The 144,179-nt window shown below is 40.7% G+C and overlaps 5 protein-coding genes across 18 annotated transcripts in view; 3 read left to right on the forward strand and 2 right to left on the reverse strand.

Annotated features, from left to right (window-relative positions):
* POLR3E (RNA polymerase III subunit E) overlaps positions 1–177 on the forward strand; it is a 33,390-nt gene extending 33,213 nt beyond the window's left edge. For all 6 annotated transcript variants that reach the window (XM_059881563.1, XM_024985130.2, XM_024985129.2 and 3 more), the window contains one exon: positions 1–177. This exon is cut by the window's left edge and continues 632 nt beyond it. The gene's annotated coding sequence lies outside the window, so the exon portion shown is untranslated.
* A 4,386-nt stretch (positions 178–4,563) lies between these two features.
* On the reverse strand, positions 4,564–33,041 carry CDR2 (cerebellar degeneration related protein 2). The gene is made up of 5 exons (NM_001046383.1): positions 32,648–33,041; positions 21,035–21,147; positions 7,973–8,121; positions 7,551–7,715; positions 4,564–6,495 (listed from the first exon to the last, which is right to left on the reverse strand). The coding sequence occupies exons 1-5, from the start codon at positions 32,724–32,726 to the stop codon at positions 5,631–5,633; spliced, it is 1,371 nt and encodes a 456-aa protein (NP_001039848.1). The 5' UTR covers positions 32,727–33,041; the 3' UTR covers positions 4,564–5,630.
* On the forward strand, positions 32,012–74,208 carry LOC101905757 (transmembrane protein 180). Of its 6 annotated transcripts, none has more exons than XM_005224800.5 (7): positions 32,012–32,503; positions 38,226–38,400; positions 40,199–40,924; positions 47,040–47,194; positions 50,923–51,006; positions 54,991–55,113; positions 73,916–74,208. In XM_005224800.5, the coding sequence occupies exons 2-7, from the start codon at positions 38,251–38,253 to the stop codon at positions 74,046–74,048; spliced, it is 1,371 nt and encodes a 456-aa protein (XP_005224857.1). In that variant the 5' UTR covers positions 32,012–32,503; positions 38,226–38,250; the 3' UTR covers positions 74,049–74,208. The 6 variants fall into 6 exon arrangements, with proteins under 6 accessions (XP_005224857.1, XP_059737548.1, XP_024840903.1 ...); XM_059881565.1 differs by lacking the exon at positions 32,012–32,503 and adding an exon at positions 33,146–33,840; XM_024985135.2 differs by lacking the exon at positions 32,012–32,503 and adding an exon at positions 33,146–33,836.
* A 20,281-nt stretch (positions 74,209–94,489) lies between these two features.
* The window catches only part of METTL9 (methyltransferase like 9), a 49,979-nt gene continuing 289 nt past the window's right edge, over positions 94,490–144,179 (forward strand). The window contains exons 1-5 of one of the 3 annotated variants that reach the window (XM_010819325.4): positions 94,490–94,586; positions 109,412–109,602; positions 113,610–113,819; positions 121,325–121,509; positions 142,214–144,179. The exon at positions 142,214–144,179 is cut by the window's right edge and continues 289 nt beyond it. In XM_010819325.4, the coding sequence (XP_010817627.1) occupies positions 94,542–94,586; positions 109,412–109,602; positions 113,610–113,819; positions 121,325–121,509; positions 142,214–142,419 (837 nt within the window). In that variant the 5' untranslated portion in view covers positions 94,490–94,541 and the 3' untranslated portion in view covers positions 142,420–144,179. 3 annotated transcript variants of the gene reach the window in all.
* Positions 129,358–142,198, reverse strand: IGSF6 (immunoglobulin superfamily member 6). Of its 2 annotated transcripts, XM_059881568.1 has the most exons (7): positions 139,696–139,781; positions 137,142–137,282; positions 135,674–136,030; positions 133,015–133,121; positions 132,146–132,193; positions 131,719–131,796; positions 129,358–130,553 (listed from the first exon to the last, which is right to left on the reverse strand). In XM_059881568.1, exons 3-7 carry the CDS (start codon positions 135,969–135,971, stop codon positions 130,497–130,499), a joined length of 588 nt encoding a protein of 195 aa, XP_059737551.1. In that variant the 5' UTR covers positions 135,972–136,030; positions 137,142–137,282; positions 139,696–139,781; the 3' UTR covers positions 129,358–130,496. The 2 variants fall into 2 exon arrangements, with proteins under 2 accessions (XP_059737551.1, XP_002698037.1); XM_002697991.7 differs by lacking the exon at positions 137,142–137,282 and having other exon boundaries at positions 139,696–142,198.

A 144,179-nucleotide genomic window follows, 5' to 3' on the forward strand; every position in this document is an offset into this window, starting at 1 on the left:
TGTTTACATGAACCATAGCAAAAAAATCAGAATCAAATACATTTATTCTCAATGTTTGCATATGGATGCAAATAAAACGAGGTAAGTATGGAACAATGTATAAGTGAAGTCATCACACTTTGATGTAAAAAATTTATATTTTGTGTATTTTTAAAATAAATGCTAACACTAACCTGGCATCATGGTGCTGCTGTCTTCAAATGGTTGCAAGAAGGCAGTGCTGCCTGCTCTCAGAGCCTTGTATGTACATCGGGGGACGGCAGCCAGCAGCACTGCCTGGTGGGACTGTACAGTCACATGTGTAATTGTAAATTTTTCTAGTATACATATTAAAGATAGTACAAAGAAACTTGTTAAATTTTTATGTATTTTACATAGCCTAATATAGCTAAAATATCAACATGTAATAAAAATATTAAATTTTTTGGTACCAAGTTTTTACTATCTGGTATCTTATACACTGTGTAGTCCATGGGGTCGCAGAGAGTCTGACACGACTGGGCAACTTTCACTTTTCATCTTACACTTATCACACTCGAAGTTTGGAGTAGCTACAGTTCGAGTGCTCAGTTGCCATGTGTGGCTAGCCCATAGTGACCAGTGTAGTCAGCCCTTGGAGGACTGTGAAAAATTAAAGAATTCAGCTAGATTGGGCGAGACAGGAAATTTCGCTAAAATAAGACTTTCGCTGTGGTCTGTTGGGCAGTAGAGCCGCTACACTACTCTGAAGATTTACATGATGGCGTCTGTGTATGTACTCCGCCCCGCCCCCCCCCCCCAAAAAAAAGAGCTACAATATTTGGTAATGAAAGTTTAACAGGTTGATTGTATATTATGTTCTTGGTTCTAATTGTTAACATACATGAGGCTGAAGAGTAAAAACCTTCTAAAATCTTTCTGGAGTGTGTCCAGCTATCATATAATAGCTCTACTCAAGGGGAGGCCCCTTGTGGTAAAGCAAAGACTGAGCAGACTGGAACTGGTGGGGCTTGGAGGAGTCAAAGCCTTAAACACTAATAAAGAGAAATGAGTTAAACACTGAATTCAAATAGCTAGGAAAATAAGAACAGAGAAGGAAATATTTAAAAATAAAAATTGAGGTAAAAATGTAAATTAAGATACACCAATAGCTATCAATGAAGGAAAATGACACACACTTGTATAGACAATGAGATGGGGAAAGTTTAGAGGAATCAGATATTTATAACTAAAACATAAATTACTAAAAGTGGTTGGAAAGAAATTGCAACAGAGCAGTTACTAGAGAGGAAAAGGGCCAGGGATTATCACAGTTGAATTATATAAAATCTTTATGATGTAACAGCATGTGATGGTCCCCCAGATGCTTATCAAAGCATTGATCTTAAAAGTCTGACAAAGTAGCATATGAATAAAAAGGATAAGCAGTTGATTCCAGTACCTTGTAAAGAATTAAGTCAACCATGCCTATGCAAGGGCTTCCTTCATGGCTCAGTTGGTAAAGGATCTGCCTGCAGTCCAGGAGACTGGTTTGATTCCTGGGTCAGGACGATCCCTTGGAGAAGAGATAGGCTACTCACTCCAGTATTCTTGGGCTTCCCTTGTGGCTCAGCTGGTAAAGAATCTGCCCACAATGCAGGAGACCTGGGTTTGATCCCTGGGTTGGGAAGATCCCCTGGAGAAGGGAAAGGCTACCCACTCCAGTATTCTGGCCTGGAGAATTCCATGGACTATATTGCAAAGAGTTGGACATGACAGTGACTTTCAGCTTCTCATGTGTATGCAAGGGTGATACCAGGGCATATCCTCTGAGATCAGGAACAAGGTAAGGATGCCTACCATAATTACTTCTGTTTAGCATAGTACTGGAAGTACTAGCTAGAGCACTTAGGCAAGAAAAAAACTGGAAAGGAAATAATATGTTTGCAGATGATATGATCTTGTATGTAGAAAACTAAATATTTCACAAAAAAAGTTTGGATGAGTTAAGCAATGGAGCAGAATACAAAGTCAACACAAATTGTGTTTATTTCCTTTGTACTGTTAGTATGTAGAAATGCATTTAGCTATGCTGGGTCTTTGGTGTTGCATGGGCTTTTCTCTAGTTGCGGTGCACAGGCTTCTCTTGTGGAGCAGACTCTAGGGTGCACGGGCTTCAGTAATTACGGCACTTGGGCTCAGTAGTTGGCACACAGGCTTAGTTGCTCCTTGGCACGTGGGATCTTCTTGGATCAGGGATCGAACCCGTGTCTCCTGCATTGGTAAGCTGATTCTTTACCACTGAGTCACCAGGGAAGCCCATGTAGTTTTGATTTGAGTTTGTTCGGGGAGGTGATCCCAGGGTCCTACAGCACCATTTTGATCCTGCCTCCCAGAGTTATTGTATAATGGGTAGAGAATTTGAGTTTTTTTTTTTTTAATGGCTGTGCTGGGTCTTTACTGCTGCACATGGACTTTCTCTAGTTACAGCAAGCAGGGGTACTCTCTAGTTGTGCACGGGCTCCTCATTGTGGTAGCTTCTGTTGTGGAACACGGGCTCTAGGCACATGGGCCCAGTAGTCGCGGCATGTGGGCGCTAGGGCGCAGGTTTCAGCAGCTGCGGCACTGGCTCAGCTGCCCGAGGCACGTGGAATCTTCCTGGACCATGGATTGAACCCATGTCACCTGCAGTGGCAGGCGGAGTCTGAGTTTCAGGTTTAAAGAGTAAGAATTATGGGGATGGATGGTGGCTGATGGTTGCACAGCAATGTGAATGTATTTAACACGTTTGAACTGTACACTTAAAAGTGGTTCAGATTTTAATTATGTGTATTTTTACCACAATAAAAAACCCAGAAAACTTGAAATTCAGATGGTTCAAACTGTCAAGCACAAAAAGAAATAAAGTATTTAAAGATTAATATAACTACACAAAAATCTTACTTTGCAAAATTCCAGTAACAAGGTAAAAAGATAAATAGCATGTAATATCTAATTGCAAAAGTGAATTTCCTAAATACTAGAGCTCTTTAATAGGCAAAGGGCAATGCAAAAATGGCTTTGAACAGATTAAACGCTATTCAATCTTATTAATAAATGCAAAACTAAACAATAAGGAAAATACCATTTTTCCTCTATTAGTTTGGCACGGGTCATAAAGTTTATTGGTATGGCAACAAGCACATGAAAAAGAGGCTCAGCATTGGTAATTATTAGAGAAATGCAAATCAGAACTACAATAAGCTACCACCTCACACGGGTCAGAATGCCCACCATTAAAAAGCCGACAAATAAATGCTAGCGAGGGTGTGGAGAAAAGGGAACCTTCCTATATTGGTGGTGGGAATGTAAACTGGTGCCGTCACTATGGAGGCTCCACAAAAACTAAAAACAGAGTTGCCATATGATCCAGCAGTGCCACTCCTGGAGAAGACGCGAACTTGGAAAGATCCGTGTACCCTGTGTTCACTGCAACACTATTTACCATAGCCAAGACACAAACGCCTATCAACAGATGAATGGGTAAAGAAGGTGTGGTGTACATATACAAACAACAGAATACTAGCCAGCCATAAAATGAATGAAACAATGCTATTTGCAGCAACCTGGATGAACCTAGATCATACTAAATGAACCAAATCACAAAGAGAAAGACATGATATCACCTTATACATGAAATCTAAAATATGGCACAAAGGACCTTACCTACGATACAGATTCACAGACAGAGAACAGACTTGTGGTTGCCAAGGAGGCGGGGGGTGGGGGAGGGATGGCTGATAAGGAGTTTGGTAGCAGATGCAAACTATTGTATACAGAATGCATCAACAGCAAGGTCCTACTGTATAGCACAGGGAACCATATTTAATATCCTGTAATAAACCATAATGGAAAAGAATATAAAACTATGTACGTGTATAACTGAATCACTTTGCTGTACACCAGAAGCTAACACAACACTGCAAATCAACTACACTTAATTAAAAAAAAAATACACGGTTTAAAGATGCATGGTTCAGTAAAAAGGCAAGATACACTCACTTTAAACTATGGGGTGATAGAAGCACATTCATGTACTAGTCTAAGCACAGAATAGTTTGGAATGATATACCAATAAACTGGTAACTGGACAGGACAAGGACTGGAAGGTCAGAAGGTCAGGGAAGATGAGCCAACTCACTATAAACTCCTTATACTGTTTGAAGAAATAATGTTTTACCCATTAATCCAGCTTTGCCATTGTGCAAAATTAGATTCAATGCTCATTTTAACATCTGAACTCTCTAAAGTGTCTTTCCTATAACTGAATTATTTTAAGAATCAACTAGCCAAAATGCTATTAATTTAGAACCAAGTCTGACATTTCTAAAATAGTGAAAATTATATACAGCATATAATTTTTTAAATCATATAGTAATTTTAATGAACATCAATATGAGCAGAATTTGTGCTACTACACAATCCCAAAGAATGGGAAAAATGGAAATGGAAAAAAAATCACTATCAATTCTTCCCAGAGAGATTCTGTTGGAAGAAGAAAAGTAAACAGTTGGTAATAACAGTGAAATGGCTTAAGATTGAAATAACAAGGAATTGATCCATTTGTTCATTTTCATAGGTAATTTTATTTGGTTTTTAGAAAAATATATACAATAAATGGAACTCAGTTTTCTTAAATAGTTTTAAATTAAAAGTATGCAAGTGAGAGAACAAGTGTATTTCCACAGTCAGGACATCAACACTGTTTAATATAAAGTGGCAGATAGGCATTTCTGCAGCAAGTCACAAACATGTACAGGAATGGTAGGAAGTGAGTAGGAGCAGCTTGAGACCAGTGGGCTAGCCAGCTCAGACAGCACAGTGGGGGTGAGGGTTCCATCTTGCCCCTTTACTGTGAATTTAAGAAAAGAATGATTTGCCTATCCTAGCCACTATAGCTTTTGAGTACAAACATTTGAATGTGGGGAGAAGGCCCTCCAGGGCTCTGCTAACAAGCTAACTGGGCCAACCAGAGCCTGCCCTTTCAATTTGGTATTCAGCTGGACTGAGATACATTAGGATTACCCGTCAGTCACAGTTCCACTGGTAGCAGATGTAATGAACTCAAAGGCTTGGAGTATTTGTTAATGCCATTTGCTTTGGATGGGACCCCTGCTTTCTCCTGAACATTCTTCTTCATGAATTCACAGTATCCAAGTGTTTGTGAAAGACCTTTTCATGTGGCAGCCGTCTAACTTCTACATAGTTTCGAGAAGTTAAGCAAGAAGGCAGCAGGAACTGCATTGGCGTTGTTTCACCTCTGCCATTTCCCCTATATAATATACACTATATTATATATACTATATACTACAGTTACTCCAGGCCTGCTTCTCCAGGGGCACAGACCCTCCCTCCACTGGCCCTGCGGCTTTTCAAGGAACTGCAACCTAATCATCGCGCTAGCCAGAGGCCAGTCTGTCATGGGATTTCCTGAGGAGCTTAAACGAACTGGATTATACACCTGCCACCAGGGAGCACCTTCCTTCCTCACTCTATACATTTGCTAATAAATAAGCAAAGCAACGAGGCCAACATCAGGAGCAACATCAGGCTTTGGGGTCGACACAAACTGTGTGAGTGGGAGAGAGAGGTAACAGGAAGCAGGCCAGTTAGTCCTGGAGCCGGTGGTTCACTTAGGAATGAGAGGAGAGAGATCGGTATTTGGTTCTCTGTTCATCTATTTCCTGTTTAGTTTTCTTGATGCAACTAAAGATCTCCTTAAAAAGCGCTTTGTATTCTGGCGGCGTCGAGGTGGTGGGGGAGCTGATGGGCTCTGGGGTGACAGAGGCTGGGACCCAGCTGAGGGTGCTGGGCGTGCGCTGGGCGTTCAGGGCAGCCAGGTCCTTGGCCGGAGCCCGGGAGGTCTGCACAGCCTTGTGGGACAGGCTGTCCTCCTCCTGCTGGCACTTCTTCAGCAGCTCCTCGTACTTCGCCTTCAGGGCGCTGTACTGTGTGTCCACCTCGTGCAGAAGGGAGATGCCCCTCTGCTTCACCGCCTGGGCCCGGCGGATGCAGGTCTCCTCGTGGCCCCTCACGATGTCGCTGCCCGCCAGGCTGCTCAGCACCGTCTCGCTGCTACTACGCTTGAGGGGCTTCCTGTGCGCTTCGGGCACCGTCAGGAGCATCTCGTCCAGCAGGCTCTGGCCGGGCTCTTTGAAAGGGACAAACAGAGAGTCCGGCACCAGCTTCTCCACCCCGTTCACAAAAGGATGCTCCGCCTGCAACATCTGCCGCATCTCGGCCACCTCTGCCTCCAGCTCCAGCGCGCGGGCTCGGTAGGCGTCCGTGGCCCCCAGCTGCTGCTCCAGCTCGCTGTTCTCCTTCAGCACCAGCCCGTATTCCTCCTCCATGGTCACCCGCTTCTGCCGCTCCAGGCTCAGCTGGGCCTGCAGCATTGTCACTGTTTTCTTCAAATGCTCATTTTCTTCCTCATCGGGGCTTTGCTGACTTGGTAAGGAAGTGATCTTCTCGGCAAACACATGATCGTACACGAAGTGCCTGGGGGAAATATTGAAAGACTCTTACACAGGCCGACTGAGAATGCAAAGAGGGAGGCTGATGATTTTTTTCCAACTACGTATTTTTGAGGAGCTGTGATATGACTGATTTTTTGCCTATTCCACCCTAGAGCAGTGGCTAAAATGAATGTGTGAGACTGACAACACATGGAAGAAAACACAACTTTTGTAATTAATTTTTTTTAAAACATTAAAAATGCTACAGAACATCCATTCCCAAAGACCAGTAGTATGATTGAGACTGTTCAAGGAGATCACAACAGCCAGTGGTGCTCAGTCTTGGCTGCAGATTAGAATCACCTGGGCAGTCCTAAAACAGTTGACGCCTGGGTCCCACCCCCACAGATTCTGACCTAGCTGGTCTGCCACATGGACTAGAGGGTTTGTATTTTTTAAAGCTCTTCCTATGAGTCATAATATGCAGCTAAGATTGAGAACCATTGCTGCAGTGATTTTAAACCAAGAACATACATCAGAATCACCTGAATAGCCTTTTACTCACACCTAGAGATTCTGATTAGGCCTGATGGCGATCTGATGAACAGTCAGGCTGAGGCCCTCCAAATGCATGAGCTGGTCTCTCGCCTGGTCAGAGTCCTGGGCAACTTGTAACTATACTTATGTGCTACCTGCCTCTTCCTGAGACCGAAAGCTCCATGAGGGCAGGAACTATGTCTGTTTTGCTCACCACTCCTCACATCTGGCATAGCACCTGCCTTACCACAGGTATTCAAGAAATAGTTCTTAAATGAAGATTCAATCTCCAAAGTCTAAATTGTAAAAGGCTTTTCTGCAGGCAAGAAAAAAAACAAGCCTTCTGCTTGCCTGGATTTTGTTTTACTGAAATTTCAACTGGACTAAACAACAACAACAGCAGCAACTATCACTTGTATGTGTAAGTGGTTTTGTTCAAACCACTGGCGGCCTGACAGCCAAGTGGCATTTCCTCAAAGGGCACTTTTAATCTACTGGGATCCAGAATGTGCCAATGACACGAGATGTTCTCCTGCTTGCAAATGGAAGGTGGGCTCTTACTGGCGGAGGTCATACAGCTCTTTCAAAGACGAGAAGCTGGGGGCCGATTTCTCCTGGTCATGCCTCCCCTGGCTCCTTCTCCTTTGGCTAGATGATTTCAGCTCCTCCACTTGGCTCTGGAGGTGATCAATGTTCATTTGCAGGCATTCAATTGTTTCAGTCAGACTGTGAGGAACAGACAGAAGCCAATTGCAGCTTGTCATATTAAATTAAAAGCATAAGCAGTGAGGAGAGCTTAGCTGGCAACCACTCAAACTGGGCTTTTGTAATTGGAAAAGACTTCTATTTAATCTCTATTCTCCATAGAGAATTAAATTAAAGCTTACCCCATACTGACCTGAACCCACTACAGCCATGTTCTATTCTAGTTTATACTAAATGACTTCCCCTAGGGCTTCTTCAATGGATTCTAAAAAATATACCTCAGAATCTTTTGCTGTGAGGCCTTGCTGTCAGCAACGAGCTTTTGATTTGTTTCCTCCAGTTCCCTCGCTGTGACATCTAATTGCTCATAAACCTTTGCGTGCTGTTCATTCATCTGCCGCAGAAGCTCCACCTGCTTGGTCAGATACTGGAAGAGATAATCGTGACCAGGTTACACATTAAACACGTAGGATACCTGCAGTATGCAGGTATAATACAGAATGTATCCTGCAATTCAATTCTGACACTACCTGGAGTGATAAGGGCTCGGTTCCGCAAAACTGCCCCCAATTCAGGTACCAGAGGTAAGTCCTAGGGACCACCCGTCCTTTCGACCAAATAGCTATAAATTTGGGAATTCCCATGACCTCCCCTCAGGTTCAATAATCTGCTAAAACAACAAGAGAGCTTGGGAAGGGGATTTACTTACAGCTTTATTCTTCTCAGAGGCACCACCCTCCCTGGAAACCCCTTAGTCTTCTTTCAGAGTTTTACTGAAGCTTCATGGCATAGGCATGATTAATTAAATCATGGGCCACTGGTGAACAAACTTGATTCCAGTCCCTGACCCCTCTGTAGAGGCTGGCGACGGGGCTGAAAGTTCTAACCCTCTAATCATGTGGTCGGCTCCTCTGGCAACCAGTCTCATTCTATCATTCAGGAAATGCCAAGGGATTCAGGACATGGGGATAAAGGTCAAATATATAGTTTTCATTATACCACAACACCACAAGTTTATTTTACGAAATGAAGAACTTAAAATCTCAATTGAACTACTTTTCTTAAAAGGAGCGGAGTACAGGCCGTCCTTTATGTTTCATTCCCCTAAAGCTCACCAAATACACTTTAGGCTGGCCTACTCTTATAAAGCACAACACACACATAAAATTAATATTTGACAGGAAAATCCAGGCAAGACATGACAATCCCCAAGAGAAAAAGCTTGGAACACATCATCAAAGTTTAAGCAAAAATATATTTTACAGAAATAAGGAAAGCCTAAGAGGGAGGATTTTAGATGATTTTTGCTTGAAAAATATTTGATTTCTTTCTTCTAGGTGAGATATTCTGGACAAAGAATAGGGGAAAAAAATATTGACTTAACCAGAAAAAGATACTTTAACTTAGTATTATTCAACAATATTTTTAATTCTGTGAGAATGTTGTCACCATAATCCTCCTTATTTGTGAGAAATCTGCCAGATTATTTATTTTGCTAAGGGTGCTTTCCAACTGGCCGAGGATAAAGGAGAATAATCACAATTTTAACGCCTCGCTGCCACATTACCTTGATTCCCTACCCCCCACATCTCCCTGACTCCCCCTGCCACTGGACTCCACTTGAAGACCATGAAACACTGTATCTATTCCAAATGAAACAGTCATAATATTTCTCTGGGGGCACAACCAGAAAGAGGCAAAAGCTAAGTCTGAAGCATTACCAATGACCAAATGGTAACAAACCGAAGACACAACTTTAAAAATACTTTCCGGAGGATCTTCAGACACATCTGTTAAGTATTTGCAAAGCTAATGGACTTCTTTCAAAGAACAGGCTACATGACTTTCAATGGGCTCTTTAAATGCCAGTGTGGCAGGGTTGAAAAAGTATTTGAGGTCTTTTTTCAAACCTATTTACACAGGTCAGTAGCAATGTGTTGAGAAAACACTTCATTCTCATATCTTTTCATACCCCTGAAACTCTTGGCTGAGAATGCTTGGGAAAACTCTTTGAATTTTAGGAAGACAACACACACTTTATACCATCCTCAGTGAGGGCTGGGCAAAGCCCTATCATCAAGATGTAATGCTCTCCTCAGAGAGTATGAGTGAAGGTTACAGGAAGCCTCATGCAAGTTGAGGTGAAGGTTTGCTGTCAAATGAATTTGCTGCACTTGGGCAAAAAAAACCTTGTTTTTATAGAGCTTTTTAGGTTCCGAATTTAAAATGAATTGTGGATCAGTTAGTACCTACCTTGTAGGACTGAAGGGGCCTCCCTCATAGCTCAGTTGGTAAAGAATCCGCCTGCAATGCAGGAGACCCCGGTTGACTCAACCTGGATCGGGAAGATCCGCTGGAGCAGGGATAGGCTACCCACTCCAGTATTCTTGGGCTTCCCTTGTGGCTCAGCTGGTCAAGAATCCACATACAATGTGGGAGACCTGGGTTTGATCCCTGGGTTGGGAAGATCCCCTGGAGAAGGGAAAGGCTATGCACTCCAGTATTCTGGCCTAGAGAATTCCATGGACTGTAGAGTCCATGGAGTCTCAAAGAGTCAGACAAAGCTGAGCGACTTTCACTTTGTAGGACTGAAAGTATTAAATGAGAGGGAATGAGCACAAGGCATAGCCCCTGTGAAAGCCTGTTCACTCCACTCCCTCAATCCCCACCAGTCTCTCCTAGAGGTGTGCCCTTAACCCTTCCCTCTGGCTGGCAATGTCCTGGTGGGTTCCCGTCACTGAGGGAATGTGTTCAATCTCTTCAGAACACTGGAGTGGAAAAAAGATTTACAATATAGAAATGTGTTTAACAGCTGCAGACATGCTGCAGGCTGCTTTATGTCAATTATAAGCTCTCAAGTAGAGCTTCCCCTGTGGCTCAGCAATAAAAAATCTGCCTGCAATGCAGGAGATGTGGGAGACTTGGGTTTGATCCCTGGGTTGGGAAGATCCCTTGCAGAAAGAAATAGCAACCCACTCCAGTATTCTTGCCAGGAAAATTCCATGGAAAGAGTAGCCTGGTGGGTTATAGTCCATGAGGTCACAAAGAGTTGGACATGACTGAGGAAGGAAACTATGACAAATCTAGAAAGCATATTAAAAAGCAGAGACATCACTTTGCCAACAAAGATCTGTATAGTCAATCTATGGTTTTTTCCAGTAGTCCTGTTCAGATGTAAGAGTTGGACCATAAAGAAAGCTGAGCGCCAAAGAATCGATGCTTTCAAATTGTGCTGGAAAAGACTCTTGAGAATCCCTTGGACTGCAAGGACATCAAACCAGTCAATCCCAAAGAAAATCAACCCTGAATATTCATTGGAAGGACTGATGCTAAAGCTGAAGCATAGTTTGGCCACCTGATGCGAAGAGCAGACTTATTGGAAAAGACCCTGATGCTGGGAAAGACTGAAGGCAAAAGCAGAAGAGAGCACCAGAGTATGAGATCATTAAGATAGCATCACTGACTCAATAGACACGAACTTAAGCAAACTCCGGGTGACAGAGGAGGACAGAGGAGTCTGGTGTGCTGAGTCCACGGGGTCACAAAGAGTCAGACATGACTTAGCGACTAAACAACAAAGGTTTCAAGTATTCTTTGGGACAATTCACAAAAATCTAAGTCTAATACACAGCGAGTGTGTGTTTAGTCACTAAGTCATGTCTGACTCTTTTGCGACCCACTGCACCGTAGCCCACCAGGCTCCTCTGTCCATGGCATTTCCCAGGCAAGAATACTGGAGTGGGTTGCCATTTCCTTCTCCAGGGGATCTTCCAGACCCAGGGATCGAACCTGCAACTCCTGCATTGCAGGCAGCATAGACCAGACACTAATTATTAATTTACAACAAGAGATATAACTGCCCAGTAACTGGATTATTCACATCCTCCTTAGGATCTGCCCCTAAAGAGCAGGTGGGAGGCCAGTGCCCATGGAAGTCTTGGTGGACAGAGGACCAGAGGAGAGAGATGGCCTGACGGGAGGCAGCAGTAGAGTAGCTAAGAGCACAGGCTGTGGGGTTGGAATTTGGTTTGGAGTCCCACTTTGCCATTTCCAGTTGGATGACTCCTATAAGTAACTCAGTTTTTCTAAGGTGAAATTTCTTCATCACCTGGGGAAGGGTTCAGCATGCCATCTTGCAAATGTAAAACTGCTCAATAAGAGCAGCTATTTCATTCTTATTTACAGTTAAGTTTTCAAACTTTTCATGTGCTAAAATTCATCTAGGGGATTTATAAAAGTATAAGAACCTGGGCCCCTTTCCCCTAAAATTGAGTCCATGAGACTGGGATTGAACCAGGATTCTGCATTTTTAGTAAAAACCCCAGATGATGTTAGTGTAAGTGGTCTGTGGATCACACTTATTAGAAAAATGTTGATCTCAGAAATGGAAAATCCTGGAAGCCTCCCCTCCTCCAAACCAATGTCTCTTTCTCATGGGTCTAGGAGACATAAACATTCACTTGGATCAACAATGAACAACTTGCAATTATTCAATAAAATTAGGCTGTATTTTAACTGCATCACAACACCATTCTTTATCATGTTATACTGTGACATGTTCCTACAGTCATAATTCCTTGAAATCAACTCTTTTCGACCCCATGGACTGTAGCCTGTCAGGCTCCTCTGTCCATGGAATTCTCCAGGCAAGAATACTGGAGTGGGATGCCATGCCCTTCTCCAGGAGGATCTTCCCAACCCAGAGATCGAACTTGGGTCTTCTGCATTGCAGGTGGATTCTTTACTGTCTGAGCCACCAGGAAAGCCCTCATATACTACTTAATTGTGAGTGCTCCTTCCTAAATTTTCAGTCCACACAAATACTCTCTACAGATGGCTTATCTACTGCATTTTTAAAAACTTTAAATGGATAACTTCAAACATACAATAAATGCAGAAAAAATGGTCTAACAAACCGTCATCACATCATCCAATTTCAACAACTGTCAGTACACAGTCTTGTTTCATCTCTTCTATTCCCCCAAGCCCCAGTCAATTTAAAGCAAATCCAAGACAGCTTAAATATACATATTTATATATCTCTAAGTGATAAGACTTCATTTTAACCACAATTCAAATCATACCTTTAAAAACCCCAACAATGCCTTAATATCATCTGTTATGTTTCAGCATTAACATTTGCCTGTCTCTTAATGGTTTTTCTAGTTTCATTTGTAGTCCTTATTTCACACTCAGGGGCTAACTTTATCTTGAAATTGTGGAGTTGTCTCACGCTAAGGAAAGCTCGCTCTTCCTTTTAGGGCCTTTGTCATCCTCCTCTCCCCTCTCCCAGGGCCTCACTTTTCCTGGCTGGCTTCATCTAATCCAGCAGTTCTTGACCTGAGGTCCCTGGGTAGAATTGAGAGGATCCAAGAACTTGGTTGGAAGAAAAGTTATACCTTCATTTTCACTAACTTCTAACTGAAATTTAGCATTTTCTTCAATTAGGAATGGAAGCAACAAACCACCAGTAGTATGAGGAATCCTTAGGAGTTCATCACCTCCAGAAACCACAGTTATCACATGACAGTGGTTGCAGAAATCCTGATTCATTTCATCACTATTTGAAATTACAATTTTTAGATTACCATTTGATTTTGATATTTAATGTATTAATAAACACATGTTAATATATCAGAAATTTATTTTTTCAGTATTTTTATAGTCATTTCAATATAACCAATTCCCTTTGTAATTCTGTGTATTTTATGTATTTTAAGAGGGTCATCAAAGAGTCACTAGAAAGCCAAAGGGATCCATAGCATAAAGATGGCTAAGACTTAAAAAATTATCCTTTAGGCCTCCATGCAAACATAAAGGCTTCAGAAGCCTTTCTAGGCCACCCCATTTAAAGTGGTACCACTCCCAAAGGACGCTATCGTTGGGTTGGCCAAAAAGTTTGTTTGGGTTTTTCCGTAAGATGTTATGGAATAATTTCTCTCAAAACACTTTGCACTTAATAAACCACCAAACTGCTTACTTGTTAACATGTCTTTCTAATCCTCCTTGAAGAAGGGAAGCCTCTTATATATCTAGTCCATTTAGCACAATTCTTGATCCACAATAGGGACTAAAAAAATATTGGTAACTGACAATTTCTAGACCTCTCTTCACAATAGCTTATCACGCCTGGTACCACAACTCAGACTGCTGGATGTTGAGAGGATCATTCAGAGAGGCTAAGAAGAGCTTTGGCTATAGCCCTTTTGGGAAGAGGCCCTGGTTATTTACTAATTCTTCCCCCCAGTTCTATTTACAGATAATTTCTCTGTGTTTATTCCCCATGGCACAGCTATGCTCCACCAATCTGAAACAGACTTTTTTTTAACAAGTCTCTCTTACATGGGCCCCAAGATATTTAACCTTTTTAAAGATACAATGTTCAAATTAGATTTGTGGCCAGGATAAAGGAAGCAATTCAGTATGTAAATAAGTACAAAGAGGCTGTTTAGAAAACTACAGTAGGTCCCCCTTATTTGATATATAAAAATCTGTGGGTGGTGGGAAAACACAATGAAACCGTTTGGGAAGAACTTGTGATATTTTGGTTTTAGGTGACTTGGCTTTAAGAACAATCTGAAGACTGGCAGGGAGCTTGTTTTCATGTAGTAGGAGTTTAATCTTATTATTATTATTAAATCAAAGCTAATCAGAAAAGCCCTTCACTTCTCCAAGACTCTGTGATAGATTACCTAACAAGGGAGTCTGCCTAAACTGGTCAGCAACTTCTAAGAAAAATGTTGAGCCCTCTCAGCAACAAGTGATATGAGACCAGAGAATCAGAATCCACGTAGTCAGACATTGCTTTAAGGTTGGCCTCTAAAACGTCAAATTAGTATTTAATGAAATTTTTCCAATTCTACAAGGAAATGGGTTATTTCTACCCTTATTTTCTACCCTTCATTTAAAGGCATGGCTATGCTTCCTATGTTTTGGTTTTTTCAATTCAGAATCTTTGATCACAGCCTCAAATGAATCTGCCTGGACTGCAGAGATCCTAAAATCCAAGTGCCAAAAAGAGCTTGAGTACGCAAGTATTTGCCATATTAAACAGGGGAGAGTGATGAGGGGATATTTAAGCAAAACAGTGGCAGAAGGGGAACATGGGGGTAGCAAAATCATAGGCAAAATGTCAACTTAAAGGCAAGAGTATCAAAGTTTAAGTTCCGTGGGTTGTCTCCCAAACGTCTTAGAATATGTACAAAATGTCACCTCAAGGAGTATACGCATTTCAGGAGTATAAGGTTCAGGTTATAGGAAAAAGCTATAAGTAGGCTGCCTTTACAATTGAGGCAAACTTTTGAAAAAGGCCAGAAGGATTATATTAACACCTATCTGCAACTGTAGAACCTGACCTGGAATGCTGGAAAAGATAGACACAGCCAAACACTCATAAGGAATGGAATGGAAATTTGGCTTTTATGTAGTGTTGGGATTATCCTTATATTAAAGATTACAGCCCAACTCCTCTGAACTTAGTATCAAAATGACATTCTGTAACACTGAAGAAATGTTTTCCACTACCTTTGAAAAGCCTCTCTTCCCTAATTAAAATATTACATTTCCCTTGGAGGAAATTTAGGAAAAAGTTAAAAAGTATGAAATATGAAAATAAAAACCACTTATAATCTCATTATAAAAAGCTTTGCTTGTTCTACTTTAGATCTACTTTCCAGTAATTGAAAAGGATTTATTTTTTTCAGAATTAAGATTCTTTCATTACTAAAATTCTTGAAACACGGATCAACAGGGCAACAATTCATACTGTCCAAAATATATACACTTACATATATATAAGTGTATATATCATTTCATCACCTCACAACAGCCCTGTGCTAATGTCGTGCAAGCGTTCTTATCACCATTACACAGCAGAGCAAACAGGATCTGAGAGGTAATTCACTGGCCTAAAATCTAGCCAAAGAATGCTCAAACTACTGCACAATTGCACTCATCTCACATGCTAGCAAAGTAATGTTCAAACTTCTCTAAGCCAGGCTTCAATAGTATGTGAACCGTGAACTTCCAGATGTTCAAGCTGGATTTAGAAAAGGATATCAAATTGCCAACATCCATTGGAACATCAAAAAAGCAAGAGAGTTTCAGAAAAACATCTACTTCTGCTTTACTGACTATGCCAAAGCCTTTGACTATGTGGATCACAACAAACTGTGGAAAATTCATCAAGAGATGGGAATACCAGACCATCTGACCTACCTCTTAAGAAATCTGCATGCAGGTCAAGAAGCAACAGTTAGACCTGGACATGGAATAACAAAGGAGTCTGATTGGAACCAGAACAGACTGGTTCCGAACCGGGAAAGGAGTATGTCAAGGCTGTATATTGTCACCCTGCTTATTTCACTTATATGCAGAGTACATCATGAGAAACACTGGACTGGATGAAGCACAAGCTGAAATCAAGATTGCTGGGAGAAATATCAATAACCTCAGATATGCAGATGACACCACCCTTATGGCAGAAAGCAAAGAAGAACTAAAGAGCCTCTTGATGAAAGTGAAAAAGAAGAATGAAAAAGTTGGCTTAAAGCTCAGCATTCAGAAAACTAAGATCATGGCATCTGGTCCCATCACTTCATGGCAAATAGATGGGGAAACAGTGGAAACAGTGACAGACTTTATTTTTTTAGTCTCCAAAATCACTGCAGATGGTGACTGCAGCCATGAAATTAAAAGACACTTACTCCTTGGAAGAAAAGTCAGGACGAACTCAGACAGCTTACTAAAAGGTAGAGACATTACTTTGTCAACAAAGGTCCATCTAGTTAAAGCTATGGTTTTTCCATAGTAGTCATGTATGCATGTGCAAGTTCAACTATAAAGAAACTTGAGTGCCAAAGAATTGATGCTTGTGAACTGTGGTGTTGGAGAAGACTCTTGAGAGTCCCTTGGACTGCAAGGAGGTCCAACCAGTCCATCCTAAAGGAGATCAGCCCTGAATATTCATTGGAAGGACTGATGCTGAAGCTGAAACTCCAATACTTTGGCCACCTGATGTGAAGAATTGACTCATTTGAAAAGACCCTGATGCTGGGAAAGACTGAAGGCGGGAGGAGAAGGGGACGACAGAGGATGAGATGGTTGGATGGCATCACCGACACGATGGACATGAGTTTGAGCCAGCTTCGGGAGTTAGTGATGGACAGGGAAGTCTGGCGTGCTGCAGTCCATGGCATCACAAAGAGTCGGACATGACTGAGTGACTGGACTGAACTGAATTGAAAGTCTAGCTATTTGGTATGGAATTGAGGGTTTAGGTCTGAATCTTCTAACACTGAGGTCAGAGCTCCTTCCACTTCCTTTCAAAATCTCCAGAGGTGGAAACATTTAGGAATTATTGGAAGTGCTTTGTAAACTGCTTATCTGTCCTCTGTTAAGATACTGATTTGAACAAGTACTCATTTATCATCTACTATGTTTGAAAGACCATGAATAAACACAGCAACAGCCTTCAAAGTTGCAGTGGAAAATGGTTAGGTAAGGGGGGCGGGGAGAGAAGGAGAATAGAACGAATCAAGAAATAAGTATAATACACAGTAGAATATTGATAAATGTAGTAGGGGAAGCACAAAATGCTTTAAAATTTTCAAGGAAGACATGAGCTCTTGAAATAAGGGCCCCTAAGGCCAGACTCCTTTGACTCCTGTGGGGATAATGCAGGTTTCCAAGCAGGTTTCCAGCAGTTTACTCAAGGCTGTAGGCTGCTCACACAACTGTCAGAAACTTTAAGAGAATCCAAATGTGTTTGATGGTGTCAGATCTCATTATTCTCCAAAGCTTCTCTCCTTCTCTTCAGCCAAGAAAAAAAAAACTTGCTCTGGAATCTTGAAAAATTAGTTGCTGAATAAAAGCCACACAGGCTACATAGGCATCTCTGGAGCCAATCATTAGTTTCAAAGGTTATTTTTTTTTTAAAAGACACAATGCCTAACAAAATACTGATCAATTTTTATGAGGACTGTTTGAAACCCACGAACAGCTTTTGAGAGCATACTTGTAGTTCTACTGAGAAAATATCCTTTGCCAGTTTCCTAGTTGTCTATTTCCATAATGAGTCACAGTTTTGGGGATTTTATCCTAGTATTTTCACCAGTTCCTCATCATTCTTCATCCACTCTTGAGTAGTTTGTTCCAGGACTATTTTCTGGCTGATTTAAAATTTCTCTGGGTTGGTAGAGAGGTTCCTTTTTGGTTTTCAATATATTTTCTAAATTTAAAATATGATCATGTATTACTTTTCCAATCAGGAAAATTTCCAATGAACATTCTAAAAAGTTAGTTTAAAACTTGTACAAGTGACTCCATTTATGTAAAGTTCAAAGATAGGCTAAACTAATACAAGGGTATTAGAGTGGTGCTTAGTGGGGGTGGTGACTGGAAGAGCTGATAATGTCCTTATTTCTTTTTTTTCTAATTGTTTTATTTTTTAAATTTTTGGCTGTCTTGGGTCTTCATTGCTGCACAGGCTTTTCTCTAGCTGCAGAGAGCAGTAATGCATGGGTTTCTCATTGTGGTGGCTTCTCTTGTTGCAGAGCACAAGAAGCTCCAGGCAAGTGGGCTTTAGCAGTTGTGGCATCTGGGCTCTAGAGCGCAGGCTCAATAGCTGTGGCACAGGGCTTGGCTACTCCACGGTATGTGGGATCTTCCCGGACCGGCACGCAGATTCTTTACCATTGAGCCACCAAGGAAGCCCACTTTCTCATTTCTCATCTGGGTGTTGGCTGCAAGGGTATGTTTATGAAAATTATCTGACTTAGCATTTGTGTTTTTTTCTGTATGCATATTTTTTTCTAAAGTTTACTTAAAAGAGAAAAAAAGACATCAGGTTTGAATGAAAGGAAGAGTCCTTATAAAGTTTAGGGGGCTCTCCAAGGGTACAATGATAAGAGACACTATACACACTGCATGGGTCATCATGTAGTAGAGAATTAGGTTCTTCAGCTGCCTGGTTACTTTTACGAGTGTTCAGGCCACCCGTGGTATAGACTATTGGACAGAGATCTTGGAAGTCTGTCGTGATCTGCAAGTCTGCCTGGACACAGGTATAAATCGAGCAGGCAGTAAGTCTAGTCTGTAGGAGGCCCCTGGCTGGTAAGTGGGTTTAGACAGAATTGTCATTTCATCTCCATTTCATCCCACTCCTTATTGACTTTCAGGAAGCCATTTATAAAGAGAAAGAAAGAAAAAAGTCAACCATAATGGCAGAGAAGAAATCTTTGTTCTTACTCAAAAAATAGGTTTGGATAAAGAGTAAAATGTTGAACACTACAATACTTGGTCTATGAACCACTGGACCCGTGTGCTCCACTACAGAAACGAGATCTATGGAAGTGTTTCTAGAAGTACTCCAGGCTAAACTTACTCAATTAGCTTTATATTAACACATATAGTTCATTGTATATTTATTTAATCATTAAGGTCTGACCTGGATACTTACATTTCTATTATCCTTTTCAATATCTTATAAGAATCAGGGGTTGGGGAGAGGTGACTGCTGGGGCCACAGTACCACATCTGTGTGAAAGCTTGAATACAGACATTTTTTAAGGAAAAAAAAAATCTTACAAAAGACATTAGTGGAGTGTTATTTATAGATTTGGAGAATCTCAAAGATCTTTGGATTTTTTTCAGAATGTCAATGATCTCTTTTAATTGTTTAATCATCTTCAATAACCACAGAAAACAAAAGTAGAAAGACAGGAAACTTAGATCATAAAGCAATTGTGTTTGTAATCCTTACAGTAACAAATAGGCATCATTCTCTAATTGTACAAATATTTGGACTTTTTAAATCTGTATTTGGCAGATGTGCTAAAATAAGTATTCACTACAGTATTCAGTTATGGTGATTTGTAAGTGCTTACATGGAAAACACCAATACAAGGTATTAAGACTATGTTTCTACCCAAATTCAAATTAATGTACCACACAGTATATGATAATCTTCAGGTATATGCCCTGGGACCACTCTATGAAATCTTCCAATCAGTTGAAAAACAAAGCCCATGAAACAAAACAGGAATGAGTTTCTTGACCATGTATGACACTTGGATATCACAGTTTAAAAATGCTTGGTTTTCCTGCATTGTTAGTTTTCTGCCCAATTCTATGAGTAATAAATTCAACTTTAGGTATGGGAAGTTCTATGCTCTTCTGATATAGAATATACTTAAAATGATAGCTGATGACTTCAATACCATTACAAGGTACACCTTTCTAGAATTATAAAAGCATATTTTGTCACATCATGGGCTAAATTCATAAATCCTGAGACGGGGGAGGGGAATCTACTGTATGCATCTTAATTATGATCACCATGTAAAAGTAAGAATACTGAGATGATAAATTTGTCTTTGTTTTAACGACAGGTTTATTCATATTCAAAAACGGAAATCTGTAATTTCGGCTGAAGTCAAGGGCTATGTCATTCTACTTTGCATTTCTAGCACCTGCTTCAGTATATAATCAGAGCCTAGTAAGTTCTGACCATGACGAATGGTTTCTGTGTTCTAAGGTCTTCTACATTTTCCTGCACATAGACTTATAAGAGTCCTGGTTCTACTGTATCAATTTGAGGGGAAGGAGTTACAATTTAAGCGCAAGACTTTTTTAAGGTGGGAGGGTAGTTTGGGGCATGCAATGTTCTGATGGACAACTGTTTGGTTAATATCCATATCTATCATCTTTACAGTCACCTGGCCTACACAGAGCTGGGCTACATTAATGGGACCATTTACAAGATAGCACTTCCATTTTAAAGCCTTAAGCTAGCATCTTTCATATTATGAAATCAGGTACTACAATTTTAAAAATTTTCATCAAATTTAGGATGGTGTTTGGTTAAGGGGAGGGGATGCAGCCAAGCAGGGTTTACAGAGGGAGTCTCAACAGACAATTTTCTTTCTCAGTCTGGTTGGTGGGTATAAGGATACCCACTGTATTTTTCTCTTGTACCTCTTTGCAAATCTTAAATATTACATAGTTCATTTTTAAAAGAAAAAAATAAAAAACTAAATATAGTATTCACAGCTTTACTTTGCTTCACATATTGGTAAATACTGGACCATTTACTTCTAAGTTTACTTCACCAAGGGGGTAGAGAGAAATGTCTTTCATCATAGCAGATTTATGTACTGAGAAAGCTTAAAGACAGTAAAAATCAACCTCTATACACTTTCCATGGTTCTTTATACTAAAAAAGTCCACATTATAAATTAAACATTACTTTTAATTGCAAGTGTTACTTTAGTAGAATACAATTGGTTTAAGAGCAGAGACAGCCAATACCTCAAAAGTAACTCCCCCATTAAGTAAATTACCTCGATTTCCTGTAACTGCTCCTGATTGGTTGTGTACATCTGCTGAAGAGAATCCTCCAACTCTGTGTTTCGATCCAGTAATGTCTTCCCAAGCTCAGCAGCAAGTTGGAGATCTAGCACAACAAGCAAATCTTATTAAGGTAGTGCAAATGATCTCATTTCAACATTTTACATAAACCAGGGCTTCAAATAAGAATGAACTAAAACCCAACCCAATGTATAAAGTTTGAGTTAGATCCCAGGGGAAGATGGAATGGCACAGAAGGAAACCCAGATTCTACTTAAGTTCAGTGACAATGGGGCCTTTTACCAGGTACGGTACTCTCGATGTACTCTTACAAGACGTCAAGAATAGTGGTGCACTTTATGGAGGTGTATTCGTTTGTTTAGGAATGATCATTCAGCATTGTGACACCTCAGATCATAATTAGCTGCCAAAGTACAGGCAAACCTCAAGTCCCATGAGTTTGGCTGCTATGAATACAACTGTCAAAGCAAGTGTGTGACAGACCCTGGCCCTCTCAGTGCACTAAAACTTAAGCCAAAAAAAGGAAAATGACATCAGTGATAAGAACACTACCACAGGTCTCTCTCATTTTTTCTATTACTTTTCATTCCTTCTTCAAGATGACCAACCTAGATAAGCAAAGCAGCAGAACAGTTTGTGTGGTAACTCAGTCATAGCTCAGACTTTCATTTAACACAGAACCATATTTCCATTTTAAACCTCGCTTTTCAACACTCTTTAGGCATATGTGCATATACGACAGCATGAGTTTTGTTACACACAATCCCAGAAACAAAAATTCACTGATACAAAAAAGGACAATAGTTGTAACATAGGTACCTGAAACACTTTTCTGCATAGTAAGTTGGAGAGGTCCTTTGATAACAGTGGAAAATGCACTGAACTGAGTAGGAAAATCTGGAGTTCAGTTCTGACTGCCATTTACCAAGTGAACGCTTTAAACAGAGTGACTTTAAACATCCCTACATTTAGTATTCTTGTGTAGAGAGATGACTGTCCTGTCAATGATTGTGAAAATCAAATGAAATAGTACACAAGGAAGTACTTCACAAACTAAGCAGCAGTACACAGGCAAAGTTATTATTATTCATTGATTCACAAGTCAATGACTGTTGCTGACTGCCATAAGCGCAATGAAAGTGTGAGCTATGACTGAGTTACCACACAAACTATACTGCTGCTTTGTTGCTAGACACCATGCTAAGATTTGGCTAGAATGCTGAATAAACGGATCAAGTTCCTGCTTTCCTGACACTCCCAGATGTACAGGGGAAGTCAGACAGCAAATAAGTAAATAAACTTGAAAACTGTTATAAACACTATTCATCCATACATGTATGCATATATTCAATAATACCAAACATCATTCTGGGGATCTACAAATGAACTCAGCTAACTCCCTGCCCTCATGGAGCTTATACTCTCATGGGAGAAACAGCATGAGAAAATATATACTAGATAGCAAAAAAATGCTTTAAAAAAAAAAAGGAAGGAAGAGTATGGATATGGGAGGTTGAAATTTAAGAACAGGCAACAAGGGGGATATTAGACTCCAGATGTGAAGGACTGAATAGGTGCCTCACATAGATCTACCGAGGAGACCAGCATTCGAGGCAGAGGCAGAAGAAGAGCAAAGACCCTGGGAGGAAGCATGAGTGGCGATAATAAGGACTGCAGCCGATGAGGCTTGAGCACACTGCGTGTGTCTGTGTGCGTTCTGTGGCTGGGGCAGCAGGAGACAAAGAGGGCTTCCAAGGATGGCCAGCTGTTAAAGCCAAACTACGGAGATCAAGATGCTGGTTTTCACTGAGTGAAATGGAACCACGTGAAGGCTTTTGATCAGCTCCACTCAGGCTGTTGGGTTAAGTTGGCCAAAAGGGTTAAGGTGGCGGCAGGGTGACAGGGATACTGCAGTCACTGGGTGAGCGATTGTGGTGGCTTAGACTAGAGTGGCAGAGATGGAGATGAGTAGAGGTGTCAAATACTGGATGTGTTTTGAAAGTAGAGCTAAAAGGATTTGTTAATCAATTGGATGTGCTATGTGACAGAGAAGAAAAAAAACCCTCCAGGTTTTGTGATAAGGCACAAAGGATTTTCTACTTTAGAAAGGAGGTCATGATGGAAGTCTCTCTTAGAAGACGTTTTAGCTAAAGCTTGAGAGGGAAGATCTTAACACATAAACGCCAGGAAGAGGCCCTAAGACGGGAAAGAAACTGGCACACTGTACGGCCCAACATGGCTCATAGTTTCATGTCCGAAATGCAGTACTTGGATGCAGTCTCAAAAACGACAGAATGATCTCTGTTCATTTCCAAGGCAAGCCATTCAATATCACAGTAATCCAAGTCTATGCCCCAACCACTAATGCCAAAGAAGCTGAACAGTTCTATGAAGACCTACAAGACCTTCTAGAATGAACACCCAAAATAGATGTCCTTTTCATCATAGGGCACTGGAATGCAAAAGTAGGAAGTCAAGAGATACCTGGAGTAACAGGCAAGTTTGGTCATGGAGTACAAAATGAAACAGGGGGAAAGGCTAACAGAATTGTGTCAAAAGAACACACTGGACATAGCAAACATTGTCTTAAAGCAACACAAGAGATGACTTTACACATGGACATCACTAGATGGTCAATACCAAAATCAGACTAATTATATTCTTTGCAGCTGAAGATGGAGAAGCTCGATGCAGTCAGGAAAAACAAGACCAAGAGCTGACAGTGGCTCAGATGATGAACAATTATTGCCAAATTGAGACTTAAATTGAAGTAGGCAAAATCACTAGGCCATGCAGGTATGACCTAAATCAAATCCCTTACAGTTATACAATGGAAGTGACAAATAGATTCAAGGGATTAGATCTGACAGACTGAGTGCCTGAAGAACTAAGGATGAAGGTTTGTAACACTACACGGGAGGCAGTGATCAAAACCATCAAGAAAAAGAAACAGATTTTCAGACAACCATTTTGCCTTAGGCCGCCTTACAAATAACTGAGAAAAGAAGAGAAGCAAAAGGCAAAGGAGAAAAGGAAAGATAAACACATCTGAATGGAGAGTTCTAAAGAATAGCAAGGAGAGATAAGAAAGCCTTCCTCTGAGATCAATGCAAAGAAACAGAGGAAAACAACAGAACTGGAACAATAGAGTGGACAAAACGTGGCCCACTGGAGAAGGGACTGGCAAAAACACTTCAGTATTCTTGCCTTGAGAACCCCATGAACAGTATGAAAAGGCAGAAAGATAGGACACTGAAAGATGAACCCCCCAGGTCGGCAGGTGCCCAACATGCTACTGAAGAACAGTGGAGAAATAACTCCAGAAAGAATGAAGAGATGGAACCAAAGCAAAAACAACACCCAATTGTGGATGTGACTGCTGATGGAAGTAAAGTCTGATGCTGTAAAGAGCAATATTGCATAGGAACATGGAATGTTAGGTCTATGAATCAAAATTGGACATGGTCAAACAGGAGATGGCAATTTAGGAATTCGACATTTTAGGAATCAGTGAAATAAAATGGACTGGAATGGGTGAATTTAGCTCAGGTTACCATTATATCTACTACTGTGGGCAAGAATCCCTTACAAGAAATGGAGTAGCCCTCATAGTCAACAGGAGTCTGAAACGCAGTACTTAGATGCAATCTCAAAAATGACAGAATGATCTCTGCTTATTTGCAAGGCAAACCATTCAATATCACAGTAATCCAAGTCCATGCCCTGGCCAGTAATGCTGAAGAAGCTGAAGTTGAACGGTTCTATGAAGACCTATAAGACCTTCTAGCACTAACACCAAAAAAAGATGTCCTTTTCATGATAGGGGACTGGAATGCAAAAGTAGGAAGTCAAGAGATACCTGGAGTAACAGGCAAATTTGGCCTTGGAGTACAGAATGAAGCAGGGCAAAGGCTAATAACAGTTTTGTCAAGAGAATGCACTGGTTATAGCAAACACCCTCTTCCAACAACACAAGAGAAGATTCTACCCATGGGTATCACCAGATAATCAATACCAAAATCAGATTGATTATATTCTTTGCAGCCAAAGATGGAGAAGCTCTATACAGTCAGCAAAAATAAGACCAGCAGCTGACTGTGGCTCAGACCATGAACTCCTTATTGCCAAATTCAGACTTAAATAGAAAAAAGTAGGGAAAACCACTAGGCCATTCAGGTATGACCTAAATCAAATCCCTTACGATTATACAGTGGAAGTAACAAACAGATTCAAGGGATTAGATCTGATAGACAGAGTGCCTAAAGAACTATGGACGGAGAATCGTGACATTGTACAGGAGGCAGTGATCAAGGCCATCCCCAAGAAAAAGAAATGCAAAAAGGCAAAATCGTGATCTGAGGAGGCCTTACAAATAGCTGAGAAAAGAGGCAAAAGGCAAAGGAGAAAAGGAAAGATATATCCATTTGAATACAGAGTTCTAAAGAATAGCAAGGAGAGATAAGAAAGCCTTCCTCAATGATCAATGCAAAGAAATATAGGAAAGCAATAGAATGGGAAAGACCAGAGATCTCTTCAAGAAAATTAGAGATACCAAGGGAACATTTCATGCAAAGACGAGCTCAATAAAGGACAGAAATGGTGTGGACCTAACAGAAGCAGAAGATATTAAGCAGAGGTGGCCAGAATACACAGAGGACTATACAAAAAAGATCTTCATGATCCAGATAATCACGATGGTGTGATCACTCACCTAGAGCCAGACATCTTGCAGTGCAAAGTCAAATGGATCTTAGGAAGCATCACTATGAACAAAGCTGGTGGAGGTGATGGAATTCCAGTTGAGCTATTTCAACTCCTAAAAGACGATGCTGTGAAAGTGCTGCACTCAATATGCCAGCAAATTTGGAAAACTCAGCAGTGGCCACAGGACTGGAAAAGGTCAGTTTTCATTGCATTCCACAAGAAAGGCAATGGCAAAGAATATTCAAACTACCGCACAATTGCACTCATCTCACACGCTAGCAAAGTAATGCTCAAAATTCTCCAAGCCAGGCTTCAACAGTACGTGAACTGTGAAATTCCAGATGTTCAAGCTGGATTTAGAAAAGGCAGAGGAACCAGGATCATATTGCCAACATCCACTGGATCACTGAAAAAGCAAGAGAGTTCCAGAAAAACACCTACTTTTGCTTTATTGACTATGCCAAAGCCTTTGACTGTGTGGATCACAAAAAACTGGAAAATTCTGAAAGAGATGGGAATACCAGACCACCTGACCTGCCTCTTGAGAAACCTGTATGCAGATCAAGAAGCAACAGTAGACTGGTTCCAAATCGGGAAAGGAGTACGTCCAGGCTGTATATTGTCACCCTGCTTATTTAACGTATATGCAGAGTACACCATGAGAAATGCTGGACTGGATGAAGCACAAAGCTGGAATCAAGATTGCTGGGAGAAATATCAATAACCTCAGATATGCAGACACCACCCTTATGACAGAAAGCGAGGAAGAACTAAAGAGCGTCTTGATGAAAGTGAAAAAGGAGAGTGAAAAAGTTGACTTAAAGCTCAACATTCAGAAAACTAAGATCATGGCATCCGGTCCCATCACTGCATGGCAAATAGATTGGGAAACAGTGAGAGACTATTTTTTTAGGTTCGAAATCACTGCAGATGGTGACTGCAGCCATGAAATTAAGACGTTTACTCCTTGGAAAAAAAGTTATGACCAACCCAGACAGCTTACTAAAAAGCAGAGACATTACTTTGCCAACAAAGGTCCGTCTAGTCAAGGCTATGGTTTTTCCAGTAGTCATGTATGCATGAGAAAGTTGGACTATAAAGAAAGCTGAGCACCGAAGAATTGATGGTTTTGAACTACGGTGTTAGGGAAGACTCTTGAGAGTCCCTTGGTCTGCAAGGATATCCAACCAGTCCATTCTAAAGGAAATTAGTCCTGAATACTCAATAGAATGACTGATGCTGAAGCTGAAACTCCAATACTTTGGCCACGTGATGCGAAGAACTGACTCATTTGAAAAGACCCTAATGCTGGGAAAGACTGAAGGTGCGAGGAGAAGGGAATGACAGAGGATGAGATGGTTGGATGGCATCACTAACTTGATGGACATGAATTTGAGCAAGCTCGGGAGTTGGTGATGGACAGGGAAGCCTGGCGTGCTGCTGTCCACGGGGTCACAAAGAGTTGGACATGACTGAGTGACTGAACAACAGCAGCCCAACATAAAGCCAGTGTGACAGAAGCTCACTGGGGAGAGTGGTACGGGAGCTGGAGGAGTAGGTATGGTTCAGACTACAGAAATCGGCCATGGTAAGGAAAGTTTAGGTTTTATTCTAAGTATGTTGGAAAGTCATTTCACCCAGTGTCGAAAAATATACTTATTACACTTATTATCAAAAGAGGGAACCTCACCACATATGATTTTAAAACAATTTTTAGAGGTTGACAAACAAGGTTTAACATTTAATTCATTAAACCAATATTACAGCTTAACCTAGAATAAGTGGTAACTGGAAAGCAACTTTTGTTACCTGGTAGCGGCCATTTGAGGGCATAATTAACATTGTGGTTGGTTAGTTTTCCCTCAGAAGGAAAAAAACAAGGCAGCAAAACCCACGAAACACCACTCCAGCTCATTTTAAAACATTTTACACCCATTTAAAATAAAACAGTATACTGTTGGTAGATCAGTGTCAAAATACATTCTCTTGTGATTTAAATATTAACAATGTCTATTAATGTACTTAAGACTTCATATACCAAGTCTATGAAATAATATCTTGTATTCACAAGACATCAAACCCTTTACAAACTGTTCAAACATTTGAAATTAATTTTTTGTATCTTTTCAAGGTAGTTAACCCAGATTTTCAAATGAGAAGCAGAAAGATGCTAAGAAGTGATCTGACCAATTCCACGTGGTGAGTCATAATAAGCAAATGAGAAACCACTGTCAACAGATTCTAACTTTCACCCTCATCACGATTCTCCATTATCCACATCCACACACTTTTAATTTTCTTGACAGGGATGTCCACATCTTTGTCTAAGGTACAGAGTACCTCAGTCTGCTTGTTTTCCTAGATGACAATGAGAAACTAGAGTTGAGCTCTTTGGCTTTTACTGCCTGTGCTGCCAGGGAAAGCATATACAACCCCAGGCAAGTTGCTATCTTGTTTTCAGTAAATGAAAAAGGAACTACGTACAGCTGAGATTTCCAGAAATAATTATTTTACACTCATAGCGTGTGTAATGTGTATACACAGCCCCATAAAGGAACCACTATGCTGAATTATTAAGGACAAAGCAAACATTACCTAGACATTACTTAAGTCTCTCCTGGCCTGCTATAAAGTGGTGAGTAACTCCTCACTGGGAAAGACCAGAGACTTACCAAAGATATTCTTATCCAGCAACCAAAAGCTGAGCCAAAACCTCTTTCAGAAGCAAGACTAATTTGAGACCATCTACAGCTATTTCTTTCAGTTAGGAAACTACCCATGTTACTTAATGTCAGCCGGGAGCACCTTTCCTGTTCCTGCTGCCGCAGAAGAGACGCCAAGTATAGCACTCTTGCAGTAAACATCCAACAGAGAAGAATTTGAGACTTGTCCTTATCGCAATCCTTATTTTGAGTTAAACAAAACCCAAGCCTGGCTCAGTAACCTGAAGTCTCAGTCTTCTAAATATTTCATTGGATGTGTAGGATAGAATTCTGGCGAAACAAGTCTCAACTACAAGAAAGCATCTGTGAAGTCACACTGTATAATAGGATATTACTTCATCTGTTAGTTTAAAGACAAAAGTCTTTCTTGGTCTTTAAAAAAAAAAAAAAAAGAAGTTTATTTCCTGTTGTGTAGCATCTGGCTTCCATTACCAAAAGGAGCCAAAAGCTGGCAGTAAGCCCAAGAAGGTTTTCTAAATAATTTGTGGAGGGAATGAGAGAATATTCAATGTCCTTTATTCTTACTTAACACACAAAAGAAAAGGAAACAATATAGTTTTGAAGCCTTATACACCTGTTCATCTCACTTTACAAAAAGGATTTTCATTAAGAGGTTGTCTTTTCTAAATCCTATTGAACTGGCGTAGGCAAACACTAAAAATACCACAGATTTACTGCAGGCTTGAGAACTGCAACTTTCAATAACTTCATGTTTAATATCCTTCCACTAATCAGTCTTTGCAAGTGACAATAATCTATTTTAACAATATAAACTATTAGCTTTAAACAGATAGTCTACTCAGCCCTATGCCCTAGGTAAAAAATTAACTCTAGTAGTCAGGTGATTTTTAAAAAAGATCTTCCTTCCAGAATTCCGAAATCTTTACATTTCACTGCTATTACATTTTTCTTTAGTTTTTTTTCTTTAAAGAGGATGACATATTCCCATGTTAGCTGTAGTCTCTAGCATTCATTCAATAACGTTAAGGCTGAAAGTTTTTCCTATTACAAAACCAAATGCGTCATCTGGTGATGCTTCTGTGTAACTCCTGTTGCCGATGTTACTATAATTGGGAAAGCAAAAAATCTGAATATAAACATCAAGAAAAATGACGGTGTCAGTTTTAATGACCCTCCAAACAGTGATTCAGCAAATTCGTTGCTCATGTGGAAAACGTACTCATCTTAAAAAGTAGAAGTCTTAATTTAAACTAAGATTTCATTTGCTGATCTTTACAGTAGAAACCCAAATCCTTATTCTAAGCTTGCACAGCTCGCCAAATGACAATTACAACAGCAGCTGGTCTAAAAGAAAACCCAGTCTCTGAAGTCTTTCCACCTTGTTCTCAGGGGCACATTTCAAAGCAATCACCATCATTACCTACAGAGAAGGCTCCTGCTGTCCCAGAAAGGATCTTACTCACAGAGATCACAGTCAGTATTCTTACTTTGTCAACTCAGCCCTCTGACAAAAGACACTCTCTTCAAAGTGTTTTATAAAAGCAATGGGTTTTCTTCTTCTGCCTGCACAGTTTCACATGTTTCTAACAAGGTATGAATGGTAGACCACTGCCTTCTGAGGTTAGAAACTTTCAACAATTTTAATTTTTACAAAGAATGCCCCAAGCAAACTTTGGTAAAGAGATTCAATATACTTAAGTAATGCTTCTATTGTTAAAGAAAAAAAAAAAATTGTAGTTCTATGACTGAGCGCAGGATCTTAGAAAACTGTTTTAGCAACTCTGTTCCAATAAGGCTCTCAGTAAAATTAATAATGAGGATGTTAAAAAATGAACAGACATGTGTCTGCACTTGATAAAATCCCACTAGATCTGCTTATCAGCCTAAGAGGACAGACTTGCTCCCAAACCTTACTCAGCAGCAAAATTATCTAGTGAGGGCCCACCCACTGCCTAGCACTATAGTGGGCGCCCCAGGAGGCAGCACCTCCAGTCAACAGATCCCTAGTAAATGAGCAGGATCCTGTCTGTCCTGTGGACAGGCACTGTAGTCCTAGTGCCTCAATGAACACCTGGGACGGAATAAATACAATTTTTGAAAAATTAACAAAAGATCCATTAGAAGCTTATGAGTGAACATATAATGTAATGAGAATGGGACAAAGAGACCCTTTTATTCACACTGTGGCCTTCATTCTTTCACAGGCCAAATTCACAGTTGTATCTGTTGGAATTTCACATCTATTCCTACCCCACACACTTGGTTATGACACACAGGGTTATGTCAAAGTCCATCGTGATAATAGATGTAAAAGTCCTCTGAAAAGAACAGACCAAACTCCAAACGGAAACTGGCACTAGGAAGTTTGGACCTGTGCGCTTCAAGATTTCATGCATTTGCACACCTGATGACTTGATTTCAATCAGAGGTTAGAGAGTTCCACGTCTAACCTCAATATGTTGCATTTGCTCCTCAGTAAGTTGAAATATTACAAGTGGTTGTTCCTAACAACCTCCCACAGGGGGAAAGTGCAGTATAGACTAACTTGCCTGGTGGAAGAGAGCCATGAAAACAATAATCTTGTGTGAGTGCCTCAGTTCAGGTCAACAAGTGTTAAAATTGAGTTTCTATTATGTGCTAAGTATTGTGCTAGATAGATTAAAAAAAAAAAAAAACCACAACCTGTACAGAGCTACACTTTCTAAATACAGTAAGGAAAAATATATAGTTTTGATTATAGGGCAAACTGCTTCATTTCTTTATAGGGAAAGGTTGCAATTGCAAAATGGTTGCCTCATAAATTCTGGAGAAAGTATCAAACTAGGCCATCAATCCTTCTGGGGCATTCTGAAAACAGGTTAAAACGTAAGACAAATCTGCCTTGTGGATGCTGTGAATATGATGGCAGATACTGCACTGCAGCCACTGAATAGGTTAGACTATGTAAGCATAATTACTTACATAAACTTTGACTTATATAAAGACTATATAAAATCTGATTTAAGCGACAGGCTGTGACATATTGATTTAAGAAATCACCTTCCCCCAAGAGTTCCTTATGTTTCTTTTCTGAGTCTTTTTTTTTCTTTTTAAAGTATGAGTCTTTTAAGCCTACATTCTCTCTCCCCTAAGTTCAACGGTTAGCATGAACAAACACCATGGTCAATTAATATTCAACTAAATGAGATGGTAACTTTTTATGCCAGTTGAGAGATGAAAAAGTTGATTTACACAGAATTGCTGAAACAGAAGATGCCTGAAAAAAATTTCTCAGGAGACAGGAAATCCAGGACAGGCCAAGATGGGAATGCCTCTTGTGAAAAAGCTAGGGGGCAAAGTGAAGGAAGCAGCTGAGGTAGAAGTGCCCTCAAGTCATTCACTTGGCATCTGGTAAACCACGCCTAAGTAGCCCCCCTCTCACCCCGTCTAACGCCAACTGTAAGAGCTGTAAACCAGGTGGAGCAGAAGAGATAGGGGTTTGAGCAGTGACTAGGACGACTTCTCATTCTGAGTGTGCGGGTTCAAAAATGTTTTGCTCTACGGCAGAAACACAGTATTGTAAATCAACTAAACTCCAATAAAAATCAGTCAAAAAAAAAAAAAAAAACCGACTTGCTTCCACATTTGAGGGAAGTCACTTGGCCGCTTTAGCATCCGCGTTACCCATTTGGAAAAGGGGAACAATATGAGTTACTCTCTCAACGGAGTTATTGTGAGGATCAAATGTGTGCGCGATTCCTGCCACACGGCACTGCCACCCCGGGTCCACCACCTGCAGCAGCTCACACTCGCCGGCTGTGAGCACCGGCTGTGGTTCCTCCCCGACGCGGACAGCCCGGTAAGGGGCCACCCCTCTCCGCTCCGAGGAACACCGTGGGGATTAAATCAGTTAATCCCCGGAGAGAGCTCCAAACGGTGCCTGGAGCCCGGTCAGCTCCTGACACGCAGTAGTGGCTGGGACGATGGGGGATGCTGATTACCGCGCAAGAGCCCGGGCCCGCGCAGCGGAGTCCTCCCGCGCGGGACCAGCAGACGCGACAGTCCCAACGCCAGGTGAGCGCCAGATCTTCCCCGATACTGGCGTCGGTGGGCCCCGAGCGAAATCAACTTTTTAACAGTTTCACGGCCAGGAGGTGAAGCCTCGAGCTGGCAGCCGCCCTGCTCTGGCCAGGCCCCGCCTGGCGACCGCACCCTCACCTTGCTGGAGGTCCTGGTGGTCGTACCACGGCTCGTCCTCCTTCATCTCAAACTCCTCCACCAGGTTTTCCGCCAGCATTTCGGCCGGCTCTTCCGGGGGCAGCGGCCCCCGCCGCCGCCGGCCCGCCTCAGCCGCTGCCCCGGGCTCTCCCCCGGCCCCTCCGCCCTCAGCCAGAGCCGCCCTCGGGCGGGACGCGCCGCCGCCCAGGCTCCACCGCGACGCCGGACCACAGCCGCCCGCTACCGCCTCCGGCGCCGCCGCGCGGCGGCCCGCAGCGCACGCCGCGGACTGGGTTCTCTCGCGCCGCCCAACCGCCCCAACGGCCGGCGCCCCGGCGCGAGCTCCTGAGTCGGCTCTCCGAGCCGGCTCCTCACGCCGCAGCCGGGCCCAACGTGGCACTTTGGCAGAACCCTCCCCGACCGGGGCTGCGATTCAAACCCCGGCGGCCGCTCGGCCAATCGCGAGCAGACCGCCGGCCGAGCGGCGGCGACGTCGTCCAATCGCGTCTCGCCGCAGGCCCGCGGTTCGCCCGGTATCAGAGGCAGGCAGCCAATGGTGACTCCGAAGGAAACAAAGAAGGCGGGAAAAGGACAAGGGGTGCGGTCGAGGGTCCCGCCCTCTCCTCTCTTCGAAACGCTTCTGGCCGTGCATTCGGCGAGCTTGGGTGAGGAGGTGGTGGCCTCCGCTGCCCCTGTGGTGGGTGGCCGGCTGCCTGGCCGGTGGACGGGCTAAGTGGGCGTGAGGGTCAGAAGTACGGTCTACGAGCAGCGGACGGTTGCGGGCGGGAGGCGCGAGGCGTGCCGGGACCCTGAGGTCTGCTGCCCCACCGACCCTTGCTGGTCCTGACTCCCAGATTTGCTCTGCTTGATGCTGGGAAATCGAGGATCGGTCGGAAGTTCAGGGCAGTTAACTGTTTTCTTCTTGATATCTGAGTCCTCACCTCCAAATTGCTGAGAATTTGTACTGCCCCTGAAACGGTGGGCCTCAGACCCACCTGAAGGTGCAGTTGAAGCGACTCCTGAGAAAAAAACTGCAAGCGTTTTTGCATACTTTTTTAAAAAAGAGAGATCACAAGTTAAGCATCTGGAGTCATGACGTTACACCTGGAGAGAGGAGAATGCAGCCCTCGCCCTTGATGGCCAGGACAGTGAAAGCTGGTTTCTGCACACAACAAAATAAATACTGCTCGTAGGTTGTGGCTTTTACCATCTTCGTGCAGACAGAACACAAAAATTCTAAATTAAGGTGACAGATCAGAAAGTCAGTGTTCTTAGCCTTGATGTAATGGTAAAGGTACAGCTGACAGAAGACAGCTATGGTAGAATGTCAGCCAATAATCTTAGAAGGAACAGTCGTTTCAGAGGTGATAAAGGAGGAATGGTAAACTCACAAATCCTTGTCTTCTAAATCCAGGGACACTAACAAGTAAAATGTTACTGATCTGTTTTTATTCTTAGGTTAAGAAAGAAACTAGGTTTACTATTCTGCCCTAACTGCCCTTATTCTGGTAGAGGTATTACTAGTCCACAGCCAAAAGAAAATAACTAAAACTATCTTAATTTACAAGTCACTACAGATAAAGCTCTTTGGAAAGAGAGATGATTGGATTTAGGATTTGCTGATGGTGATTTGTTGAAGCTGAAGGGCCGGAATCGTGCCTCTGACCTTCAAGAAACTCATCTTTCATAGCCACTAGTAACTGAAAGTGCTAACCCTTTCTCCATGGCAAAAGCTTATTTTGACTCCAAATCAAATGGGAGACTATTGAAATGTTCTTTAGCGTTCTTCAAAAAACAATGGCAAAACAACAAAAAAGAACGATCTGAAGAATTAAAGTTACTGATGATTTTACATGGCAAAAAAGTCCACACAAAACCCAACACACCAGACTTTGTCTTTTAGTATTAGTGTGTTCTTTTTAAGGACACTGGGGGAACTTCTCCTCCACCCCCACCCCCGCCCCGGAAAAGCTTGAACAAAAATTGCACTGAAAAAGACAAGTTAGCTTTCAGTGCTAAACGCCCTGCTTTCAAGGGGTCCCCATCATTATTTAGAGTCCATGTAGGAGAAGGCGATGGCACCCCACTCCAGTACTCTTGCCTAGAAAATCCCATGGAGGAGCCTGGTAGGCTGCAGTGCATGGGGTCGCGAAGAGTCGGACACGACTGAGCGACTTCACTTTCATTTTTCACTTTGATGCCTTGGAGAAGTAAATGGCAACCCACTCCAGTGTTCTTGCCTGGAGAATCCCAGGGACGGGGGAGCCTGGTGGGCTGCCGTCTATGGGGTCGCACAGAGTTGGACACGACTGAAGCGACTTAGCAGCAGCAGCAGTCATAGCTGAGAAGCAATCATAAGCAGCCTCTTCTGCAACATTATTATTTGGTTTAGCAATAGGTTAACAATAACAACCCAAGTTGATTCTGAAAGAAGGCTTTTGGGTTTTCATTTAATAATTTACCAGTATTTAGTGCATGTTCCCAGCCTAATCATTACACCATTCTGCTACTTTTAAACTCTTCTATATAAAACATTTTGTATTAAAGAAGAACCAGGTTCAGAAATCCTTTGTTCCTGCTTGTAAAGATACACTTACTATTCATGTTCTTTGGTGTTTTATTGCTATAGTAAGTCAAGTGAGAGTTTTAAGTAGTGTTGACTTTAAAGTGATTGTAAGTGGTGGTTTTCAGTTTGATACCTACTAAAATAAGTGTTTATTATAATGAAAATAATCTAAAGCAAAATATCAATAGTTCTTTTTGCAGATGGAAATAAGAAAGATTTTTACTTTTTTTGGTCATAAACAGAAGTTCAGGCTATGGAATTTTTTATAATGTTATCAAAACTTTGTATCCACCGTATATATACATATGAAGTGAAGTCGCTCAGTCGTGCCCGACTCTTTGCAACCCCATGGACAGTAGCCTGCACCAAGCTCCTCCATCCACGGGATTTTCAAGGCAAGAGCACTGGAGTGGGTTGCCATTTCCTTCTCCAGGGAATCTTCCCAACCCAGGGATCAAACCCAGGTCTCTCGCATTGTAGACAGAGGCTTTACCTTCTTAGCCACCAGGGAAGTCCATATATGTGTATATATACGTGACATTAACTTTATGTTTCAGACAAGATGGGTGCTTAACTCAAAGTCTTTTTAAAAAATTTGAACTCAGCTAAGCAAGCTTATGATTCCTTGCAAAATTCTGAGTTTATAAATACCTGCCTTCTGACTTAATGATAGATCAGTTTAGAAGGTGTGGCACGCTTCTTGTTTTAGCATGCCTGAAATAAAACTAAGAACAAGAAGAGTGCCTGGATTTTGGTGGGCTAACTTTGTGTCTTAGGGCTTCTCTGGTGCTCAATGGTAAAGAATCCGCCTGACACTTCAGGAGACGCAGGTTCGGCCCCTGGGTTGAGAAGATCTCCTGGAGAAGGCAATGGAAACCATTCCACTGTTCTTCCCTGGGAAATCCCATGGACAGAGGAACCTGGCAGGCAACAGTCCATGGGATCACAAAAGAGTTGGACACAACTTAGTGACTAAACAACAACAAATTTGTATCTTGGCTTTTGGTTCTCCTGATCTCCTTGTTTTTGGCTCTCTTAGTAACCAGTGGCCTCGGCTTCAGTCTTCATTCTCACTTATGCCAAAATAAGTCCCGAGAGTGAGGTCTTCAGCGGTAGTTCCCAGGTTTTTCTAACTGGAGAATTACCTCCATAGTCAAAAATGTTGGTTCATCTCCACATTTTAGTACTTGTATTTTTAAAGGTTTGAGCATGCATAGTAACAAAGAAGTTCATATATATGTTTTTTGTTTATCATTACAGCAGAATCTATAGACATTTTAAGAAAGCTAGTACACAAGTGAGTACAAGGGACATGAGTTTGAGCAGGCTCTGGGAGTTGGTGATGGACAGGGAAGCCTGGTGTGCTGCAGTCCGTGGGGTCTCAAAGAGTCAGACACGACTGGGCAACTGCACTGAACTGAGTACACAAACGGGCAGATAGTCTGTATTTTGTTTATAGACAATGCTTGATCTACAAATGGAATTATTAACCCTTTTTGATAATTCTCTACTTCCTATAGAATTAAAATCATTCTTGCATCTACATGATGCAAGATGAAGCTCAGGGACTTAGGTAATTTGATCATTTGAGCCAAATGTCCACTTCCCCCTTATAACTTGCTCTCCGCATCCACACGTAATTGGGTAGCATAGACTGAGGTGCCTGCTTAATTCCCAGGGACTGTTTAAGCAAGTAGCATCTCTCGAATTATCTGAATATTTGTGTTTTCTGCTTGAGTAAGATTTTGGAGAAGTGCCTATTAAAGAACCCGCCTGCCAATGCAGGTAGACATAAGAGACATGGGTTCCATCCCTGGGTTGGGAAGATCCCCCGGAGAAGGGATCCCATTCCAGTATTCTTGCCTGGAGAATCCCACAGGCGAAGGAGCCTGGCAGGTTGCAGTCCATAGGGTTGCACAGAGTCGGACATGACTGAAGTGACTTAGCACGCACACACCATTATAAAACAGGAAAATTCTGTTGTTATCTTAAAACCATAGTCAAGATTAAAAAAGCAAGATGAGTCTATACCTACCTCTTGCTTGGTTAACCTTTCCCTGCTTTCCAGTTGGATAAATCAAGTCCGTGGATGGGTAAAACAATAGGCCAGATTTAAGAGGAAGGTTTACATGACAGCAAGGATCAAATGGGTTCTTTCTATACCCCTCTTAGCTGTGTCCTTTGGGCCAAAGTTACATAGGCTATAAGATCAAAAGAGAATCAAAAGATCAACAAGAGAAGATAAAAAATGAATCTCCCAATGCAAGTCTGTACTACTGAATGGACAACTTTATACTAAGATGAAAGGCTTGCTTCTATTCTTTCTCTCAGACACTACTTAAGGATGTCACCTCATTGTTTCATTTCTGTTGTGCCTTCCCAAGTAGGGAAGATAATAATGCCATAAACACATCTCCCTGGTCACTAGTTAAATGCGTCTAAACTCTTTGATTGGAGAAGGCAATGGCAACCCTTTTCAGTACTCTTGCCTGGAAAATCCCATGGACGGAGGAGCCTGGTAGGCTGCAGTCCATGGGGTCGCTGAGGGTCGGACATGACTGAGTGACTTCACTTTTCACTTTCATGCATTGGAGAAGGAAATGGCAACCCACTCCAGTGTTCTTGCCTGGAGAATCCCAGGGATGGGGGAGCCTGGTGGGCTACCATCTATGGGGTTGCACAGAGACGGACACGACTGAAGCGACTTAGCAGCAGCAGCAAACACTTTGATACGTTTCACTTTTATAAGTTAGAAGAGATATTAAAATATATATTCAAGTAAAGCCACACTCTATGCAAACTAGTGTTCCTGGCAACATCTCAAAAATTGTTGAGTAAGTGGATTAAGAAAGTAAAGTGTTAAATTTGGTTGCATATTCACAGCTAATGCTTTTGGACTTTTATTTAACTAAAGTTAACTAGTATCTGGTGGAATTTTGTCACCCATGAGCTGAATCAGCTTTTGTACACAAGTAGTGAATGTTAACCATTTCTTTTTTTCTTAAACTAAAGGAAGAAGAATTCCTCTGCATGGAAAATGACATTTTTAAACATCAAACCCATTGCTTGGGCATTCTCTCTAACAACATTAGGGACTGAAATGCTCAATTCTGTCTTCAGTTTCTACTATGTAAAGCTTTTTTTACATCTGTACAAGGTTTCAGAAGTGGCTTTTTATCAAGCACAGGTGAGATGAAGCCCTTGTTGTTCTTTTACCTTAGAAAAGCTTCTCCTTCTAGTTGTGCCTCATGATTTTCCAAAAAGCTGATTCTTCACAAGTTGAAAGAGTTAGCAAGAAAAGGTTATCCATGTCCAAGATCTTCTGTTTAAGGGCAAAGAGACTTTTAAAATGATGGTCACTTATAACAGCTTTAATGCATATATATTAAATCTAGAAAAATGATACAAATGAACCTTTTTGCAGGGCAGGAGTAGAGATGCAGATGTAGAGAACAGACATGTAGACACGATGTGGGGGTGGGCGTTGGGATGAATCGGAAGATTTAGGTTGACGTATGTGCGTCTAGTCAAGGCTATGGTTTTTCCAGTGGTCATGTATGGAGGTGAGAGTTGAATTGTGAAGAAAGCTGAGCACCGAAGAATTGATGCTTTTGAACTGTGGTGCTGGAGAAGACTCTTGAGAGTCCCTTGAACTGCAAGGAGATCCAACCAGTCCATTCTGAAGGAGATCAGCCCTGGGATGTCTTTGGAAGGAATGATGCTAAAGCTGAAACTCCAGTACTTTGGCCACCTCATGCGAAGAGCTGACTCAATGGAAAAGACCCTGATGCTAGGAGGGATTGAGGGCAGGAGGAGAAGGGGACGATAGAGGATGAGATGGCTGGATGGCTTCACCAACTCAATGGACGTGAGTTTGAGTGAACTCTGGGAGTTGGTGATGGACAGGGAGGCCTGGCGTGCTGCAGTTCATTGGGTCACAAAGAGTCGGACACGACTGAGCGACTGAACTGAACTGAACTGAACAGATGTGCACTGCCATGTGTAAAACAGATAACCAATGGGAACCTGCTGTATAGCACAGGGAACTCAGCTCAGTGCTCTCTGGTGACTTATATGGGTGGGATGGAGGTGGATAAGAGGGAGGGAATATATGTATACATATAGCTGATACATTTCCTTGTACAGCAGAAACTAACACAACATTGTAAAGCAACTATATCCCAAGTATAATAAATAGTGACAGCTTGGAGTTTAATGGGTACATTTTTGGTTATCTGGAAAAATTCCTTATGTGGAAAAATAAGAATTATTATTAAGATATCATGTGTTTTGAAATGGCCCATATATTTACAAATTGTATTGTAACTCATTACCAATTAGGTGGTCAGGATGGATAGAGTTCATGGTCTTAAAAACCCATATGGTTTATAATGTTACTTGTTCATTGCTAACAACAACATCCTTGATCTAATAAGTGTTTTTTTCCATTTTGAGATAGCAAACGCTAATATTTTAACCTTTCCTAATGAAATTATGTAAAACTGTGCCATGGTCTGTAAACAGGCCATCATTCTTTGCAAAGGCATGGCCATATGCCTTGTGGGGAGACAGCGGAGCATAATGATTGAAAGCGCGGACTCCAGGGTCATCTGCCTTGGCTCAGGCCCTGGTTCAGTCATTTATTAGCCGAGAAAGTTACTTAACTTCTCTGACCCTCAGTTTCCTCATAAAGAAGCGGTAAGAATAGTACCTACTTCATAGGGTTGTTTTAAGGATTTAGTGAAATAATTCATGTAAAAACTTGTTCATTGCCTAAACACAAAGTGAATGCACTCTGGTTTTGGGGTAGTATTAGCTGTCATTATTATTTCAGTATGTATACTTCCTGCTGATTCTGGAAGCAGTGACTTTTTTTTTTTTTTTCCCAACTGATCAAATTTGGTCACTTCATATTAGTTAAAAATTCAAGTTACTTTCATCGGTATAAACTACACTAAAATAATCCTGTGTTATTTCTTTTCTAGATGATTTTAATGATCTGGAATGCTCTTAACGACCTGACGGGGTATTTTCACAACAACTCTAAGGCTGACTGCTGTTCCAGTCGTCACAGTTCTGTTTTGTATGGCGCCCCTTTGTATGCAGCAGCCTTCCTGCTTCCTTGGTTCCCCTGGAAATACTATCATGAAGGTGACTGGCTTAGTGGGCTTCACCTGGTGGTATCATTATGTGCTTTTGATAGCACACTTACCTTTGTTCAGCAAGCCCAGTGTGTGCTGTTTGCAGAAATTTTCACTAGATACGAAAGTCGGCTTCAGCTTATTAAAATCAACCAAGTGGCATCACTGGTAGGATCTACCAGTATCCTTTTCTGTGGCCTCATCTCTGATAACATGGAAATTTTGCTCAATTTTCAGGTCATCGCTGTTGTTGTTGCCATTTTGGCTACTGCCAGCCTTTATGCTGGCATGTGCCACATAAGTCACTTAGAACCTAAAAGAAGCCCCGAGGAAAACCTTTTCTCAGAAACTGTACAGGATCTCCCCTGGACCTCCGTCATCTCATTGATGAGACAAATCTTGACCCAGAAAAACTTTCGCCTTTTTCTGATAGTGAATTTCTTCCAAGTCTTCCATTTAACCTTCTTCAGTAACTTCATGATGATATTTGTTGATAACCTCATTCCCACGGATGTTCTTCCTTCTTCCATAAGGAGCATCATGTATGGGGCAGGCTTTATCTGCCCACAGGTATGTGATGATTCTTCATATATCTTCCTACAGGGATTAAAGATATAACTCTTACCTGGGCTAGGGCCTTCCCTGGTGGCTCAGTGGTAGAGGATCCACCTGCCATTTCAGGAGATGCAGATTCAATCCTTGGGTCAGGAAGATTCCCCTGGAGGAGGAAATGGCAATTTTCAGGTCACCCACTCCAGTACTCTTGCCCAGGAAATCTTATGAACAGAGGAGCCTGGTGGGCTACAGTCCATGGGATCGCAAAAGAGTCAGACATGACCTAGCAACTAAACAAGAACTTACCTGGCTGAGAATTAAAAACCTGATTGTATCAGTAATGAAAAAATGATTCAGATTTATTAAGAGGCCCAAAGATTCAGATTCCCTACATTAGATAAGATTCAGTAGGAAAATGATGGAAACAAGAGATGCAAAGAAGAAAAGGAGGAGAACCCAATAAAAGCGGAGCTCTGTGATATTTTTACTATTTTAGCTTTTGAATTTTGTCCTCTTGAGCTTCCTCATTTAAACCTCTGCAGAGCTATGGAAGAAAATGCATGGCTTCCTGTGAGCATGTCATTTTGCTTTATCCTGATATTTAAGATTCCTGTGACTGTTAGAAGGAAGAAGAGTTATTTGATCATGGATTCCTGAAGCCAGGTTTCAAAAGCACTTGGCTAAAAAACTTAAGTCCTAGAATTCCAGAGTGTTAGTAAAATTCCATGGCCATGACCATTATTGTGGAGGGTGTGTCCTCCTTCAAAAAATATATCAGCTGGTTGTTTTTTACACAATTTGGAGAACTCATGAATAAAATTGCTTCCCTTAACCTAAATCTATCCTCCAAAAATATGACTTGACCTAGCCTATGATATGGATTTTTCCTGTTTTCTCAATTAAAATATGTCATCTATACTCTTTCAGAGAGTAAGTTGAATAACTTAGATAGAAGAGTTTTTACTATTTACAAACTTTTACAAAGATTTAAGCCCTGTGGAATAGAAATAGTTCTGAAATGTTCTAAGTGTTGCCAGACTTTCTTAAGCAAAGTATATGGGATAGAATTTGCCTTTCTGCCATTAGCTCAAGGTCTTTATTATAGTTTGGTTACTGTATATACCATAATACTGAGAACTCACATTTTTTGAGTGCTACTGTGTGCCATGGACTATGCCAAGTACATCATATACATTATCTCGTGTAATCCTAACTACCATTTTCTTGTGTAATCCTGACAACTACCTTCTAGAGAAAGACCTTCCAAATGAAAAAAAAGAGGCTCAGAGGCCTTTAAAGTTGTGCCTGTTAAGATTCTGTCATGGTCTGTTTAGCAGAGGTTACCAAACAGAGTATCAGTTTTGGTTTATCGATATAGTCCCAGGTACTGTGTGTAATAATATAATGATACTCTCCCTTAATGGCAGTTTGAGAGTTTTCAAGCTGTTTGTTGCTGTGTTCAATGACCCAGAATGGGGAGCTGTTTGAATTCTTGTCTCTATGTGTTATGTCAGATTCTAGGCTATATATACATTCTCACTTTTAATCATGTACTTGCCTATAGTATCTCCTCTTCTCCAGGCAAAAACAAGTTTGTTAAACTCTTACCTAAGTTTTTTTTTTTTTTAAAGAGTAGATAGGTATTTGGAGGCTTCCCAGATGTCACAGTGGTAAAGAATCTGCCTGCCAGTTCAGGAGACACAAGAGACATGGGTTAGATCCCTGAGAAGAAGATCCCCTGCATAAGGAAATGGCACCCCACTCCAGTATTCTTGCCTGGAGAATCCCATGGACAGAGGAGCCTGGCGAGCTATAGTCCATATGGTCACAAAAATCAGGACTGAGCGACTGAGCACACACACATGGGTATTTTTAAGCAGCTTCGTTCAGGTGTAACTCACATACCATACTTATTAGTTCATCCACTTGAAGTATACAATTCAGTGGGTTTTAATATATTCACAGACATGTACAGTTATTACCACAGTCAGTTTTACTTTTTAAAAAAATTTTAAACTTTTTGGTGGTGCTGTGCAACTTGCAGGATTTCAGTTCCCTAACCAGAGACTGGCGGAGAAGGCGGTGGCACCCCACTCCAGTACTCTTGCCTGGAAAATCCCATGGACGGAGGGGCCTGGTGGGCTGCAGTCCATGGGGTCGCTAGGAGTCGGACACGACTGAGCGACTTCACTTTATTTTTTCACTTTCATGCATTGGAGAAGGAAATGGCAACCCACTCCAGTGTTCTTGCCTGGAGAATCCCAGGGATGGGGGAGCCTGTTGGGCTGCCGTCTTTGGGGTCGCACAGAGTCGGACACGACTGAAGCGACTTAGCAGCAGCGGCAGCAGCAGCAGCAGCAGCAGCAACCAGACTGGACCCAGATCGCAGCCGTGAAAGCCTGAAATCCTCACCACTAGGGCACCACGAAACGCCCATTGCAGTCAACTTTAGCACATTTCATTTTTTAGAAAATAAATATGTATGAGTTGAAACAAGGTAGTTTTTTGGTTATGGTTTTTCTGAGGTGTGATTGACTCTCAGTAAATTACATGTATTTAAACTGTGTGACTTGGTACATTTTGACCTATGTCTGCACCATGAAGCTATCACCACAATCAAAGTAGTGGACATACCCATTGCTCTCCAAATTGTCTTTGTGCCTCTTTGTAATCCGTCCCTTTAATTCTATCTATTTTCTAGATTTTTATATACATGGAATAATATAATATGTACTATTGTTTGGTCTGGATTCTTCTGTCGCATTGTTGTGGTATCAATATCTCACTCCTTTTTATTGCTGAATAATATTCCATTGTATGGGTATACAACAGTTTGTTTACCTGTTCACTTTTTGATGGGCATTTGGGTTGTTTCCAGTTTTTGGCTATTATAAACAAAGCTGCTATGAACATTCATGTCTTTGTATGGACGTATTTCTTTCTTTCTCTTGGGTAAACCCCTTGAAGCAGAATGGGTGGACTCCATGGTTGGTGTATGTTTATGGAAGACACTGACAACCGGTTTTCCAAAGTGGTTGTACCATTTTACACTCCTCCCAATAATGTAAAGTTTTCCAATTGTTCCACATTCTCATCAGTACTATATCAGGCCATTTAGTTTTGGCCATGTTAGTAGGCTTGAGGCAGCAGTATGTTACTGTGGTTTTGATTTGTATTTTCCGATGACTGATAATGATGTTGAGTATCTTTTAATGTGCTTACTTGCCACACATATATCTTTTTGATAAATTATTTGTTCAAATTTTTTAAAATTGAATTGTATAATGTTGAATTGTAAGAGTACTTTATATATTTGATATATTATGTAGTGTCAGTAAAAGTGCTTTTTTAGATGTATGTTCAGCAATATTTTCTTCCAGTCTCTCTTGGCTACTAAATTTTAAGAGAAGTATAGCCAAAAGATTTCAATGATTCTTTTTCTCAAACCTTCATACTAACATATGTGTTTCTGTTGATCTCAATAAAAAATCATTATAAAATGGAAATCCAAAATTGCCTTAAATTTTATTCTTGATTTCTCAAAAAGTGACACCTATAAATTATTGGGGGCAAAACAAGACAGCTCTTTGGAATTTGCTGTTATTTATTTGGCTAGGTCACTTTAACAACGCTGCCTGTTGGTTCTGGTAATGAAGGCTAGGCGCTGCATTTTCATTTTCTCAGAGTGTTTTCCCCATAGTTTTCTTTTAAGGAGTTGAATAAATGAAAGGAAAGAAGAATGAGGAAGTGTTCTTTCTCTGTAATAACTGTTTTAATAGGCTTGGGACTCTTCCACATCCCACTCATCTCCAAGAGGCAGAATAGTAAATGGGTTAGAAGCATGGAGACTGCCAGGGAGAAATCTGCCTCCCCTCTTATTAGCTCTGTGACCCTGGCCAAGTTATTGAAGCTGTCTGTGTTTCAGTTTCCTTCTCTGTAAAAATGGAAATAAAAATAGTGCCTGAAGATTATAATGAGAATTAAATGAATTAACTTTGTAAGGCATGCAAAGTTCTTGAAACAGTTCCTGGCACAAAATAAACACTCTAGAAATGTTAACTTTTATTATTAAATCTCAGTACAGCAAATATTTATTAAATGTTCACTGTAAACACAACACTGCCTTTATCTTTGTTTTGATTTAAGCTCCTTTGGCATCTGTTTGCCAACACTTGTGCTGGGACACATTATTCATGAGCTTCTACTTAATAAACACATGGATGGAGAGCCAAAATCCTCAGTCTGTAGAAGGCTGTATTTTAGTACAAGCAAAAGTAGCCTGTTTTTTGTTGCTATATTACCCGTCATTGGCTCATATATTTTTACACTGGACAGAATTAAAACAGCTACCAATTATTAAGTACTTTGTATGATGAGAGAGACAGAGACAGAGGGGGAGTGCCAGAGGGAGGAAATGCTTCCTAGGTAAAGTAAGCTGGTAAAGTGGCAGAGCTGGAATTTCAACCCAGTGTCGACTTTAAGAAAAATGCACCATATGAGAGTTGCGAGTTAATTTATTTGGGCAATATGAGGACTGCTGCCCGGGAGAAAACAACTCAGGTAGCTCTCTGAGAAACTGCTCCAAAGAGGTAGAGGACAGTATGTATGTGACTTTGGTAAAAGGGGAGTACATGCAATCAAGCATGTTTATTATTTAGAAAGTTTCTGCTGGTCACAAAAAACAGTCATCACTGTGAAGGATTTTAGTGCTCTTCTAGGTATGAGGAGATATAAGAATTTGACTCATAAAGTCAGCTCCTGAGAATGTCCATCTACTGAAGACTTGTCCTGCCAGTTTCTTGGGAGCACAGAGTGCCTCATTTCTGCTCTCCACTCTAAACCTTTCGGGGGGTGTTGGAGGTCAGCAGCTTCCACAGAACCTGATTTAATCCTTTTAGAGGCAGATGGCAGCACCCATGGCAAGTGCCCGTTTGTGGTTGACACTAGGGAATCTGGTTTCAAAATCTTGCACTTTCCACTTTGTCGCACGTTTCTTAGAGTATTACTCTCATATCTTGTGTAGTATTTTATGGGTTGGAGATTGAGAACAAGAAGCTTCATTTCAAAATGTGGAACTGTGTAAATTTATAGTGTTATTATTACATATAGGAATATAAGGGGACTTGGTCTGTTTTACATACTTTATCTTATAGAACTCTGAGAAATGGCATGGATCCTCTCAATCACCATTTTACTATCCAGAAAAAAAGCGCTCTTGTTTCTTGAAAGTAGAGAAGTAAACCAAAAAATTAGTCAGAGGGGGAAACCCTTATATTTGTTAAACAATATTGTTATTATACTTACATCATTAAAAATTCTCTTCTAATTGTATGTACATTTAGGTACTGAAAATGATTCAGGGCTAAACAATGTGCTTTTTTATTGAAAACAAAGAGTATCTTCTAATCTTTGTTAATGTACATATGTATATTTAGCACTAACTTTTTGGTCTAGAGCAATAAACTTTTTCATTGCTAGCAAGAAATGCAGTAAAAAATGTGATTGAACTCTCAACATGAATCTGTTAGAAAGATGAAAATATATAAGATTGGACAGGAAACACAAACAGAAGAAATGTCGATACAATCATAAACTATTGCTAATTTCTGGTGCTTGATTTTAGGATAAAAAAGTACATTTCAGATATATCTGGAATTCTTACAAAGAAGAATAGTAAAATATTTATTTTACTATTCACTACTGTGTGCGAGGTGAATTCTGGGCTTTAATCCCAAATTTTAAAATCTGAATATATTTTGGATTTGAGTTGGCCTTTTCACATTACAATAAAGCAATGCTCATTGTTTCAGTGATGGTTCTTTCATAGTTGGTTTTAGTTAAACCTCCTCTTGTTAGTGTGAAAATAAAAATGTGTGAAACTACTTCCCACTTTGTCCATTTTATAGGAAATAATAGCTGTTTTTTTGCAGTATATTAGTCAACTCTTATGGGTATAAATGGATAATAACACTTCTAACCATGATAGATAGTATTGTTGTGTGTTTCAGCTGATATTATGATACAGAAGCAAATTTATTTTTTGCTGAGAATGTTTGTTTTGTTGTCAGGAAGAGTAAACCTATTTCACTGGATTCCATCTTAACGTTATGCCCATCTGTTTCCATTTCAGTGCCTTGTACTTATCAGCCAGTCCTGGCTGAGGAAGTTTGGTTACTATAAAATTATCTTATTTTCATTCTACCTAGAAGGAACAGCCTCCATTGTCATGTTGCTTCTTGGACAGCAGTACTATTACTTTTTGGCTCTGTATCTCACCGTTATCATGTGAGTAAATGCCAGTGTCAATCCCAAAATTACCGTAGATCTTGCCATTTCCTTTTAAGCAATGAAACATCTTAGATCTGAAATGTGTTTAGTATTCATTTCTAGGCAGTCATTACACTTTTCTGTCTTCTTATTTTGGGGGTGATTTTTTTTTTAATGTGGAGTCTTTTTTTTTTTCTTTTTTAACCAAACATAGTCTTTGTTGAATTTGTTACAATATTGCTTCTGTTTTATGTTTTGGGTTTTTTTGGCCAGGAAGTATATGGGAATCTTAGCTCCCTGATCAGGGATTGAACCCACACCTCCTGCCCTGGAAGGTGAAGACTTAACCACCGCGCCACCAGGGAAGCCCACCTTTCTGTTTTCATTTTTGCAGAGATTTCTAATGCCAAGTTTTGTAGTAAAGTTAAGTTCCTCTTTCTAACCTGTTAAAGTGCATCGTTTAGTAAATCCTGCTGCCAAATAAAGATCTTATCCCCAAAAGATGGTCTTTGCCATCTTGGGAAATGGCTCTACCATCTATCTAGTTGCCCAGGTCGGAGACTGAGAAGTTGTCTTTGTCATCCCTTTCTTGTCTCCTACATCTAATAAGCTACCAATTATTAGTAGTTTTAGCTCCTTAATATGTCCTGAATCCATCCCTTCTGTGTTCCCATTGCCATTCCTTTAGCTCAGGTCTTCGTCATCTCTTACCTGGATTTCCATATAACTTCCTACATGGTCCCCTTGTCCCTAGTCCCCAGTTGCTTCTAGAAGAGCGTGTCATTCCTTTGCTTAACAATCTTTTAAGTGGCTTCTCTCTGCTTTCAGGATATAGTGCAAAATGATAACATATGAGGTCCTTTGTTATACTGGCCCTGTTTACCTTGACATCTTCATTTCTTGTTACTCCTCCGCTTACAACGAACTCCTGCCCTAGAGAAACACTTTGCAGTGCCAGGTTCAAACACTTCCATGTCTAACATGCAGCATTCTATGCCTGAAAAGCTTTCACCATTCTTACCTGGCTCTCTCCTACTGTTCCTTTAGGCTGCAGCTCAGGGATGTGCTTTCTGGAAAGCCTTCCGCAATTTGCTCACCTGGATTAGGTGTCCCTCCTGCTGCTGCTGCTGCTAAGTCACTTCAGTCATGTCTGACTCTGTGTGACCCCATAGACGGCAGCCCACCAGGCTCCCCCGTCCCTGGGATTCTCCAGGCAAGGACACTGGAGTGGGTTGCCATTTCCTTCTCCAATGCATGAAAGTGAAAAGTGAAAGTGAAGTCGCTCAGTTGTGTCCGACCCTCAGCAACCCGATGGACTGCAGCCTTCCAGGCTCCTCCGTCCATGGGATTTTCCAGGCAGGAGTACTGGAGTGGGGAGGTGTCCCTCCTACATGACCCCGATGCCCCATGCTTATCTCTGCTGTAGCATTGATCCTTCTGTCTGTGACTGTCTTTGGCCCCCACTGGACTGAGCTTTATTACGAATAAAGTCTAGTTTCTTATTACTGTGGCCCCATCATCTACTACAGTTCCTGCAAATAGTTGGTCCTTAGAAAATGTGTTTGGGGTGAACGAACTAATAAATCTAACTCCAGGTCCCTATTGGAACAATTTGAGAAAATTTTCATGAAGACTTAACTGCATTTTGAGTAAATCAGAAGTGGCAAATATAGTAATTAACTCAAAGTATTGATCTCTGTAAAACCTGAGGAGATCCAACCAGTCCATTCTGAAGGAGATCAGCCCTGGGATTTCTTTGGAAGGAATGATGCTAAAACTGAAACTCCAGTACTTTGGCCACCTCATGGGAAGAGTTGACTCATTGGAAAAGACCCTGATGCTGGGAGGGATTGGGGGCAGGAGGAGAAGGGGACAACAGAGGATGAGATAGCTGGATGGCATCACTGACTCAATGGACGTGAGTCTGAGTGAACTCTGGGAGTTGGTGAGGGACAGGGAGGCCTGGTGTGCTGCGATTCATGGGGTTGCAAAGAGTCGGACACGACTGAGCGACTGATCTGATCTGATCTGATAGATAACTATTCTGTAAATCTACAGTGGTAGCTCTGGTTATGTCATATTTAAAAGACATTTTTGTAGTGATTTTTAGAATGAAAATGTTTGTTTGCTTTTTTTTTTTTACTTCAACCATTCCCCCATTTTCTTTCTTCTGTCATAATTAAAATGTTTTATGTCCCTTAGTAGTTCTTAATTTCCCTCTTTATACCAAAAGATTTCTGTATTGGGTGTGATGTTGAACTAGAAGATTTTCTAAATGCTTCTCCAGTTAAAATATATTGGAATTTATATATGCTGCTGCTGCTGCTGCTAAGTCACTTCAGTCATGTCTGACTCTGTGTGACCCCAGAGACGGCAGCCCACCAGGCTCCCCCATCCCTGGGATTCTCCAGGCAAGAACACTGGAGTGGGTTGCCATTTCCTTCTCCAATGCATGAAACTGAAAAGTGAAAGTAAAGTCGCTCAGTCATGTCTGACTCTTAGCGACCCCATGGACTGCAGCCCACCAGGCTCCTCCGTTCATGGGATTTTCCAGGCAAGAGTACTGGAGTGGGGTGCCATTGCCTTCTCCGGAATTTATATATATAAATATATTTATATTTATTTATTTATTTGGGGCTGTGCTGAGTCTTTGTTGCTTCGCAGGCTTTTCTCTAGTTCCGGCAAGCGGGGGCTACTCTTACCTGCTGTACATGGGCCTCTCATTGCGGTGGTTTCTCCTGTTGCAGGGCACAGGCTCTAGGGCTCTCAGGCTCCAGTAGTTGCAGTGCGGGGACTCAGTCGTTGTGGCTCCCGGGCTCTAGAGTACAGGTTCAATAGTTGTGGTGCACAGGCTTGGCCGCTCTGTGTGGCATGTGGGATCTTCCCAGACCAGGGATTGAACCCTGGTCTCCTGCATTGGCAGGAGGATTCTTTACCACTGAGCCACCAGGGAAGCTCTGGAATTTATGTTATTAAATACTACATATGCAATATTTTAGTTAGCTCATTGTTTTTTTGCATGGGACAAAGATTGTGCAAAAGAAATAAAAGAAGATAATATACTTTTCCTTAGCTTATGATAAACAATTAGCAAAAAAAAAAAAAAAACAATTAGCAAACATAAGCAGTAGATTTTAAAGTTAAACTGAGAAAAAGTCTAAAATATCTCCTGTACTTAACTTCTGTTATCAAAGATAATTTTTTAAATTATATATTAATGTGAATGTGAGAAAGTGGATTCTCACTTCTTGTTTTATTGCACAGTTTACAAAATATTTATTCTGTTTAAAATATACACCAAAACTCCATGTCATTATTACCATACTCATGAAGCTAAAGTTCATATTTATTAAGGCAGTGATCAACTATAGGGAAAAAAGGGGGGGAAAGGAGGGGAAAAAGGAACAATAAGGAGAAAAGTAATGAATTTCCGTGGCATGTTTTGTTCTTTAGAACCTATCCATAATTTAAGCAGATTTAATGAACAGGTAGTCAACTGAGAATGAGTAAAAAGCATAGTAAAATTTTCAAAATGTATTTATTTTATTTTTAAAAGAGAATTATATATTCATAGATACATTCTGGGAGGATAGAAGTGTGTACCTAATATATTTTTATTTTTATAGCATATTATTTCACTTTTCCTTTTCTGCAAACCAAATGTCAACTTTGTCGTTTTATTTTTAAACAAATTTGTGTCTCCTAGTTATAGAATTTTCATATGTGTACTTTAAAATTGTTTCTAGGGTGATTGTGCAAGCTTCTTTTTGCTTATTTAACTTGCCACTGGCTGACATGGTCGATGCAGACTTACTGAAGTTCAATCGGCAGTAAGTATATTTTTCAAATATTAGCTATACAGATATCACAGGGAGGGAGAACATATTAGTATCTCCGTATCTCAGTTATATTGCCACTACAAATCACGTAACTGAGAGAGGGTCATAAGAAGCAGCACTGGAAATCAGAGAGCAGAACATAATAAGATATTCATAATTGTTCACCCCAGGCAACTTTTCCCTGTTTTTGAAAGGACATGGTAATTTTTCATCCCAAAGCTTCATACGGCTGGTGCTACAAGGTTAAATCTCAGAAACCAAAGTGAAATCTCAGCTAGCTTTATTTTATAATATAGAAAGTCCTCTACATACGAACCTTCAGGTTGTGAACTTTCAAAGATGTGCATGTATTCCATCAACTTCAGGCTAAGTGAAATTTCAGCTTGCCCTCCTACTGCTGACAATCCTTCAGCTCTACCTTGTCTCATCTCTTCTCCCTTCTCCAGTTAGTAACTCTTCTTGTCTGTTCACTCAATGCCAGCTGTTGTACTTTAAGGTAATGTACTATAAGATTAAAAATGCTTTCTTTATGTTTTGTGTTTGTTTTTTTTATGTATTATTTGTGTGAAAGGTATTATAAACGATTATAGTACAGTATTATATAAACAACTGTGTTAGTTGGGTACCTAGGTTTGTTGGACTTATGAATGCATTCTTGGAACACAGTTCATTCATACGTAGGGGACTTACTGTACTGCACTGGATTATCAGGCAAAGTGACCTTTACTCTGTAGCATCACAAGAATTGAAATTGAAAATCAAGGTCCATCTTATCCTTTTTTTACTTGAAAAAGTGTAAGCTGATGATGAGAGGTTTTGTTCTTCGGTATGGTTATTATAAACGCTTTAGATCAGCCATAAAATTCACTTGATTGGCACATATTTTCTGATATGTGCTCTATTTTATGGAATAGAGAGGAATGTATTATTTTAAGACCAGCACAGTCTTTATTAGCTTTGTAGAAACTGCATGGCCTTTTTTTTTGTTCAGTTTAGTTCAGTCGCCCAGTTGTGTCCAACTCTTTGAGACCCCATGAACGCCAGGCCTCCCTGTCCATCACCAACTCCCAAGTTTACCCAAACTCATGTCCATCGAGTCGGTGATGCCATCTAACCATCTCATCCTCTGTTGTCCCCTTCTCCTCCTGCCTTCAATCTTTCCCAACATCAGGGTCTTTTCAAATGAGTCAGCTCTTCGCATCAGGTGGCCAAAATATTGGAGTGTCAGCTTCAACATCAGTCCTTCCAATGAACACCCAGGACTGATTTCCTTAGGATGGACTGGTTGGATCTTCTTGCAGTCCAAGGGACTCTCAAGAATGTTCTCCAACACCACAGTTCAAAAGCATCAATTCTTCAGTGCTCAGCTTTCTTTACAGTCCAACCCTCACATCCATACATGACTACTGGAAAAACCATAGACTAGATGGACCTTTGTTGACAAAGTAATGTCTCTTAATGTAACTTAAATTGAAGGAAGCTTTGCCAACCCAACTTGGTGATTTCTTCTTTAAATAATTTCTTCCATGTTTCAGAGTTTGTTGCTAAGTCATATTTGGAGTGATGAGCAAGAAGGTGAGCTCCTTATGTTTCAGAACTATGTCCCTGATGCCTAGAAAAATGACAGACTTAAATCAGTTTAAAAAAAATAAATTAACAGGAAGAAATGTCAGTAAACATCTTTTAACACTCAAATTCTTTTTGAATGAAACTGGGTACTAACGAATAAAATGCCTCAAACAGTTGGAAAGGGAAGGGCACCAATATTTACCAAATGCCAGTGTGTACAAGCACTGTATGGCTTTTGCTCATTCAAGTTTCATACCAGCTGTGTGTGGTGGACATTATTGACTCAAAAAATATTTATTGATTGCCTCCTGTATGTCAGGCCCTGTGGTCAATGCTAAGGATACAATACAGCAGGTTTTGTAGTAGCAAATCCCTTTTAAAAACATACTCTCCTATGCACATGCTGGATGCTTCTGACTGAATGGCTATTCTTGAAGAGACATATGCTTTTCTGCTCCCATAAGTTGTATCCTTACTAAGAGTCAGTACTTTTTGTTTCAAATTGGTTAATGTCAGATGCAATTGTTATTATAATTCCATTTGTGCTGTGCTAAGTTGCTTCAGTCGTGTCCAGATCTTTGTGACCCTATGGACTGGAGCCTGCCAGGCTCCTCTGTCCATGGAATTTTCCAGGCAAGAATACTGGAGTGGGTTGCCATTTCCTCCTCCAGGGGACCTTCCCCACCCAGGGATCGATCCCAGGTCTCTTATGTCTCCTGCATTGGCAGTCAGATTCTTTACCACTAGCTACACCTGGAAAGCCCTATAATTACATGTAGTTACATTTATATTTTATAAACTTAGGAAATATATGTATGAAATTAAGCACTTCTATGAAAACTAAGTTAAATGCTTTAGAACGACTTGATAAAGTATAAAAAAATTACTATCAAACCTGATATCTTGAGAACTTTAAATGTTTAGGGAAATAGAAAAGTCTAAAAGTATTCTGTATTCAGAATGCCTTGTAAACAACTGTAGGTTCTCTCTATAATTGATGGTAGAAACCATAGATCCTGTTGTACAGATAGTGTATGTGCCAGAAAGATAGCACAGCACTTTCATCTGTGGACCTGTACTCAAAAAAAAAAAAAAAGATAAGAGAATGAATATAGTTAAGTTGAAATAGAATGGTCAATGTCTCATCTTCTGAAAATGATTTTTTTTTGCTTCAGTCAACTGTTGTCCTGATCATGTCGGATAAGAACTTAGACAGCCAAAGCAGATATAACCCCTGCCCTTGTGACTCTGATGGTCTAGTGGAGGCAGTTATCTACATCAGTTATCTACTGCCGACAGTTATCTTCTTATATTATCATGAAATCATAATTATCCTCATTTTTACAAAGCTAAAACTCTTGAGGCGTTAACTTTCCCAGGGTAATGTAAGCACAGATTGAAGAACTAGGGGTGAAACTCAAGGTCTTATGGTCAGATCCATCTTCTTCCAGTTCTCTGGCCTCATCTTTTCTCTTTCCTTTTCTTTTTTCTTCCCTTTCTTCACCTCCCCCGTTTCTTCTCTCCTTCTTCCTTAGTTGCAAGTTTTCCATCATTGGTTGAAACATGGACAAAATTTCCGTTTATTCAGGCAATGCCCTTGATTTATTTTATATGATGTAACTTAATTATCACAAAATGATACGGCAGGATTCTCACTGAGAATGTATTAAAGTAATCCTTTAGAAAATTTGAGGAGGAAGACTTCGGTGTGAATCCCAGGTCTATTAGTTGCTAGCTGCGTGTCTGTGCAGAACCTAGTCTGTCCCCCAGCCCTACAACAGAAGTGATGATACCTTCCTCACAAGATTGTGGGGCTTCTGTGAAATAATACATGTTGTTGCTGGAAGTATTGCGGGTTCAGTTGCAGACCAGTGCAATAAAGCAAATATGGCACTAAGGCAAGTGACAAATTTCTTGCTTTTCCAATGCATATAAAAGTTGTTTATACTATATGGTAGTTTTTTAAGTATGCAATAGCATTGTGTCTAAAAATGTACATACCTTAATCTAGAAGTTCTTTCTTGCTAAAAAATGAAATGTCCAAACTACAGTAGTAACATCAGAGATCATTGATTACAGATCACTGTAACAAATAGAATAATAATGATAACGTTTGATATATGGCAAGAATTACCAAAATGTGACTCAGAGGCAGAAAGTGAGAAAATTCTGTTGGAAAAACAGGCTTGTTCAATGCAGGTTTATGACAACTGTGCATTATCAGATGATGGTCAGCATTTTATAGATTGTTTCTATTATTGTCTATTTAGGCTCAAAGAGGACTTAATAGTCTGAAAGGTCCTTGATACTTGTATACATATACATACATAGTGTATATACACTTCCATATATACATCCATGTAGTTTGTGTGTGATGTAGACTTATGCTACTTCTTTCTGTTCCAGGTCACCCCTTTCCTCCATGGTCTTTGGCATCAATGCTTTATTTACCAAACCTGCTCAGTCTTTAGCTCCCATGGTGATACTCTCAAGGCTAAACCAGTTTGGATACGGAAACCCAAACAAAAGGTAGAGTAAAAAAACACTTTGGAATAATGTAATAGAAATATGAATGCAAACTCAACCTTTTACACTGATGACTGGGTGAGATCTCAGACTTTGGACAGTATAAGTCATTAACTTACAGGTTGTGAGTAAATTATAATAAAAAATATTAATGTCAAACAAACTTCAGTAGGGATACCTTTGAAGTGAAGTAAAGTGAAAGTTGCTCAGTTGCGTCTGACTCTTTGGGACCCCATGGACTGTATAGTCTATGGAATTCTCCAGGCCAGAATACTGGAGTGGGTAGCCTTTCCCTTCTCCAGGAGATCTTCCCAACCCAGGGATTGAACCTAGGTCTCCCGCATTGCAGGCAGATTCTTTACTAGCTGAGCCACAAGGGAAGCCCAAGAATACTGGAGTGGGTAGCCTATTCTTTCTCCAGCGGATCTTCCTGACCCAGGAATCAAAACAGGGTCTCCTGCACTGCAGGCGGATTCTTTACCAACTGAACTACCAGGGAAGCCTTTAAGGGTATTCTTTAAATTATGTATGCTACAAATGTCAACATAATTCACACTAAACTACATACGGATTGCTTTTCTATGTCATTCACTCATTTATCATTCCATTCCACAAATGTTTCTGAGGGCCTGCTGTTATCTGCCAGGTTCAAAGGTGCTGGGGATACAAGATAAATAAGGAGTCTCCATGGAGCCCCACAGCTTGCAAAACACTGTCTAAGGCCCCACCAGCCTTTGGTGATAACAGGACACTGTGGCAATGCAGTGAAGAGGTTCCTACCTACTTCTATCTGCCTAAAGTCAGGGAGCCCTTTGCAAAAGAAAGGTTTCTTGAGCTGAATTTTGGAGGTTGGGTGGATTTTCTCTTCTGAACCCAGAGGAATGTCATTCCAGGCAGAGAAAACAGCGTGGCAAGTGTTTGGAAGCATGAGAGAATGCTCACGAAGGTATTCATGTATTCAGTTGACAAACATGGTCCAGAGCCTGCTACATCCTAGGCTCCGTGATAAGGCAGTGAACAGCAGGGAACAAAACAACAGAAGCCTCTGCCCTCCCAGAGCTTATGTTCTAGCGTGAGGAAGGCAGACAAGAAATTAGCTAAGCAAAATACATAGTGTGTTAGTTGGTGAGAAGTCCTCTGGTGAAAAATAAAACAAGAAGAACAGGAAGGCTTGGGGAAAGCTGCATTTTTACATAAGGTGATGGGGAAGTCTCACTGCCAAGTAGGTGACATTTGAATAAAGACCTGAAGGAAGGTGGGAGGGAAGCGCGGTGCTCTCCAGTAGGAGTGTTCCCGGCAGAAAGAACAGTGAGTGCAGAAGCGCTGAAGTGCAGCAGGCCTGGCACTCGGCCTGATGAGGAGGCTCCCTGTGTGGCTGGAGCAGAGTGAGCAGGTGGAGACCAAATCCGCTGGTCTTTGCAGCCCTTCCTTATTGCTCTGGTTTCACTACGAGGTAAATGGTGATGGTGAGGTAGTGGAGGATTTATTCGTTTATCTGACATTTTTTAGAGCAGTTTTTTTAAAAAGGATTCTTTATTATTATTGGGCTTCCCTGATGGCTCTGAGGGTAAAGCGTCTGCCCACAATGCGGGAGACCCGGGTTTGATCCCTGGGTTGGGAAAATCCCCTGGAGAAGGAAATGCCAACCCACTCCAGTATTCTTGCCTGGAGAATCCCATGGATGGAGGAACCTGGTAGGCTACAGTCCATGGATAAAAAGAGTTGGTCATGACTGAGCGACTTCACTTTTCACTTTGATTATTATTATTGGCTGCGCTGGGTCTTCTTTGCTTTTGTTTGGCCTTTCTCCAGTTGCAGTGAGCGTGGGCTACTATTCCTTGTAGTACACAGGCTTCTCATTGTGGTGGCTTCTCTGGTTGTGGAGCACAGGCTCTAGGCTGCTCCGGCTTCTGCCATTGCCATATGTGGGCTCTGCTGCTGCTGCTAAGTCACTTCAGTCGTGTCCGACTCTGTGTGACTCCACAGACGGGAGCCCACCAGGCTCCCCCCGTCCCTGGGATTCTCCAAGCAAGAACACTGGAGTGGGTTGCCATTACCTAGACCTCATCAGCTTCAGTAGTTATGGCTCACAGGCTCTAGAGCACTGGTTTAGCAGTTGTGGAGCACAGGCTCAGTTGCTCTTTGGCATGTGGAATCTTCCCGGACTAGGAATCGATTCCGAGTCCCCTGCATTGGCAGGCAGATTCTTATACTCTGCACCACCATGGAAGTCCTAGAGCAGTTTTAGGGTCACAGCAACATTAGGCAGAAAGTACACAGAGTTCCTATAAATTCTCTGCCCTCCGACACAAACAGCTTCCTCCACGATCAGCATCCCCAACCGGAGTGGTACATAATCCACGAGCCTACATCCTTATCACCAAGGTCCATAGTTTACATTAGAGTTTGTGCTTGGTGTTACATACTCCATGGATTTTGACAAATAACTCATAGAATAATGACATATGGACAGTGACATGTATCTACCATTACAGTATTATACAGAATAGTTTTACTGCCCTAAAAATCCTCTGTGATCTGTATATCCATCCCTCCTTGCCCCCAACACTGATAGCCACTGATCTTTTTACTGTCTCCATAGTTTTGCCTTTTCCAGAATGTCATACAGTTGGGATCATACTTTTCCTATTGGCTTCTTTCACTTAGTAGTACACATCTAAGATCCCTCCATTTCTTTTCATGGTTTGATAGCTGATCGAACCTGGGTCTCCTGTATTGCAGGCAGATTTTTTACTGCCCGAGCCACCAGGGAAGCCCTAATTTCTTTTTCGCACTGAATAAATATCCCACTGTGTAGATGTACCCTAGTTTGTTTATTCATTCACCTACTGAAAGACATCTTAGTTGTTCCCAGGTTTTGGCAATTGTAAAGAAAGCAGCTATAAACATCATGCGCAGGTTTTTGTGTGGACACAAGTTTTCAACTCCTTTGGGTCAAGACCAAGGAACACAATTGCTAGGTAATATTATAAACATATGTTTCATTTTCTAAGAAACTGCCAACCTGTTTTCCAAAGTGACTATACCATTTTAATTTCTCACTGGCAAGGAACCGGGAGTTCTTGTTTCTCCACATCCTTATCAACATTTGGTATTGACAGTGTTCTGGATTTTGGCCATCCCAATAGGCGTATAGTGGTATCTCATTTTAATCTGCAACTCGCTAATGACACATTATCTGGAACATCTTTTCACATAGTTATTTGCCAACTGTATGTCTTTGGTGAGGTATCTGTTCGGGTCTTTGGCCCATATTTAAATCAGGTTGTTAGTTTTCTTATTGCTGAGTTTTAAGATCTCTTTGTACGTTTTGGGTATCAATCCTTTGTTTGATATGCCTTTTGCAAATATTTTCTCCCATGTATGACTTGTCTTCCCATTCTCTTGACAGTGTCTTGGCAAAACAGAAGTTTTTTAATTTTAATGAAGTCTAGCCTATCAATGACTTGTTCATGTACTATGCTTTTCATGATGTATCTAAAAAGTCATTGCCACATAGATTTTCTATTCTTCAAGGAATTTAAATAGTTTTGCATTTTACGTTTAGCCCTGTGATCTGTTCTGAGTTAATTTTTGTAAAAGGTAAAAGATCTACTTCTAGGTTAATTTTTGGCATGTAGATGTCTAATATCATTTGTTGAACCTGTTCCTCATTTTATTTGCTCCTTTGTCAAAGATCAGTTGATTGTATTTATGTGGGACTATTTCTGGCCTCTCCACTCTACTCCACTGATCTGATTATCTACTCTTCTGTCAATATCACAGTATATTTTTTCTCTTCCAGTTTTACTGAAATATAATTGACATACAGCTGAATAAGTTTAAGGTGCAAAGCCTGATTTGTCTTACATACAACAGGAAATGACTGTCACAAGTTTCATGAATATCCATCATCTCATATATTGATAGACATAACAGTGTCTTATTACTGTAGATTTATAATAAGTCATGATGTCAAGTAATACCAATCCATTGACTTTATTCCTTTTCAGTACTGCATTGGCTATTTTTCATCTTTTTCATATAAAACTTATGATCAGTTTGTTGATACCCACAAAATAATCTTCTGGAATTTTGTTACAGCTTGTGTTGAACCTATAGATCAAGTTAGGAAGAACTAACATCTTGACAGCACTGAGTTTTCCCTATCCACGAACATGGAATATCTGTTTATTTAGTTTATCTTTGATTTCTTTCATATTTTGTTAGATTTATATCTAAGTATTTCATTTTGGGGGGTGCTAATGTAAATGGTATAGTACTTTTAGTTTTAAGTTCCATTGCTGGTATGAAAGTGAAAAGTGAAAATGTTAGCCACTCAGTAGAGTCTGACTCTTTGTGACTCCATGAACTGTAGTCCACCAGGATCCTCTGTCTATGGAATTCTTGAGGCAAGAATACTGGAGTGGGTTGCCATTTCCTTCTCCAGGGGATCTTCCCAACTGAGGGTTTGAACCCAGGTCTCCTGCATTGCAGGCAGATTCTTTACCCTCTGAACCACCAGGGAACCAGGAAAGCAATTGATTTTTGTATGTTAACCTTTTAACTTGCAACCTTGCTATAAATGCTTGTTTGTTTCAGAGATTGCTTTTTTGTTTTGAGTTGTTGGTTCTTTTGGATTTTCTACAGACAGGAATTGATTTTTTAAAGTTTTCCTTATACCCCTCATATCTCTATTACAAATATTTTCAAATATACAAAAAGGTTGAAAAAGTTGTACAGTGAAAACATATACTCACCACCTAAATTCAACTATATCTTACTATATCGATTTTAGCACATACAGATAAAAGTATCCATCCTTTTACCTATATATATATATCAGGTCATTTTGTTTTTCTTCAGAACTTTTAAAAAAATTTATTTATTTTTTAATTGAGGATAATTGCTTCACAGAATTTTGTTTTCTGTCAAACCTAAACATGAATCAGCCATAGGTATACATATATCCCCTCCCTTTTGAACTTACTCCCTATCTCCCTCCCCTGTTTTTCTTCATAACTTTTTATTATGAAAAATTTTAAACACAAATTGAAATAAAAATATTGAGAAAATCCAGGCACCCACTCCTTAGATTCAACAGTTTTGAACTGTGCCCTATCAGCTTTATCTGTGTTTATGTGTATATAATATGTATTTCTGGAGAAAGGCATGGCAACCCACTCCAGTATTCTTGCCTGGAGAATCCAATAGACAGAGGAGCCTGGCAGGTTATAGTCCATAGGGTTGCATAGAGTCAGACATAACTAAAGCGATATAGCATGTATATATGCATAACATGTATTTGGTTAAGTTGCAAATGGAGTAGCATATCATATATCTTATAGCTTATGTACATCTTATAGTTTAGCTTACATGTCCTAAAAATAAAAGCATCTTGCTTGAAGAGTTTTGAGCACCGTAATGACCTGATTGGACTTACCGTTTAATAGCATCCTTCTGGCTGCTGTGAGAAATAGGTGAATGAGAGGAGTGAGACATGGGAAACCTGAAGTTTAATAACACATGATATATTATTGTGCTTGATGGCAGCTGGAGGGAGGTGAGACTGGAAAGGTCGGGGGCTGAGGCTGCTTTTACAGTCTCTCAGTCATATTCATCAGCGTGTCCCAAATGTGATGACTTTTAAACTTCTGTTATGTGGGTACTCTATGTACTATTATTTACTTAACATTTTTCTTTAAATTTATTTTAAATCATAAACTTAAAAATCATAAGCAAAAGTATACATGATATATATGTAAAACTGAATCATTTTGCTATATACCTGAAACTAACACAACATCGTAAGTCAACTATACTTGAATAAAAATTAAATTACTTAAAAAGTATACATGGAATCATTTATTTGGTGGGTTTCATTTTCTTAACAAATTTAAGTACTTAAAATAAAAAGAACTATTGTGTATCATCTGCAAATTATCACATGTACTACCAGGAGTACAGACACCGTACTTTGGGAAAGACTACTGCAGGTAAAGGAAGTCATTGAAGACTTTTAAACCTGGGCAAGACATAATCTGAATTTTGTTTTAAAGTATTCTATAAAGGACTGGAGGGGGGAGGGAATTAAACCCTAGTTACTGGTCACCTATCATAGAAAAAGTGCTCAGGATACAAAGATAAATAGGTTGCTGCCACTGAGGAGCCTACAGTCTAGTAAAGGTGATAGATTATAAGGACAGGCAATTTCAGAACAGAGTGGTAGGCGCCATAATTAGAAGTACATACAACATATAACAGTGGCTAAAATGTGGGTGTGATAGACACTGCTTCAGAAACCAAGTCCGGGAAAGGTGTACACAGGAAAAGATGCTTCAGTCATTTCAGAGGAGACAGTAATACTATAATGAAGACATTAATACTATAAATGAAGACTGGAAGTAACCAGGGAAGAGAATGAATATTGCAAAGCATGGACATGTGAAATGATGGCGCATTCATTCAACAAATATTTACTGAACTTACCTGTATACCAGCTCCTGTGCTGAGCCCAAAGAACATAGAGACGAGATGCAGACCCTTCTCTGAGTAAGCTCACAGTTAATGATAGTGAAAATCATAATGCTATGTGTTAGGTGTTATCGATATAAGTAAGTGTGGGATGCTGTGGAAGCACACATTATCTGAGCACATATTTCAGACTGGGTAGCAAGGAAATGATCTCAGATGAACTGTGAAAATGTAGCAGGAGTCTGTGCAAGTACAGAGAGGCCACGTGACATGCTTGGAGGAACTGCACATGGTTCAGCAGAGTTTGAGAAGTGTGGATTTGCTCCTTAAAGGAATGAACTATTATTGTTGTTAAACCAAGGGGTAATAATGTTATACTTGCCTTTGAATACATCACCCTGGAGATGTGGAGAATGGTTTGAAGTGAGGTTAGCCAAATCTTAGAGAAAGAATAATTTGAAGGCCAGAGTTGGTTTTATATGAGAAATGCTGATGAAGGCCTGAGCTAAAGCACTTTCATGTGGAAGGTGAGGAGAAGCCCGACCCTAGAGAGATTAGGGCATCAGAATCAACAGAATTTAGTAATCCTTGGATTTGGAGGCATGACTGATAATTGGGTAACTGTGTGTTAAGCAATGAGTGGCGTATATGAAAGAATTGTATGTGGACTGTTCTGGAACACATTTTTTGGTAGAACTTGAAGAAACTCTCAGTCTTAGCTTCTCCATCTAGCAAGTGAATGTTTTCTACCTCCAATAGGGAAGCTGCTTGAAATCCCAGTAGCCTTAAAAGCCTCAAACCATGTTGCAGAAGAAAACCATGGTGACTATTAATAAAAGGGGAGAGGAACAGACTCTGGGGTAGAAAGGACTCAAAGCTCATTTGCTGGTGGATGTGAGAGCAATGGAGAGAAAAAGAGTGCACTTACTTGGTGCCCCTCCAAATCTTCTTTGAGAAACACAAGGTCTAAAGCAATGGTTCTCAAGCACGTTGCGCACTGGAATCGCCTGGAGTCTGAAAAAGCCCTGATACCCAGGTGACACCTTTGACCAGTGAAACTGGACTCTCTGGGGGTGAGACCTGGGCATCAGTACTTCTAAAAGCTCCCTCGCTTGTTCTAGTGTGCAGCCGATGTGGACGACCTACAGACTGACTTCCTTGAAAACAGAGGCCCTGGAGACTAATTTTTGTTGACTCAGGCATAGATATGTTGACAACCAGACACGCTGGCAGGCTAGTCTTGTGATATCATAAGCATTTTTTAGAGTTATCAACTTGTTCAGGGCACTCAAGTATCATTTATCTTTGATAATTTGACGTTTGGCATCTCGTGGCCTCACATAGTTATTGCCAATCTGAAAGGGTCCGACTGAAGTCCAGAGGCAACTGTATACTTAGCAGGATATGGGCTGATGACCAGAGAGTGCTATGAGAGTCACCAGTGTGACAAAGTTAGCAAAAATGTCTATTTGAAGTAAATTTCCTCCTTGCAAGTGAGTTTTCTGATTAATATTTTACTATTACAGTGTACAGAACTATTTGGTTCAGGGATATTATTCTCTCCAACTGTGAATTTTGAAAGATGGTCTGTGACTCTTTGTTATAGTTAGAGAAATGTTTGTTCTGCAGCGGGTAGATTGTTTTTCTAAGTTTAGTAAATCTATGCAGTAGCCTGTAAATGTAATGGTTCAACTTGTTATTATTGGAGATTCATAAGAGAGGTACTTAGGCAAGAAAAGCAACATGTATTCTCTTCTAATTATAGGGGATAAGGTATTTCATGTAGTAATATTAGAAATTGATTGACTGATTAGTTTATACATGCAGTTTCTATTTAAAAATTGCAAGAAAGTCCACACTTTTCATACAAAATAAACAACAGTGAAATTCTAGTGTATTATAGAAAAAGGACTACTCTGTCCATTTGGTCAATTAATTATGCTTGCATGCTTTTATTAGCAAACATTTGCGGGGTACCTACTGGATGTTAGCACTGAGCTGGAAGCCGAGATAAAGGAGTTGTACGACATGCTGCCTTTTCTCCTTTTAGTAGTTCACATGGTGTTAGTGGGGGAGGCAGACCGGAAAGTCCAGGGCAATGAGCCAAGTCCAAGGTTAAGAGGCGCACACCGTGCAGGAGGAGCACAGACTTGGCCCTCGGGGGCTCAGCCCTGGGCTGACTCCATGTGGTAGCACTGTCTTTTAGCCCTGGCCAAATTCCTGCCGCTTGCTGCATATTCTGCAATAGAAACATACATTTTCCCAATGGTCAAAGTCTGTCAATTTCCTTGCTGAATTACAGTGTCATCTGTAAACACTTTACAGGAAATGTAAATAAGATCCTTCACATACCCAAATAGAGTCTTCTAGATCAATCTGCCATACATACAAATGTGTTTTTAAATATTATATATGCAGCCTTCCTTTTTCTTGTCTTTTGTTCTGGAAGCCTCACAATAGATACTTCCCAAATTATACTTGCAACAAAAGTTCAGGAAATGACTTTTCTCTTAATAACAGAGTAAACAATACTGTCTTCAACTCTAGCAAAGAAGCAGAACCAAGATGAGTTGCTTCAGGGTGAATATCTGACAAAAAAAAAAACCTCAACTCTTGCTTTTTTAAAAAACAAATTTTAATTGCTGGAAAATTGCTTTACAGTGTTGTCATGGTTTCTGCCAGACAACAGGGCAAATCAGCCATAATTATACATATGCCACCTCCCTCTTGAGCCTCCCTCCCCTCCCACCAGCCCACCCTTAGATCATCAGAAAGCATCTGGCTGGGCTCCCTGTGTTACACAGCAGCTTCTCACAAGCTATCTGTTTGACACATGCTAGTGTATATATGTCTATGCTACTTTCTCCACTCGTCTCACTCTCTCCTTCCCTCACTATGGCCACAAGTCTGTTCTCTATATCTGCGTCTCAACCCTATGTTTTTTAAATAACAAAAGCATTCTTGGTATTTAACTATATGTAGTTAATCATTAGAATCAATTTTAAAACTGTTTTTTGAAAACAAATACTTGCCATAGAGATTTACCATAGTGACAGCCTGGAGATCCTTGGGCATGAATCTCTCCTGATTTCTGTTTCATATTAGGATGAAATCAGTAGTCTTATTTAGTGTTAAAGATTAAGTTACCTAGGGTAGAAATGAACTAGTCTTATGTATTATACTTGGTTCTGGTGGATTTTGTTCTCTCAAAGTATCAAAACTATGTTATACTGTTGATTCTGTTGTAGTTATAATATGCTTATTGTGAATTTATTAAAGTTTTACATATTCTTGCTTTATGAAGCTATTGATGAAGCATAGAGGATTAAAAAGGAAAAAAAAAAAAAAGCCCTTTCTCTGAGGAGTTTATGCATCTTGCTATAGTATCACTAGGAGAGCTAGAAATACTCAGCAATTTAGAACTCTCCATGTGTTCAGAGCCTCAAATTTTGTACTTTGGTGAGACATGACTTTCACCTTCCCCATCACTGTCTGTTTGGGAACAAAAGATTAAAATATATGCAAAATATCTTACAGTTGTGGATATGAACTGTGTACATATAAGGATATGGGCTTCCCAAGTGGCTCAGTGGTAAAGAATCCACCTGGCAATGTAGGAGCTGCAGGAGATGTGGGTTCGATCCCTGGCTTGGGAAGATCCCCTGGAAAAGGAAATGGCAACCCACTCCAGTATTCTTGCCAGGATAATCCCATGGAAGAGGAGCCTGGTGGGCTACAGTCGTGGGGTTGCTAAGAGTCAGACATGACTGAGCATGCACGCACATATAAGCATGTATGTTCGTTGGGGTTGCTAGAATGAATATTGGGATAATCAGTCTTTTTTTTTTTAGAATTTAAGAAATGTTTATTATTTGGCTGCACCAGGTATTACGTGCTACATATGGGATCTTTGAAGCAGCATGTAGGAACACTTTTTACTTGCGGCATGTGGAATCTAGTTCCCTTACCAGGGATCACACCTGGCTCCCCTGCATTGAGAGTGCAGAGTCTTAGCCACTGGACCACCAGGGAAGTCCTGGGATAATCAGTTTTTAACAAGCTTCTTATAGTAAGTCCATATTCCAACTGTGATGAACATGTGAGCACTTGTAGCATTCTAAATTATTTGTAATATTTTGCCCAAAAGATTCTAATTGAAGCTGAAAAACTTTATTAATAGTGTCAGAAATGAGGCTGTGATGTGAAAATTTTTGTGTAGGAAATTTCTATCTGGAATTTCATAGGATCATAATAATATATATCCTGTGTTTTGCCACAGAATTATCAATGTTGTGTTGATTTTTTTCCCTATGGCTTACTTCTCTTCCTCTATAAATAAGGGTCATAATGTTTCATTGCAAAGGGACCGCCTGAGGACAAGATTATGTCCTAAGGAGGATATAACCAACACTAAAGATTTTTCTTTGGAGAAATATTATGATCTTATTTTTTTCCATTTAGTCTTTATAGTTGGAAACGTTAACAATAGCCTCCAACCTCTGGCAAAGAAAAACAGGTGTATAAGAAGTTAAATCCTTTTTTTAAATATAAATTTATTTATTTTAATTGGAGGCTAATTACTTTATAATATTGTATTGGTTTTGCCATACATCAGCATGAATCCACCATGGGTGTACACGTGTTCCCCATCCTGAACCCCCCTTCCACCTCCCTCCCCATACCATCCCTCTGGGTCATCCCAGTGCACCAGCCCCGAGCATCCTGTATCATGCATCGAACCTGTACTGGTGATTCGTTTCATATATGATATTATACATGTTTCAGTGCCATTTTCCCATATCATCCCGCCCTCGCCCTCTCCCACAGAGTCCAAAAGACTGTTCTATACATCTGTGTCTCTTTTGCTGTCTCGCATACAGGATTATCGTTACCTTCTTTCTAAATTCCATATGTATGTGTTAGTATACTGTATTGGTGTTTTTCTTTCTGGCTTACTTCACTCTGTATAAGAGGCTCCAGTTTCATCCACCTCATTCAAACTGATTCAAATGTATTCTAAAAAAAAAAAAAATGTATTCTTTTTAATGGCTGAGTAATACTCCATGTGTATATGTACCACAGCTTTCTTATCCATTCGTCTGCTGATGGACATCTAGGTTGCTTCCATGTCCTGGCTATTATGAACAGTGCTGCGATGAACATTGGGGTATGCGTGTCTCTTTCAATTCTGGTTTCCTCCATGTGTATGCCCAACAGTGGGATCGCTGGGTCATCTGGCAGTTCTATTTCCAGTTTTTTAAGGAATCTCCACAGCGTTCTCCATAGTGGCTGTACTAGTTTGCATTCCCACCAACAGCGTAGAGGGTTCCCTTTTCTCCACACCCTCTCCAGCACTTACTGCTTGTAGACTTTGGGATAGCAGCCATTCTGACTGGTGTGATCCACCAAGTTCCTCTTTTTAACCTTTTGGCTGTAGTGGGTCTTTGTTGTGCACAGGCTTTCTCTGGCTGTGGCACGTGGGCTTCTGTTGTCGTGACTCAAGGGCTTCTTGTGGCAGTGCTTGACTTTCCCCCGTGTGGTCCCTGGGCTTCTCCTGTGGAGCGTGGGCTCTAGAGCACACAGGCTCAGTCGTTTGAGTAGCTGCAGCACACTGGCTTCTCCAGTTGCAGTGCATGGGCTTAGCTGCCCCACGGCATGTGGGATCTTAGTCACCCAACCAGGGATTGAACCTGCGTCCCTTGCAATGGAAGGCAGATTCTTAACCACTGGACCACCAGGGAAGTCCTTCTCAAGCTATTCTTTCTTGTTCTTGATATTTGTTGTAGATGGTTGTCTCTTCACAAGAATTTCTGAATTCATTTCTGCAGAGAGTATATGACTTTCTCCTTCAAAAATGAGGGTTTTTTTCCCTTATCATAAATTTATATTATAAATACCTTTTTTTTCCCCTGGAGAGATTTTTAGTTTAAATCTAGATAAAAATCTCAGCTCCAAACAGCTGTGGAATGTTGGGTGATGTAATAAACCTGGCTAAGCCTTAGTGTCTTCTTCAGGGTTATTGTGAAAACCAGTAGCAATAAGAGAAAAATGACAAACAGGGCCTGGCACACAGAACGTCTGCCCTGCGTGTTATGCCCTCACTCTTCTTACAAGGGGCTCATCAGGCTGACCCTGTGAGTGTGCTAAGCTGCTTCAGTTGTGTCTGACTCTTTGAGACCCTATGAATCACCCTAGAAAGGAGAAATTTCTTCTTGAGGAAGTAATAGCTCACGTGGACTCAGGTATTCTGGACCCTAATTCAAAGGAGACTGTATGGCCACAGAAACCATAGTTAGGTTTCTTTGGGCTTTTCCATCCTGGGCTCCTACTTCTTTGTAGGAGCACTCACAACACTGCTTTTGATATCAACTTCTTTAACAAGAGATGTTTATTTCTACACTACTAGCCATCAACATATTTCATTGATCCAATTGGGAAGCAACATTTCTAATTGTATACATTTTTGAGCTTATATTGATAGCAGAAAAGGAGAGTGGAAAGGAGGCCCACTTTGCTTTAGTTTTCAAATGTGGAAGAGCCCCAGTGTGATAGGTTTGGAGGTGACAGGATGACTTTTGTGGACCCCTTTACCTACAGAGCTGAATTTACAAATTGTTTAGCAAGGAAAGCTAAGCTAAGAAAGTAAGCTAAGATACCAGACAGTAATATTTTAGAATGTAATAAGCTGCAGGTAGATATTTTTCTTTCAAAAGTAGGTCATTGTGAGAGAAAATTGGGTGCAAACATTTTGCCATAAGCAAAGGTTCTTATTATAAGATAAATATATTTATCGTCTCTTTGCCTCCACTAGAACATAAACTTTGTTGAAAGTAAGAATCATTATTGATTTATTTACTCTACATTGTAAGAACCTAAATCAATAAGTGAGCAATAAATATTTGAGTGAATGAAATTATAAGCAGAGCTTCAGTATTATTTTTCTACCAGAGATTCATTTAAAAATGTTAAGGCTGGAACTGACTTTCTGAAAGCATAAAAAGGCCAACTGGTCACTCTGCTGCTGTTGAGTCACTAAGTCATGTCTGACTCTTTGCAACCCCATAAACGGCAGCATGCCAGGCTTCTCTGTCCATCACTATCTCCCAGAGTTTGCTCAAACTCATGCCCATTGAGTCAGTGATGCCATCCAACCATCTCATCTTCTGTCGTCCCCTTCTCCTCCTGCCCTCAGTCTTTCCCAGCAGCAGGGTCTTTTCTACTGAGTCAGCTCTTTGCATCAGGTGGCCAAAGTACTGGAGCTTCAGCTTCAGCATCAGTCGTAATGAATATTCAGGGTTGATTTCCTTTAGGATTTACTGGTTTGATCTCCTTCCCAAGAGTCTTCTTCAGCACTACAATTTGAAAGCATCAGTTCTTCAGCACTCAGCCTTCTTTATTGTCCAACTCTCACATCCGTACATGACTACTGGAAAAACCATAGCTTTGACTATACAGACTGCTGTCGGCAAAGTGATATCTCTGTTTTCAATACACTGTCTAGGTTTCCCTAGTAGCTCAGTTGGTAAAGAATCTGCCTCCAATGCAGGAGAGCCAGGTTCGATCCCTGGGTCGGGAAGATCCTCTGGAGAAGGAAATGGCAACCCACTCCAGTATTCTTGCCTGGAGAATTCCATGGACAGAGAGGAGCCTGGTGGGCTACAGTCCATGGGGTGGCAAAGAGTCGGACACGGCTGTGAGAATAATTTTCACTTTCAGGTTTGTCATAGCTTTCCCTCCAAGGAGAAAGTGTCTTTTAATTTCAAGGCTGCAGTCACTGTCTGCAGTCACCGTCAGCCTTCTTTGGAGTCCAGGAAAATAAAAATTTGTCTTTGTTTCAACTTTTTCCCCTTCAAAAATTTGCCATGAAGGGATAGGACCAGATGTCATGATCTTAGTTTTTTGAATGCTGAGTTTTAAGCCAGCTTTTCCCCTCTCCTCTTTCATTTTCATCAAGAGGCTCTTTCCTCCTTACTTTCTGCCATTAGAGTGCTATCATCTGCATATCTGAGGTTGTTGATATTTCTTCCAGCAACCTTGATTCCAGCTTGTGATTCATCCAGCTTGGTATTTCGAATGATGAGCTCTGCATATATGTTAAATAAGCAGGGTGACAATATAGTCTTGACGTGCTCCTTTCCCAATTTTGGAGCAGTCCATTGTTCCAAATCTGGTTCTAACTGTTGTTTCTTGTCCTGCATACAGGCTTCTCAGGAGACAGGTAAGGTGGTTTGATATTCTCATCTCTTTAAGAATTTTCCAGTTTGTTGTGATCCACACAGTCAAAGGCTTTGGTACAGTGAATAAAGCAGAAGTAGATGTTTTTCTGGAATTCCTTTGCTTTCCCTTGGCAATTTGATCTCTGGTTCCTCTGCCTTTTCTAAATCCAGCTTCAACATCTGAAGTTCTTGGCTCACATACTGTTGAAACCTAGCTTGAAGGATTTTGAGCATTACCTTGCTAGCATGTGAAATGAGCACAGTTGTATGGTAGTTTGAACATCCTTTGGAATTGCCCTTCCTTGGAGTTGGAATGAAAACTGATCTTTTCCAGTCCTGTGGCCACTGCTGAGTTTTCCAAATTTGCTGGCATATTGAGGGCAGCAGTTTAAAAGCATCATCATTTAGGATTTGAAATAGTTCAGCTAGAATTCCATCATGTCCACTGGCTTTGTTCATGGTAATGCTTCCTAAAGGCCCATTTGACTTCACATTCGAGGATATCTGGACTCTAGATGAATGACCACACCATTGTGGTTATCCGGGTCATTAAAACCTTTTTTGTATAGTTCTGTGTATTCTTGCCACCTCTTCTTAATCTCTTCCTCGTCTATTAGGTCCTTACTGTTTCCATCCTTTATGGTGCTATCCTTGCATGAAATATTCCCTTGGAATCTTCAATTTTCTTGAAGAGATCTCTTTTTCCCCCCCATTCTATTGTTCCCCTCTATTTCTTTGTATTGGCTTAAGAAGCCCTTCTTATCTCTCCTTGCTATTCTCTAAGTTCATCCGTATCCCAGTAGAGGGTATGCAATGTGAAAGAGGAAAAGAAATTCTCTAAATCATGGGCATCTCTCCCAGATTAGAATAACATCTTAAAAGAAAGAGGAAATCTTAAGAAAAGAGCAGGAAGATCAAGGAAATTTTTGAAGAGCATCAAGTGATTCAGTGAAGTAATATGGAAATGAAAATGGTTGCAGCTTCAGTAATAATGGTGTCAGCCTTGAAAGCATTGGGGGTTAGACTACAACATGGTATTTATCAAACTACCTTAGTCATTTAAATGTTCATTCTGCTGCCTTCCCTTGAACTTCCAGCCTACAGCTCTCTCCCTGTAATGTTGTCAGCACACTCACTGGAGGCTTTGCGCCTGCAGATTATCACAGATGTTCTCTACGCCTCCTCTCACCCTGGAAAAAAAGAGAAAAAGACAATTCTGTCTTTAAGATCAGAAATCTCCCAGAGAGAACCCATATCAGCTGGAATCTAATTTCTTGATATTTCTGAAACTGGAATCTGCTATAACTAGAGAATGCAGAGGGACAATGGGTCCTATTGTTAAGCACTCAGATAAAAAGCACACAGGTGCCTCAGCCAAGCAGAAACCAGTCTTTTCATGAAACACTGGGCTTTGAGCACATACTGTATAATTCCTTGACTAGCAGTTCATGGTCATGGTTCTGTGGTTTTTTTGTTCACTAAAGGTCTTGATTAGGCCACTTCCTTTCTTTTTCTCTGTGTTTAAGAAGTGTGTGATTTAGCCTGTGACAAAGTGGAATTTGGTCTTCCCTGGTGGCTTCAGTGGTAAAGAATCTGCCAAGGCAGAAGATGCAAGTTCAATTCCTGGTTCTGGAAGATTCCCTTGGTGAAGCAAATGGCAACCCACTCCAATATTCTTGCTTGGGAAATCTTACGGATAGAGGAGCCTGGCTGGCTATAGTCCATGGAGTTGAAAAGAGGCAGACATGACTTAGTGACTGAACAACAATACTAACAACGTGAAACCTGATTTTCCCTTACTTTTTGGCATCTTGCACCCACTGTTGACCCAGTCCCCCAATCTGGTCTGTCTTGTGGTTCCACTCAGTGAGTACTCAAAGGTGGGGAGAGAAGCATCATGTTTCTACATATCTACATCAAGTTCAAAAGTATCGTCATGACCTTGTCTTCTCATTCTCGAAATCTGTGATCAGTCTTTCAAACCTCCTGTGTCTTTCTTAGTAATGACCAATTAGAAATTACTGAATCCCGTCCCTATAGTGGTCGGAGGCCAAATTATGGTAATTTGGACATACGTGCCAATGGTAAAGATACAATTTTCAGGCCAGTTTAGCTGCAAGTGACAGAAACTCAGTGGAAGTAAGATCAAATGAAAAAGGAACTTACCAGCTCATATAATTGAAAAGTCAGACAGAGCTGGGCTTTGTGTAAGTAGTACTCAAATGATGTTAGGAATCTGTTTCTCTGCCCGTGACTTTCCCTCTGTGTTGAGTGCAAACTTTTACCACGTGGCAGCAAGGTAACCCCAGGTTTACATGGGCTTACAGACTCAGATCCTAGAGGAAACATTTGTCCCAGTTGCACAGCAGAAGCTCCGAGCTGGACCCTGAAAGGCTTTGCATGAGTCACATGTGCATTCCTGAGACAGTAGCTATAGCCTGACTCTGACCAGGTCTCGGTGTATGCCTGACATTGGGGTGGGAGCAGGGTAGTCGACGTCCAATGAATCTTCAGGACTGAAACAGGCTTACTGTGGAAGAGGGCAGAAGATTTTTCTTAAAGGAAGAAATGCTAGGAAGACAAAACACCATGTGCACCTAGAAATGAAGCTTTCCATCGATAGTCTGGGTGGAGCAGAAATGTAACTGCATCCTGACAGCATTATGGGCTCCTCTGTTACTTCTAGAGGCTACAGTCAGCATGTGTTGGGAAGTCCAGTTGATGGCCCACGTCTTTGTGATTGTCTCAGAGCCCAGAAAGTAACAGCAGAGGAGCAAAGAATGGGAAAGTCATAGTCATCAATTCTTGGATTGAGTAGGACTCAAGGTGAAGAGTGGTTTTGTGAAGCAGTAAAAGGAAGCAAACACAATCCAGTCCAGAGCGCCCAAGACTTTCCTGCTTGTGGCCTTTAGAGGTGGAGGTAGCAATGCTTGGATGTTTTCCCATGATTCTACTCAGAGGTCTTCTAGTTAATATCTACTTATTCTTCAGGACTCAGCTCAAATCCCACTTCCCTGGGAGAACCTTCTCCAGACTCTACCTGCAAATGCTCTGACTATGAGCTCCTATCTAATACTTTGCTTTTTTTCATCTCAGCATTTTTTCTTCATTTGTAATCATGGGTAAGTCAATCTTATTTATGATGACTTGATTAAGGTCTATCTACAGAACTGGGAGGTGGGCTCCATGAAGTAGAAACTCAGTTTTGCACCATTGGATAACCAGTCCTGAACCCAATGCCTAGCACATTAATAATCACACAATACCTATTTTTTAAATGAGTGAATGATACATAGGTTCTGGTAATATCAATAGGTTCTGGTAATATCAACTGATTCTGGTATGAAATATAACAAACCACCTCCTTTTCTTGTACCATATAGTTTGACCTTTCCACTTATCTCCTCAATTGGCTGAATTAATGAGGTGCTGTTTTAGATAGCCCAAGTAACCAAAGAGAAGCTGCAAACCATATAATCAGCCCCCAAATAACCAGGAGGCCTCTTTTGCTGTGTATGATTTGAATGAAAAAGTATGATCTACTAAATATAATAGGCATATTGGGCTTAATAAATGATGAGAACCATAGGCATCTTGGGCTTAATGAAGTTCTTGGCAGAAAAAGTTGTGTCATTTCTTAATATTATTATTAAGCCTGGTTTCCTCTCATAATCTCAAATTGTGTAGAAGGGAAGTCAGTTTAGTAATAAAAATGAATGCCCAGCTCCTGCCTCTTTGAAACTCTCTGGATGGTGATTTCAAGACGAAAATGATATGAGTATGTAGATACACGTATGCATTGTACCACCTCCACCTCTGTCCTCCTGCGCCCAGTGTGGGGCCCTTCACTGTGGCCACAGCACTTCTCTGCAGGCATTGTGATCAAAGGAGTATGTATCAGCCTCCCCTGGTATAACCAACCGGAAGGTAGGGATTATTTACTTATTCAGTTATTTGAAAGAATCAAAATTATTTGATAAAATTACATTTACTTTTTAAATGGACTCAATAGGTATCAAAACTTCTCTGAAACTTCTTGTTGTATAGCTTTGAGTTAATAAGAAAAGAAGCCACTGGAGAAACTAACTGTGTTTCAATATTTTTTTCCCTCTCAGTACAATCTTAGATCTTCATGAGGCCATCTTTAATTTGATCTGCCTGGTCCCACTGGGCATCGCAGCAATTCAGATCCTGGTTTGGAGCCCATTCTCCATCAGGAAGAAGACAGACTACACAGGGGCCTTCTGAGGGTGACACCAGCCATTACAAGAGTCAAATGAACTTCAGTTGCTTGTTTTCATAGAGTTACATTATGCCAGAGGGCAAAACTGTTCTTTATAACCTCTGATTTGTTTAGGAAAAAAATAAAACAAACAAATAAAAGTCCATCAAATGTAGAAGTTTTTGACTCCATAATAAGAATGTTAAATATGGGGACTTCCCTGGTGGTCCATTGGCTAAGACTCTGTGCTCCCAATGCAGGGGGCCTGGGTTTGATCCCTGGTCAGGGAAGTAGATTCTATGTCCTGCAACTTAAGATTCCACATGCCACAACTAAAAAATTTTGCATGCCACAACTAAGACCCAGCATAGCCAAATAAATAAATATTTTTAAAAGAACATTAAATATGAATTAAGTTGGCCATTTCCAAGTGGTCTCACTGCCTGAACACAACCTTTCACTCCTTACCCCTGAATTGCTATATGAGTTGCTTTAGGTTTCCCAGAACTTACCTGACTATGTGTGCCACTTTCTTTTATTTTTTTTTAAAGCCCCATATTGCTTATTTGACTGATTTTATTAGTGATACATGCCCCCCGTTTTCATTAAGTAATACTTTATCACCATTGTTTGTAGATTCCCGGTGATTAATAGTCATCAGATTTGGGAAACTCAGGGACCAGGATTAGAGGACTCATATAGTCCAGATTTATGTGGTTCACTGTCTTGGTTGCAGAGCTTTTGGTTGTGAAGAGGCAGGAATTCAGCTGTCTTAAAGAGAGGTTTCCGGTAAGGATGCAGTAGATAAATTCATGGGCATCTGGGACAGGAAATAAAACAGGACTAGAGGGGAGAGTCAGGGTGCCTTTGATTGTTTCTGTCACCTTCAGTCTTTTCTCTCTCATTGTCTCTCTGTCTTCTCTTCTCTCTCTCAACTGGCTGAGAACCAGAAATTTCAGTTCAGTCACCCACCTTCATCTAACTGACTCGAACTCTGTGCGCCTGTCTAGATTCTCTCATCCAGGAGTGATAAGACACATCCAGCATGAGACATTGGGACACACTGATGTGATAGAAATGCTTAATGATTGGCTCTATGGGAAAAAAGTAAGCATATATACATATGTCATTTTATTATAAATTTTACTGATAAAAATATGTACAGTATATGACTTACAAATCATCATAAAACATGACTCCTTTTTTGGAAATTCCATCTACCTATAATTTCAGCATGACTTGCTATTTCTTTTTCTTTTTCCTAATTTTTTGGCCACAGGGTGAGTCATGCAGGATTTCGGCTCCCTCACCAGGGATTGAACCTGTATTCCCTGCAATGGAAGAACTGAGGCTGAACCACTGCACTGTTAGGGAAGTCCCATAACTTGCTATTTCTTTCAAATTCCATATTCCATTAGAAGTTTCTATAATTGGCAACAAAAATCATGAAATCAAAACTATGGATAAATGCTTGATTATCATTCAATTCCAAAAAAAGTCACCCATGTCATTAACCAAGGAGTGTAGTTCCAACCTAAATATTGTTTTATATTTTGTTTATGTTAATGAGTAAGACAAAACAAATAATGAAGACACACTTGAGAACTGCACTCAGTCAGCCACGACATGAGCAACCTCTTTGATTAATTGAATGATAGGTTTTTAGTACTGGAAAGAATAGTTCTGAATTTCTCATATTTTCCACAGTGTACCAGCTACAGACATGACAGTTTTGAGTTTAATCTGCATTATTTTGGGTTAATCTGCATTATTAACATTTTATTGCTTCCTTAAATCTAGTCCAGGGGTCGGCAAACTATCACTCCTGGGCCAAATCCAACCTTTGGCCCATTTTTGTACAGTAACAGGCTTCCCCAGTGGTGCAGTGGTAAAGAATCTTCCTGCTAATGCAGGAGACAAAAGAGATGCGGGTTTGATCTCTGGATCAGGAAGATCCCCTGGAGTAGGAAAATGGTATCCTACTCCAGTATTCTCGCCTGGAAAAATTCCATGAGCAGAAGAGCCTGGCAGGCTATAGCCCATGGGGTTGCAGAGTTGGCCATGACTGAGCACGCATGCACGCATGAGATCTAAGCATAATTTTTACATTTTAAAGGCTTGTAATTAAAACTATGCAACAGAAACTGCATGTGGTTGCAAAGCTTAAAATACTCTTTGGCTCTTCACCAAAAAAGTTTGCTGACCCCTGGATTAGACAATCAACAAAACAAAGCAGAAGTTTATACTAATTTTCATGGTGTTAATACATCTAACATGGCTAATTTCAAGCTACAAATGTAATATCAGTGAACACAGATTTGAGAAGTGCTAAGTAGCATACCATTGTAAAATTAGAAAGCAAAACAAAAATCATAATTCCATATACACATGTCATATCACATATACACATTCTATCACATATAGAATAGACATTAATAACATTACAGAGAGACTTCCTTGGTGGTCCAGTGGTTAAGACTCCATGCTTCCACTGCAGGGAGTGTGGGTTCAGTCCCTAGTTGGGGAACTAAGATCTCACGTGCTGCAAGGTATGGCGAAAAAAATAAAGAATAAAAATAAAAAATGAATAGTGTTTTGAGCTCTCACCTCTGTTTTTAATATAATGTGTATATATATATACACACACATATGTATATACATTTAATATAATGTGTATATATGATTATATATATATATATATATATATATATATATATAAAATTACTGTGGATGGTGACTGCAGCCATGAAATTAAAAGATGCTTGCTCCTTGGAAGGAAAGCTATGACAAACCTAGACATCTTATTAAACAGCAGAGACATTACTTTGCCAACCAAGGTCCATATCGTCAAAGCTATGGTTTTTTCCAGTAGTCATGTATGGATGTGAAGGTTGGACCATAAAGAAGGCTGAGTGCTGAAGAATTGATGTTTTCTAATTGTGGTGCTGGAGAAGACTCTTGAGAGGCCCCTTGGACTGTAAGGAGATCAGTCAATCCTAAAGGAAATCAACCCTGAATATTCATTGGAAGGACTGATGCTGAAGCTGAAGCTCTAGTACTTTGGTCACCTGATGCCAAGAGCCGACTCATTGGAAAAGACCCTGCTGCTGGGAAAGATTGAGGGCAGGAGGAGAAGGGGGCAACAGAAGATGAGACGGTTGGATGGCATCATCTACTCAATGGACATGGGTTTGAGCAAGCTCTGGGAGGTACTGAAGGACAGGGAAACCTGGCATGCTGCAGTCCATGGGGTCACAAAGAGACGGACACAGTTGAGCTACTGAACGTCAATATGTATATATGGACTTCCCTGTTGGCTCAGCCAGTAAAGAATCTGTCTGCAATGCAGGAGACCAGAGTTGGATCCCTGGGTTGACAAGATCCTCTGGAGAAGGATATGGCTACCCATTCTACTATTCTTGCCTGGAGAATTCCATGGACAGAGGAGCCTGGGAGGCTACAGTCCATGGGATTGCAAAGAGTTGGACATGTTTGAGTGACTAAGCATGCACCCATGCATAAGTTTATATATAATTTTAAAATAATGGCCATTTAAAAATCTAGCTTGAGAATTCCTGAAAAGTTAGCAATGGCTCTCACCAGCTAGCTTACCACTGGGTGTACTTCACAAAATGACTGTCTGTGTTGCTGCTACTTGGTCTGTGGGTGGGCATGTTCAATAAGAAGTGTAAGGGGTGTAGGTGGAATAGACCTGATTCATATTCTGAGTTCACTGATTCAAGCCAGGCCTTTGCAGTAAGAGACTGCAAAATGGTACAGTTCCTGAATTTGTTTTCTTTTTGCTTTCCCTGAAATCAGCAAAGTTCTATCAGGGCCTGGAGATGGGGAAGGCCAGAGATGGTGATGTTGATGGCATTATCTTCCAGCAAGATCTGTTAATCATAAATTCACACACTTAATCTTAAAAGGGAAGCTAAAGATTGTGAAGAAATTTGTATTTGTGTAAACTGTAATGTGCAGCATATCCTGTGAGGAGAGAATCAGTGAACTTGAAGATACATCAATGGAAATTAGAGGCATACCTCAGTCTACTGTGCTTCACTTTATTGCACTCCACAGACACTGCTCTTTTTATAAATTGAAGTTTTGTGGCAACCCTGAGACAAGCAAGTCTATCAGCATCATTTTCCCAGAAGCATTTTCTCACTTCTTGGTAATTCTTACAATATTTCTAAAATTTTCATTATTATATTTGTTATAGTGATCTGTGATCCGTGATCTCTGATGTTACTATGCAAAAAGATTACAATTCTCTGAAGCCTCAGATAATGGTCAGCATTTTTTAAGCAACAAAGTGTTTTAAAATTATGTATATAGGGTTTTTTAAAAATTTGTATTGGAGTATAGTTGACTTACAGAGGAGGGCATGGCAACCCAGTCCAGTATTCTTGTCTGGAGAATCCCATGGACAGAGGATCCTGGGGGGTTATAGTAGATAGGGCCGCAAACAGTCAGACACGACTGAAGTGACTTAGCATGCGTGCATACAGTTGATTTACAATGTTGTGTTAGTTTCAGGTGTACAGTGAAGTGAATCAGTTATATATATCCACTCTTGTTTAGATTCTTTTCCCATATAGGTCATTACAGAGTATTGAGTAGAGTTCTCTCTGTAATACAGTAGGTTCTTATTAGTTATCTATTTTATATATAGTAGTGTGTACACTGAGTTTTTGACATAACGTTATTGCACATTTAACAGACTACAGTATAGTACGCGTCCCTGGTAGTTCGACAGTAAAAAATCTGCCTGCAATGCAGAAGACCTTGGTTCAATCCCTGGGTTGGGAAGATGCCCTGAAGAAAGAAATGGCAACCACTCCAGTATTCTTGTTTAGAGAATTCCATGGACAGAGGAGCCTGGAAGGCTTCAGTCCACCGGGTCACCAAGAGTCGGACATGACTGAGTGATTAACACTTTCACTTTCACATACTGTAGACACAACTTCTAGATTCACTGGGCAACCAAAAAATTCATGTGATATTCACATTATTATGGTGATCTGGAACTAAATCACAAGATCACCAAGACATACCTGTATTCAAGCTGAAACACACACAAGAAAGAGGAGACAGAGAAAATAGAATACCCAAGATATTTGGGACAATATGGAGCAGTCAAACATACATTTGAATGAAATGCCAAAGAAAAGAAGAAGAAAAAGAGACCATGTCACAAGAAATGTTTAAAGAAACAATAATCAAGTGTTTGTTATTTGTTTGTTTGTTGTTTTCACATAATAAAAGACAGCAAACCAAGAAACTCAAGATCCAAGTAGCTCAGAGAACCAGGATAAATAAAATACCAGGATGAATATACAAACAAACTTATAAGGCAAAACCATATCATATGATGGACACATCAATATGAGGGACACATTTGATCATTTTATCAAACTGATAAAAACCAAAGATAAGGATGAATTATTGAAGGCAGCTAGATAAGTAAGACATGTTACATACAGAGGAACAAAAATCAGAATTAATAACCGCACACTGTAAGTCAGAAACTATTAAGACTTAAGACAATGGAATAATATCTTGAAAATTTTGAAAGAAAAAAATCTGTTAACCCAGAATTTTATACACAGTGTAAATGTCTTTAAAAGTTAAGGGGAAATAAAGACTTTTCAGACAAACAAAAGCTGAGAGAATTCAGTACCAACAGACCTGCATTATATGAAATGCTCAAGAAAGTTACCAGGTAGAATCCTGGATCTTTACTAAGAAATAAAAATCTCTGAAAGTGATTAAAATGAAGATAAGTATAAAAGACATTTTTTTCTTATTTTCAACCACTTTAAAAGGTAAATGAGGATCCCTCATACATTTACATACCACTGGAAAGTGGTAATGCCAGTCTGGAATACAGTTTTGCGGTTTCTTATTAAAACTAAACGTGCAATTGTCACGCAAACCAGCAATTGCACTCTTGCGCATTTATCCCAGAGAAACAAAAACCTTATGTTTAGACAATAACCTGTGAATGACTATTCATAGCAGCTTTATTCACAATAGCCCCAAACTGAACAGCTCTGATGTCCTCCAACAGGAAAATAGTTAAATAAACTGTGATACACATAACCCATCAAATACTATTCTACAGTAAAAATGGTACAACTTGGATGACTCTCCAGGGAATTATACTGAGCGAAATAAGCCAGTCACAAAATGTTGCATACTGTATGACTAGTTTATGTAACAGTTTTTAAAATAACAGAGTCTTAGAAACGGAGAACAGATTTATGGTCTTTGGGGGTTTGGGACAGGGTGAGGAGGTAGAGAAATCGGCGTGGTTACGAAAGGATAATGTGAGCAATCTTTGTGGTGATGAAACTGCTCTGAATCTTGACCGTGGTGGCGAATACGTAAACCTATATGTGGCAAAACTGTATGGAGCTAAACACACACACAGACATAAAGTAAGGCTGGGAATCAGAATGAGATCAGTAGATTGTATTACTATCAGTGTCGATTCTGGTTGTGATATTATACTACAGCTTGCAAGATGTTACCATTAGAGTAAACAGGGTTAAGGGACACGAATCTCTGTATCATTTCTTACTGCAGCATGTGAATCCACAATTACTTCAATAAAATTTTCAATAAAAGATGATTGACCATCTGAAGTAAAAGAGCAGTCATGTATATAATGTATTATAGAATCACAGAATATGCAAAAAATAAAATGTAGGAAAAAATACCCTAGAATATGGGAGGAATTGGGTGTCATAAGATTCTTACGCTAGGTGGGAAGAGATACAGTATTTTAAGGTAGAATCTAATTAATTAAAGATTTTAATTCTGAACTCTAGGGCAATTATTAAACACATATTTTTAAAGTGAGGCACAAATAAAAACCAATAGTGGAGATACAATAATAAGAATTACTCAACTTAAGAGCATCCAGAAAAAGAGGAAAATGCACACAGTTGAAAGATATACCATGTTCATAGCTTAGAAGAATTAATATTGTTAAAATGACCAAACCAAAGTTATCAAGATTCATTGCAATCCCTATCAAAATACCAATGGTATTTTCCACAGAGTTAGAACAAATAATTCTAAAATTTGTGTGAAAACACACAAGACCCTGAATAGTCAAAACAATCTATGGGTGGTTGCCAGAGGGGGGAGATGGAGGAGAAGAGAAATAGGTGGAGGCTGAAAGATATAAACTTATAAACTTTCAATTACAAAATAAATTAGCGTTGGATATGAAATGTACAGTGTGGGGAACATAAGTCAATAATTATGTAATATCTTTGCATGGTGACAGATGGTAATTAGATTTATCATGGTGATCATTTTGAAGTGTATAGAAATATAGAATCACTATGCTGTATACCAGGAACTGACATAGTGTTGCGTATCAAGTATAATTCAAAAGCAACAAACAACCTCATGGAAAAAGAGATCAGATTTGTGGTTGTCGGAGACGGTGGAGGGGAAGGGGAAGTGGGGATTGGGTGAAGGTGGTCAAAAGTACAAACCTCCAGCAGCATGCATGCATGCTAAGTCGCTTCAGTTGTGTCTGACTCTTTGTGATCCTATGGACTATAACCTGCCAGGCTCCTCTGTTCATGGAACTTGCCAGGCAAGAATACTGAAGTGTGTTGCCATGCCCTTCCACAGGGAATCTTCCCTATCCAGGGACTGAACCCACATCTCCTGCATTGGTGGGCAGATTCTTCATCACTGAGCCACCAGAGAGGCCCCATTGAAAGATACTGTTAAGAAAAAGAAACAGTGAGCCACAGACTGGGGAAAAATATTTTCAAAGTTCATCTTTTTTAAAGGACTTGCAGGTAGAATAATAACTCTCACAACTAATGAACAGATAACAAACAACCTAATTTTAAAAATGGACAAATACTTGAACAGACATTCCACCAAAGAAGATACACAGATGGAAAATAAGTACAAGAAAAGATGTTTAACATTATTGGTCATTGCTGCTACTGCTGCTAAGTCACTTCAGTCGTGTCTGACTCTGTATGACCCCATAGACAGCAGCCCACCAAGCTCCCTTGTCCCTGGGATTCTCCAGGCAAGAACACTGGAGTGGGTTGCCATTTCCTTCTCCAAGGCATGAAAAGTGAAAGTGAAGTCGCTCAGTTGTGTCTGACTCTTAGCGACCCCATGGACTACAGCCTACCAGGCTCCTCCATCCATGGGATTTTCCAGGCAAGAGTACTGGAGTGGGGTGCCATTGCCTTCTCCAATTGGTCATTAGGAAAATCCAATTAAAAACCACAATGAGATATCACTATGTAACTATTAGAATGGCTAAAACAAAAGCTAATAATATGAGAATTCCCTGGCAGTCCAGTGGTTAGGACTCTGTACTTTCACCACTGTGGGCCTGGGTTTGATCCCTGGTCAGGGAATAGGATCCTGCAAGCTGTGTGGCATGGAAAAAAAAAAGAAAATCCACATTTCAAGGAACAGAATTTTAAAAAACAAGCTAATAATACTGCATGTTGACAAGATGGTGGAGCGCCCAGAATGCTCATGCTTCCTGGTAGAATTAAAATGGTCCAGCTGCTCTGGAAAACAGTTTTGGCAGCTTCTTATAAATTTAAATATATACTTGACATGTACTGCAGAATTCCCACTGCAAGCTATTTGCCCAGAAGGAAGAAAAACTATGTTCACTCCAAATATGCACACATTTGTTTATGGCTTTATAATTACCCCCCTCCAAACTAGAAACAAGTGTCCTCCAGTTGGTCAGCTGGCACACAAGGTGTGGGACATCTACTCAGTGGAATGCTACGCGTCAGTGCAAAAGCGATACTGCTGATACCAACGACAGCATAAAGGACTGTCAGATGCATTATGCTAAGTGAAAGAAGTTAGACTTAAAGATTATCTACTGTACGATTCCATTTACATCACATTCTGGAGAAGGCAAAACTATCAGGGCAGCAAACACCTGAGTAGTTGCCAGGGCCTGAAGGCGGGGAGACAGCTTGGCTACAAAGGGACACAGGGATTTTAGGCAATGGAAATACCCTGCATTTTGATTGTGGTGGCAATGTTCAAATCTTACTGAACATCAGGGAATTCACAGTAAAGAAAAACTCTATGAATGTAAAGTATGTGCAAAAGCCTTCACTCAGTATGTAGGACTTAACCAACTCTGGAGAATCCACACTGGAGAGAAACTTTTTGAATGATGATCTGTATGCGGGTGAACTTTTAGTCAGAGCTCAGAACCTGTAATATATCACAGAATTCACTCAGGGGAAAAACCTTACGAATGTGTTGAGTATGGAAAAAACTTTCGATTGAACTCAACCCTGATCATTCCTCAGAGAAGTCACACTGGGGAGAAGCCCTATAAATGTGATGAGTGTGGTGAAGCCCTCAGTCAGCACTCAGGCTTAACACAAGTTAGGAGGGAAGCATGGAAACCTTCTAAACCAAGAAAACATATGTGTGATGAGTGTGGGGAGACCTTCACACAATTAACTGGCCTGAGAAATCACAAAAGAATCCACATGGGGGATAAGACCTACCGATGTCCTGAATGTGGCAAGGCTGTCACAAGGGTATATGTGGATGTTATTCACTCAGTCATGTCTGATATATTTGGGACCCTATGGACTATAGCCCACCAGGCTCCTCTGTCCATGGGATTCTGCAGGCAAGAATACTAGAGTGGGTTGCCATGCCCTCCTCCAGGGGATCTTCACAACCCAGTGATGGAACCCAGGTCTCCTGCATTGCAGCAAGATTCTTTAACTACTGAGCCACTGGGGAAGCCCCTTCACAAGCGGAGAACATCTTTCTGAACATCAGTGAATGCTTCTCCTTGTTATGAATTCCCTGATGTTCAGAAAGAGTGTGGCAAAGCCTTCAGTCAGAAGTCAGGTCTTATTCATCATCTCAAAATCCACACACTAGAGAAACCTTTTGAATGTTCTGCATGTGGGCAAGCCTTCAGCTTCAAATCTCAATAAACACAAGAGAGTCCACTCTGAGGAAAAATCCTATACAGATAAATCTTGTGGGAAGGCTATAGGCAGAGAGCAACACTGATCCAGCGTCAGAGAGGCCACATCCTGCTAAGCCCAGCAGTGGCGTGACTGAAGTGAAGCTTGCAGAAGCTCAGTTCTGATTAGGCCCCAGAGAATACACTGAAATGAGTCCTTGCCGAGATATTTGAGACAACTTCAAGTAGAGTTCAGAATACTTTTTAATTGAGATAAAATGTTTCTTGAACTTCATTATTTACAGAACTTCAGTGATACCAAACTGAAAACTTGTTTAAAGGTTATAAATGTTGGTTGTTGCTCAGCTGTGTCAGACTCTTGGCCACCCCATGGACTGCAGCACACCAGGCTTCCCTGTCCTTCACCATCTCCTGGACTTTGCTCAAATTCATGTCCATTGAGTCGGTGATGCCATCCAACCATGTCATCCTCTGTCGTCTCTTCTCCTCCTGCCTTCAATTTTTCCCAGCATCAGGGTCTTTTCCAATGAGTCGGCTCTTCGCATCAGGTGGCCAAAGTATTGGAACTTCAGCTTCAGCATCAGTGCTTCCAATGAACATTCAGGATTGATTTCCTTTAAGATTGGCTGATTTGACCTGCTTGCAGTCCAAGGGACTCTCAAGGGTCTTCTCCAACTACAGTTCAAAAGCATCAAATCTTTGGTGCTCAGCCTTTTTTTTTTTCCCCCCACCCCTCTCGGCCTTCTTTATGGTCCAACTCTCACATCCATACATGACTACTGGAAAAACCATAATTTACTATTACAACCCTTGTAGGCAAATTAATGTCTCTGTTTTTTAATATTCTGTCTAGGTTGGTCATTGCTTTTCTTCCATGGAGCAAGCATCTTTTAATTTTATGGCTGCAGTCATCATCTGCAGTGATTTTGGAGCCCAAGAAAATAAAGTCTGTCACTGTTTCCATTGTTTCCCCATTTATTTGCCATGAAGTGAATGCGCTGGATGCCAAGATCTTAGTTTTTTGAATGCTGAGTTTTAAGCCAGGTTTTTCATTCTCCTCTTTCACCTTCATCAAGAGGCTCTTTAGTTTCTCTTTGCTTTCTGCCATAAGGGTGGTGTCATCTGCCTATCTGAGGTTATTGATATTTCTCCCGGCAATCTTGATTCCACCTTATGCTTCATCCAGCCCAGCATTTCTCATGATACTCTGCATGTAAATTAAATAAGTAGGGTGACAATATACAGCCTTGACGTACTCCTTTCCCAATTTGGATCCACTCTGTTGTTCCATGTCTGGTTCTAAGTGTTGCTTCTTGACCTGAATACAGGTTTGTCAGGAGGTGGTCTGGTATTCCCATCTCTTTAAGAATTTTCCAGTTTGTTGTGATCCACACAGTCAAAGGCTTTAGTGTAGTCCATGAAGCAGAAATAGATGTTTTTCTGGAATTCTCTTGCTTTTTCTACAAATGCTGGAAAAGTTGAGAATTTGGAAAAATAAGCATCAACACGAAATTTACCTGGGATTACCTTTGTTAAATGCAATGAAGTGTCAGTTAATACAATGAAAGGGTACACAAGGGCAATTGTAAAAAAAAAAAAATTGTAGACTGAATTCATTAGTTTTTATGCTTTGCTTTTTCAAATCATTGATTTCTAATGAGCCTTAGCCTAGCCGAATGTTGAAATTGCTTCCGTTAGTACAGTTGAGGTCACTGTATTCAAGAGCTTGGAATATGTGAAATGAGCTGTCTTTTTCCCTTCTACTTTGGCTACCTAACCAAACCTCTGACCAGAAGTGGTGGCCTGCAGACCCTCCCTGATCCCCACACCCAGAACTAGCATTTCCTGGTGAAAAAGGATGTGTTATATTCTAAGTGACGCTTCTGGGGGGCTCAGAGGTAAATAATCTGCCTGTGAAGCAGGAGACTCGGGTTCAATTTCTGGGTTGGGAAGATCCCCTGGAGAAGGAAATAGCTACCCACTCCAGTGTTCTTGCCTGGGAAATCCCGTGGACTGAGGAACCTGGCCGGCTACCGTCCACAGGGTTGCAAAGAGCTGGACACAACTTAGTAACTAAAGAACAACAGCAGGTGGGCTTCCCTGGTGGCTCAGATGGTAAAGAATCTGCCTGCAGTGCAGGCGACCCAGGTTCGATCCCTGGGTTGGGAATATCCCCTGGAGAAGGGGATAGCTACCTACTCCAGTATTCTTGCCTGGAGAATTCCGTGGACAGAGGAGCCTGGTGGGCTACAGTCCATGGGATCGCAGAGTCGGACACAACTGAGCAACTAACACACACACAGAGTTGTACGCATTTGTCAAGACTCATAAATTGTACACTACATAGAGTGACTGGAAAAAATTTACAGACCATAACATTTGTTTTCATTTTATTTTGGGAAGATTGTCCTAAAGCAATTACACAAATACCATTTAACTTGCTATTTAGAAATGCTATTTTCCTCTTTTGGGTTATCTGCACACTTAAAAAAATAACTGCTTCATTAAAGGATAATTTCATGGACTTCCCTGGTGGCCTAGTGGTTAAGAATCTGCCTGTCAATGCAGGTGACATGGGTTTGATCCCTGGTTTGGGAAGATCTCACATGTTGTGGAGCAACTAAGCCTGTGTGCCCTAACTACTGAGCCAACACACCACGACTAGAGAGTGGTCCCTGCTTGCCACAAACAAAGAAAGCCAACGTGCAGCAATGAAGACCCAATGCAGTCAAAAATTAAATATCATGACTTTCGAATACTTTTAATTAAAGTGCATATTGCTTCTGCTAAGGATCTCATCTTTTACTTCTCCCTGGTGAAGCATGTTGAAAACTCTCTATTTACAGCAGGATTCTGAATCAACACCTGGAATGGCTCAAGAAACTGCATTTAATCAGCATCACCAGGGAGTCTGAAACTTGTGGTCTAAGGATGGTTAATTACCGCTAGGAGGCAGTAGAGCTTTGTGTGAAGAAAGTGGGTTCTCAGATCCGACTGCCTGCTTTCAAGCCATGCTTCAGTTGCTCATTTGCTGTGCAATGGAAGCTTTCTGTGCCTTAGATTCTTTTCTGTAAGAAAAAAAAAAAAAGATAACAGTAGTATCAACCTTATTAAATTGTAGTGAGGATTAAAAGTGTTAGCACAAAGCCTGGTGTCTGGCACATGCTGTCCTGTTAGCAGCACGTGTGATACTCCGGCAGTGCTGTTGTAGGAGGCTCCATTTCTGGAACAGTGAGGCTGAGGTTCAGACGGAGAATTTCATGTGGTTCTACCACAGTTTCAGAGTGCTTTTCCTCCAGGTACTTTCTAGGCGACTAGGGAAGCCTCACACAGTGAAACAGCAGGTCGAGGTAAAGGAGAGGGTGATGGATACAGGGTGGGAGGAGTCAGAAGTGCAAGGACTTTGGTTTCAGGTCATAAGGAGCTGACAATTAGTCAAACACATCACTCTCAAAACAAAAAATATCTCCATTTCTAAACTTTGTCACAGTTATGTACTATTTGAAGGACACTGTTTGTCATTTATCTTATAGAGTGTTACGCAACTCTGAATTTATGAGATCTGTTTTTAAAGTGTGGGGGGAAACACAGAAAATTATACCACTCCTCTTGTATACTATGTAAGTAAACACAGAAAATTATACCACTCCTCTTGTATACTATGTAAGTACAGATATGTTTATATTAGCCTTTGGGAAAAATCCACAGAATTGATAATTCACAAAAGAAAGTAAGCAAAGTAGCAGATCCTGTAACTGGCAGAGACTTTAAGAGTCTCTGATCCAAGTCCGTGACCTTACGTACGGGTAGTCTTTATTAATCTCCAATTTTACAGACAAAATGATTAAGGTTATACGATTTTCCAACGTCACACAGAAAGTATCAGGATTGTAACTAGAATTTTAACTTCCTGCCTCCTGCAGTAAATATTCATCCTGTTTTTGATGGTAAAGATGAGGGCTGAACAAACTGATACGGGGACGAGGGACTGGGAGGGAGTCTGTGGTGGGACAGAAAAGGCTTTGAATAAGAACCATAGGCATCTGAGAAAGCCTCATTCCCATACACTGTGTGTTTCAGGCAAGTGAGGGCTGATATTTGTTGGGTGAGGGAAGGCTGACTGGTCATCATCATTCCCATAAGGAGTATGCTGTTGTTCAGTCACTCAGTTGTGTCCGACTCTGTGACCTCATGGACTGCAGCACGCCAGGCTTCCCTGTACTTCACCATCTCCTGGAGTTTGCACAAATTCATGTCCATTGAGTCAGTGATTCTATCCAACCATCTCATCCCCTATAGTCCCCTTCTCCTCCTGCCTTCAATCTTTCCCAGCATCAGGTCTTTTCCAATGAGTCAGTTCTTTGCATTGGGTGGCCAAAGTATTGGAGCTTCAGCTTCAGCATCAGTCCTTCCAATGAATATTCAGGGTTGATTTCCTTTAGGACTGGCTGACTTGATCTCCTTGCAGCTCAAGGGACTTCTCTAGCATCACAGTTTGAAGGCATCAGTTCTTTGGCCCTCAGCCTTTTTTATTGTCTAGCTCTCACAGCCATACATGACTTCTGGAAAAACCACAGCTTTGACTATAAAGACCTTTGTAGGCAAAGTAATATCTCTGATTTTTAATATGTTGTCTAGGTTTGTCATTGCTTTTCTTCCAAGAACAAGTATCTTTTAATTTCATGGCTGCAGTCACCATCTGCAGTGATTTTGGAGCGCAAGAAAATAAAGTCTGTCACTGTTTCCATTGTTTCGCCATCTATATGCCATGAGGTGATGGAACTGTATGCCGAGATCTTTGTTTTTTGAATGTTGAGTTTCAAGCCAGCTTTTTCATTCTCCTCTTTCCCCTTCATCAAGAGGCTCTTTAGGTCCTCTTTGCTTTCTGCCATAAAAGTGGTGTCATCTGCATATCTGAGGTTATTGATATTTCTCCCAGCAATCTTAATTCCACCTTGTGCTTCATCCAGCCCGGCATTTCTCATGATAAGTTAAATAAGCAGGGTGACAATATACAGCCTTGATGTGCTCCTTTCCCAATTAGGAACCAGTCCACTGTTCCATGTCCAGTTCCAACTGTTGCTTCTTGACCTGCATACAGGCTTCACAGGAGGCAAGTAAGCAGTATGATGTAGGTAAATTCATCACTGTCTGAGGTTTTATTGTTATAGAAACTTAATACATTGCTACATTGAGAATGGAATCATCTCTAACAGGAAGTTAGCATGAATAAAACTCACAGACCAATGCAGAAAAAAAAGCCCCAAACCTATTTATTAATTTATATTCTGACACAAAACTATCATGGGATAGATGGGTATTTATCCCCATCAGCACATTTTCATGCTCTATAAGGAATACAACATGTGGGAATGAGGGACATGGCAGTTCAGGATGATGTTAATGGATGAAGTCATGGTGCTTGAGACAATGAATGCGCCCATCTCCAGCTACACAGAGTGGTACCTGCTGCTTGGAGCAAAGCAGACCTGACTTTGGTCTCCTGGGCTTATGGTGGAGAGCCACTGCGAAATCCACCTGCCTTTCCACTTCCTAAGGCTGATCCAATCCTCTCCATCTTCCACCCACAACGAGCTGTTAATTCTTAGTATGTTATTACCCTCCTTCAGTCAATGTGCAGTCAAGTCTTGGCTTGGGGACCTGCCTTTTTAAACGTGACTTTGCATCACTTTGCTCTAACCTGTTGTGTGTATTGGGTTAGAGCACATAACCCAATTTGTGATTCTCAGCAATTTTATTTTCCAGTTTCCAGAATTTTTGAATGCAATTTTATGATTGACTCCATGTACCACCAACCATGTAAAAAAAAAAAATCTGACAGTTTTTTCTTGAAACATCCTTAAACATATGTCAAAAAATAACTTATTCCTGATGCTTGTGTCCAAACAGACACACAAGTTCCAAATTAAAAAAGCTAACAAATGTTAGATGTCCTCAAATATGACATGAGTTACCAAGTGTCAAGATGAAAATACAGTCATGTACTTACAGACATGGGCTGCTATTTATAGACAACAGTGGAGAAATTCCAGTCCATGAATCAAACAAAGGGTTGGAGATTCTAAAAATGAATCTATCGTACTATCAAACCCTACAGGAATAACCCAGATTTATTTTCCTGAAGACTTACTCTACTGAATAATCATGATGAGCATTGTAGATGTGGTGAAAATAATCTATAAATGTCTCCTAATGAAAGCAAAAAAAGATTTCACAAAACCAAGGCAATTTGTTTACATTGTTAAGATGTCTGAAAAGTAACAAACTTGGCTCCAGTATCATTTATAGTTTTGGTTATGAAACAGATCATTCTTGGAGGAAGAACAGCCTGTTCTATATTCATAGATACCAAACTTCACTTTAGTGAGCTTCTTGAGCAAAACTGGCTTCTCCCAGAGCCCCCTGCCCCACCCCACTTCCTCTCGGGCCTGGTGTGGGAGGCAAGAGGGGAAGGTGGGATTTGAGTTCTGTTGGCTCAGAACAAGTCTCTGTGGTGGAGGAAAGGCTGCTGTCATATGTAAAACTTTTTTTTTTTTTTTTAAAGACTTGAGCATAGAAAGCTAATGAACATGGAAATAAAGTTTATTCCCTGATGGCTCAGATGGTAAAGAATCTGTGTGCAATGCGGGAGATCCGGTTCAATCCCTGGGTCGGGAAGATCCCCTGGAGAAGGGAATGGCAACCCACTCCTGTATCCTTCCGTGGGAAATCCCATGGACAAAAGAGTCTGGTAGGCTACATTCCATGGGATCGCAAAGAGTCAGACACAACTGAGCATCTAACACAACAACAATTGTAGAAGAGCTTAAGAGCTGCTTTCAGTATCTACTTTGTCAATTTTAGGGAAGTATATGGAACAATTGCAGGGTTCTCAAAATCTAAGGTTTTGGTTATCTAATAACTGAATGCCTTTCGCCTGGATTTAATGATTTGTGCACACAGTATGTTTAAGGAAGATCCCAGGCTAAGTCGTAAGACAAACTCACATTAGTTGTGGCTACTAGCAAATCAATCACAGTTTTCACAGAGAAGGGAGATGGTTCTGTTTGATTTTCAGGCTGATTGATTGCTCAAGTATTAACTTTCATAAACGTATTCTTTTTCATTTTTTAGACCAGTTTGTGGTTGTGCAAGATAAAATAGTGGTCTTCTCTCATGTCAGCAGAGATGTGGTTTTGGGGTATGTTATACAAACTATTTAAGATACTTAGGTTTATGTACAGGCTTCCCAGAGGGTGCTAGTGGGAAAGAACCCACCTGCCAATGCAGGAGACATAAGAGACATGGCTTCCATCCCGGGTCAGGAAGATCCCCTGGAGGAGGGCAGGGCAAACCACTTCAGTATTCTTGCCTGGAGAAGCCCATGGACAGAGGAGCCTGGCGGGGCTATAGTCCATAGGGTCTCACAAAGTCGGACATGACTGAAGTGACTTAGCACATGTTTATGTACATACGTACATACACGCCTTGTCTACTATAAAATATTTAAAGCTTTAAAAGCTTTCTTAACATACCATGCAATTTTTTCATGTATTTCATATAGACCATATGTTTGAATATTTTAGAGCCACAAAATAAGAAGGCTTTATATTTTCAAAATCAGACTATGAAAACACAGTGGCATGAAGTTACGGGGTGAGTTGGGTGGAGAGGAAGCAGCCTTTCACAGGATCAAACCCACACACATGCAGAAGACTGCAATTAAGAGGCCAAGGATAGGGATGTCTTGAAAATACATGTAAAACAAGATGAAAGAAGAGTTCTGAACCTTTGAAAATGCCCCAGAAAGTGAAGGAAAACAAGTCTTCTCTTTTATCAGAGCTCCGACTCAGACCTGCTGCTGGAAAGACCTTGCTGGGTTGAAATATACATTTAAAGAAATAACATATTTTTCCTTTAAGTGGATCAAACTATTACACGGGCAAATTTCTTTTAGGGATCCTAGAAGCAGTAGCATACATTTACAACCTAAGTACACAGGTGGCTTACTCTGATGTTCGCAGCCCAGAGGACTCTTAGAGGTACCTCACGTTTTTATCCCACAATTACTGGTATACCTGTAGTCCAGAGGAACTTGGGCAACTCGGAAGCTCTCAGGCTTAGCAAGGAGATGTCAAAACGAGGGCTGCAAAGCCACACTTCCTCTGGACAGCTTTCATTTTTCTAACCATGTACACTTCTTTTGTAGCACACAGCAGACTGTAGTGAACTATTCATTTTGTGATTACTTGCACCCACAAAGTAATCCTCCCTCTTAAATAGTAAGCTCTGAGGATGTCATTGTGTTTCTTTTGCTTTCCTCTCCATTTAGTCCAGTGCCTCATGCCTTGCGTCTACTCAATAAATCTTCTTGCCAATGTGAAAGTGGCAGTTCTTGGTCTTTCCAACTTTATCCCTGACATCAATTGAAACAGGTATGAGACTGCCATGGGAGGGAGGCTGTGGGGTCCAGAAGGTTCTAAGTAGGTGAAGTGCTGTGGCTGGCACAGAGGTGATGCAAACGAGCCAGCTGGGAAGAGGGGCAAAGGTTTTCCTACTAAGAAGGTAGGCACGCCTGATAAGTACATAAACTTGAGTTTGCTGCCTGATTTTTGGATTCTTAGGCTTGAATGTTAAGCAGTTTTGTGTTTCATATTCCTTTCGGACACTTTCATCCTCACTCTCTTAGTTTAGTCTCAGGAAGAGGTCTGGGAATAGACAGAGGAGGAGGAGCTAACATCCTGGGCTCTAAGGGAATGTCTTATGGAGGGTAGCTTTGCAGAGATCAGTCACATTGGGAATAAGCATCGTTATTATGATAACCTTGGTTGAGTTTTTACAGTTTACAAGGCATTCAGATCATCTGATTCTCACAGATGTGTTGTGGACTAAGTGGTTCAGAATCACGTGTGTGTGTGTGTGTGTGTGTGTGTGTGTGTGCACGCTCAGTCGTGTCTGACTCTTTGCGACTCCGTGGACCACAGCCCGCCAGGCTCCTCTGTCCATGGGATTTTTCAGGCAAGAATACTGGAGTGGGTTCCCATTTCCTCCTCCAGGGGATCTTCCCAAGCCAGGGATCAAACCCGCATTTCCTGCACCTCATGCATTGGCAGGTGGATTCTTTACCACTGAGTCACTGGGGAAGCTCTCAAAATCATGGCCCCAGTTTACAGATGAGGAAAGGGAGGTTCAGGAGAGGGTGAATTATCCAAGTTATAGTGAAAGCAAGAGAAAATTAACATTTTTGGAGAACTTACTATGTCCTGAGGCACTACACTAAACACTCTATATAACTTTTTTACTTTTAATTGGAGGATAATTGCTTTACAAAATTGTGTTGGTTTCTGCAGTACAACAACGTGACTCAGTCATAGGTATACATATGTCCCCTCCCTCCTGAACCTCCCTCCCACCCCATCCCACCCCTCCAGGTGGTCACAGAGCCCCCGGTGGAGCTTACTGAGTTACACAGCAACCCCCCACTAGCTATCCGCTTTACACACGGTAATGTGTAGGTTTCACTGCTACTCTCTCAATTTGTCCCATCCTCGCCTTTCCCCACTGTGTCCAAAGTCTGTTCTCAATGCCTGTGTCTCTATTCTTGCCCTGCAGATATGTTCATCAGTACCATTTTTTTCAGAATCTGTACGTGTTAATATATTTGTTTTTCTCTGTTTGCACTTTCGCCTTAGCTTACACTTTATCAGAGGCCACAGTGACGTCATTGCATATGCCTAACATCATATCAACAAAGTTCAGATAAGAATCCGTTACATTTACTAATATAAAAAAAATTTATTGAATACATTTACTAATTTCATTTTTTTAGAGGTACTCATTGCTTAATAACCACAAGGAACATCCACTGAATACACGGGGGGAAACTTGCACCTTTCTTATACTCTGCAAAATATTAAGAAGCATAAACACAATCTAAGCCCATGAAAACATGTGATTATACTCTTTTTAGATCATTATCTCTTCAACAAGATGACAATGAGCAACAATGGCAGCACATTCTGTGTTTCTCTACAGATCCAGCTCTCTCTATATAGGTTCTCTTCCTAATTGAAAAGAGAACATGAAAATGCCGTAAATTGCAGCCGATAAGAACAATTACAACCAAGAGCGCCCTGCCTAGAGTTCTAGATAGGAAAGTGATCCAGTCAAGATTTGGGACCTATGCACAGAGCTGTGACCCAAGCCAGACACCTGATTCCTGGTCAGGGGAACACTGAGCAAAGCCCAGCACAGAAGGTGTCATTTATGTGTCCTTTGAATATCACTGCATTTCAAGGTCAGAAAGAATACTGGCTCTTAGCTGGCTTTTTGTGTTATCTATGCCTCTTCCCCTCTCTGTGATGGATGACTGAGGTTTTAATATACAGCCAGTGACATTCTAGTCGATGTAGGAAAGGGGCAGTCCCTGAGGGCAATCTGAACTTCTGCTTAGTATATTTACTCTTGCTGTTTTCCTTCCTCCTCACTTGTAATTCAGGAGGCTCTCTGAGAAGGGAGAGACAGCAAGGCTTCTTAGATGGATCGAAGGACTGTGAGCTGGGATACCAGGTTCTATGAAAAGGTCTGGTATTGAATTTGTTCTGCTACCTTTAGGCAAATCATTTGATCATGCTGTGCTTTGGTTTCATCCTGTGCTTGCTAAGTGTAAACAACATGTAGTTGAATATTCTGTGATTATTATAGAGTATTTAAATGTGAGACTGATTTATTTTTTCCAGGCCACCTGCTCAGGTCTGAAGTGAAAATCTGCTTCTTTGAGATGCTGGGCTTCGTGGCAGTCAACTGACCCTAAACCCTTCAGACAACAGCAGCCATCTAGTTGCTGCTTCTCAGTTCATCAGGCTTACTCTATAGTTGAGGGGCTTATTTTGTGGTCTCCTTTGTTTGCAGAAATGAAATATGTCATTCTATACATTCATGCTGCTTTTACAGCCCCCTGCCCAACCCGTCTCACCTCCTCTAAAAAGATGAAGGCTTTCTTTGGCACAGAGTTGCTGTACCTGTGACACTGATCCTAAGAGGCAGTGGAGAGAGATGACATCGAAAACTGAATTATCTGAGCTTGCTACTATAGTTCCTTTTTGATGATTTGGGTCAGGACCACTAGAGGTTTGAACTAGATTTAAAGGTGCAGGCTCTTTGGGATTTTGGCAGGAAGCAGTTAGGGAGTATGCTGGAAAGAGAACACAAAGTACCCTCCTCCTCTCTGCCTTTTTGGTTTGTTTGTTTGTTATAGCCTGTGTTACATTAGGCAACAAGATGTTCCTGTTAGTGAAAGGTGCCAAGCTGAGGTTCTTAGAAGCTAATAAAAATGTTTGTGGATAAGGAAGGGTTTTGTTCCTCATCAGTGATCACCATGACACTTTTAAATAACCATCTCTGAAGTGCACAAATGGAGTTAACAGAAAGGCTTCTTTTGTTTTGAATTAAAATAAAATGTATTACATGATGTCTAGTGCATTTAAATTAGAAGCATTTTCTAAACAAACCTAGCAAGGTGTTAAAGGGATAGGCCCCATGAAATGTTTGACTCCTTACTTGTAGCTTTGGTGGCAGCAGGAAGAGCTTCAGACACAGGAACACAGTGTAACCTTTCGGTTTTGAAACGTTGCTAGGTCTTCCTGTGCTATAAATGATCAAAGACACATCTGGGTAAATACTGCTTGCAAATCTTAGTTGGCTTGACGAGTACTGGATCCAACTTCCGTTTGTTAATTCAAGGAAACGAGCACGCAGGGACTCGAATTTGGGATTTTCATTCTTGGACAGGGTCATCAATACACCAGAACATAACTTGCAGGTGCCCCAACTGCAGAAGCTTCCAACAGAGGCAGAGTTTTCGCCGATGCCTCTTAGAAACAGGTAGCCAGCAACCTGCCAGGCTTGAGGAACTGGGTGGGGAGGTGGGGAGGGGTTGGCGGTAACATTTTGCACTTAGATTTACGTCTACTGTGCAGCTCTTGCGAAGCAGGGTGTAGGTCCTTGGGGTGGAGGTCTGGCTGGTTGGCTGTAAATGTAAATAGGAAGCCATGTAGCTTGGCAATTATGTTAAAACTGGCAATCTCTGTCTCTGGCAAGGACTTCGCTGTACGAATGTACGAAGGGGATGAGGGTCACCCCGGGGTCAATCTGCACAACCTGGAGAAAAGTCCCGCCCAGGGGTGGATGAGGGGCCCAGAGGCAAAGACTAAGGCGACGAGAGACCAGAAGAACTGCAGACACTACCTTGGAGGGACGGGGAGGCTTCAGTTACCGCCTTCGGAACGATCACCCCTGGCCTAGAAGTATTAATATTAAAATCATTTAGGCCATTGTAAGGAGCCGCAACCAGACGGGAGGCGGGGACGCGCGCCAGGCGGATGCGCGCTCCCTTTGTCCCACCTCCCGGCCGGCTGGCTCTTTAGGCCGAGGGAACGCGCTTTGGAGAGAACGCGCCGCAGGCGTTGCGTTTGTGCTCCGGGTGGAAACTGCCTTCCGCGGCGGCGGCGTTCCGGGGGCGGAGAGGACCGGGTAGGCGGGAAGGTTGAGCGCCGCCCGCTCCTCCCCACCCCCTGCCTCGGCCCTGAAGGGGCTGGATGGGCGGCGAGTCGGGCGCGATGGCTCGAGCCTGGGCGGCGGCGGCGGCAGCGGCTGGAGGCGGCGGCGCGTCCTCCTCCTCGCCCCGGCGGTGATCGGAGCGAGCGGCCGCAGGCCCCCGATGAGACTGCTCGCGGGCTGGCTGTGCCTGAGCCTGGCGTCCGTGTGGCTGGCGCGGAGGATGTGGACCCTGCGGAGCCCGCTCACCCGCTCCCTGTACGTGAACATGACGAGCGGCCCGGGCGGGCCGGCGGCGGCCGCGGGCGGCAGGAAGGAGAACCACCAGGTATGGAGCCGAACCCGAACCGGGCCCGGCGGGGCGGGGGCGGGGCGGCCAGCCTTCCCGCGCTCGGCCCGGCTATTGTGCGGGGCGTTGCGGCGTGAGGCACCCCCGGGCCTCGCCCCGCCGCCCCGGCCCCTCGCAAAGTTTCCCCCCCACCGTCTTCTGGGCCGGGCGCCCGGTCCGCGCCCCGCGGCTCCTTTTGTTCGGCGGATCGCGAGGAGGACGACCTCCGGTTTCCCTCCCGGGCCCCGGCGCGAGCGCCCGGGAGCCCCGCATTGTTCCCGGGTCCCGGCCGGTGATTGCAGATGCTCGGCCACTTCGGCTTCCGCTCCTGGCGGCCGGCCGGAGGAACTTTCGGGCCGGCGCGTGGCGACCCATCTGGGGACCCATCTGGCACCGAGGCCTGAGAACTGAATGACCCGACCAAACCCATTATCCCCGACAGCTTCCATCAGCCCCGAGTATCACGCCGAAAAGCCGGTCCCTCTTTTTGTCTGGTGAATCTCTGAACGTACAAAGGTGCCATAAAGAAATTTAGCCTTGCAGCGTGAGCCATTTAACTCTCTGGGCTCGTTTGGGTGACATTTTCCCTAAGCACTTAAAAATGTGTTTGATAAGTCGTCACTCCTCTCCTGTCGAACCTTCTTCCCCTCCTACCTAAGAGAGAGATTATCTCCTTCAAACTTTGATTTTGGTATCTGACCGGAGAGATGTGGTAACAAGAAAGGTGATGCAAGCTTTCACTGGAAGGGTTATTAGAACTGGGCAGGAGCGAATTCTTTAAAAGAGTTGTAGTTGTGCACCGTGAACGATGACGATGTGGCTGGCTGGATAGTCTTTTTCATTATCTTAGTTTTGTGCCCCTTGTGCATTTGCAGAATTAAGAGTGAGGTCTTTCGTGTTTGATTATAATGTAGTTTGCGGTTAACATGACATTGAGAAGAAAGCCTCTTGGCTTTTGAACTCTGCCGGAGTGTTGGTTTATAATAGCTAGCAGTTATAGTACATTTTGCTTTCCCAGAGAGCGGTAGCTAATTACTCCCCATCTTGTGTCATCATTTTCATAGATTACTTTTCCTACGATGCCAAGTGTTTACCCTGAAGTTGATTTCATGTGTTCTAATGAAACTGAAGAATTATCTAAGGAGATAAAACAATCCATTCAGAGAAATAGTGTTTAGTTTTTATTTAGAAAATATTTGTAGTGGGCTTTTTCTATTTTTAAAGGAAATTATAAATGTCTATAGAATTTTTTTGTAATCCCACAGCTATTGTACTAATACTTTGTTAATCACTCCAATGATATTGTTCAGTTCAGTTCAGTCGCTGAGTCGTGTCCGACTCTTTGCGACCCCATGAATCGCAGCACACCAGGCCTCCCTGTCCATCACCAACTCCCGGAGTTCACTAAGACTCACGTCCATCGAGTCAATGATGCCATCCAGCCGTCTCATCCTCTGTCGTCCCCTTCTCTTCCTGCCCCCAATCCCTCCCAGCATCAGTCTTTTCCAATGAGTCAACTCTTCGCATGAGGTGGCCAAAGTACTGGAGTTTCAGCTTTAGCATCATTCCTTTCAAAGAAATATTGTTAGGAGTGTACATAAACTTACTAGGTGACCTTAACCTGTAAAACCACATTCTCTGCAATGGATTAGTCATTTTTAGAGTTGTACTGTAGTGATAATGTTTGGTTACTAAGATATATATATATCTCGAAGTAACATGGATAATGATGTAAAACAGTGAGTAGAAATGTCATCTTTAACAGCTGGTAGAAATAAAGTTCTGGGTAGGATAAAAAGGCGTATTTCCATTGACATGGAATTATAGTAGAGTCTCTTGACTATAGATATTTATTATAACACTTGAGATTACTGATACTTCAGTATACTTGATGTTTTCAGTGCTCATAAAAGAAATGGACATATTATAAAAACTGAAAAACTGTTTAAGTCACTTGATTTTTATGGGGCCTAGGTAGAATTATAGCTGCAGACAGCCTCAGACGATGGCCTAACAAGACATCTCAGAATGTCTTCAGTTGTATACTTTTTAAAAGTTGGATCTGTCAGGTTCTAAGGAAAATTAATACTGGTTTCCAGTACCTCCTTTGCTTCATTATGTTTCTAAGATACTCAAGTATGTGTAATAAGTGTGTGTTTTAACCAGTTGAACATAACAATTTGGGCAGCTAGTTTCTCCAAATGAAGACTGATCTGGTGCTTTTTGAATATTGAGTAGAAGGGGGAAGATTGGCTCTTTTCCTTAGAACAGTCACTCAAGACATTATTTTGAGTTGATGCATTCACATTATGAAAATATTGTCCATGAATAAAAGATTAAAGTGAACAAAAGAGATGTTTATGGAAACCACAGTGAAATAAATGAAATAGGAGACTGTTCTCTCTGCCCTGGCTGAGTTGATGATTTGTTATCTGCTTTATGTTCCAGGATCCTTATAAACTTTGTTGCTTATGAAGTAACTTAACTCTAAATGCTTTCCCTCCCTTCAAGTTAATAGTTTATACCAGGTCTTCTGGTGTTCATTTGGGTATGTGGGTTCCATAGCCAGCCATCTGGATCTTTTGCAGTTGCATGGAAGTAGGGTTATGGATTTGATTGAACTATACTTACAAGTTTTCCTTATGTTTGATTAAGAAATTATGGTGGTGGATTCTGTGTTTAAAAGAGAGATCTTAGGCAGTTTGTTCATTAAAAATAGCTATTTACTTCTGAATCCTGGAGAGGCAAGGCTCCTTTGGGCTAAAGCAGCTCTAAACCATAGTCACAGCACCATTTTAATACCTTGGTTTGGTGTGCTTGGTGTGCTAGTTTCACAGCTGGGATTTGTGTTTCATTTGGGGCAAGTGAGAAGGAAGGGAAGGGGTTTCTCAGCACAGATCGATATGGCTTGCCGGCCAAACAGGCACCACTGACTTTTTTGTACAGACTGTAAAGTGAGGGAAAAAAAATTTTTTTTAAGAAGTTTGCTTCAGAGAAAATTTCCAGTTTTCTTAATCAGCATCACATTCTTAATCACAGATTGAAAGCTGGGTACTTTGACTTACTTGGAAGAAAGTGAGGCAGGTTGGAGAAGGAAATGGCAACCCACTCCAGTGTTCTTGCCTGGAGAATCTCAGGGACGGGGAAGCCTGGTGGGCTGCCGGCAATGGGGTCGCACAGAGTCAGACATGACTGAAGCGACTTAGCAGTAGCAGCAGTGAGAAACTAGATATGTGACTTTTCAACATTGGCTGACCCAGAACTTAAAAAGAAAGTAATAACGACAGTAACTTTGAATCTAGTTTTTTTGAGGCATTGCACCTGCTAGTTAAGGCAACTGTTAAAGAGCTATTGAAACTTGAAAGAACTCTTAGGCCACACTAACTAGGTTCTTGATAATAAGAGTCATTCAGCAGCTTCTCAATTGATGGAGTGACAAAAGAATTGTTATAGAACTCCCTGGAACCAGGCCAGGACTGTTTCTCCAGTTGATACACTGCCAGGTTTTTTAAGAGCACAGATAACATTATCTGGAATTAATAAGGTAACTTGGGGAGGGAGATGGGAGGGAGTTTCAAAAGGGAGGGGATATATGTATACCTATGGCTGATTCTTGTTGAGGTTTGACAGAAAACAGCAAAATTGTGTAAAGCAATTATCCTTCAATAAAAAGTAATAAATATATAAGGTAACTTAAAATTGCAAATATGTGTATATCTGAGTTTTTCTTTTTGCCTTCTTATGTAAACTCAGAAATGTGCTCTGCCATAAGCAATGATGGATTTAAGATAGAATTGAAATAATTTGGATTTTCTTTCAGATGAAAAAATAGTACATGGACATCACAGCCAGAGGTCAAAGGTTGTGCTAAATACAGGTTCCATCTCCTGCTTCTCACTACCCAGCTGGCTTGTGGAGGTGGACCAAAGTTAGGCATGAGTTAACAGTGCCCAGAGGGGTCAGCCAGCTAGCCAGACAGATGCTGATAGATAGGTTTGTGTCCTCTGAAGTGCCTTGGAAAGTCTGGAGGCTTTTTCAGTGGAATACCAAAGAGATTTTGAAAAGAGTTTCTTTCCTTCCTAATAACCTGTGTTGAAACCCTAAACAAGTGTTAGGTTCAGTTTTAGAGAACAAGGAAGGTCCCTTCTTCGGGGTGTACCAGAGGCCTTTATGTTCCCCTGTGAAGGTGCCCTTGGGACCCTGATACTTCCTGTCAAAGACTGTTTCAGATCCTCTGAAGCTTTGTTAAAGTCTTGGGATTATAAACTACTAACAGCTAGTAAGTATTTGAAATGAAGATTGCCAATAATTTGTTTATTAAATCAAAATTGAAGTGATTTAATCTAATCTTTCCCTGCATGGAAGTGAGGGTGTCTTGTTACTCTGCACTTTCAAGTCTCCTATAAAGAGGTTGTTGGTTTAGGTTTGTATCATTTGTAGGAAAAGAATGAATGATTTGAATATTTACACCTGTGCTGTGCATATCTACAAGGTGTGTGTGTGTTAGTTGCTCAGTTGTGTTTGACTCTTTGCCACCCCATGGATTATAGCCCGCCAGGCTCCTCTGTCCATGTAGTTCTTCAGGCAAGAATATTGGAGTGGGTTGCCGTTCCCTTCTCCTAGGGATCTTCCCGACGTAGGGATCAAATCCGGCTCTCTTGCATTGCAAGCGGTTACTTTACTGTCTGAGCTACTAGGGAAGCCCTTGTACAAGGTATCAGTGAATCTGATACACAAGGCAGTCTGATACACAAGTGATTAAATGTCTGGACTGATATGATTGCATTGTGGAGCTTAGAATGTGGTTTTTGAATCCTTAGCTGTCAAGGTCAGTGTCTTCAGGTTGGTCTTACCACTCACTGCAGTAGCTAAGATTCTCCTGTACTCCGTTAGTGGAGCCTTTCTGGTTGCCTTTAGTGGTATTGAATACCTCAGGTCTTTGGTTACTCACTTCTTTTGAGAATGGCAGAGTGCCCAGACGTACAGTGTGGTTTGGGGATTCCCTTGAACCTCAGTTCTCGACTGGCTTTTGTGAACCTTGAACAGGAAGGGAAAGAAAATCAAGTTATTGGGCTTCTATTAAGTGTGAGGCACTGTGTATATATATTATCCTCTCTAATCCTTATAACAATTCTTGGAGGTAGGTGGTACATCCCCATTTTACAAACAGAGGCTAAGAGCGATGAAACTTGCTTAAGAGCACAGTTAATAGATAGCAGAGTTGGAATTTTGAATCCTGCTCTGTCTGGTTTCAAGGCCCAGGCTTTCCCCACTGTTTCACGGTGTCCCTCTTACAAAGCCTTGTTGCCTGAGGGGCTGTGAAAATAGGTTGCCTTCTTAATAGCAAGCTGTACCCACTCTAGTGGAGCTCTGTGTAGACTATGAAATTATGTAACAATCCAAGTTGTTTTTGCTGTTTGTGAGCAGATAAAGATGAAAACAAGTGCTTGAAGTTCTGGCCTTTATCCAGTTTGTGCATGCTTTGGTCACGTTTAACAATGCGGGGGGAGAGGTCTTACTGTGGTGTCTTTCTTGTGACACCAACCAATTCTCTGACACCAGCTAGGTGTTCTGTGATTCACTTCTATTTGACACTACCCAGAGTTAACAGCCCAGAGATGTAAGGGCTCCCTCCTGCAAGACTGTCCTCACGTGTGTCTCACATGCCAGCTACAGATTGAGGGTCCATAGCCTACCCATGCTTTTGTCTGATTTGGTTACAAATTCTGGGGTTTCCACAACCCCTCGTCAAATTAGATAACGATTTACAGAGCTTAGGAAAACACTTGGTTTCTGTTTACAGTTTGTTATAGAGGATACAACTTGGGAACAGCCAAATGGAACAGAGGCATAGGGCAAGGGACTGGCGGGGGAAGGCAGAGGGTGTCACAGAGCTCCTAAGCCCTGTCCAGGTAAGCCATCCTCCCAGCATGTCCGTGTGTTCAGCTACCTGGGAGCACCCAGAACCCTGTCTTTTAGGGGTTTATGGAGGTTTCGTTACCAAGGTGTGATTGATGAAATCTTTGACCAGTGTTAGTTAAACTCAATCTCTAGCTTCTGTCTCCTCCCTGGATATTAGAGGTGGGACTGAAAGTTCCATCTTGCCCTCCTGGTCATCACATGACCATACACTCACTCTGGAGTTTCCTCAAGGTTTTAGGTGCTCTGTGCTGGGAACTTGGGATAAAAACCAAATGTTTATTTATTATTGAACCACATTACCCAAGAAACTTGCAAAGAGTCGGACACGACTGAGCGACTGACAAATGTATATACAAACGTGTATACGATTCAGTTCAGTTCAGTTGCTCAGTCACGTCCAACTCTTTGCAACCCCATGAACCGGAGCACGCCAGGCCTCCCTGTCCATCACCAACTCCCAAAGTCCACCCAAACCCATGTCCATTGAGCCGGTGATGCCATCCAGCCAATCTCATCCTCTGTCGTCCCCTTCTTCTCCTGCCCTGAATCTTTCCCAGCATCAGGGTCTTTTCCAATGAGTCAGCTCTTCGCATCAGGTGACCAAAGTATTGGAGTTTCAGCTACAACATCGGTCCTTCCAATGAAAACCCAGGACTCATCTCCTTTAGGATGGATTGGTTGGATCTCCTTGCAGTTCAAGGGACTCTCAAGAGTCTTCTCCAACACCACAATTTAAAAGCGTCAATCATCTACGCTCATCTGACATTACCTAAAATCATAAAGTTCATTTTCTAAAATAATTTTCTAATTTTAATTTTCCTAATGGGCTCAAGTCTTTTGTATTTTGGAAGAAAAGATTATTATATGCCATGTATCTGACTAGTTGAGGAACTCCAAGTAAGTTCAGAAAAACTTTTAACTCTATCCCTCAGTCTGATAAGCAAATATAATTTTATAGGAACATTGCATTTCTACTTTAAAGGAATTGGGTAAGCCCATGTAGGGGTTCTTAAGCCATGGTGATTTTGCACCCTCAGAGAAACTTGACAATGTCTGGGACATTTTAGTTTGTCATGACTGGGGGCTGGGGAAGTGTTGCTGGCATCTGATGGGCACTGGCTTGGGATGCTGTTAAACATCCCACAGCCCAGATCAAGGATTATCCGGCTCCAAATGTCAATGGTGCTGAGGTTGAAAAATGCTGGCTTAGTGTAATTCTGTTACTATCTAGATCAGATTATCTTTAGACCCATTTATCCAGTCTTAATTGGGCAGAATAGTCCTGCTTTCTTTTCTAGAATTGAATCTCACAGACAGGCACACTGGAAAGAACAAAGCAAAGAGAAGCTTCTTTGAAAAAAAACTTCTGAAAAACCACATGCCCCTGAACAGGAGTTTGAATCAGTTGGGAGTGCTCAGCAGCCCATTCATTTGGCACTGTAAGGTGGGAAATGAAACATGCAGTGCTTTGCCAGGTGCCTGGGATAAGGTAGACGTTCTGTGTCTTCCTTCACTGCTTGCTGTACTAATGTAGTTCTGTGGTGGGTGGGTAGCTTAACCACTATTTGCAGAATTGGGTTTAAGCAAGGCCTTACAAAAACCTTAAAGTTTTAGAAACTGACAAAACCCAGTGACAGCTGTCTCCATGGTTATCCTTGTGTTCTCTTCAGGATTTTACTAGAAACACTAACTTCTATCTGTTAGACTGCCTGTGATTTTTTAACAATTATTGTTAAATAGATGAACATTTTGTTGTTCATCTGTAACTGTACCAGGCACTGAAGTCAGTCATTGTCCCTGACCTTTTATGGAGCTTTGTGTCTGCCTGGGAAGACAGACCCTGAACATGCAATTTATAAACAGGTATTCCAGGTGCGCTATTTCAAATCCTGAAAGATGATGCTGTGAAAGTGCTGTACTCCATATGCCAGCAAATTTGGAAGACTCAGCAGTGGCCACAGGACTAGAAAAGGTCAGTTTTCATTTCAATCCCAAAGAAAGGCAATGCCAAAGAATGCTCAAACTACCGCACAATTGCACTCACCTCTCACACTAGTAAAGTAATGCTCAAAATTCTCCAAGCCAGGCTTTAACAGTATATGAACCGTGAACTTCCAGATGTTGAAGCTGGATTTAGAAAAGGCAGAGGAACCAGAGAACAAATTGCCAACATCTGCTGGATCATGGAAAAAGCAAGAGAGTTCCAGAAAAACATCTACTTCTGCTTTATTCACTGTACCAAAGCCTTTGACTGCGTGGATCACAACAAACTGGAAAATTCTGAAAGAGATGGGAATACCAGACCACCTGACCTGCCTTTTGAGAAATCTGTGTGCAGTTCAGGAAGCAACAGTTAGAACTGGACATGGAACAACAGACTGTTTCCAAATCGGGAAAGGAGTACGCCAAGGCTATATATTGTCACCCTGCTTATTTAACTTATATGCAGAGTGCATCCTGAGAAATGCTGGGCTGGATGAAGCACAATCTGGAATCAAGATTGCCGGAAGAAATATCAATAACCTCAGATACGCAGATGACACCACCCTTATGGCAGAAAGCAAAGAGGAACTAAAGAGCCTCTTGATGAAAGTGAAAGAGGACAGGGAAAAAGTTGGCTTAAAACTCAACATTCAGAAAACTAAGATAGCATCTGGTGGCATCACTTCATGACAAATAGATGGGGAAACAGTGGAAACAATGACAGACTGTATTTTTCTGGGCTCCAAAATCACTGCAGATGGTGACTGCAGCCATGAAATTAAAAGATGCTTACTCCTTGTAAGAAAAGTTATGACCAACTTAGACAACATATTAAAAAGCAGAGACATTACTTTGCCAACAAAGGTCCGTCTAGTCAAGGCTATGGTTTTTCCAGTAGTCATGTACGGATGTGAGAGTTGGACTGGGAAGAAAGCTGAGCACCAAAGAATTGATGCTTTTGAACTGTGGTGTTGGAGAAGACTCTTGAGAGTCCCTTGGACTGCAGGGAGATCCAACCAGTCCATCCTGAAGGAGATCAGCCCTGAATATTCATTGGAAGGGCTGATGCTGAAGCTGAAACTCTAATACTTTGGCCACCTGATGCAAAGAACTGACTCATTTGAAAAGACCCTGATGCTGGGAAAGATTGAAGGCGGGAGGAGAAGGGGACGACAGGATGAGATGGTTGGATGGCATCACCGACTCAATGAACATGAGTTTGAGTAAACTCTGAAAGTTGGTGATGGACAGGGAGTTCTGGTGTGCTTCAGTCCATGGGGTTGCAAAGAGTCAGACACGACTGAGTGACTGAACTGAACTGAACTGATTCAGGTCAGTGGTTATAAATGTTACTGAGGAGACATGAGACGTGAGAGAGTATTAGAACAGGGGATCCATCTTAGTCTGGAAGTTCAAAGGACATATTTAGGCTTAGGTCACTTGGGGTAGTGGGAAATGTAGGAGACAGCAAATACCAGGTGAAACAGCTTTGGGAAATGAGCCTTCCAGAAAACGAAAGAAGGGTGCAGTGTTGTGACACAGTGAGTGGCTGGGTGTTATGGGCTGATAGGGAGTGTCATGAGGTGAGGCTGTGGATACAGAATGGACAAATCTTGTAGGGCCTTGTAAGCCATATTAAGTATTTTGAATATTATTTTAACATAACTTCTGTGAAGCAGGGTTGTGACATCATAAGATTTGCATTTAAAAATTTGCAGTTTCAGAGAAATGCTTAGTTCCTTAAATTTTCAAACCATTTTTAATTTCTGGAAGCCACCTACACTTTAATGTTTGTGTATTTTTTTTAAAGTTTTATCAAGATATAATTCATGACTGTAAAATTCATCTTTTGAAGTAAACAGTGGTTATAGTAGACTTCACAAAGTTGTACAGCCATCACCACTCTCTTAATTTTAGAACATTTTCATCACTTGATAAAGAAATCCCATATACATTAGCATGAAGACACTCCCCATTATCTCCTCTCCCCAAACCCTTGGCAACCACGATCTACTTTCTGTCTCTGAATCTGCCCATTCTGGACAATTTGTGTAAATGAAATCATGTAATCTGTGGCCTTTTGTGACTGGCTTATTTCACTTAGCATAATATTCATAGTTCACATCTCAGGAATCAGTGCCTCATTCCTTCCTATGTTTGATTGATATTCTGTTGTGTGGATCAATTACATCTTGTTTATCCATTCATCAGCTGATGGACACTGGGATTGTTCCACTTTTTGGTAATTATGAATAATGCTGCCGTGGAACTGACATTTGTTCCATACAAATTGTCAGGAGGAACATGTGTTTCAGCCTTCATCTTTAAAGAGAAGGGCATTACTCCTTTTTATTCTGTAGCATATTCTGATCAGGAAGTATTTTCTTTTCTGAAAGATTTGTCTGGCAGTAAAGGTTCAACCACATGTGTTAATATTGATGAGAGAAATGCTGTTAAAAACTTGAGGCTTTTTTGGGGGGGTCGGCATTTGTAAGCATTATTTGCAGTTAATGGTGCCCGTTCTTGCTTAGTTCTGGAAGTCAGAGTCCGTTATTGTTCTGGTTGTCCATTTACAAGTGGGTGCCAAGGAATTCTTAGCTACTCTGTTCCACGTGAATGACTTCTTGTCCACAGTAATAGAATGTACCTGATTGCCTATTACCCAGGTGATGGCTTTCATCTTGATTAGTCATTTCAGAGAATTAAGAGAAAATAAAAGTTAGAATGGCTTCAGTATTACAGAGTTTAGAATGTGAACCAGGAGGTCAGGAGTATAATAAAAAATGGTTTATGACCTGCACTGGGGCGTAACTTCAGGCACAATGAGTATTAAGAATTAGTTAATGGTTAAGCAGGAACATTTTCAGACCAAGATAAAAAGTGTAGGCAGTGAATGTAAGAAGCTTCATAGCTTGTCATATAGTGGGAAACATAAAGAGTATCAAGTTCAAGCAGTTTTGGTAAAAGTGTTTAATGGTGAATTAACACAAAACCATTAGCTGTTTGAAAGATTTGGTTTATCAAGTCAGGGCACAGAGTTTGTAAAAAATATTAGTTAATCTCTGAAACTTTAATGTGCTTGTTTGGTTATATCAGCGTTAGTGTTGGCAGTGTTACCCAAGATTTCTTTAAATATTTAGCAAGCTTAGGATGACTGTTAAATTGGTCGATCGGTTATGTAAGCAGTTACGGGACACCTACTGCTGATGAGTGGTCATACTTGTCAGGGTAAGCAGGTTACTTTTGTCTCTTCATTGGGGGAAATTGTTTCTTAGTTGATAAGAGATTAATAGTAACTGATCTACTCAGCAGTTTCATCATATACTTAATGGACTGACTTTTATTTATCAGGCCATGTTAGAGGACCCTTATCTCATTGCTATTATTATAGGAGTCTCATGTGTCTGGCCCTGTATTGAGGATAAGCCTGCATTAACTTGTTTAATCCTCAGAGTAACCTACCAGGATAGACAGAAACCAGTGATGAATTTACAGAGTCTCAGAAATTTAAGTGATTGTGTGAGCTCGCACACAGGAATGGCTGAGCCGGGACTTGATGGTGGGCTCACTCTGAAGCTGCGTCCCACAGGCTGCTTCTCCTCTTGGTGTACTAACTCTAAGTGAAGATGGGAAACCTTTATTACACAAGATCACACTTCAGCCACAACTGAGGTCCTTGAATTTTGTTCTAAAATGTTTGTTCTGGATAGAGCCTGTTCCCGGTAATCTGCTTCTTAGTGTGGTATTACTTTGTCTTCTTATTGTTTGCATATGACCTTAAGATCTTAATCTTTTCAAGCACATTTGGCTCCTGTCTGTTAAACAGTGTTAAATGATTTGGTAAAGCACACCAGTATTTCTACAGGTCTCTTTATAGCCCACAACGAAAAGGGTAGCTAAATCAGGTCACTGGATTTTTTTTTTTTTTTTTTTAATTATTTTATTTATTTGGCTGCACCAGGTCATAGTTGCAGCACTCGGCATCTTGAATCTTCATAGCATCACGCGAACTCTCAGATGCAGCATGTGGGATCTAGTTGCCTGACCAGGGATCGAACCAGGACCCCCTGCGTTGGGAACATGGAGTCTTAGCCACTGGACTACAGGGAAGTCCCTGGTCACTGGAATATTAAATCCTGCTACTTATTGATTTGTTTGGTGGCTTCGAGTTAAATCACTGCATTGAGTGTTTTTAGATAGAAAACAAGGTTAATGTTGGTAGTTACTGCCTTCTTGCCTTGAATCTCCATGAAGGAGAGGCCAACAGAGCTTTCTTAATCTCGGGGTACAGTGGGCCATAGTGCTAGAAGTTTGGGGCCAGGAGTCAGTGTACTTGCCTGGCTCTGTCACCTCCCAAGCTGCATGACTCACAAGCCTCTTCACCCTTCCTCCACTCTCTTACCTGCCCCTGAAAGTAATGAGTTAAACCAGAAACTAGGTAGGAGGAAGTATTTTATACCTTATAGGTCGTATAAGAGATGATTACTCTTAAAGTGCCATGAGATTTATGGTATTTGGAAATCTTAGATTCAATTTAGTCTTCTGTTTTTCGTTTTCGGATTTTTTAGATGATGCTTCAGTTCTGTGTTTTCATTTTTCTCATTCTTCTTTCTTTTTAGTGGTATGTGTGCAACAGAGAGAAATTATGCGAGTCACTCCAGGCTGTCTTTGTTCAGAGTTACCTTGATCAAGGAACACAGATCTTCTTAAACAACAGCATTGAGAAATCGGGCTGGCTATTTATCCAATTATATCACTCTTTCGTGTCATCTGTTTTTAGCCTGTTTATGTCTAGAACATCTATCAATGGGTAAGTGAATCTTGGATAATTTTTTCTTTATCCTTAGGTCTAGGAGAAAGAAAAGTTACCTCGTTGAGGTGTTGACCGTCTCCACAGCTACAACACTTGTAGTCAAAATCCTTGGCCCAGCCTTGGCAGGTTGCTTTTAAAATTCCGTATAACTTGATAAACAGCCTCATTGTTCTGTATTTCTGTGGTGGGAGTTACAGTGCTTCCTAATTTTGATGTTCACAGAAATCATCTGGGCATCTGGTTAAAGTACAGAGTCTGAGTCAGTAGGTCTGTAGTGTGGTCCCAATTTTTAACCCATTCCCAGGTAATGCCTATCCTGCTGCTGATCTATTAGAGAGGAACAGGATACTTGGAACCAAGCTATAGGCAAAGTGTGCTTTGCCATAAGCACATTTCCCAGAAGCAGGTGTTCTGGGGAAGGATCTAATCTACTTCAGCCCAGCAGTAAATGGTGGCTTGCTCGAGTGATGGATTCTCCCTCTGTTCTTATGTAATGTCTAGACTCACCAGGATTTTGTAAACTTACAAAATTCTCTGTCCCTCGAGTGGTTCTCTCAACTAAATCTATGGACAACACTGTAGGAGTATTTTTATCCTTTGTCAGCCAACTTTTCAAACCCCAAAGCCTAAGAATCCAGAGCTCTAAAGAGAGAAGTGGCAGGGCTCAGTGCTTGAAAAGCCTGTGGGACCACTTACAGCTGCTGGCTGGGCCCACTTTTTCTTCTCTTCAGGTTTGGAGCCAGCTCCTACTGAATGTCTTGTCTGGATCCCAGGCTGTCATCTGGTCCTTAAATATGTTTTCAGGCACCACGAGCCATTTCTCAAGATTTCTTCCTTGACTTTCTTCATTGTTTATATGAAGTTGCCTTAATTGGCTTCAGCAAACAGTTGTTATTTTTGTGTTGGTGGTTGAGTTTATACAACTTTGTCTGCCATTTTGTTTCTAAAATTCACTGCATTGAATTTCTGTTCTGTGCCTTTTTTGTTGGGGGAGAGGACCAGGCTTGTCACCACAGCAGTGATTTTTAGCCTTTTTGGGATTCTGTACCTCTTTGAAAGTAATGTGAGGTAGAAATTCTCTGTTCAAATAGTCCTTACATTCAACACTTTGCTTATAATTTGGGGAGATTTCAAGCTCTAACCCTTCCTCCTGCCTCTACCCTATTGGCCCTGGTTAAGATTCTGTGCTCAGGGATTTCACATTTTGGTCAGAGGGCCAATACTAAGTCCCCTTTGGCTTCCCTTATCTATAGCGCTTCTGCTTTTTTTTTTTTTTAATAACCCCCGTCCTCACCCCTTCCATCCACCCTCAGTGCCCCCTCCCGCAATAAAACAAAAACATCTCCTGCCCTGCACCCTGTTCTCAGCTGAAAGCTTAATTTTGAGCCCATTGGTACTTTCTCTCCATGGCGGTGGTAGCTTATTACCATGAGTGGCTATCTCTTACAGAAATAATTAGTATGGTAACCTTCTTGAATTAAAAAGTAAGATACATATTGGACTTCCTTTATGTGGGAAAGGGGAAAACCAAGAAAGGAGAGACTTGATAGCTGTGTTCTTTTATAAAGATATTTGTAAGGAGGTATACCTCCTCTGTGGGCTTCCCTGAGGGCTCAGTGGTGAAGAATCCACCTGCAATACAGGAGACACAGGAGACATGGTATTCGATGGCTGGGTCAGGAAGATCCCCTGAGGTAGGAGATGGCAACCCACTCCAGTATTCCTACCTGGGAAATCCATGGACAAAGGAGCCTGGTTGGCTACAATCCATGGGATCACAAGAGTGAGACATAACTGAGGCATGTGGACTGGGATGGGGTGGGGGTATGAGTTGGGAGAGAGGCATACTTCCTCTGTAGATTCCAAATCTAGAGAGAGCTTAGGCCAGAGAATGTAGAATGGTTATCACACACACACACACACACACACACACACGCATATGTGGACATCACTAACTTTGGGACTTAAGGACAAATTAGAGAGCCATACCTTTCCATGGTATGTGTTTGCGGGAAACCTTGTATTGAGCAAAGTCATTGTCTTGGTATTTTAAGTGAGATAATTCTTCAGTGTCTGGAACTGCCCCGCACATTTCAGGAAGTCTGACTTTTCTGACCTTGCCCACTAAATCACAGCGGCACCCTCAAGTCACTGTGACCACCCAAAACTCTTCCCACCTAGTGCTCCCTAGAGGCCAAAGGTCATTTGGGCTCGATGAATTTAGAATTTTTTGTTGTGAGATTTTATTTAAATCTTTTGGTGTAGCCTCTGTTGCTCATGATCTTTGGATATAGCACAATGCTTCTTTCTCTGGTGCCCTTTTGACATGAACTTTGACCTCAGGTGACCTCTAGCTCTAGAATTTTATGATTATCATATCATGGGTCCTTAGATTCCAAAAGATATGGCTAGGGAAGTGTGTTATTTTATAATTGGGAAAGCTTAAGCCATGTAACTATTTTGCAGTTTACTTTTGGTGCTATGGCAGGTGGGCACCAACATTTGAAACATGCATCCCCCAAGCTCCCCCAAGCTTGTAACCTCTCTTACCTCTTCTTGTTCTGATTGTGGTTCCTCCGTGAAGTTTTATGTAGCTATTTCAGAAAGTTCAGTTCCGTTTTCATCCTGTTTTCCCATTAGAAGATAGGAGCAATTGAGAGTTGAAGACAAAGTTTAGGGGATGAAGTTTTCTCTGGGAGGTGGTTGTATTGGTGAATATCTCTGAGGGTTTCCCTCTCCCATTTTTTTAACATTTCTGTGGGACAGAAGATTTACTGCAAACACATTGTTAGGTTTGGTTGACCTTTCCTAAGGGAAAGGAGAGGAGGAACTCGCTCCATAATTTTAATTTTTTTCTGAAACCAGTCTTACCAGGAACACCCAGTTGCACACATCCTTCCAGTCACTGCATAACAAGCTTATTGTGCCTTATGATTGTTTCCACAAAGCAGCAGAACAGTACAGATTTCCCTGCCACCTCCTAGACCAGTGGTTTTCAGACTTGTCCTGGGCCTGAAGAGGAGGCGCCTTAGGAGCTTCTTCAGGCTGCAGAGGAAGGGTAGAAGTGCTGGCAGCAGCGCCGGCGCCCTCCACTCTCCTGTTACAGTTTACCTTGTCTGAGTAACATCTGCTTCGTTTAAAGAAATGCTCCTGCTGTTTACGGGAAGTTTGGATCCCTGCCCTAGACAGACTGGGATTGCAGAGCTAGAAAACAAGTTCTGAGTAGGGACACATTTTATTTCCCGAGACAGTGCTTCCTTGAGACTTGGTGTGATCTGTAGCTGCTTTTCTTAGAGCACTCTTTGATTTCTATTTTAACTCCTCTATTTTCAAAGACATTACAAAGTTTTAGAGGTTTTTTAGGATTTTTAGAATTAACAGGACCTAGCCAATTGTATAACATACAAACTGACCCCCAAGTATGAATCTACTTTTAAATGCAAATTAACTGATATCACAAGGACCACTCTTCCTCTTTTCTCCAGTGTCTCTTAAAAATCTATTATCTAGACCTATTTTTGATACTCATTGTTCAGTTTCATATTGTAAATGCCCCCCCCCCCCACCATTTGCTTTTTCTGCTCAGTGTTATTGGCTAGTGTTGTAGTCTGATTCTGTTGGCCTGACATTTTTTTAAACTGATATACATGTTTTCTATTACTCCTTCCTATTTTGACTTTAATTTTTCACAGTCATCTTTTATTTTCTTATATTTTTCTTCCTGCCTTCGCACCTTTTATTCCTCTCCCTGTCCCCACTCTTTTGGGTGTACTGTTTGCAGCCTCAGAGACAGATGATGATATTTGGAGGTGTTTTCTTATTTTGTTACCTTTGCTTTTTAACCATGAATCATATAGACGATGTCTATTTTAATCATATACTCTTATAAGCATTTTGTAAATTCAGAAGGCTCTTGGTGCCATGTCACTGTTCTGTGTGGATGTTGGGTGGGAGGGCTTGTTTTGTACACAGTCATCCATTTTTGTCCTTTTTCTCTTTTCCAGGTTGCTAGGAAGAGGCTCAATGTTTGTGTTTTCACCAGATCAGTTTCAGAGACTGCTTAAAATTAATCCAGACTGGAAAACCCATAGACTTCTTGATTTAGGTGCTGGCGATGGAGAAGTCACAAAAATCATGAGCCCTCATTTTGAAGAAATTTATGCCACTGAGCTGTCTGAAACTATGATATGGCAGCTGCAGAAGAAGAAATACAGGTATAGTTTTTAGACATGTTTTAGAGTATATTTCTTGGTTTTAGATGTTTTTCTTCTTAGTATTATTTTATTTAAATGATACAAATCAGAAACAATTTTCATGAGGAGGAATTTTAAAAAAATCTTTCCATGTTACAGCTGACCCTTAAACAGCGCAGGGGTTAATTCACGTATTATAGTCAGCCCTCTGTATCTGCAGTTCCTGCACGTCCGTGGATTCAGCCAGCACCAGACCATGTAGTATTGTAGTATTTACCTTTGAAAAATATGGGTCATGTGTAAGTGGATCCAGGCAGTTCAAAACCACATTGTTCAAGGGTCAACTTACAATTAAGTGGAAATTGAGAGAGAAATCATCTTTCCGTGGCAGTGTTTTTCTGAACTTGAGATTTTGGCACTGTAGGGAAGAAAAGGGCTTCCCTGGTGGCTCAGATGGTAAAGCATCTGCCTGCAATGCAGGAGACCCAGGTTCAGTGCCTTGGTGGGGAAGATCCCCTGGAGAAGGCCACAGCTACTCCCTCCAGTATCTTGCCTGGAGAATTCCATGGACAGCAAGGCCTGGCAGGCTGCAGTCCACGGGGTCGCCAAGAGCTGGACGTGACTAAGTGACTGACACAGAACACACAGGGAGGAAAAGGCAGGTGAGAGGCAGTTGGAAAAGAGAGATCAAATGTAGGGACTTGTTCCCTAATTTGAACCTGACATTCTCAAATCTTGTTTTTTGTTTATTTATTTTTTTAATTAAAAAAACCAAAAAATTTGTGGTAAAAATATGTAACAAAAAATTTACCACTTTAGCAATTTTCAAGTGTACAGTAGTATTAAGTATATTTGCATTGCAGTATAACCACTATCACCATTCATCTGTAGAGCCTTTTTATCTTTCCCAACTAAAACTTTATACTCATTAAACTGATTCCCCAGTCTTTTGTCCCCCTGGCCCCTAGAAGACACCATTGTACTTTCTGTCTCTATGAATTTGACTACTCTAGAAACCTTGAAGAATTGTACAATATTTGTCCTTTTGTGACTGGCTTAATTCAGTGAGCATAATGTCTTAAAGTTCATCCATGTGGTAGCATGTGTCAAAATCTCCTTTCTTTTTAAGCCCAAGTAATATTCCATTGTATGTATATACCAGATTTTGTTTATCCATTCGTCAATAGACACTTGGGTTGCTTCTACCTTTAGCTATTGTGAATAATGCTGCTCTGAACATGGGTGTACAGACAGCTGTTAGAGTCACCGCTTTCCCTTCTTTGGGGTGCATACCCGGAAGTGGAGTTGCTTGATCATATGGTAAGTTGGTGGTTAATTTTTTGATGACTTGCCATACCTTTCCACAGCAGCTGCACCATTTTACATCCCACTTGCAGTGTACAAGGGTTCTAGTTTCTCGACATCTTTGCCATACTTGTTGTTTTCTGATCTTTTTTTTTTTAATAATATTCTTCCAAATGGACATGAAGTGAGAAATCTTGGTTTTCAGACCATCCGCTGCTTGAGAGACTTAGGAAGAAAGTCATTCTTTATTCAGTATGGATTCTTTTGAGTGGAAGAAGAAGGTGCCGAGTATAGAATGTGAGAGGTAGAGGTATATAACCTGCCGCCTTTGATATTTTGGAAGCCGGCCTTAGACCTAGAAAGTTCAATTATACACTCCTCACTTTCCTACCATCTAAGTTTATAAGTAAGAGATTAATTTAGGAACAGACTAACCCTAGAGACAGAATATATTAGCATAGCTCTTGAAGCAGGATTAGTTTTAAACTTTGGAAAAAACATAGATTTTTTTAGCCTGAGGAAGAGAATACCAATAGGAAGGAGGGGGAAGGGTTACTGTAAGTGGGGTTTTGCGTGCTAAGTCGCTTCAGTGGTGTCCAACTCTTTGCAATCGTATGAACGTCAGGCTCCTCTGTCCATGGGAATGCTCCTGGCAAGAATATTGGAGTCGTTTGCCATTTCCTCCTTCAGGGAATCTTCTTGGCCCAGGGATTATATCATGTCTCCTGCACTGGCAGGCAGGTTCCTTACCAAATGGAAGGAGGAAGAGGGTATAGTCTGTGGTGTAATCAAGCACAACAGAGCCTGAGAAGTTGAGTTAAAGGTAAGGGAGATTGACCTTCCTAAGAGCTTGAGCATTCAAGTCCTTGTCACTGTCAGTGTTTAAGTGGCTCTTAGGGACGTTATAGCAGACTTATCTGTGTGAGGTTGATTTGTAAGATCCAGTAGTCTGCTCAGATTAGATCCTTGTGGGTCTGTGTGGTGGCACTTGAAATACATTCCTTCAATTAGAAATTAATTCACCATGTCAAGGCTTTGACCTTTGTTATAATGGTGACTTAAATCATGCTTAATTCCTAATTTGACTCTCTTCCATGTTTTGAAGTGAATATGGGGAGGAAGATATTAGAAATATGTCTTCAAGTGATTTTTCTCCCACCTACCCTGAGCCATGTCTTTGCTTGCTTGCCTGCCATTTAAACCCTTCTAGAGACTTAAGTGGCCAAATGGAATTTTAAGTGAGACTTCAGATGTTCACATTAAGTGAGTCAGTACATGTAGAGTTTACATGTTATGTTACCTGATAAACTTGTACACCATGTAAAAAATACTTAATTTAGGAGAATTCCCTGGCAGTCCAGTGGTTAGGACTCAACATATTTTTTCACTGCTGTGATCCAGGTTCAACCCCTGATCAGGGATCTAAGATACCACAAGCTGCATGGAGCAGCCAAAAACAAAACGCAACAACAAAAGCTGACCTTGTTCCCCTAATACACATGCCAAAATCTTTTTGCAGTTTGACCTAGATAGGGAATTCATACTGGTTGACACTCCCTCCATGATGTTGTTACTATGAAATAAAAGCATATTCACAAAAGTGGCAACTTTTGGTGCAGTTTGAGGTTTATAAGACAAGTGGTAGGGTTTGCCTAATCCATGATGGCCGGGCAGACTTTTAGCTTACTTCCGTGGTTTCTTTCTTTCTTTCTTTTTTTGGAGGTAGCTATTTTTTGTTTCTCTTCAGTATATGGGCCCACAAAAACCTGGCTTTCTAATAAAGGTTCTGGATTTCATTTTTGAAATAAATCAATAAAACAGAAAATGGCCAGATTTCCCCTCTGCATTGACTATTGTTTATGCCAGAAAGCCTGATCGTAAAATTTAAGGATGTGGTTTTGATTTTTAAAACAAAAATAAAACTTTTCTTTACATTGTTGGTGTTTTGGTTTTTTATTTAGGATTTATCACAATACTGATTGCTTTGTTACTTCTCCAAGGAAGGTGTACTTTAAATCCTCCTGGAAGGCAAACTGTTACGTAACTCATTTTCTTGAAAATAATAACCCCGTGAACAGATACCTTGCTTCTTGGGTTAGAAATGCTGTTTTGTAAGAGCCATAGATATTTAGGAATGGATTATACAATTACTTTTTTTAAGTTTAATTTTTAAAAAAAATTTATGTTTGCCTTCGCTGAGTCTTTATTGCTTTACGCAGACTTTCTCTGGTTGCAGCGAGCAGGGGCTCCTCTTCGTTGCGGTGTGTGGGCTTCTCATCGTGGTGGCTTCTTTTGTTGGGGAGCACAGGCTCTAGGTGAGCAGGCTTCAGTAGTTAGGGTACACAGACTCGGTAATGGCAGCTTGTGGGCTCTAGAGTGCACACCCCACGGGCTCCAGGAGTTGTGCACGGGCTTAGTTGCCCTGCAGTATGTGGAATCTTCCAGGAGCAGGGATAGAACCTGTGTCCCTGCATTGACAGGCGGATTCTTATCCACTGCATCGCCAGGGAAGTCCTCTACAGTTATCAGGTTGGTATAAAAGTAATTGCGGTTTTGGACTGTGGATTTTAAATCATTATAACTGAGCTCAAACACATCTTTATTAATCAGAAAGGAACCATTGCAATCAACACATTTTTGCCAATGAAAAAATAAGTTTATTCCTGTAGCATAAAATATCTGTGCTTCAGGATTTGATAAACTTTTGAAAAGCATTTTCTACCTCCTGATTGTGGAAGCCTTGTCCCTGCAAAAAGTTGTCGAGATGCTGAAAGGAGCGGTTGTTGGTTGGCAAGAGGTCAGGTGAATATGGCAGATGAGGCACAACTTTGTAGCCCAGTTCTTTCAACTTTCCACGTGTTGGTTGTGTGACACACAGGTGGGCGTTGGTGTGGAGAAGAGTTGGGCCCATTCTGTTGACCAGTGCCGGCTGCGGGGTTGCAGTTTTCAGTGCATCTCATTGATTTGCTGAGCATACTTCTCAGATGTAATGGTTTTGCTGGGATTCAGAAAACTATAGTGGATCAGACTGGCAGCAGACCACCAGTGACCATGACCTGTTTTTTGGTGCAAGTTTGGCTTTGGGAAGTGCTTTGGGGCTTCTTCTCAGTCCAGCCACTGATCTGGTCACAGCTGGTTGTCATGTAAAATCCACTGTTCGTCAAACATCACAGTCTGAGAAATGGTTCATTGTTCTTGCGTACAATAACAGAAGACACTTCAAAAGGACGATTTTTTAAAATTTTCGGTCAGCTCATGAGGCATCCCCTTATCGAGCTTTTTCACCTTTCCAATTTGCTTCAAATGGTGAATGACTAGAATAGTCTGTGTCGAGTTCTTCGGCAACTTCTTGTGTAGTTGTAAGAGGATCAGCTTCAGTGATCCTCTCAGCTGGTCATTGATCCTCACTGGCGGCCACTGCACTCCTCATCTTCAAGGCTCTCGTCTCCTTTGCAAAACTTCTTGAACCAGCACTGCACTGTATGTTCATGAGCAGTTGCTGGGCCAAATGCGTTGTTGATGTTGCAAATTGTCTCTGCTGGTTTATGATGAATAAAAAAATCACTTGAATTTGCTTTCTAACACCATTTCTACAATCTAAAATAAATATAAACAGCAAGTAATAAGTCATTAGCAAAAAAAACATAAAGTGAGAAGTGCACATTAAAATGATGTATAACATAACCACATTTATTTAAGAATGTATTCCAATATCAAATGGCAGAGTTCAGCAGTGAAAACCTGCAATTACTTTTGAACCAACCTAATAACATTTTGATTATGTACACTAACAAAGAATTCCACAATTCAAATGACAGTAAATAAAAACTGTTCTTCGGCAGGAAAATAATTTTGGCAGCGTGGTTAGTTCCTCAGACTGCTTTTACCGAAAGTTAATGTGAATGTTAGTTTATGTGATCTGAATGGTGTTTCGTAGATGGTGGAGGATACCAGCGTATGGCAGGGTGAAGAGTGGTAGTGGGGATGGGCTTGGAATTGCATCTGCACGGGTAGGTCATACATGGGTAGTTCAAAAGGAGTTGTGTGTACATTTTTGACACCAGAGAACAAAGATCTTTAAACTTTAAAGATGCTTGACTTTAATGCATTATCTATAGGTTAAGGATCTTTCTTAAAAAGGAAGGAAAATATTGTAATTAATTCTATTCCTTAAGTTCAGACTCTTCTTTTTTTAAACGGAAAGATACTGGAAACTGAATGGATAGCCATTCATTCTCAACCCACCACCGTGGAAGCATTTATACAAAGATTAATTGTTAGGTTCTTTCTCACCTGTATGGAGAGAGCAGGTTCATTGTCTTGAATAACCTACTAGAAGAGTTTCCAAGCTGTAATATCTACTCTGCTTGTGCTTTACAAGAGCCTGGACAAGTCACTTCTTTCATTTTTCTTATAAGAGGAAATTTCGTCTTATAAGAGGAAAATTCAAACATCTTGTTAGGATTCCTGGGCTAGCATGCAATTTGAGTGGGGCTGGTAAATTTGTCTTTATCAGTGGAACTGAGTTTACAAGTAGAAATCACAAAACAGAAGTAAAGATGAAGTTGGACTTCTATAAATATAGTTTTAACTGTCCTGGTTTTAAGGCTATCAGGATTTTGATTTTCTGTTATAAACGTGTGTTTCTATCTTTCAAAATAACCAACATGGAAACTACCTATCTTCAAGTGATTCTGAGATGGATTTGGTGAGATTATTCTAGATTAAAACATGCCAGTGATGTTTGGCTTCTGCTTTGTTGTAAACAGGTCTAAGTTTATGTGTTTGTTTTTTTGAATCAGATATGTAGTTTGTCTTCTGCAAGTTTATGAATTTAAACTGGCTGTTTGGCTAAGGTATTGATATACAAATAGCCTTTAAAAGTGATTTTGGAGCTGTAATGCCCTGCTTATTTCAAGTGACAGAAATCTGACTAGCTCCTTGAAGTTCGTCAGAGTGTTGTTTTGGAGGAGGCTTTAGTTTTTTTAAAAATATAGATTGAAAAGAAGATACATCTGAGTAGTTTGTATTTCTTTTTATTCTGCTATGCAAAAATGTTCTGAAATGTCATAAAATATCTGCTCAGTGTGATCAAAGACTTGTTTAAAAGGTCCTTTTTCTTGTTTCCTTTTGCTCCCTGTCTCTATCATAACATGCCTCACCTACCACATTCTGATTAATATAACCAGGCAGGAGTGAGTAATTAGTAGAATTGCCGTAACATTGACAAACAAAGACTCTTGATATAAGGACTCCTACCCTCTGTGAGTAAAACATTGTGAAGGACTAGAAAGTGTTCTTAGGGCGCAGGAGGCAGGGAGGGGAGAGAGTGAAGGAGCGGGAGAGAGAGTGATTACGTGTGCATGAGATACTGAGCGCTGAGAGAGGTGTGTTAACCATGGTCTTCACTTACTGTTTTAGCAGGATGTCCTGTGCTTTGTTTTTTCTACAGTTATTTAGATATGAAGATTCTAGAGTATGAAATAGTATCTCTCTCCTAGAACATGCTATGCTAAGTCACTTCAGTCGTGTCCGACTCTGTGCGACCCCATAGACGGCAGCCCACCAGGCCCCTCGTCCCTGGGATTCTCCAGGCAAGAACACTGGAGTGGGTTGCCATTTCCTTCTCCAATGCATGAAAGTGAAAAGTGAAAGTGAAGTCACTCAGTTGTGTCCGACTCTTAGCGACCCCATGGATTGCAGCCTAACAGGCTCCTCCGTCCATGGGATTTTCTAGGCAAGAGTACTGGAGTGGGGTGCCATTGCGATGTGTGCAAAAGATCATAGGTTGTAAATGGAAATTATCTTATATCACCCTAACCATTGTTAAAATAGGAGGCACCCTAGGAATAAAAAACATGATTATATGGTGTATATTACATCCCAGTGAATGTAAAAGTTGAATTCTTCATTCATTAATTGATGTTCAAGAATTTGATGCCCTAGTTTCATAACCATTTTTATCATCTATATCTTCGTACTTATTCAACATACTAATTCGTACAAAGGAAACTTTGTATGTTTTGGAAATAGATAAAATGCTAAATTTAAAGAAGTATGGTTGTCTACTTTTGCATGGCCATTTTATTACTGCAAATATATATTATAAATGAAAATTTTGAACTTACTTTGATTTGGAAGACAAAATTAAAGTCTTTTCTGGCATCTAAATATTTCTAAAGATGTCTTTAAGGGTTTTTATATCTTTCTGATTTTTCCAGAGTGCTTGGTATAAATGAATGGCAGAAGACAGGGTTCCAGTATGATGTCATCAGCTGCTTAAATTTGCTGGACCGCTGTGATCAGCCTCTGACTTTGTTAAAAGATATCAGAAGTGTCTTGGAGCCAACCAGAGGCAGGGTCATCCTTGCTCTGGTCTTGCCTTTTCATCCCTATGTGGAGAACGGTAAGTGTGGACACCCACTTAGTAGGCCTATTATCCAGCATTGGTGTTTGTGATTCTGTGCAATCACAATTAGACGTGATCTGGTATTTCTTAGAATACCGTGTACCATATCGCCTCAGGTAACGTTTGTCTTCATGTGGATTTTATAGTGCTTTCTTTGTACTCTCTTTGCAGTGGTAATAATACTGAGCTGGATTTGCCTGCTCAAGATTAAAAGCCTAAAATGCTTTTAAATGGAGCCTTCACCACTAAGTTAATAGCCTTTTGAGCTGAGTCAAGCAGTAAATGATGCCTTTTAGTCTACCTGAATATACTTGTTGAATGTCATAGCTATCTTGTATTTTACATCTCTTGTCCCTAAAATGATAAATGCTATTGTTATCCATTTTCCCTTTTGAAGACCATTTGTGTCCCAACACGTATCATTTCTTTGACGTTTGGTTTTTCAGTCACTTGGTCTTACTCTTTAACAATATTGAATGAAGAATATCTCAGAAGAAATGGTTAGATTTTATACTGCCTCATATTTACTATGACTTTTGGCCATAGTCACATTAATTCACACTTGGCTTTAGCTTATGTGATTTGCATTTTAGATCATGTTCAAAGTTTTGACTTTAAGCCTTGTTTGCATTTTTGTAAGTTATTGTACAGTAATTAAAATTTATTTATTATGTAAGTAACACATGTTAATATTTGAAAATCTTTTCTTCTTTTACTACCTTGTTCAACTTTGGGTTCAAAAAACTCTTTAAGAACTTGTTGGCATTCTTGAGAAGTCCAGTAATATTTTGCTAGCATCATAGTTATCAAATACCTGTAAAAATCTTCATCCTAAGGAATAATGCTTAAGTTTGCTTATAACCGTGGATTTGTGTTGCCACTCACTTGCTCCTTTGTTTCTTCTTGTTCTTATTTTTTTGCCCCATCAGGTCTTAGTCCCTTCTAATTCAGTGCTTGTCTTTAACATTTACCAAATGTTTGTGGATCTGTTGTTGATAGTGGGGAAAATGGAGAATTCTTTAGACATAGGAAGGTAGGAACAGAATAGATAGAATAGATGTGTTTCCCCCTGCCCCCGCCCCCATCTAGCATGTCCATTTTTACATTCCTTTGTTGAGCCATTTTGTCACGGCAAAGAAAAAACTGCTTGAACGTGTACAGAGTGCCACACCACGCCTATGTTTGTGGGGTAGGGAAAAGCCTGGTTAATGTCATCCTGATAGTTCAGTGGCCTGACCTGTTTCAGTGCTGTTCCCTCTGTGAGTATGCCACGGCTCCATCTCGCTGCATTGCCGTCACTAGTCATCAGCTGGCAGGTCTGGGCTTCCTGTGTCCTGTTGGGCAACCACACGATGGAACTTTAATGCTATTTCCTGGCATAGCAGGAGGAGGACTCAAGCAGGGGAAGAAACGTCAGTCTAAACATGAAATCTATTTCCTTGTGTTTCTGACACTAAAAATTGAGAGGAAGTTAAACTGGACAAGAGGGCAGACTCTAGTAAAGGACTGAAAACAGACTCCTTGCTTGTGGATGCGCCGAATTGCCTGTTGAATTCAAGGGGTCTGGTGTGTGACATAGAGCAAACCTGAGATGCAGAGCCTTGTTGCTGTGGGTGACCTTTAGTGACCTATAAGTTTTGTAGACTGCTTGTGGTACTCTGTTATTGCTTCCTTTTCTCTGAGTTAGATCCTAATGATTTCCGTGTGACCCCATGTGAAGACTCATGAGGTACAAAGTGATCTTGCTGTGTGAGTTCATGAATACAGGACTGGTTTAAGGATATCTGAGTGTATTTTGCATTCTTGACTCAGTTTATTTTAACAAAAGCAATTGTAGATGAAGTAATTACTGGTGTAGTTTTTTTGATTGGTCTTAAAGTTGAACAACAGCAATTTTATTGCTTAGATTAATTTAGGGGAAAAATGCAAGATACATCTTTCTAATTTCGGTTTGTTTGGTGTACTGACCCAGTTCTGGTTAGGGGTTACTTCTCAATAGAATTGTTTCAAACATCAGAAAGGGGGAAAGTATGTAATCAAGAAAAGGAAACTTATATTGCAAAACTGAAAATTTAGTAATGTTTAATTTTTTAAAATTGTGATTTTTATGAAAAGGTAATTCATGGTAAAAAAAAAAAAAAAAAAGTGTTAAGCAGCTTCCTAGAGAGTATATAATGAATTTTCTCATCCACTCCAGTTTCACAATCTTGTTCAGGTTTCTTGACTATTTTTCTAAAGATAGTCTATGCAACTATGCTTGGACATGAAAAAAATTGATTCTATAATCCAAGCCCATGATAAATAGTTTTGTTGCCCTTTTTCACATAAGTATGTATCTAGGAAATTACGTGTAAGTGTCTGTGTCCTTGTCTGCGTGTAAGCGTTGGTGTGCTGGAGCTGGTTTTACGGGCTCAGGAGAGCTGATTGTTGCATTGGCAGGAATTTAGTGAGCTGGTTGTTAAACTTGGCCATTATTGAAGTTGACTTCTATGCGAGTACTTACACCATGGAAACGGGCAAACTCTACAAATAGACTCTCCCTTCTAGCTCATTGGTAAACATTTACCAGTACACCGCTGGGCATTGGTAACTTTGCTTGATGAAGCCTCTGTTGATGTACTTACAGATACTGGCAGTTTGCTTTGTAAAGACAAGTGAAATGAATGTTCTTAGGGAGGTCTTGCGCACATGTGTAAGTAGGTATAGGGATGTTATCTGTTTCAAGAAACAGAAGGAGCAACTGAAAAATAAGAGTTTATTTTAGAAGAGTGATTCCAAGGTTGGTTAATTCAGTGATGAAAGCACCCATTGAAGTTCAGAACTTGCTTTCATTTCTTCATCTTCCGTGTGTTGACATCCCCCGCAGTTACAAAATGGCTGAAGCAGCACCAAGCATCGTGTGTAGGCATGACCGAGCCTTGGAAAGAAAGAAGCATTTTCTCCCAAAGGTTTTTTTTTTTTTTAAGTGAGGGAAACCTTTTCCAGAAATCTCTCAGGTACATCACACTTTAGGTCCCATTAGTCCCTGGGCCAGGAAGAACCCTTGGAGTAGGAAATGGCAACCCACTCCAGTATTCTTTCTTGGAAAATTCCACGGACAGAGGAGCCCGGCAGACTATATAGTCCACGGGGTCTCAAAGAATTGGACACGACTGTGTGATTGAGCATGCTCTTGGGCACTGAACTTGCAGTGAAGGTGGAAGGGATACTTCTGTTCCACAGAATATCATTTAAAAAGCGTTTACTGAGTGATGCTGGAGATAAGTGAGCAAAAAACATGCAAGTATTTTTGTCTTCATGGAGCTTAGTTCTAATGAGGAAGACAGATGGTAAACAAATAGCATGTTGTTGGTGATAAGTGTTACGAAGAAAAATAATAAATTTAAGAAAGGGGCTTCTTGGGATTGGGAGTTGGGTTTAGGTGCTGTAATTTTAAAGAGGATGCTCAGGGAAAGACCTCACTGAGAGGGTGATGTAGGGAAAAGGCTGAAGGACATAATGTTTAAGGTTGTCTGGATGATACATTTCTAGGAGTGGAACTCCTTGTTAAAGAGTTAGTTTTCCAAATAGCTACTCTGTGATCCTAATACCATTTATTGAATAATAATCTTTCCCTAATGCTTTGAAATGCCGCCTTTATCATGTATATTCTGTGTTAAGTCACTTCAGTTGTGTCCAACTCTTTGCGACCTATGGATGGTAGCCCACGATGCTCCTCTGTCCGTGGGATTCTTCAGGCAGGAATACTGGCGTGGGTTGCTGTGCCCTCCTCCAGGGGATCTTCCTGACCCAGGGATCGAACCCACATCTCTCACATTTGCTGCATTGGCAGGCCTCTTATGTCTGCTCTATTGGCAGGTAGGTGCTTTACCTCAGTGCCACCTGGGAAGCCCTTTGATCATGAAGTCCTATGTTGGTCTCTATTCTCTTAAAATTTATACTTCTATATGTGTGCCAATATCAAACTATTTTAATTACTGTAACTGCATCATGCATGTTAATATCACAGTACTAGTCTTTCCTAATCAGTTCCTCTTAGATTTTTCTTGGCTTATTTATTTAGCAGATCAACTTTAGCACTAGCTTGCCTAGTTCCCCTATATTATATTTATAGGTTAATTTACGGAGTATCAGGTCTTCTAGCTGATAATAGTATGTCTTTTAATTTGTTCAGTTATGTTCTTTCATAACAAAATTTTCTTCATAGAGATCCTACACTAGCTTTGTTAGATTTATTCTAATGGTGTGTGTGATGTTATAAATAGGATTTTTCTTCATTGTTTAAACTATAAAAACCTCCTGGCTTTGTATAATTGACAAGTGTTTTGTCCTTAAGGTGTTCAGCATGATGATTTGGTATACACGTACATTGTGAAATGATGACTGCAGTCAGTTAGCACACTCATTACCTCACAGAGTTACCTTTGTGTGTGTGTCTGAAGAATGCTTAAGATGTATTCTTGTAGCAAATTTGAAGTGTACAGTTTAGCATTATTAACTCTAGCCACCAGGTTGTACACTAGGTCCTCTGAATTTGTTCCTCTTACACCTGAAAGCTTGTATCCTTCGACCAACATCTGAGTTCCCCCACCCACCAGCTCCTGACAGCCACCATTCTGTTCTCTGGTTCTACAAGTTTGACTTGTTTAAGTTCCAAGTATAAGTGAGATCCTGTAGTATTTCTTTTTCTGTACCTAGTTTATTTCACGTAGCATAATGTCCTGTGGTTTTATCCATGTTGTCTCAAATGGCCCTCCAGATATTCTGCGTCACACAAGAAAAGCAGCTTTTTGTGTGTGTTTGTGTTTGTACCAGTTTTGTAACTGTTTACCTTATGGGATTATTTTAGTGTTTCCAGTAGTTTCCTCCATTGATTCTCTTGGGGTTTTTAAAAAGACAGTTATAACATCTGCAAATGGTTTTGCTACTTCTTATTTTTAGCCTTTTTTTTTGGTCCGGGTGAATTTGTAGTTACTTCCAGAAAATGTTTTAAAAAATGGTGGAAACCTTTGGTTTTTACTTTAATGAAAAATATGATTCTGCCTTTTGGCCTGAGATGGATGTTTGGCTAGAGATAGAATATTTTTCAAAAATCCTGTTTTATTAAGAGTTTAAAAAAGTCAGGGGTCAGTGTTGAATTCTGTCACCTTTGTTTTCAGCCTCTGTGGTGACAGGGTTTTTTCTCTGTTGTCTTATTAAATCAATGGTACTTTTCTAATACATATTCACTCACATATCTCTGTGCTTATGTAGGATAGTCTTCTTTGTATCACTAGATTGTATTTATAATAACTAAATAAAAATATTAACATTAATATTACTCATAAATGATGGTCTGATCTAATCTTTCATTTGGAAGATGTTATCTTTCTCATGTTCTGCTGATTTTGTAAAAAATAATTTCTGAATTCCTTCTAATGCTCTGGAACAGTTTAAATAGCATTGTGGTTACTGTTTTTGAAGATTTGGTAGAATTCTCTGAAACCAGCTAAATAAACCTGTACATTCTGGAACCCTTGGCAACTTTCTCACTTTCTTCCAGGGTGATTGTTTGGGTTAAACTAGACATGTTCAGTCTTAAAGTTCCCCAGTCTTAATAGAAATAAGCAAGACTCTGGCAAGACTGCTTTGGGGAAGGAGTATGGGCTTTTGAGGGCTAACCTGTTTTGAAATATGCTGCTAAGTCACTTCAGTCGTGTCCGACTCTGTGTGACCCCATAGACGGCAGCCCACCAGGCTCCCTCGTCCCTGGGATTCTCCAGGCAAGAACACTGGAGTGGATTGCCATTTCCTTCAGTGATTGAAAGTGAAAAGTGAAAGTGAATTGGCTCAGTCGTGTCCTACTCTTAGCGACCCCATGGACTGCAGCCTTTGAGGCTCCTCCATCCATGGGATTTTCCAGGCAAGAGTACTGGAGTGGGGTGCCATTGCCTTCTCCGTTTGAAATATGGGTCAGCCCTTATTGCCTGAGCTTCTCATGAAGCTTAGTGTTTTATCTGTAAAAATGGGGCTGATTTTACCTTGAGGTTTGTTGTGAAGATGAAATAATATAGTGTATAGGATAGTGCCCAACCATGTCTGTCTCTATTGGTGTTTGATACATGTTAGATTTGTTTCATTCCGTCCTGTTCTGTTCCTTTATTTTTATTTGTGGCTTCTTAGATAAGATTTGTTCACAGTCCTTCACTTTGAAGTATTTGTCAATATTTTTGCATTTTAGCTTGGTCTCAAATTCTGTGCCTTAAGCATCAGTTTATGTGATTCGACTCCATAGACACTGAACTAGATGCCTATTAGCCCAGGCTTTCAAACTCTCTTAGCTCTAATATAGTAGAGAGAAAGGTATGACTTACTCTGAAACTTTCATTAACACCTGTTGGTATGTGGTGTCACTGCTCTGGACTAGAGGGGAGAGTGTGTAGACACTAGAACCATGTCTGTTCTTTTTCATCTCCAAGCTGTTTTCAGTTTATTCTGTCTTGATTGTCTTGGAAAGTGTAAATTTCAACAGAAAGCTGTAGCTTGCTTAGTCCTTTTCAGTGGAAATTCTGGATGCTCAGGAAAATTAATGTTAGGGATTCAATGAGTGGTCCTTATGACAAGGCGTGAGGGTCAATGGCTAAGGAGTGAAGTGTGCTTCGTATCTCAGTTGAAGGGCTGAAAAAATATTTTTCTGTAGAAACATTGTTCAGTTGCATTCATGTAAGGGTATTTAAAAGACTTTTACGTACCAGGCAGTGCTAAGCAGTAGAAGTAAACAGAAATGAGACAGGTGCTTCTAGTTTTAAGATACTTAGAGACTAGTTCAGAAGATGTAAACAGACAGTGGCAGGATAATCTGAAAAGAAACATGAAGTTCCATGAGTTTAGAGAAGGAAAGTTCCATTAACTGCTGGAGGAGTTAGGGAGGTTTTCGTGTGGGTGACATTTGACGTGTGTTTGCATCTATGGCGTGTTTTACTGTATGCACACGCAACAGCAGTAAGATGGGAGCAAGGTGGGGTTCCCAGGTGGGGTTCCCAGTTCAGTGAGACCCAAGGATGGCGTGCAAAAGAAGCCTTTGGTTGTATAACAGTATAGCGGTCAGTCAGTATTGTTGGCTAGTTGGATGAATAAAAGAATGAATAATATATATATTTCAGGCACTCATATATGACCTCAAGGAATATAACTACTTGGGAAAATATGTTCCAAAATTTAGCTTAAAAATTAGTCTCTTAAACACAGTCCTTGCTTATATTGGGAAAAGTGTATTCTGAATCAAATACAAGTTTGTCTTAGGGATTTTGTTTCCTCATTAGTTACATGAAGAATGATATATTTTCATCCCTGAAAGGACCAAAGGTAATGACTTTCAGAAATCAAAAGGAAATGATCAGATCCCTTCTATTCACCTAGATGGTGGTAGCACTTAACCTTTTCTGCCATCTGGTTTAGAAGTTCATTTATTTCAGTCAGGCCAGTGGTCTCAAAGTTGAGGGAGTATGCAAGACTGTTTATGTTGGGGTACAGGAGGGAAATGTTAACATTTTTATTTATATTGCTTTGAATGCCCATTGTTTAATTTCTGTTTTTGTGTATACACATATACACACATACATGTATATGCATAAACTACACAAAGCATATGTGTACTCACATGTGTTTTCACATACATTTACACACAAAATGAGGTTATGTGCCCCCCCAACCCAGATGGAAAGGTTAGAGGTCCCTGATTTAAGCCATCAGTACAAAATGCTTTTAAAGAGATCTTAAAATATTTGAAAATTTAATCTGGGGTTTAAAAATAAGAATCGATCTCATTTTATACCAGTTTAAGAGGAACACTTTAAATAAACATAGTAGGTTGTAATTCAGGTTTAATAGCAGATATATACTTGCAGGTACTTTAAATAAATTTTTTTGTTACACAGAAGTAACTTCAGAGAGCGATTCTCTAACATGTTTTCTTAGTGAGATGGTAGTAAGTACCATAAGCCTCCTTGCTAGACACTGCCCCTTGTCCTGCATTTCCCTCCTTAGTTGGTTAATAATCACACTGCAATGCGTAATACAAATCTATACTCTGTATGATCCCAACTATGTATAAAGTGTAGGCTTGTATAAATGTGTGTGTGTACATAGGTATATTTTTGTGTGTATGTGTGTGTGTAATACAATGACTTACTAAAAGAGAAAAAAATATATGGCAAAGGCTTGCTCAGTTCCAGTGCTTTGCCAAAGCCTTCCCTGGTGCTGTTATTTGGCGCAAGACTGACACCTAGAGTCCATTGTAGCTTATTTATTCTGAGGTTTTCTCTGGCTGAACCTTCTGCTTTGGATTTTTTGTTAAAATAACTAAAATGTTGCTGTGTTCTGTTGTGCCCTCACTTTTTGTTGGTAGCAGGATGTAAGTCATTTTGCATACCCTGGCAGGAAAATGTGTACTGTGCCACTGGCCCATTACAACACTAGAGGAAATAATACTTGCTGCAAAATACTGTTCAAGATAATTTTTCTCTAACTCAGATTTTGACACATTCCTTCCTCTCTCCGTTCCTCTTTCCCTGCCAACTTGGTCTAGTTGGCCCACCACATCTAGAAACCATAAAGACAGTTCTTCCAGGCAAGACTGAGGCACTTGGTGTGACTTCAGATCATCTTCAGGGTATCAGTCATCGTGTGGTTATGTCGAATGGAGCAAATACAGAAGGACATATGCTTTAATTGGAAGTTTTTGAAGATGCTTGACTACTTAGAATTCTCCTACCTAGCAAATTAGGAAAGTATTTTTCAGTTGCATTTTGTTGGGTTTTAGTATTTTGGTAATTTCCATTAGTAATAGTCTCCTTATATTCTCTGGCATCCTTCTTGTAGCTAGTTGACTTTTCCATTTACCTTAAATTGTTTTCTAAAAAAAACCTGATGGGTGTATATCTACTAATACTTTCATAATGTCTGGAGTGGGATTTTCAGTGACTTCATTGAAAGTCAGAAGACTTCTATGGTCTTTCATAGTTAGAAAGCGCAGCTCTGTTTTCATAAGTGTTGTCTTTTTCCTGCAATAGTAAAATAACAAGACACATTTTAAGTTTTGTAACCAATAACACCACACTAAGAGCGACATATTAATTACAGTGCCGTCTTGCATTCTCCAGTAACCATAAAGGTCCAGTTTCCACTTTGCCTTTATTTGGAGTAAGATGTGGGAACTAAAGAATAACTTTCTTGTTTACGTGCCATTGTCAAAGCCCTGACTGAGGGCTTTAAAATTCCTACTTCCAGGCTTGTCTTCTAGCCATTTAATTTGGCCTCTCTGCTGAAAGGTGCCTGTGTCAATAAAAGAAGAGTGTGAACATGCATTTGTAATTATTCAGAGTGGCATCTTAGGTATTTATAATTAAATCACTTCTTTATGTACTTCTATATACATTGAAGGATGAAGTGACTATTTAGATGATACTATTTCCTGGATGAAAATCCTTTTTAGAAATCAGATTTAAAAAAACCACATCTCGTATCAGAATTCTGTTTCATTTGCCCTCATGGCTGCTGTTTAAGAAAACATCTCTGCTAGTGTATAAGTTCTTTATTTTGTATATATTTTAATTTAAATCTGAAAAGTCTGATCAGGTATCGTGGAAACTGTCTGCTCTACTAGCTGTAAAACAATGTCTTGTTTGAAAAAACCTGTTTTTATAGGACTTTAAGACTGTGTAAGGACTATCAGAATGTATTATAGTCAATATATACATTCTTCCTATCACTAAACATCAAAGGCTGAAGAAATACTCATCTTTTATTCTTATTATCTGTCTTTTCTAATGTGAGCAAGTAAGTTTTCTGTATAATTTGATCCACAGATGTTTGCAACATTTGCTTAATGGTTACTACTGATGCAAGATACAGTCCAAAGAAGCTTTCAACCCACAAAAGCATCCTTGTCTGTATTGAAAACATTACCTGTATCCAGTGTGTTTCAGAAAGATTTCATGTCACTAAGATGCCAACCTGGTGTCTATTTGATATTGCATCAGATGTCCTTTGTTACGTATTTATCAAAACAAATGCATTTTATGAAAGTCCTCTTTCAGACTCTTTTTAAAGAAAAACTTGATTATTGACAGCTTGCTGGCAGCCAAGTTTTTTTAGTTAAACATGCTTTATATCTTTTTAGTTAAGCATGCTTTTTCGCCTTACATCTTTTTGATATTTTACACTTACAGTTTGTTGGCTTGTTTGTTGTCTCTTGCTATATAGCTCTTGAGCAATTTCCTGAAAAATACGCCGAGCACTCTTTTTCTATAAATACAAATAAGAAAAAAAAATGTTGTCTTATGATGAAAAGCAATGATTATTGCACGTTATCTGAGCCTTTTCTTTCTTTATTGGCCACCAGTCTTAGAAACTACCCCACCCAACACATCTGTACCTACAGTTAACTCTTGTATTTTGAGTATATTAAGTAGAATTTATGATTGAGACCTGTCAATTTGCCATATATTCTACCACTTGAGAATATAATTTTTATCAACAATAGGAAACAGTACGAAAGTTGTTCTGTGATGATGTTCTGTTTCTTAAATTATTTTCAATGTAAAATAGTTAATAACCACAATTCTGAAGATGTTTTACCAGCATTGGGGTGTACCTTTTGTGATTCTTCTGTTTCGTTCTTTCTTTGAGTGTTAGATTTTGCCTGTCAGGAAGAAAAGGAAAGTCTTACAAGACATGTTATGTACTCAGAACAATCATGGCAGATATCTCATACCATAATAAGGTTAAACGAACTTAATATTTAAGTAATATGCAGTAAGAGTAATTTTCATGTCACTTCTGAGGTGTTTTTATTAATAGCTCAAGCTGATATTGATAATAGGATTTATGGTAATCTTAATATAACGCATACATATCCCCTTTTATAGCATGTGAACAATGAGAAGTATAGTCTTTCTCAAAAACTTTAGGCCTCTTAAAGATATTTTAAGGTAGTGTCTAATCTCTCTCTCTCTTTTTAAAATATTTATTTAGCTGTTCCGGGTCTTAATTGCATCATGCAGGACTTTTAGAAGTATCGTGTGGGGTCTAGTTCCCTGATCAGGGATTAAATCTGGGCACCCTGCATTGGGAACATGGAGTCCTAGCCACTGTACCACCGGGGAAGTCCCTCCAGTCTCTTTCGTTAACCTTTTTCAAAAAGATTGTTCTTAGGCCTTTCATACCTTCCCCACCAGTGGAAAAGTAGCATGTGTCTGATGGTTATAAAGAAGGATCTCTTAATCCCATTTATGGAAAGAAAACCATATAAATTGTGTACTCTGGTTAATAATTTTCAGTGATGAAAACTTTTTGCTTTTTTCTGCAGACCTCTTCTGCAGTAGGTATTTCCTGCAGATGCAAAGGGATATGTTAATTAGGTGAGCTATTTCTGAGGCTCCCAACATGTGGAAAGATGGAAATTATTTCCTTAGGATAATTTTCAAGGCCATAGGGACATCTAATGCAAGATGTTTGACTTACTTTGGTGAGGACGATGAGGATCACGAGCACACTGGTGATGTAGATAGAGAACAGGACTAAGAGGGCTATCAGGGCGGACTGCAGTTCCTTGCTGAGAACCTTCATCTCTTTGTGAATTACAGACAGAGAAAGAGACAGTCACTATTGAAACATATTATTGCAAATATATGTATAAAGTGTAATTGAAACTAAATGTTAAGGGGGACACATGAGCTTATGCTATTTGGCTATTCATATAAAAATTTATTCAGGGGCTCTTGATTTAGAAGGCGCTCAAGTATATGATCAGAGAAGGCAATGGCACCCCACTCCAGTACTCTTGCCTGGAAAATCCCATGGGCGGAGGAACCTGGTAGGCTGCAGTCCATGGGGTCACTAAGAGTCGGACACGACTGAGCGACTTCATTTTCACTTTTCACTTTCATGCGTTGGAGAAGGAAATGGCAACCCACTCCAGTGTTCTTGCCTGGAGAATCCCAGGGACGGGGGAGCCTGGTGGGCTGCCGTCTATGGGGTCACACAGAGTCGGACATGACTGAAGTGACCTAGCAGCAGCAGCAACAACAAGTATATGATAGTTAAAGCCAGTTCATTAGTTCTTTAAGTGTATTATGCCCAAAATGTTACTCATTTTTAAAACTTAAAATTTTAATAAATTCAATTATTTGTCATATGCTAAGAATCACTTTTTATGTAAATTGTTGCTTAAAGTGAGATAAACATTTCAAGACAGGTTGTTCAAGGGCGTTTTAAGTTTCTTTTAGTAGATACAAGTGTCACCAAGAGTCTATGGAGTTAAAATTCTTTCCCACATATGTTTATGACCTTGAACTGTACACATAGGTAAGCAGGCCATACACTATGATTATGGTGCTCACTGAACGCTTGTATGTTCAGTGGTGTTGTGTGTCTCTTCTTTCTAATAAAGCTGGAAGTAGAATTATTGAATCCATTTGTACATTCTGAATTTCTCCCTCGCTGCAGTAAGTGTCCTGTTCTCTAGGTAGTGATGAAGTAACACACCACATCTTCAAGTACGCAATTATTTGAAGTACAGAATCCAATTAAATTTGTAATTGTTATCTGAATAACTTGTGCTTTTCAACTAAATAAGCCCGTAGATGCTTATCCTGTGAACTCAGTTTATACAACATACATTTTTCTTGTGAAACTTAACAAATCAACTATATCTGTAAAACTTAAAAAAGTTTCAAGTGTGAAATTAGAGGCTCTGTTAAAAAGGTAGGAAATCGCTGTTTCTGTCTTAATCGTATTTTCATTCCTACTCTTAAGAAGGGTGTTTCATCACATGAACCTGCAGGTTTGAGACCTCCTTCTTTACAAACCATTTTTCTTCTGGCTGTTGTTTTTTATAGAAGACACATGCATGCAGTGAGAGATACAAATTGCCACGGCTGTTGTGTGTTTGTGTTAATATCTGTTGTTTAGTCGTGTCCGACCCTTTCAGGTCCCATAGACTGCAGTGCGCCTGGCTTCCCTGTCCTTCACCATCTCCCGGAGTTTGCTCAAACTCAAGTCCATTGAGTCCGGGATGCCATCCACCCATCTCATCCTCTGTTGCCCCCTTCTCCTCCTGCCTTCAATCTTTCCCAGCATCAGGGTCATTTCCAGAGAGTCGGCTCTTCACATCAGGTGGCCAAAGTATTGGAGCTTCTGCATCACTCCTTCCAATGAATATTCAGAGTTGATTTCCTTAGCTGACATTAATTATTTGATATAAACCAGGCACCATTAAAAGTGCTTTATGTGCATTAACTCATTTATAATTTACCCCTACAAGTGAGCATAAACTAACATTAAATGATGGTGAAATAGCAAAAGTTCATTAGAACACCAAAGTAAGAATTGTAATATAGGACAATCTGGGCTCCTCGAAGTCCTGTGTTAAAACCAAAAGCCTGATCAATTTGAGTTTATGTTTTAATGATCTCAGAGCTCATCGTACTAGTTTCTTTAAAGGGGAGAGGTCTGAGAAAAGCATGGAGTTACTGTTCTTCTCTTCCTTTCTCCAGAATCATGTGAAGCTTTTCCTCACAATTTCATAATTTATAGGTCTTAGCTAGGCTCAGTGTCCTCACCTGCATGAGGAGATTGTCATGGATTTTAGTAAATCTAAGGAAACCACACCGACCCTTTTTCTGTTCATTATCTATGCACAAGGGGATAAGGTCAGGGGTCCCCCAGTGGCTTTACCTAAACTTTGTGTTTATTCTTCATAATGCATATTTTTTTATGGGTTCAATTTATTGATTGCTTCTGCTTCTTTAGTGTTTTGTTCTAGATGGTGCAATACCAGGCGAGATCCTAAGAGGGCTCTCCGTTAAACGTCATATTTCAATCTGTGTAACATGGAGAAAAGAGGACGTAGCTGGTCAGCCTTTGCCAGTGAAGTCTGGACATAGAGAGGACATAGAGAGTATAGCACCTGACATAACCCTGACTGTGTCCGCGGAGGCCGAGAGATGGGATTGGAGTAGTTCATCAGTCCAAACTGCATGTTGGCTAGTGTGAGGGTCACACTGTTCACTGGCTGAGCTATTAAGTTATCAGATGTATCTCCTAATCTCTGCATAGAAGTAAGTGATGCATTTAAGGGACCAAGCAGAACACACTGTACGGGAATAAAGCTTTGACTGACCTCTTACCACAAGCACAGTCCCTCTTCCCGTTTGCTTAGCTCTCGGTTGCTTTGAGTTGGGAAAGGCTATTCCACAGACGTAGATTGCACTGTCATTGAAAGTCAGCCTGTTCACAGTGAGGGAAACCTGGTTTTGTGCCGGATTCTCAAGTGTGTATTTGTCTGTCTTACTTCTGCATCCATTCAAGCACAGGTTCTTAGACTCATGAGTCCCGTAGCGAAACCACAGGCATTTTGGTTGCTCTGCAGGGCACCCCACTGTGGAGAAGGAGCAGGGCAAGGTTACGACCTTTTGCATGTAGTCCACTTGAAGTTCAGGTGGTTGAGACACTGAGACGGTGCAGTCATCCGCGACCCCTGTGGGAGGAAGCAGAGGAGCTTGATCAGTGGGCGTCTCACCTCCCTTTGTCCTGTGCTCCTGTTTTATCAACATTTTTGAAGAATCCACTGAAAACCATGGCTTTCTTGTTTTTACCTCACTCTCAGCACAGACAAGACTATAAAAGTAGACACTGGTGCCAATATTTTATGATAACTATAAATGGAGTATAACCTTTAAAATTGTGAATCACTATTATAAAGTTACGGTACACCCTTAACTTTTTTTTAACTTGTACATTAACTTTGCTGCTGCTGCTGATAAGTCGCTTCAGTCATGTCCGACTCTTTGTGACCCCATAGATGGTAGCTACTTCAATCCAAAAAATTAAGACTTAAAAAAAAGGTAGACGCTGGTGTTCCTTACTTTTCTTGACCCTCTGAGTTTCCTGACCTCAGGCTGCTGGAGCACAGTGATGTCTGGTACTTAAAGGGCAGCCCTGGGGGTGGGGTGGGGATCTCCTTTGCTGGAGGTGACAGCAGATCTGAGTTAGAAGGTCGGGGTCCACATGTACACTCGTGGTGTACTTAGGAGCTGTCCGTTGATCTCCCTGTGCAAATCAATTGCTCTCTAGGAGCTTGTTTCCTTATCTGAACCCCTGGACTCATAGGAGTATTGCATTCAGTGTAGCAATAGGTATCAAAGCACATGAGCAGCAGGGATTTTTTTTTCCTGCCTTTTAAGGTTGTGATTGCTAGGAATTCATGACAGTTTACAGTTGTTCTTCAGGGAGTCTAGTTGTCCCAAAGGAAAACATTGTAAAAGGCAGTGTGTACATCTGGGAAATTGTAGCCCTGGCTCAGCCAGCCTTTCGTTGTTGAGCAGAGGCCTGATGAGCTGGCCATGCCACTGCCCAGCAGGTTAGTTTCTTTCCTGGCTCGTGTGTGCTGCTTTGTAGCCTCTTGTAGCTTTAATTTACTTGAGCAGTATTGTGATTAGGAGTAGACATTTGAGTTTGGATCCTAGCTCTTGCTAGTTCCTAGCTCTCTGGTCTGTTTCCTCATTAGCAAAAGGGGGATAGTGTTGAGTATCATGAGGTTAGCAGGAAGTTTCATGGAGGCCATCAGTGCACAAGGAGTATTTACTTACCTGGGTCTAAGTAAGTATTTAATGAAAGGAGCTATTTCTGCTGCCATGGCCACTCCTGTCTCCACAGGATCATATGCCCATTTTAGATATAGCTCTAAATAGAGCTCTAAAGAGAGAGAGCTCAGCTGATAAAGAATCCACCTGCAATGCAAGAGACCCTGGTTCAATTCCTGGGTCGGGAAAATCCGCTGAAGAAGGGATAGGCTACCCACTCCAGAATTCTTGCGCTTCCCTGGTGGCTCAGCTGGTAGAGAATCCACCCGCAATGCAGGAGACCTGGGTATGATCCCTGGGTTGGGAAGGTCCCCTGGAGAAGGGAAAGGCTACCGACTCCAGTATTCTGGCCTGGAGAATTCCATGGACTGTATAGTATAGTCCATGGGGTCGCAAAGAGTCGGACATGACCAAGCGACTTTCACTTCACAGCGTCATGTCAGCAGGGCCGAGACTAGACGCCCCATCCAGTGCTCTCCCCGCCGCCACATCATGCTGCTTCCCTGTCATGGGGGTGGGTCCCTATGTGGCCTTCTATCTAATCCCAGGTTCGTGAAGCTGGAAAGCTGCTTAGTTATTTATTACTGGGAAGACCTGCCCTCAGCCATTTTGGGGGCAAGGGAGGCTGTATGTGAAATACTGTTGGTTGAGGCAAAGTGGAATTTGTGCATGTTTTCACTCTGACTTTGTGTGGTTACATGTTTATACATGGTCTTATTTGTCTGACTTTTCCCTTTGCTGTTGTACACAAAATTAAAAAATAATCCAAGTTGTCTGATACAAGTTTCATATGGGCTTTTTGTCACTTAACATTTTTCTTATAGGTCCTGACCCAGAGCAGAAGAATTAAAACTAGAATCATGGTATTTGTGACCCAGATCTCTTCTCACCATGTTGTAATTTTTGTTATTTGTGCAATTGGAGATGAGCTGGGAGCTTTTTAGCAACCTGGTAAAGGTAAACCAGATGAGCGGGTAAAGTCAAGTCACTGGAGAAGACCAGGCTTCCTGCGTCTTCAGCCAAGGGGCTTAGCCTCTCTCCTAAGGCTGGTGGAAACGGCTTTATAAGGTATAGTAATCGTTAAAGTGTGGGAACTTGAAGTGGGCCTGCCAGAGTCGTGAGGTTAATCAGCAAGGTCCCAGTGTCAACTCCTCCATGAGGTAGTTTTTAAAAGGGAAGCTACCTTTTAACATTTTTCTTGGAGAACTAGTGTTCCAGGGTAAAATAAATACTTGCAACTTAGAAGTTTCATATCTCTGCTCGTGACCACCTCAGAAGGGAGAAAACCGGGTGCAGTGGTTTCCTGTGAGAGCCCAGGCTGTGAGGAGACGGCTGCTCCCCCCGCAGCCCCGCGCCATGAATGAGGCGGCAGCTTAGTGCAAAAGGGAAGTTTGGATACTGTGTCAGCCTGCAGCCCACTCTGAAGAGCTGCACTTTAAGAGCTCTCATATCCTGTAGGGGTTCTTTTAAACACAGTACCCTCTGGAAAGGTTGAAAGTTTATCTTCTTAGTGGAGGGAATAAAAAAAGATTACTGTTTTTGAAAACCAAGCTACAAAATACATAGAAAAGTAATTTCCGAACTTTCTAAAAAACGCCTTTATGGAAAATTTCGAACATACGCAGTAGTTGACCAGCACAGTAACTTCTCCGCCATCACCTGACTTCAGCCCAGTCTCGTTTCAGCTCTTCTCCCTACTTGTGCCTTTATCTCGTGTTATTTTAGGGCAAATTCCAGATAATTTGTCTGCACATCTTTCAGTATATGTCTTTGAAAGATAATTCTTTTGAAAAATAATACTAATTAGACTACTCTATAAAAGTAATATATATACACTTATTAGGAAATAAATAGACTTATTACTGAAAGTAGAAGCAAAAACATCACCCATAGTCCTTTCACCGCTCTGCCCCCACCAAATCACTGTTAACATTTAAAAATATTTCTTTACAGATGAGAAAAAATAAGAGCTTTTGTTCCCTTTCCTGGCCTATGACCCAAACTTTGTGAGCAAATATGAGATTATGAGATTTTTTAGAACAATGATGAAATTATTAGAACTGTGATACAGGAAACTCTCTCATAGAGAAAAAACAGGCAAAAGTATCCATATATTTGTGATATGGTTATTTTTCAAGGAAGGAGCCATTGCAGTTTTTTAAAATGACAGGTACTTCAATTTATAGAAATTCGGCTTTTTCTGAAAGACTGTTCTTTAAAAATATTTAAGTATTTAATTCAGAGTCAGTTTGCCTGTATGGGAACTGAATTGTTAATGATTAATGTGATTTTATGAATATTTTCAAGCCTTTGTTTGGTGAGGTACTCTTCTCTAAAGCAGCATGATAGCAAAGGAAGTTTTCAATGTTAATATTAATTTTTTTTCTCAGCTGTTTTTTTATTACCTATTTCTCTGAGAAAAAAGGAAATTTGTCACTTTAGACAGTTTCCATAATGTTATACATTTAAAAATCTGTAGGGGCTTAAAATATAAATGAATTTTTAGATGAAAAGTAGCAATTGATTTTAATAAAATGGAGGGAAAATAAAAGAACCTTACCGACATAAAACAGAATCAGATTGAATTCCAGACCGAGAATGATCTTTCCTCTGTTCACGGTCTCCATTTCTGTGTGTATGTATGAGGTGTGGGGAGTGTATTTGAAGAGAGTTTTGGCTTTTTTTTTTTTTTCTAAGTAAGGAAGAAACAAAGAGAGGAACTCTTATTGAGGAAGCATAATTGGGAACTTTTTGAAATTGTGTAAAGATTGTTTGTAATCCAGTTTCACCATTTAAAGTTGAGATTTTAGCCTAGAGCACATTTCTAAATGTTCATATGGTCACATTTTTCTTGGGTTTTACAAATCCTCAAAGATGTTAGATGTTTTGGGTGAGATTTTGATTTACCTTGGTGCATATTCCTAGAAAGTATTGTTTGACAGATAACTCATACTTAAATTTTCTAGAGCAGTTCAGTCTCTGCTCTTGGGCATCTAATTTGTTCTTGGTGCTGGGCTGATAACTGCTGGAAATCAAGGAGAAGCAGGAGGAAATATCTTCATGTAGTGTGCTAAGTCACTTCAGTCGTGTCCGACTCTCTGCGACCCTGTGCACTGTAGCCCACCAGGCTCCTCTGCCCATGGGATTCTCCAGGCAAGAGTACTGGAGTGGGTTGTCACGCCCTCCTCCAGGGGATCTTCCCAACCCAGGGACTGAACTCACATGTCTTCCATTTTCTGCATTGGCAGATGGGTTCTTTACCACTAGCGCCACCTGGGAAGTCCATCTTCATGTAGAGACAAGAGAAAAATCAGTGAACAATGAATAAATAAGTTGGGTGCCATTAACTAATTGTACCCCAGTTTTGTTTAGTCACTAAGTCATGTCCAACTCTTTGCGACCCCATGGACTATAACCTGCCAGGCGCCTCTGTCCCTGGAATTTCCCAGGCAAGAATACAGGAGTGGGTTACCATTTCCTTCTCTGGGGGATCTTCCCAACCCAGGGTTCGAATCTGCATCTCCTGCATTGGCAGATTCTTTACCACTAAGTCACCTGGGAAGCCCTTGTGCCCAGTTTTGTGTGACCACTTTTATTGTGAAATAAATGTGTGGAATCTTTGTCATCCAGAACCCCATCCTAGTCCCTCGGGGGCTTCATCAGTCAGGTTATTTGTAAACAGCAGAAAGTGACTTGGGCTGACTTAATAAGCAAAAGGGAGTTTATTGAAAGGATTTGAGGGTAGCACAGTGAGTCCCTGGGAGGACTGGAGAATCATGTGTTGCGGTCTACATACAAGACACATGCCCCGAAGTCTGCTGTAAAGCTGATCTGAAGAGCACTGCCAACCGGCAAGCACTGCTGCCTTGGCGTGGCCCACAGCCTGTCAGTGGTACTGCTCCGTGCTGCCCGAGCTGCCTGGACTCACACCACTGCTCCGCCTTCCCAGAGAAGGAGCCTCACGTCCCCACCTCTGGGCCACTTGCTCCTCATTCCAGGTCTCAGGGGAGTGTTTCTGACCTGAGGTCATGAACCAGTGCCTGAGCTGCGAGAAAGAGGAGGGGGAAGCTGCTTCCCCAGGCTTTGCCTTCCACGGGGAAGAGGGGTGCTCGCTGCCGGAAAGAATGAAACCCTCTCCACTGTACTGTGTGTATGCTTGGCACCTGTTGATTATATATTTTGTCATTTACAGAAAGTTATTCTCAATCTGTATTTAGTAATACTTTTAGCATTACTGTGTATTTTTTTTTTTACATCATAGTTGCGTCTGAAAGCACCCCCCAGATTTTATATATACCACTGTGTGTGTTTGTGTGTGTGTGTCTGTAGTCAGTGCTTGGTATGTATGTGAACTGAAGACTTTTTCTAGCCCCCTAGTACCTGGGCATCTGACGCTCATGGGTTTGGAAATGACTAATGTTAACACAGACTTGAGTCACTGTTCCAAGAAATGCTAGGTTGATTCATCCATTCTAGTATGTTATCCTCTCTCTGGTTCTGGAGGTTAACTTGTGTGAAATTCTTCTGCAAAGTTAGAGAGTGGATTGACCTCCCTTGAAAAGCACACCAAATGATCTCTTTTTAGAAATTAAAACCCTCCGTTAACCTATTTTTACTTTCAGCCTGATAAACCCCTCTAGTTAATATGTGGCATGATTTTACTACACTAGTGGCGTTTTCTTACATTTATCCAAAGCACTCTTTCAAACTTTGTTACACTCTGCCTCAATATTTAATAAGCAGTTTTCCAAACCTATTAACCATTACACACCAGTCAGTCTAAGGGAGGGTGATATCAAGAAACTGTCAGAGCAAGTAGTAGTGTGGGCTTTGGGTCTGGTTTAATGAGGGATTACACTTCTGTCCCAGTGTTCATTAACCTTGCAAGCTGGGGCACGTTCTTCAGTCTTCCTGTCTCTACTTCCTCTTTGTCCTACCGCTGGGTCACCCGGGAAATCATTCATCAAAGCACCCAGTGCTTGGCACACACCAAGTCCTTAGCAGATATTGTTCTTCCCCTCTTCTCTCTTTTGAGTAATCTGTTTGTTCAAGAATTTAACTTCATGTTTTTGTTTTAGTAGGTGGCAAGTGGGATAAACCATCGGAAATTTTGGAAATCAAGGGACAGAATTGGGAAGAACAAGTGAATAGTCTGCCTGAAGTTTTCAGAAAAGCTGGTTTTGTTATCGAAGCTTTCACCAGACTGCCATACCTGTGTGAAGGTGACATGTATAATGACTACTACGTTCTGGATGATGCTGTCTTTGTTCTCAAACCCGTATAAACAAGTGGAGGTTGGGGTCTTCAGAGTCCAGCCCAAGAATGTACACTCCGGAAGAGGATCTGCAAGTTCAGTTATGTGAAGGGAGGACCTTTGGGGACTGCCATTCTAAATATCATGTAGGAATTTTAAAAGCCAAATTACTAATTATTGCTTTGTAGTGTGTAAAAGGAATGTTTTTTAAAAAAACAAAAAACCAACTCTTTGAGGATTTTTATCAACTCTTTACTCAGTAATGCAGGTCACACTCCGATTATGGAAAATATTTTTTATACTTAATTGCAGTAGGGACTCATTCCCAAAGCAATAGTCATGACTTCACAGGGAACCAGTAAATGTGGGTTGTTTGTAATAAAATGAAGACTGGGCAATAAAGCTGTCTTTCCAGTTGCAAATATTGGTTATAAAGTATAGCCACTGATCCTCTTTCATGTTTAGAAATTCTGTCATTATTCCAGAAAATGTTTTTAATCATGCTAATAAACTTTTTTTGGAGGTGACTTTGGCATCATGTTGGAGTTACTATAAGGCTTCCCAAGCATCTTTAATTGCTTTGCTTCAGGTGTGCCCAAGTAGTAGCATATATGAAAGAAAGATGAAGTAGATGAGAATATATGGTAAAGGAACGCTTTAGACTTGGGGGTGGGGTGATTACTGCAAATTGTGATGAACACAAGCAACCCAGACTAACTCTCAAAAGAACAGCCTCATTCAGATGTACTTCAGGGACTACCCTCACTCCCCAACTCATATATATATGTTTGTTTTTTTTTTGAAATTCAGAGCAGTGGGTTCTGACTTTGTGGTAACTTGTGTCCTACACTCAGAATTTTGCTTTTCTGGACAATCTCAGGTTCTCAGAATTGGAACATTCAGTTTTGTCTACTGACAAGAACACCACCTAATATTCTTTCAATTCAGCTTCTTAACTCTGTCCTTGTATATACCTCTTTCACAGAACTTGGCTCTTCTCGAAATCCTTAACTGAGTTTATAGTTTGCCAGGAGTATGGTTTGAGAAAACCATGTCAGACTCATGCATTCTAGAATCCGTGAGGGCCTCCAACCATATATCCAGAAAGGTTGCAACGAGCTCATTACCAAGATCGATAACCATTGTGGATGTTCCAAAGAGCAGAGCACTTAACCCAAAATCTAAAATCTCAGTAATCATAGAGATGCCAATTTGAGATCATGCCTATTAACAATATGTTATTCTCACAACTTGCTTTTGTCAGCCAGGTGTTACATTAACTATTCTCATCTATATGCTCATAGAAGTCATCAAATCAGCACATTTACTGCAGCACCTGGGCATAAAGGAGAATTAAAGCCTTGAGAAGAATGACTTTATTATTCAGTAAGAACAGCATTCCCACGTCCTGACACCAGTATCTTCCACCGTTATTGTGTAGTCGTAATAAGAGTTGGGTTATGTGATTTTTGCAAAAGCGTTATTGGTGCTTTCAAATGCTTTTTTCCCCCCCAGGAATTCAAATAAGTGAAGTGCAAATACTTGGCACCTTAGATTGTAAAAATAGAGGAAATGAGTAAATTTAATGTAGTTCTTGTACAGTTGAGTTTTGCTTCTTTATAAGCTGTCATCATCAGGGGTTGCTGTTTAGACTGCTGAACAAGAGTGCACGAGTGACAGATGCTCAGAGGCAGGTTGTTGCAAAGTGTTTCATTAACTTTGAGAATTAATTTGATAGTCTATTTGGAAAAAAAAAGAAACAAACCTCCTTCTTTTCCCCCCAAAATCAG

This window comes from Bos taurus, chromosome 25 (genome assembly GCF_002263795.3).
Source record: "Bos taurus isolate L1 Dominette 01449 registration number 42190680 breed Hereford chromosome 25, ARS-UCD2.0, whole genome shotgun sequence".
Taxonomy (NCBI): Eukaryota; Metazoa; Chordata; class Mammalia; order Artiodactyla; family Bovidae; genus Bos; species Bos taurus.

Coding starts and splice junctions, on each gene's coding strand:
- CDR2 (NM_001046383.1), bottom strand. CDS start 32,726: ATGCTGGCGGAAAACCTGGTGGAGGAGTTTGAGATGAAGGAGGACGAG. Junction 21,148..32,647: donor CCACCAGGACCTCCAGCAAG/GTGAGGGTGCGG, acceptor TTGTTGTGCTAG/ATCTCCAACTTGCTGCTGAG. Junction 8,122..21,034: donor AGCAGTTACAGGAAATCGAG/GTAATTTACTTA, acceptor TATCTCTTCCAG/TATCTGACCAAGCAGGTGGA.
- LOC101905757 (XM_024985135.2), top strand. CDS start 33,766: ATGCAGCCCTCGCCCTTGATGGCCAGGACAGTGAAAGCTGGTTTCTGC. Junction 33,837..38,225: donor CAACAAAATAAATACTGCTC/GTAGGTTGTGGC, acceptor CTTAAACTAAAG/GAAGAAGAATTCCTCTGCAT. Junction 55,114..73,915: donor TACGGAAACCCAAACAAAAG/GTAGAGTAAAAA, acceptor TTTCCCTCTCAG/TACAATCTTAGATCTTCATG.
- IGSF6 (XM_002697991.7), bottom strand. CDS start 139,762: ATGGAGACCGTGAACAGAGGAAAGATCATTCTCGGTCTGGAATTCAAT. Junction 133,122..135,673: donor GACTGTGCTTGTGGTAAGAG/GTCAGTCAAAGC, acceptor TAATTCACAAAG/AGATGAAGGTTCTCAGCAAG. Junction 130,554..131,718: donor AACAAACAAGCCAACAAACT/GTAAGTGTAAAA, acceptor TTACTATTGCAG/GAAAAAGACAACACTTATGA.